Here is a 144,179-nt window from a genome sequence, read left to right on the forward strand (position 1 = left end):
ATCCTATAGCATGCAGCAGAGGCCTAACCAATGCTGCTGCACACTAGGGGCTGGTGGAAGATAGGACTGGGCTGTAAATGGAGATGATGCAGGCGTGGCAACTGAACAGGGCCACCTCTGCCTTTGCGGCCCCCCTCCTTTGAGCTTCTGGGCCATCGGCCACTGCTCCCCCTTAGGGCTGCAATCCTACATATTGTATAGGGCGGCAAGCTTTTTGTAAGGAGTCCGTGGCTCCCCTGGCTGGTTCCCCCAGCTTCCTGGGGAGCCACGGCTCACACTGTGGTAACCACTGGTATTAAGATCCTAGTAATTACATGTTGGTATGTACCAGATAACTTGACTACAGTGCTAAATAAGTTTATTTGAAGGAGGAATTAAAGATACCTTAGCTAAACTACCTTAGCTAAACTCTCAGGTTCAAGTGGGAAATAATGGATATGTCACCATTAGCTTTCATCTCGAAACTGAAAGAGCAATCAATGGGGAAGTCTTATCAGTGTTTTTGGAAATCACAATCTTCCAAACAGATATCTTTTAGAGGTTAGCAGATAGAGCAGAAACGCATCTTGTAATTGATGGAGGTTTTCCAAGTCTATTTGAGGAAATTCAGCCCAAGGGAAAGTGAGTCAGCTTGTTACAAGAGGAAGGCAAAACTGTATAAACAGTATGAAACAGCCAAAGAGAAGGGAGATCAAAATGGGCAAGTTGTTGATAACAAAATAGGCAAAGGTTAGCAGTAGAATGTTTCTAATATCAACAGGGACAACACATCAATACATGCATTCTAAAGAAATATAACAAGTCTGCTGAGCTGCGGGAGTTTGACTGAAATTTTCTTTCAAAGTATATTCTAAAGCAGGGGTACCTAAACCCTGGCCCGGGGGCCACTTGTGGCCCTCGAGGCCTCTCAATGTGGCCCTCAGGGAGCCCCAAGTCTCCAATGAGCCTCTGGCTCTCCAGAGATTTGTTGGAGCCCACACTGACCCGGCGCAACTGCTGTCAGCATGAGGGCAACTGTTTGACCTCTCGCGTGAGCTGTGGGATGAGGGCTCCCTCTACTGCTTGCTGTTTCACATCGTGATGCAGTAGCGGCAGAAAAGGAAGGGCCAGCCTTGCTTTGTGAGCTATTGCAAGACCTTCATTCATTCATATAAGTTCATCTTTAATATATTCATTTATGTAAACTTATGTAAATTTATTCAAATTTTAAATGTAAATTAATTCTTTTTTTCCCTGGCCCCCGACACAGTGTCAGAGAGATGATGTGGCCCTCCTGCCAAAAATTTGGACACTGCTGGTCTAAAGAAATGGTGGAATACTTCATATCAACCAAATAGCATTGATTTAAGCATTGATTGGAATTTGTTTACATGTAACATAAGACATTGATCTTAATCTTCATATACCTTTTACAATTCCACTCCCGTCCCTGGGGTTTTTGCCTAAGTAATTTGCTTGCCTTGGGGCGCAATCCTAACCAACTTTCCAGCACTGGCATAGCTATGCCAAATGGGGCATATGTTGCATCCTGCAGTTGGGTGGCAGTCCCAGAGGCCTCCTCAAGATAAGGGAACATTTGTTCGCTTATGTCAGAGCTATATTGTCCTTACCCTGGTGCTGGAAAGTTGGTTAGGGTTGCACCCTAAGTAAATTTGCTCTTGAAGTTTGTTCTTGTAGTTTGTTCTCAAATTTGTTCTTGGAGTTCCAAAGGAGCTATTTTAGGAAGTCTATCCAGTACTGTCTTGAAGACTGTCCCTCAGCCATAGAATGAGGAAAACAGCAAGACAACATAATGAGGGAAAAAATTTCTTTTTTGTCCCCTTGCCCTGGGGTAAGCTTCAGCAGCTGGGATGGGTCAACTCTGCACTGTTCTGTGTTGGTGGATCAGGCCTGTAAAGATGATAGGATACAGCATGTGGAAGGACCCAATACCGCCCCTTCCTGGGCTTGATCTGCCCCTCACCCCATCGCTGACCTCCCCCTGCCCTATTCCACCCCTTTCCATCCCTCCCTCTGGCCCTGCACACCTGCTCCAGCAGGTGTTGCTCCATGCGCAGGCATCAGCACAAAGGCTCTGGCCTTCCTGCCAGAGCTGCTTGAAAGGGTGCCATTGCAAAGTGCTTTATGACCTTTTTGCGACAGCTAGCCATGGCGGAGCATGTGCTCTACTGGCACAGGAGCCAGTTAGGATTGTGCCAAAAGATGACCATCCCATAAGCCCTTCCCCCTTTCTTTTTTTCCTGTTTGGAGAAAAGACCCATGGCGCAGTTTAAAATCACTGTGCTGCTTTTGCCAACAAGGATAAAGAAACAGTTCCCTACTGCCACTCAGTGAGTAAAGTGTGTGTTAGGGTGATAGAAAGCTGATCAATCTGGCCCTGACACTGAATATAGACTACTAACAGACAGAAGTATCTCCTGAAGTTTTGTGCTGGATGTGAGAGCTCTGCATGCACTCGGGCTCTGCATGCAGCCTTTCCACTTGCACACAGTTTTCACAACTCGAGATTGAGCCAGATGGCACGACTACATTTGCCACCCACGTTCTGGATTGGTGCTGTGTAGAAAGGCGAGGAAAACATGCTTTTGCTTGCTGGACAAAGCAAATGGAAACACATTCCACAGAGATGGTTTCATTCCAGTGACCTGATATGGTAAGTGACCCAGCAAGTATTTTGAGATCAGGCCACTGTTGTTCAGCTGCTTTTACACTTAAGTATCACCCCTCATTTTCCTGCAGGAAGCTTTTCTATCTCTTCTTAAATAACTTTATTGCCTTAAAACAGGGATTCTTAACCAGAGATATTCATGCCCAGGGTTGGGAACTCAAATGACTCGGACTCAAGTCACTAAAATGTGTGTTTTTGCTGACTCAGTGACTTGTGAGTCACACACATAGAAGACTTGGAAAAGCACTCAAGTCAGGGGCCCCTGACTTGGCACTCATCCCCACACATGCTGACTTGAGTCTACCTGTGTCTGGGAGTTCATGCTTACTGTTTTCGCGTTGTGAAAAACCTCATGGGGCCATCATTCAGACCAGGCAAGCAGTAGGGAGGTTCCAGCCAGGAGGCAGGGAAGAGTTAATGTTTCCTTTTGCAGCCAAGTGACGGGGGGAGGGGGCGGGGAGGTAGGAGCAGGCTCTCTGATAGGAAGGAAGGAATGGATGATCATTGGACGCAGGATGGGAGGTTTGGTATTTTCTTTGACTGAGGTACAGCAGGAGGAGGAGCTAGGGTGGTTCTTGCCTTACGATTGGCTGCAGAAGCCCAGAGAGGGGGAGGCAATTCATAGTGATCACGCTTTCCACCGCATGGCATGGTTTTGTTGTTACTTGGGTGGAGGAAGCCCCACTGAATGACCGGCCTCAGTGGGACTACTTCTGCATACAGCTGCCTAGGATTGGGTCATCCAGGTAAGCCTCGCAGCTGCTGTGCGTGATCCTTCTCCCTCTTGCCGCTTCTGTCCCTGTTTTCATGCAGTCTCTCCCATTCGTCCCACCCTGTTTACAGATGGGCAGAGACAGAAGGGGAGTATTAAAGAAGAACTCCGACACACACTTACACAGCCCAGCAGCAGCTCCACAGTATTTTTCCACAGTATGCTTTTGAAAGGGGGAGCGACTCGACTTCTTTAGAGTCATGAAGGGGCGACTCGGAGATTTGGCAAGTGCTCCTGTTCTGTTTCTTTAGTCGAGTCGAGAGTCAAGCCACCTTGGACCTTCCCATCCCTGTTCATACTCCTCTGGAGAATGGGAAACAAATGATGGGGGTATGGGACTTGGCCTCTGAACAATTAAAAAACAATGGTTGTTAGATTAGATTATTAGCTATCACCATTACCAATATGGATTGAGGCATTATGTTCCTAGCTATCCATACATACAGTAAAACCAAGCTATTGGCATCTTTTTGAAGTCATACTGGTACCTAATCCGCCTGGTAATGATGATGATTTTAGCCATCTGGCGAAGGGAGTATGGAGACATATTGGGCAATCCACTGAGGATCTGTAATTGTAAAAAATGGTTAAGAACCCCTGCTTTTTAATAGAATCTTCCTTGGATCCAAAGACCTGCTGGGTCTTATGTAAAGGGCATGCGCTAGCTCAGTGGGAGTCTTGACTCGTTCTTCAAACAGTTCCAGCTCCATGTTCTAGGGGGCCGTCAGGCAGCTTCAGTGAGCCCCGCCCCCTTCAGTGGACCCCTCAGTCCCCTACATCTCCCCACCAATGGCAGTGAGGAGTGGCAGCAATAGTTGGCTTCAAATTGGCAGTGTGGCCTTTTGGGGCACTTGGGCCCGAGCAATTGTTCAGGCATTCCAGGCCTTGATCCCAGTGTTTCCAAAGCCCAAATCCTAACCAACTTGCCTAAACTGAGACGTGCCCAGTGGGGTATTTGCTGCATCCTGCAGTTGGGTGTCAGTCACTGAGGCCTCCTCAAAGTAAGGGAATGTTTGTTCCCTTACCTCGAAGCTGCATTGCCCTTACTTTAGTGCTGGGAAGTTGGTTAGGATTACACCCTAACCTGAGTGACTAGTGTGTATAGAGCACAAATCAGAAGTTTGTTCTGTAGTTATCTGTGGGATACATTGTATTTTACCACAAAGCCATCATCCTTAATGGCCACTTATTATCAGTTCTTTATAACCTTGATGCCTTGTGGGGATTGATGCCAGTTCTGCAATTATGAATTCAAAGCTTTCTAGCATCTTATCAGAAACCTTAATTAACAATCCACACCTAACTAAATCCCTGTGCTGTGATGCAGGAGATTTTTGGCTGCTAGTAGTCTTCTCAGGGTAAGGGGACATTTGTCCTCTGGGTAAGCCCCAGCAGCTGCAACGGGTCAATTTGGACGTGCACCAGCTTGATGGCTGGTGCAAGTCCGTGTTGATCTGTACAGGTGTATCAGGCCCAGGAAGGCAACTTGGTTATGATGCACACCAGAGCTGCCAATCCCAGCTCCTGTGCCTGGCAGCACCTTGATCCAACCTCTCCCCACCCTATTAAGCCCCCACCCTCCCCTGCCCCTTCCCTGGACTTACCTGTTTCAGCAGGTATCCCGAATACAGCTGAATACAGCAGGTATTCAGCAGGCTGCTGCTGTATGTGGGAAGTATCTCTCGCTTTATGGTTTCTGCTCCCAGCCAGAGCCCATAGAATTGGGCTGTCACTTGTGTTTCCTTCGGTGGCACATAAGACTTCTGGTATATAACAACTTTAGAAAGCTTTACCGTGATTCTTTTTCTGCATACATTTTAGAACTGCCCTTGTGGCTAATTAACAGCCTTATGTTGTGTAATCGTTTGGGGAGTACCATATGCCTCGTCTAGCTCTCCTCATAGGAACAAGTGCCTACAATTCCACTTGCAGCATTGAAGTCTACAGCTCTGCCTTCGGACATTCCAAATGAGGACCGTCCCTCAGATAACCAATTAAACTGTAACTTCTTTAGTTTCAGCCTGTGGATGAGATGTTTCAGCCTTTGAACCTTTCTTATTTGTTCTGTATATGATTTTATTTTATTTTTTCTGAACTAATTTGGCTTTCCTGAAGTGGCTGATGTTCCAGCCATACAAGAAGGGTCCTCTTCATAGGACGGGGACAAAAAGCCTCTCCATTTTCAGTAATAATACTTAGCATTTGTTTAGTGCTTTTGAGTGTAGTGCTTAATGTGTATTATCTTGATGTCCTTGCAATGACCCTGTAAAGTAAGTGTTTTATATCTGTATGTTTCAGCTGGAGGGCTGAGGCTGAGAGGGAAGGGCTTGCTTAAGCCATTTAGGGCACAATCCTAACCAGGTCTACTCAGAAGTAAGTCCTATTTTGTTCAATGAGGCTTACTCTCAAGAAAGTATGGTTGGGATTGCAGTTTATTGCAGAGGCAAAATTCGAACCAGGAAAGTCCTGATTCACAGCTCAGTCTTGTGCAGTGCAATCCTATATAAGTTTACTCAGAAGTAAGTGCCACTGTGTTCATTGGGGCTTGCTCCCAGGAAAGTATGCATAGGATTACAGTGTTACCACTACACCATTCCAGTTTTTGCCACTGGCATGGTGGCAGTAAAAACTTGAGGTGGGAATTTTGGCCATCTTTAAGAGGCATGAAACTCACCATAGGGTGGACGCATTGCTCTCAGTGGGTCTCACCATTTTCCCCAGAACCCCCCTCAGAATGGTGCTAAGCATAACCCTAATATAATTTGCTACACTAATGGCATGCAGTCAGGGTAGGCAAGGGAGGCAGAGCCTCACCTTATCCAACAAGAAAAATCAAGGACCCCAACATGTTAAAAAAAATGTACCTTCTCCCTTTCCGAAGTTACTCCTCTCTGGTCATTTCAGTCCATCACACACACAGAGAGACACATATGGAGGGAATAAGAAGAACCACCTATCATCCCAGTCGCTCTGGTGGCTTGCAAGAACAAAATGGGTAGCAACACCTATGCACATAAACACTGGAGAGGAGGGGCACCAGGAAGAGCTTCTTCCATTTGCCCTGTAATAAAAAAGACAGCGCTTGTGTCATCAGTCTCTGGGGAGGCATTTGGAAGACTTGCCTCCAGGAGATTAGGCTACATTCATAGCTAGCTTCAAGGAAAAAAAACTACAGGGCAGTGGCTAACCAATCAAAAAACAGCAGGACATCTGCAACACTAAGCTCTGAGGAGGCAGCAGAAGGAGTTGCTTCTCTTCTGTTAAAAAAAAAAAATTAGGAAAAGCAGGGAGGAGCCTGTGCAATGGACCAGTTCATAATCTAAAAGCACCAGAAACAGCCATTTTCTAGTTGCTTCAAGAGCCCTGTGCTGAGCTCTCTCCAGCTCTGAGTAGGGGAAGAAGAATTTTGTTTTTAAATTTATTGGTGGGGGGGAGGGTGTGCTCCAGAGACTGAGCTTTATTTATTTATTTATTTGTGTTTCAGAAACTTAAGCTTAAGGGGGGAGAGTATGTGTTCCCTCCCTGGCCTGGAGTTTACTGCACGTCTCTATGCTGCACATCCCCAACTTGCAACCAGGCAAGCGAAAATGTCCTCACTCTGGAGTGTCTTAGGTCCACAAGGTGAGCTCTAAGCAAGGATTGGGGAAGAATGCCCAAGAGGATGGGTGAAGGATGGGGAGCAGATCTCCAACATAATCAAGAAGAGAAGAGCACAATGTAGAGGGTCAAGTAGAATTTAGAGGGAGATGAGAGAATGGGTGAGTCAAGCAACTGACTCATATTTCATATTCATATAGAAGGAGAACACAGACCACATATAAATATTCATATAGAAGGAAGGCCCCCTCTCAAAGTTATTCAGGGTTGGATTGAATAACATCCTTGAGGCGCTCTCCCAGCAGTTCCCAAACTGTGGGACCTACCAGTGGGTAGGTGGTGGTTTGCAAAACTGACAGGGCAGATTTGGCTATGTGCATCAAGGGTTAAATAAACTGCTACTTGGGGAGGAGAGCACTGCTGCCCAATTATGGTTATAGCAACACCCTAGGCACTTATAAATCAGGCAGCAGCCTCTAGGGCCCCTCAAAAGTTTGGGAACCACTGGGCTATCCTATTACACAGGCCTACAAAATTGAGGGTCAGAAAAGTTTTTCCCAAACTTTATGGTGGTTTGATATGAATTTGGGGTGCCAGTTCCAAAAATGGCATGTGTTTTGCCATATCACGTCTAGTTTTGGAGATATCATATCGCCTCTTTAGTGAATGGTTCAAGCAGCTCCCTCATGAGAAAGCCATGGTGTAGGCTTCCTCATGAGGAAGCTGCTTGAACCATTCACTAAAGAGGCTATGCCATGTCTCCAAAACTAAACGCAATAGGGCAAAATGGATGCCATTTTTGGAATCGGCACCCCAAGTATACCCAGGAATTGGTGTAATGTTTAAGGAAGCAAAATGTGTTTTGGTCTGTGTTATCAGCAGCAAGAACTGATGAGTTAACTGAAGGGAATAAGGCAGGGAAGTTGTTGTAAAAAGATATTTTGCCTGATCCATTGATTCAGCTAGGGCTAGGTAGATAGACTGCAGGCCGCCTAATGAATTCCTAAAGGTTACAGATAATTTTATCTTAAAACTGGAGATGGACCTACCCCATTTTCCTGCCTCACTGGCCTAAATGTCGCTGACAGACTGGAACAGATGGTGTCCTGCCGTGTATTTTTGTGTATTTCATCTGAGAAAAGAGTTGAGTGACCTTTTGCCGTCGCTGGTGTGGCTATAATAGATTTCTGGTGTATGGCTATGATGATTTCCTTTGGATGCTGTCCCTACGCTTTTAGGATTCAGTTGTTTTATCCAGAAAGCATCCTGTTCGGAGTCAGCCGTGTCTGCATGAGCAGCCATAGGGTCTCGTTAGACCTCTTTATTCCACAGTGTGAGAAATCTGCCTGGGTGGAAATTTCCATCAGTATGCTTCAGCAGACACCCTGACAGGTAAAAGAGGAAGGTGGGTGCATGTCAACAGTGCTACAAGTTATTAAGGCTTGCTTTGTGTACTGCAGCAAGAACTTGGAGTTATTCATTTCAGTTTGGCAACGATGGATATATATATATATATATATATATAAACAACAAAATGTAATATAGTTTTACATGTTGAGACATTTTTCCTCATTTCGCTACTGCCAGCTTTCCATTTTCCCTCAGAGACAGGCTGTGGCTCTCCATAAATCCTTTGTCAGAGGGAGCAAGCAGAGAAGCTGCCTTTCTGAGATAAGTTACAGCAACTTTTTAAACCTCCTCAACTCAAACACACGCCTGACAAAGGAAGCACGAATTCTAATTTGGCTTCACACCAGTCATATAGCCCCAGGTTAGTACCGATATATGGCTCTTTTCATCTTCAGTGGTCTTTACAAACACTGACTAATTAATCCTCCCGGCATTCAGATAGAGTTGGATGTGCAGCTTCGACCACATTTTATGAGGTTCGTGCTCCTACTGAGATCATTGAGGGAGTCGGTGGCAGAGCAGATCTCAGTGCCTCCTTATTGTTCCTTCAAGAAGATGAGAACTTCTCCTTAGATGAGATATTCCCCACTAATCTCCTCAGGGTATTTCAGACCAGATTTTTGGCGGAATGAACACACTGTGCCCGTCATTGATTTCCAGCTCCTGTTCAACCTTGCAAGCCCTCAGATTTCTTGTTCCAGACTATTCCCTATGCCTGGAATTAAAGGTCAAGCAAAATCCTGTTAAAAATCCTGTAAAAAATTGTGTAGGGAATCTCAGGAAGTACAGATTTGCTGACCTCTTTGAATAAATCAACATGGGACAGGGAGAGTTTGGGAGGTGGGGGAGGAGATAAATTCAGGTTGGCACAGAAGAAGCCAAGCTGCTTCTCAAGTTTTTAAGTGCCCTGAGTATGATGAGCTAATCCCACACAAGGGAGAGGAATCAGGTGGGGCCAGGCTCATTCATCCCTAGTTTTATTTGCCTCAGAATTTTATTGCTGAAATGTTTTTATTGCTTCCTCTCTCTTTGTTTAATTGCTTGTCAATCTATCTGGTTTTGTTTTCTGCATAGAATTTTGGATCTTATAATATAAGTTATGTTTCAATGTTTTAAACTATGAATGCCATTTTGGAGTTTCATTGAGCAGAAAGGTGGGATACAGCCATTTTAACAACCCAGTCCTATCCCTAGTCAGTCCACAGCATGCAGCACCAGCAATGGAATATGTGCTGTGTGCTGTGGTGTGGGGGAAACCATATAGCCCAGGAGAGGTAAGTGAAAATATGTTATAGTTACCTCTCTGTAGGCCACCAGGCCGTCAATAGGTCTCCTTGGATCCACACCAGCTCTTTCACTGGGGTATGTCCAAATGGGGTCAGGGAATAGGTCTGGGCCAGGAATGGGGGATAGGATCCAGCGTACAGTGGGGGGATGTATACATGATTGAGAAATATACAATTATGCATGGGATGGATAGAGGGAAGTTCCTTTCCCTCTCCCACAAACACCAGAACCAGGGGATATCCACTAAAATTGACATGTGGGACAGTTAGAATAAACAAAAGAAAATATGACTTTATCTAGTTAGTAATTAATCTGTGGAACTCCTTGCCACAGGATGCTGTGATGGCACCAAGTCTAGTTGCCTTTAAAAGGGGTTTAGACAGAATTATGGAGGAAATGTCCATCACAGGTTATAAGCTATGATGACTGTATGCAACTTCTTGGTTTTAGAGACAGCTTATTCTAAATGACAGATGCAAGGGAATGGCAACAGGCTATGGGTATCTTGTCTTAGTGCTCCCTGAGGCATCTGGTGGGGCACTGTGAGATACAAGAAGCTGGACTGGGTGGGCCTTGGCCTTATCCAGCAAGATTCTTCTTGTGATCTTATGTTCTTGTGACATATCAGGAGATATGCTGTTGTGAAAGGTCTATAGGAGTGGGTTGCAAATCTCACCAGGTAGCTGTGCCATCAGTTCTACTGCCATTCTTTGAGTGATATAGGCTATTCAGAATCTCTTTTATGTGTGTTTTATCCGTACAGTCATGTTCAACTCTTGGTGACTTTGTCTCCTTTATATAACTGCTAATTGCTTATTTTCTGTGAAGCTACAAGTTTTTACAAGTTTCAGACAGAATTTTGGTTTCTTTAATTTGCCAGCAAACTAAGACTTAGCCAATTTTCAAGGGCGTACTTCAGGGAATTGTCTATTTTCAGTGAAGCAGTATTCCACCGCACCAGATATTTTCAAGAAAGCATTCAATATTTAGAAGCTTGAGATTTCTTTTGTACAAACATGCAGCCAAGCCACAAAGTCCCTCACAAAATTACACAGCAGATCACAGCGTATTTCGAAACGGGCAATGATTGATTTTCTGTACATCTTGGTTAAATCAGGGGGATTGATTGAAATAATTTGAAAGGCATTGGAGGAAAGAAACTTGGTCTGCATTTGGCACGTGTCAGGATATCAGTAGCATGGTTCTGCTAAATATTCTCTTGTAATGTTCCCTTTGAAAATAGTACATTTTCAGTCCAGTCCTACCTAAATCCCCATGCAGTGAAGCACTGGCACTGGTGTGGCTTCTACTACATCCCATTTTTGGCTGCTAGAGGTCTCCACCCAATCTTTTAAAAATAGTATGTAATAAAATAGTACTGTTAGAGATTACAATTTCCATAAAAATAACAAGCAGATGACCATAAAATGAAACAAGAGCTAATGAAAAGAAAGCCAGCCCTCAGTCACTTCCCAGGGCTCAAATCCTTTGTGAAATTAAAACAAAAACAAAAACAGTTTCACAGCCCAATCCTATCCACACTTTCCAGGGAGTAACCCCTGCTAATTGGGTAAGAGGCACTTTTTCAAGGAGCACTTTTTGCTCCTTTTTTTTTTAGCAAGGGGAGAGTAACTGGCCCACCTCACCCCAGCACTGTCTGTTCTAGTGGCTGTCTGCTGGTATTCATTTGCATCTTTTTAGACTGTGAGCCCTTTTGGGACAGGGAGCCATTTAGTTATTGGATTTTTCTCTGTAAACCGCTTTGTGAACTTTAGTTGAAAAGCGGTATTTACGAGCCTCATGGACTCAAATGGGACTTACTTCTGAGGTGACATGCATAGGATTGGGCTGTTAATCAACTTTTAAAAGAAAGGAGTGAGGGTTCCTTGAGCAATGAATTTCATAATGGAGAAGGCCTCTGAATGTAAAGCTATTTTATTTATTCATATTTTTTTTTAAATTTTTCACATTTTTATCCTGCCCGTCTTCCAATAAGTGCAGGGTGGTATATATATTTCCTCCTCTCCTCACAACAACCCTGTGAGGGAGGTTAGGCTGAGAGATTGTGACTGGCCCAAGATCACCCAGGACAGTTCATGGCTGAGCAGCAATTTGAACCTGGAACTTCCAGGTCTAAGTTCCACACTACAAACCACTACATCAGGGGTGTCCAAACCCTGGCCCGGGGGCCACTTGCGATCCTTGGGGACTGCTAATCTAGCCCACAGGGAGCCTCCAGTCTCCAATGAGCCTCTGGCCCCCCAGAGACTTGCTGGAGCCTGCACTGGCCCAACACAACTGCTCTCAGCTTGAGGGCGACTGTTCAACCTCTTGCGTGAGCTGTGAGATGAGGGTGCCCTCCACTGCTTGCTGTTTTACATCTGTGATTCAGCAGTGGCAGTGAAGGAAAGGCTGACCTTGCTTAGTGCAAGGTCTAATATATTCATTTATGTAAATTTATTCAAATTTGAAATGTAAATTAATTCTTTTTTTCCTGGCCCCCAGCACAGTGTCAGAGAGAGATGATGTGGTCCTCCTGCGGAAATGTTTGGACACCCCTGCACTACAACATCCTGCCTCCCATTGAGCTAGCTGCTCAATGTTGGTGCCAGGTTGCTGGGAGCCTTGGGGCATAGCTCTACACTTCAAGTTTCAAGGTCATTTGGTTTAATAGCCCATAGGGCATACATCATTCTATGAGAATTTAAAAACTCATTGTAACAGAAGTTTGCCACATCTACAATACAGTTTTTACAAAGACTCTTCAAAAATAGTGTTAGCCTTGCAGCGTCAGGAAGGATTTAATACAGCCATTTTCAGCCACTGTGCCGTGGCACACTGGTGTGCTGCAAGTGGTCACAGGTGTGCCACAGGAATTTGGTGCAAGGTCATTTATTAATAGGGCCAGTAGGAGATGTGAGCCCCCACTGGCTGCATGGTGTGCCTTGTCAATTGTCAAAAACCTGGTGGTGTGCCTTGAACATTTTTGGTGCCTTGTCAGTGTGCCGTGAGATGAAAAAGGTTGAAAATCACTGGTTTAATATTTCGACAGCCATTACTTTAGAAATCTCTCTCTTACCATTTCGTGTTTTGGGCAATAAAAAAATGGTGTTTCAAGTTCTGACGAGGAGCAGTCACAATAGTGTTTGTCTGGGGGTATCTTGAGAAATCAGCCCCTCATCTGTGCTGTTGGAAGCACATTGCAATGTGTGATAATGTAGGTTCATCTCAGTTTTGGAACTGCCAGTATGCTAAAATAGAAAGGCAAATCAAACAAGGTGGATTAGCTCTGCACTGTATCCCCAATCTCCCCAGAATCTCATTATGGTGCAGTGGGCATTATCACTGCCACTGGCACTTAGGGTTCATGGCCTGGCCTAGCCTGGCAGGCTTTGTGGCGAGAACTGGCCCTTGGCCAATACCCAACCTGGTCAATCCTGCTGCTACTCTGATATCAGTGTAAAGCAGAATCTCTTCAGAGATGCATCCATCAACTGTGCAGTCTCTGTGCACAAACATCATTGGTTTGGCAACCCAGTGACATGGCATCATTCTGGGAATTGGGCTTAGGGAGAGTGAATATGAAAAGAAATTCTAACTCTTCAGTCCACTCCCAGGGTATATGAAGGCTAAGGGGAATGCATCAACCATCTGTTGAGTGCATTCCTCAACCCAATGGTTGTATAGTATACAGTATAGTCACTTTCCATTTTCAGTAAGTTTTGTAAGCTAGTTTCATGAAAAGATGCTTCACTAGTGTCTCCTGCTGGGGGGAGGGGAAAGGAGTGGCAGAAACACTGTTTCTTTAGAATTCTGACATAAAGCTTTCTATCACCTTCTTGTTCTGTCCCTTTATTTATTTGGGCATCCTGCTTCCTTGTTATTTGAGGGCACATAGGTGAACGTGGGCAAAGTCAGCACAGGGCTACAATGTACAAAGGAATGAGAATCAATCAGGTGACTACCGCAAACATCCTGGAGATTTTGCCTGGGCCCCCAGGAATTTCCCACATTACATCAGGTTGGAAAATAAACCTTCAGGTATACCCTTCAGTTGGTAACCCTAATTCAGCATTATTTTTAAAGTTTAAACCTTGTACACAATTCAAAATGGAGGCCAGTCAGGAAAGTGCATAGATTAATCCTGGGATTGAGGTGCAAACAGAGGGCTTCAGAAGTGATGAAAAGCAGGAAACAGGAAGCCCAGTGGACATATAGTTCCTGTTTCAACTGTTTTTCAAAAAATCAGAAAATCGGTCTTAGGATTGTGTAAGTTTTCCCTGCAGAAGATACTTGCCCTTCTCTCTGCCATGGAGATAAACTGTTTAGGAGAACACTGAAAATAGAACATCTTAATCAGAGATTTTCAGCCTTTTTCATTTCATGGCACACTGACAAGGCACTAAAAATGTCAAGGCACACCATCAGGTTTTTGACACTTGGCAAGGCACACCATGCTGCCAGTGGGGACTCACTTCCCCATTGGCTCTACTAATAAATAATCTTCCCCCAAATTCCTGTGGCACATCTGTGGCCCTTTCGCGGCACACCAGTGTGCCACAGCACAGTGGTTGAAAATGGCTGATCTAAATTATAGGCATATGCATCCTTCTCTCACACCTTAGTACATCCCAAATTACTCTCACCAGGGCAATGAAATGCAGCAAGTAGAGGACTGCTCTAGCCCCAAATCTGTAAGTGGTAATGGAGAGGTAAGAAGAGTAAAAAAATTGACAATGGAAGCATTTGTGGGTTTAAACACATCTATATAAATAGCACATCACTCCATTTCATTAAGGAGGTCTCAGTTTCGTGCCCCTTGCCAAACAGGGTGCAGAGTTTGGAGAAACTTGTTGGTTTGGCATACATTCCTCAACTAGGCATGTAGCCTCTCAACCCAACAGTCTCTACTGGTAATTTGAAGCATTCAAAAAACAAACTCCAAGCTGTTAGCAAAGCTACAAAGGTCTTATTCCAAAAAAGCTGTGCTCTAAACTGAGCCATATTCAAATCCTATTGCTTTCTCTTTCCTGATGAAATTATGGTGGCGTGAAAATGCTTTGCATTTAGCTGGAGTTAGCTGGATTCTGCCTAAAAAGTAATTTTCCAAATAGGGATGATAAGCAGAAACATGTAGTATTTGATAAAGTCTTTTCAAACATGAAAATGGGCAAAGATCAGTTTGGAAATGATTTGAAGTTACTCATTAATGATATATCATTTTTTCCACAGTCTTAGCAAAACAAAAGCTAGTTTGATGGAATACTGAGCATGATCACTGTGTGTTATAGAGTTAGGTTTCCTGAACACAACAGTTTCATATCGGTTAAGTCTGAAGTCTTTTATATACAGCTAATTCAAACAAGACTTGCAGAGCAGTCTAATATTGCTTGCAAACAAACCATCTGTTAGGTACAAAGTCAAAAGGAACATTCTCCTTTGTTATTTCAAATAAACTTTTGATCAGTGTGTCCTTGATGCAAAGTCCAATTTAGTGTCTAACTCCTAGCAAGCATACACTTTCCAAAACAGATTTAAGAAACACAAATATTTGGTCAGATAAACCAAGCCGAGGAAATATTTAATCTAATACTATATGGTCAGATGAATGTGCCTGCCATCAGGCACTAACATTCACCACTCAATCCTATCCTCTCCCTCCCCCTGCTGATGCAAAATGGTTTGCACCAAATCCTGCTGAAGGGGCAGTCATGGAGGTCTCCACTGGATAATCCTCCAGAGTGCAAAGGGGTCTACTTGTACCTGCACCAGCAAAATCGTGGACCTGGGCAATGGGATCAGGTCCTGGAAGAGGCTTCTGATTTGGTGACTGCCACCAAACACACTCCCTAACTGGGCTTGAACTTCTCCCATTGCTGCCTCATTGCTTCCCTGTTCTTGCACATCCCCAGCCCTGTTCTGCTGTCTCCCCTCCTCCTCATGCATCATCTCACCTCCCCCACCATTCTGCCTCGGTCAGTGGGTATGCAAGGATCCTCTGGCACACTTGGGAAGGCTCCAGACATCCTGCTGGCGTTCCAGCAATGTGCAACTCCACACACTGCTGGAATGCCTTTTACAACTGTCGTAATGCAGTTAACACTGATGGAGCATTCATTCCGCCAGAGCAAGAGCCCAATAGGATTGAACTGTCACTCCACTTGAGAATAAGGTTTCGAGCCAGCAAGACAAATCTTCCGCAAGTATAAACAGCTATCCACACATGTTGCTGATGTAGTTTCAGATACGGATCAGGATCAGTACTGTACTTAACTCCATCTGAATTGTGATGCTGATCTGAGCCCACTTGAAATGGTTCAGTGCATCTTTTGATGTGAGTGAGAGGGCACATATACATCTAGGGCTGCCAGTTGTTCCATGTGACTGTGTGTGACGTTATTGTGTGTTGTCAGCACCCACCCAGGACTACAGATGAATTGGGGACATTGTCAATGTTCTGCCCCCTTGTAAACTTTTCAGTGACTTTTTTCTCTAAGGCAGTGGTTTTCAAACGTTTTAGCACCAGGACCCACCAGAAGTGGTATCATTAACCTGGAAGTGATGTCATGGCTGCAAGTCATGGCTGCAAGTGATGTCATGGCTGCAAGCCTAACATCCATACCGGGTAAGATGGTGGAATGCGTCATCAAAGATAGGATCTCAAAACACATAGACAAACAGGCCTTGCTGAGGGAGAGTCAGCATGGCTTCTGTAAGGGAAAGTCTTGCCTCACAAACCTTTTAGAATTCTTTGAAAAGGTCAACAGGCATGTGGATGTGGGAGAACCCGTGGACATTATATATCTGGACTTTCAGAAGGCGTTTGACACGGTCCCTCACCAAAGGCTACTGGAAAAACTCCACAGTCAGGGAATTAGAGGACAGGTCCTCTCATAGATTGAGAACTGGTTGGAGGCCAGGAAGCAGAGAGTGGGTGTCAATGGGCAATTTTCACAATGGAGAGAGGTGAAAAGCGGTGTGCCCCAAGGATCTGTCCTGGGACCGGTGCTTTTCAACCTCTTCATAAATGACCTGGAGACAGGGTTGAGCAGTGAAGTGGCTAAGTTTGCAGACGACACCAAACTTTTCCGAGTGGTGAAGACCAGAAGTGATTGTGAGGAGCTCCAGAAGGATCTCTCCAGACTGGCAGAATGGGCAGCAAAATGGCAGATGCGCTTCAATGTCAGTAAGTGTAAAGTCATGCACACTGGGGCAAAAAATCAAAACTTTAGATATAGGCTGATGGGTTCTGAGCTGTCTGTGACAGATCAGGAGAGAGATCTTGGGGTGGTGGTGGACAGGTCGATGAAAGTATCGATCCAATGTGTGGCAGCAGTGAAGAAGGCCAATTCTATGCTTGGGATCATTAGGAAGGGTATTGAGAACAAAACGGCTAGTATTATAATGCCATTGTACAAATCTATGGTAAGGCCACACCTGGAGTATTGTGTCCAGTTCTGGTCGCCGCATCTCAAAAAAGACATAGTGGAAATGGAAAAGGTGCAAAAGAGAGCGACTAAGATGATTACGGGGCTGGGGCACCTTCCTTATGAGGAAAGGCTAAGGCGTTTGGGCCTCTTCAGCCTAGAAAAGAGACGCCTGAGGGGGAACATGATTGTGGCATACAAAATTATGCAGGGGATGGACAGAGTGGATAGGGAGATGCTCTTTACACTCTCACATAATACCAGAACCAGGGGACATCCACTAAAATTGAGTGTTGGGCGGGTTAGGACAGACAAAAGAAAATATTTCTTTACTCAGCATGTGGTCGGTCTGTGGAACTCCTTGCCACAGGATGTGGTGATGGCGTCTAGCCTAGATGCCTTTAAAAGGGGATTGGACAAGTTTCTGGAAGAAAAATCCATTGTGGGGTACAAGCCATGATGTGTATGCACAACCTCCTGATTTTAGAAATGGGTTATGTCAGAATGCCAGATACAAGGGAGGGCACCAGGATGAGGTCTCTTGTTATCTGGTGTGCTCCCTGGGGCATTTGGTGGGCCGCTGTGAGATACAGGAAGCTGGACTAGATGGGCCTATGGCCTGATCCAGTGGGGCTGTTCTTATGTTCTTATGTTCTTATCAAGCAGGAAAAAATTTTAACACCCCTCATATGACAAAATCCAATCCAATCAATCAAGTAAATTATAAGTTTAAAATTATATACTTTTTAAAAAACAAAAAACAAACCTTCCTAAGCAGTTCTTTTAGGAGGAACTGCTGCTAAGCAGTTCCTGATCTGTTTTTAAAAATTCCCCAAACATCCCAAAGGCTGAAATCCTATCCACACTTACACAGCAGTAAGTTCCATTGACTGTCATTGTTAAAAGCATATATACAGTAGTCTGTTAAAAGTACAGCTCTGTAACATTTCCCCAAATGCAAACACATACCATGGTAGCATCAAGTCTAATATTTTAAAATAAAATACACATTGAAATTAATAGGAAACCACCTGAAATGGGCTTGTGACCCACCTAGTGGATACTAACCCACAGTTTGAGAAACATTGTTCTAAGGGAAGTAGAGTATTTATTTAAATTGTGTAAAAGGTTGTGTGGAAGTACATCCCTCTGTGATTAAAATGGAACTTGCAACTAATAAGGATGCCTAGGAGCTACAGTTTTCCCAATATATGCTGGTAATTGATAACCTTTTCCACCTGGTAATAATCACACTTTAGAGGCATGCTCAAAACCTATCTCCATGTTCACACTGTAAACCTAGAAGGGTAAGACAATACAACCTGTCCCTTTCCTGATGTCCACATATTCAATGGAGCATTGGAAAGGGAAACCTTTCTAATGCATTCCCTCTATATCTGATCAGGCTATACCTAATAGGCTGTACAGCCCATACACACAGGTGAACCTTTTCTGCCACTTTGCATGGACATTAGGGGTGATCCTGTCAGGCCTGGTCCCCAGTTCCTCTTCCATGCATTTGGTGCAGGGGACTGTGTCCATACCCCTCTTTTGTGGGGTCTTCTCCCATTCAGAGTTAGTCCAGGGGTAGAGTTGCCACCTAATAGAAACTTTTAACAACCAAGTCCTCTCATAACATTTTGTCTGATTCACTGAGTGACATCGTTGCATGAACATCCCTCAAAATCCAAGTTCAACAACAAAGTCATAGGTAGATCTGGGTGCAAATCTCATTTCGGCTAGGTGTGGCCTTAGGTAAGCCATCTGCAGTAGTTCTTCAGCCTGTGAGTGGGTGGGTGCATATTTCAACATTTTGCCTTGTTAAAAAAATCTCCTCGCATGTTGAAACTCAGTAGATCAGAAGCCTCTCCCACCAACTTTTCAGTATTTACATTGTTCATCCACAGCATCAGCCGTGAATGAGAAGAGGGTCCATCTCATACCCTTCACTGTGTGTAGCAGATTAACTTCTTTATGCCTGATTCCTATTGGTGATGCTTCGTTAGCCTCAGTAGATTTTAACCGATTCCTTAGAACCTTCCATTCCTCTCTCTCTCTCCCCCCCCCCAAAGAGAAGCTGAAATAATTACAGGCATATAAAAGGATTGTGTGTCTGTGAACAGCCTGCTCCAGAATGTGTTAGTAAAGGGAGAAGACTAGAAGCTGTACCAGGAAGGAAGGCACTCTGTGTGTGTGTGTGTGTGCGTGTGCGTGTGTGCGCGTGAGATTAAATCTGGAGAGGCTGATCCTCTTTCATGCTGTGGATATTGTGAGCTGCAGGCACGCCTCTCCCTGCCAGCCTGCACTAGGATGATAATCAGTCACTATGAAAACTCATTAGCCTCCACAGCAATGAGTCCTCCACTGCTCAAGCTTGGTGCTGTCCTTAGTACCATGGCAATGATTTCCAACTGGATGTCCCAAACGCTCCCATCGCTGGTAGGACTGAATACCACCAGACTATCCACTACTAATACTCTAGTAAGTAACTTCAATCTCTTGAAAACCTACATTTGTTGAGGGGAGGGAGCGGGGGGGGCAGAGGGAGGATGCTCTGCTCAATAATTTTTTTGAAGAGATCACAAAGTCTTTGATTTTAAGTTTACCTCCATATAAAATCTGTTCAAGTGTGCATCCCGTAGGCTGTTAATTAATGCATGTTGCAATCTAGACCCTGCAACTGCAGAACACTTGGAAAAAATCCTTGCAGGCTGTTTGCAGGAGAAGATTGAGAAGATTTTTAAGTTGGTTTGCCGACGACTACTTGTCTTCAACACTTGTGCTGTGTGCAAGAATTTTACTGGAAGGTTTCTTGTTGCTTCTCCTGGAAGCTGCTTTCATTTATAGGATTATTATTCCAGAAAAAATCATGCTGGAGTTCTACCGAGTCAAATAGATTAGATCACTAGGGTTATTTTTTTTGGTTTTTCTCTTGTGAAGAAAAGAAATATAGATTGTAGAGAGCACAGCAGAAGAGTTTTTCCTCTTTTGTCTGTTTTCAGTGCAGTTTGTATCACAGAATTAAATGAAAAAGTAGGAATCTTACAGACTCCCCCCCCCCCCCCAATAATCCTCAACTCACAGGCAAGTTGATTAGGCAAGAATGCCAGTAGTTATTTCCAGATGACAAGCTTTAGATCTTCAGGGACTTTCCCTTATGGATTGAAACTTCCATTATGACTCTTTGCTGTTTGTATGTGGTCAGGCCAGTAAATGTTACTCAACATAATAGCAGACTGTTCCAAATGGCTCTTATCTTGTTTGGTACTCTTTGGTGTTCGCTTAATAGCTCAGCAGAGCGGATGAGTTCTGGCTCCTTTGCCATCTCATTCAATGCAAGAGAGCTAATGAAAGTTTGACGAGAAGGCACTCCACTAAACATTGGCAAGCACGCCTTCCTCCAAACCAATATGTTCATTCTGTGTTAGTGCCATCATCACTCCAGGCAGAGCAGCTTCCAGGGCTGATTTTTTTAAAAGTGAAACTTGATTCATTTACTGATCAATGTTTAATTTGCCAATAGTCTGTGGAAAAGAGAAGATAACTGCAGTCATTAGCTTTTAGTACTGATCACATGGTACTACTTGTTTACTGTTTTCAAGGATCTTCCAGTATAGCCTATTGATTCAAAGGAAGATGTCAGAGTGGGGGGGGGGAGCAATTATAGATGTTCTCAAGAAATACAACTGGATAATACCAACCATTGTATAGCTACTAAGGCTCAGGAAAGAGGTGGATTCTTTTGAACTATACAGCCGCTGCTTGACCTCATGCACTTAGAAGGATCACCTAAAGAAAACTAGCATTGCTCTTTCGACTTCAGTATGAAGTTTGATTAAGAATGTGAACCATACATTGTGTTCTCTCCCCCCCCCCCCTTTTTGCTGGCATCTCTTTTACACACATATATTTGACTGCAGTCTTTTCATAAATGCTAGAACCAACTATCTTTTGGGGTTCAGGTAAGATGCAAGGAAAGAACTGGGCAGAAGTTGAAAAATCTGCCTGATAAAAAAAAAATAGGGGATTCTTTCCTTAATTCTGAGAGAGTGAGTATGGGAAACTGGAAAGGGTGTTGGATATGGATTGGCAAGATCTGGGTTCAAATCCATTCTTGGCCACAAGACTCACTGACTGATTTTGGGCAAATCTCTCTCTCTCCTCCCCCCCCCCCCCACCATATAGTAAAAAAGTAAAAGTAAAGTAAAAGATACGTTTCAAGTAAAATAATGCTGGGTAAAAGAAGAGAATCATTTCAATAGAGTCTGGACTGAGTACCTCTATGAGATCCTTTCCTGCCCATATTGCACCATGAAAGTAGAACAGAAAACTTAATTTTGGTTTTCTGGGGAAAAAAACACATTTTTTTTAAATGTAAAAATTTGTATATCAAAACGTCACTTCTGCTGAAGTTGATGGAATTTGATGCCCTCCCAGGACACGTGACCAATGTACAACCTCCTACACAAGGCCCACTGAAGCAAATGAGGTCATTATTCTCAGTGCAATGGACTTGCACAGAAAAAAGTCCCACAGCCCAATCCTAACCAGTGTTCTAGTGTGGATGCAGCTATGCCAACAGGGTATACATACACTGTATCCTGTTGTGGGGGCAGTCAAGGAGGCCTCCTCAGGGCAAGGGGACATTTGTTTCTCTATCTCAGGACTGCATTGGCAGCTGCATCAGTGCTGAAAGTTGGTTAGGACTGGACTCCCAATGAATTAGTCAGAGATCTGTACAAGAGGAATGGCAAAAAGGCATTTTACCTGCACTCTGATGATGGCAACGACAGACCTGGCAACAGGGCCAGCCTTAGGAGCTGCAGTGCCCACTTGGAAACACTTTTGCTGGGCCTCCTCTACTAATTTAACTCTTAGCTTGAATGGAGCCAGACCAAGAAAAACAATCTGTTACTTCTGTGCAAGGACAGGACTCCTATATCTTTAGTGATTGTGTAGAACAGGAACCTGGAGGGCAACCAGAGGGAGGAGGGAGCGTCACCCCAGCCCACAGTGCTCCCTGACTCTTGCTTGTCACTGTCCCATCCACAGCAGCCCACTCCAGACCAAGACAGGGAGAGGATGGTGCTGGGAACTGCAAGGGCAGGGGGAGGAGTGAGGTGCGCATGCTTTGGCCTGCAGGACACCAATTTCAGACCAGCTGGAAGGAGCAGTTGGTGGAAGCTGCTTCCAAAGTGACCCAGTTTCAGGCCAATTGGAAGCAGCAGTGGGCAGGAGCTGCTTCCGAAGTGATTCTATTTGGGGCTAATTGGAAGCAGTGGTGGGCAAAAGGGCAGTGGGGGACCCAACTGGGCAAAATCTCCCCAATTGCCAAAAAGCCGGTCCTGCTTTGCAATAATATTTCTGTTCCTTAGTTGTCCTCTACAGCTGAAACAAAGTCCAAATATAAGTAATTTCATTTGCTCCCATTCATGTTTCTTCACCTCTCCTATTCTCCATTCCACCTACTTTTTCTTTTATTTCTTTTGCTTCTCTCTCCTTCTCTTCTGTACGTTCTCCCCCCCCAAAAAAATTTGTCTGTCAACCTACACTGAGACTAAGATAGGAACTTGTCTGTCAAGTACCAAGAGCAGTGATGGTGCAACCTCATCATTTCAGATACCACACGCCTTTCCCTCTTTCCCTTCAATTCCCTCCTCATCTTACCTTTGGTTTAACCTCTTAAATCCCATTCCCGGCTCCAACCAAGATTTGCATGCAACTATATTGCTTCCATCCATCCAACTTTCCCTCTTCTTCCTCTATTGTCCAACAGTTACTAACCCTCCTACTCTCAGTTTTAGACTGTAAGCTCCTTGGAGGAAGGAACTTCTTCTTCTTCTTCTTCTTCTTCTTCTTCTTCTTCTTCTTCTTCTTCTTCTTCTTCTTCTTCTTCTTCTTCTTCTCCTCCTCCTCCTTCTCCTCCTCCTCCTCCTCCTCCTTCTTCTTCTTCTTCTCTTCCTATCTGGTGTGCTCCTGGGGCATTTGGTGGGCTGCTGTGAGATACAGGAAGCTGGACTAGATGGGCCTATGGCCTGATCCAGTGGGGCTGTTCTTATGTTCAACACTATTTTATAACTTGGTTTCAATTTGCATTTCACCCAGTTAATGCTCAACTCTCCATTTATTTGTTACTACAGACATATTTTTCTGTTTACAGGAAGAAAATTTTTTCTCCAGCTGTCTTGATTTTCCTCCTCTCAGACCTGCCAGCAGTAAGCCTGAATTGTGGGAGTCTAACTCAGCAGCTTTTGTTAGATGTTGCTGTTTTCTAGTGCCTTTCTTGAGAGAGGTGGCAAAGTAGCTTTTCCCTGAGTTTGTGATTAAACTACAAATGGGGGGGGGGGAGAGAAAGAAGAGGCATCTTAGTGCAGTGTATAAAATGTACACTTCTTTTTATCCAGCTTTACCTGTTTGCTACTGTACCATTTCTCCTAGGATCAGAAGCCTTTCTAAAATCATAAAGATGCTGAATTTTTTTTTTTAAAGCAGAAGGCACAAAAGCAGCCTGACCTAAATATAGCCTAATATCATCAATCATTTAAGCCTCAGCAGCCAATCACAATACCCCTCCACTGTGCCTAAGGAATTTTCTTCTTTTTTAATACTAAATATGCATCAGATGAGCAGGAAAGTTATTTAAAAACATCTTCTGGTGATTACTTTAGAATAGCACAAGCACAGCATGGAAGATGTTAAGGGCTCTTCTAACTTAGCATATGCCACAAATACGCTCAAGAACTCTCAAGCTTAGTATGGGTTGTACATATTCATCTCCTCTTATTCATCTCTGTTCATCACCCAGCCTCCCCTTTTTTTCTCCTTGGCTCCTCTCCCCCCTTCATTTGTCTCCCCAACTGTTGAATTTAAATTGTAAGCTCCTTGGGACAGAGTGCTTGGAATGGCCTTATGTGAATTAAATACTAAGCATGACAGCTAGAGCAAATGCACACCTCTATTTACTTAAATTATACCCTATGCTGTGTCTGCATTCTGAGGTGGACACGTCAATTCTTTGCCACTTCCATTTTTACAATAATTCAGATCACAGTTATACCAGCTTCCAACCGAGCAGTGGTTCTCAAACTTTTAGCACCAGGACCCACTTTTTAGAATGTGAATCTGTCAGGACCACCAGAAGTGATGTCATGACTGAAGTGAAATCATCAAGCAGGGTTTTAACAATCCTAGAGCTCGATCCTGTGGTCCACGTGACCGGGCGCCCGGGTTCCGCGGCTCGGCAATCTCTGTGACCGCCGGGCTGTGGAACGGGAGATGGAGATGTGGTCGGGGGCATGGGGAGGCATTCGGGGGAGGGGAAGGCATGGCCAGGGGTGTGGGGGAGGTGTGTCGGGGGCGGGGAGTGACGGATCCATGGAGCCAAGCTCTGCAGGATCCAAGGCGCTTGGGCAGGGCTGCTTGCCCTACACGAGCACCTTCACTTTAGCGGCGACCAAACAGTTGCCGCTAAGTGAGTAGCCCCATTGCGGGGCTGCTTCCCTTACATGGGGGAAGGGGATGAATGTCCCCTTCTCCCAAGGAGCCCTCCTGCAGTAGCGCGGGAGGCGCTGGATCCGGCGGGAGCTCTCTGTGGAGCCGCCGGGTCCTGCAGCTCTGGGCAGCTCAGGATTGGGCTGCCTGGCTGCAATCCTAGTCGCACTTACCCAGGAGTAAGTCTCATTTACTATCATTGTTAAAAGCATATACATAGTAGCCTGTTCAAAGTATAGATCTGTAACATTTCCCCAAATGCAGTCATGTAGCATCAAGTCTAATAGATTAAAAATAAAATATTAAAATGAATGGGGACCCGCTTGAAATCAGTTCGCAACCCACCTAGTGGGTCTGACCCACAGTTTGAGAAACACTGCAACAGAGGAATCAAGACTTCAGTAGCTGGGCTTTCAAACCAGTGAATCTAAAGCTCAGTGAGTGCCAATAACCACATTCATTTATTTCTTGGCAATCAAATGTACATCTATTGTAACCCCATAAGAAAATCAACTTTCAATAATGGCCATTTCTTTCATCTCAGTAGAGTTCCTCATTCATTCTCATCACATTTGCTTCTTCACCCTCTGCTTTCCTGAGCACTAACAGCCACCAACCCTGCCTATCCTATGCAGTGGAGTTGCCGGCCCTATAGCAAGCTCATGATTCATATTTGAAGAGTTACATACTGCTAAGGAAGTTCAGAAATGTAAACGTAACACAGATAGGACATCAGCAGATCAGGCATGATAATGTATCACTTGATTTGCCATCAGTTAATTCCACAGCAGGTAGGATACTGATGCAGGTAGGCTGTGGTTCAATGGCAGAACAAATATTTTGCAGGTGGAATGTCCTTGATTCATGCCTAGTTTAACAACTCTCAAGAAGCATGTCAAGAAAAGGCGTTCAGCTCTGAAGATCTGCGGCTGGTCAGAGTATAGTGGGCCTGTGCTTGTAGCAGAATGTGTTGGCTGACTCCATTGTATTTAACAGCATTTCACACATTACCTGGCAGAAGACCTGGTTTGCTACCAAACGTATCCTCAGCAGGGAACTGCGGGCAATCAAGACTCTCTTATAAGTGCGCTCACATGAGACACCTTTTGAAAATGTATCTGTTACAATCACGCTTGACATTTTTGGTGTGCCCTTCAAAAAAGAATCTTCTCTCTACACCTTTGAAATATGAAGCCTGAAATGGCTCTGGGAAGCTATGAGCTGGTATAAAAGTTGGGTCTGTGATGCTGCTCATTGACACAGGAAAGTTATCACTTGAGGTTGCAGTCAGATACGCTGCTGAAACAGCTATTCAGATGTCCACAGCTGGAAACAGGGTATCATTGGAGCTTAATGGTCCAATCCTGTCCATTCCCCCCCCGCCAGTGCAGCAAAGCCAAAATGGTGATTGCTGCATCCTGTGGCAGGGGGCAGTTGTGATGGTCTTCTCTGGTAAGGCAGTGGTTCCCAAACTTTTTCACCTGGCAGCTCCCTTGACCTACTGGGCCATTAGCCGTGGTTCCCCATTAGGACTGCAATCCTATACATTGTATAGGGCGACTTATTTTTCACAGTGATTCCACGGCTCCCCTGGCTGGTTTTCGCATCTCCCCAGGGAGCCACGACTCACAGTTTGGGAACCACTGGAAGGGAACATTTGTTCCCCAGGGATAAGCCACTGTGCTGCAGAGGGTCTCTATTCAGACCTGCACTAGCTAAATAGCTAGTGCAGGTCTGCTGGGGCGTTGAAGGGTGAGCATGCAATGAGTCTACTGCTTTTACCTTCCCAGTCATCCAGTAAAACAAAAGGAGGAACCTCTGACCTCTCCTTTCCAGTACCACCAGAGCACCAAGAAAGGAGTTGTTGCTGGAGAGGGGAGGGGGGTTGCTTCTCTCTCAATGTTCTGGGTCACCATTGGGTCCAGCCCCAGGTGCTTACCCATGGGCTTCCTTGCATCTGTCACCACTGATCATGCTGGTGCCAAGAGAAGTGTAGTAAGGAGAGATAGATAATGACTGACTACTCAAGCTCTCACGAGTGGGGTTCAGGCTCCCTGATAGAAGCCACTTTGTCTGTTGCATGACTATGACTCAGCAATGATTTACCTTCATCCCAAAATCAAGTGCAGTCCTGCACAACATGGAGTCATTACATCAAACCTACTATCCATGTGGGATTAGCCACCCACTAGTGTCTTGATACGTCTCATTGTTTTGCTTCCTGGCTCTAACTGCCAGAGGAGTGGGACTGCAGGCCATTGTATAGGACTGTCAGGCTTGTTTGGTCCCCACTGAGAGTTAAGAGGGGCTAAGAAAAGACAGGAGTTAATGGCTCACATTTCACTTCTGTTTCCAGCGCTAATGACTCAGATAAACTGGACTTGTTCCTGTTTACATTGTGGCTCAATATTCCAATCCAGTTAAAATGGTTCCCTTCAGCTCTAATTATGTTTGGTTTTTCCTTCATTGTTCTGTCTCCCCTTTAAATCATATTCTCTCCATCTTAATAACAGCAAATATCAGACAGAAGATCATTCTGGGCCTGGTATAATTCCGCATTAACGCCTTTCCAGCTAGCCCTGGGGCAGGTTCCATCATCTCCATTCTGTTGGCCTCCTCAGACAAAAAAAATAAAATAAAATGGGTCATTGTTACTCCTGTTCAGAGGGGATCCAGACATCTTCCTTTGGGGCCTGCAATTGTGTTGTGGGGGGTGCAGCGTTTTCCCAGTCAGCATGTGGCATCATTTTGTTGTTGGGGACATGCAGGCAGTGCTAATGGGATGGCCATGTGCAAGATGTCTTCCACCACTTTCGCTCGAGCACTTTCCCTTTTTCTTTTAAAAACAAAAAGTGTGTTGTGGCAAATGATGTGCATTGCGTAATCTTTTAAGCCTTTGTTAAGATGAGTTATTTTTAGAAAATGCATAAAATGATGTACATGCTACAAGGGCCATCTCATCTTGAAGCTCTTAGATATCAACATGTGCTGGTGTTTATAAGCTTGGCTTAGTCTATTGTTTTAAGTTAATAGTTTGAATGATTGTTTTTACTCACACAGAGAGAGAGAGAGAGAAAGAGAATAACAGATATATTATAATTTTTTAAAAAAAAAATTGATGAAAACTACGCTGCTTACAATTTTCTCTCATGCTGCAAACAGCATAGGAAATTGCTAATCATGGCGGACGGTTTAACTTCCATACCATGTAAACAGTAAAGATTTTGTACAGGTTCCTATATTATGCTCATTTACAAACTAGGCTCCATGCACCCACACTTTGCCTTGGTCTTTCAGCTTGACATTGGGCTAGGGAGGGATGCGTCCAAGCAGAAATTCAACTGATGAAGCTTCCCCAGTAACTTGTAAGAGATATATCTGTGAATTTCAGCCTGATGCGTCTCATTAAAGCACAGTTTGATTCCTAACTTAAATCGCTTTTTACAGTGGTGTTCCCAGAGTGGGGGCACAGCACTGAGTTTTGCAGGGCGTCTCAGTGCACCGTGTAAGCTGCCCCTCCCCCCTCACCTTCAGAGCTGTTCCCAGTGGCATGAGCAACACGCAGATGCTCGCGGAATCAAATGTTGTCTCCTGCACTTTGATGTCATTGCCTGGAATGGCTCTAATAGCAAGTGGGAGGGGTCACTTACACAGCTTGTTGTGGTGCCTGCGGTACTTTGCATTTTGCTCTTCCTTCTGGCTATGCTACTGAATGGAGCAAATGTTGAAAGGGATAGGAGGAGTTCCACATTTGGGAACTACAGGCATATAGAAATAGCAAGCAAGAAAGCATGCTTGAAGAAAATATCAAGACGCCCCCATTTCTTTCCTCTCACACCTTTTCCTCTTAATCAAGTGAGATGCAGTCTCCCCTATGGAGAGCAGATATATTACACCGCTCACATTTCAGGCAGAGCTGCCCCATCAATATTCATGCTTGACAGGTTGATATAAAAGTTGCTGTTTGCAGGGCTTTATGTATGCCTTTATAATGCTATAGATGATTCATATATATGGAGTGTCAAAACCAACTGAGAGGCCCCTGGGCTTTAGAATCAGGTCGCCAATGATGTATGCCATTGCCGCACACAGCCTTGATGAGATGTTATGTTCTAGAACAGTGGTTCCTAAACTTTTCAGCACTGGGACCCATTTTTTAAAAATGGACTCACTCTATCGCAGGGCTCTCCAAACTACAATCCTCAGGCTGGATCTAGTGTTTTTAGATAGCCCTCCTCCTTGTGAGTAGCACTTCCACTGTGCTACTTCCACTTCCACTGTGGTAGTGCTACTCCTGGCATCTAATCTCAACACAGGGGCACTGTGGGCAGTCGCGTCTGCCCAGACATCCTGCTGCAAAGTCTGCTGGGGTGATGGGCAATAGATACAATTGCCTAGAGTGTCCCTGTGGTGAGATCAGGTGCCAGGAGCAGCAGCAACTTGGCAGAATCGTAAGCGCAGGCCAGGATGGGGAGGGCTTTTCAGCTGCACAGTGGTCTCCAGTTTGGAAACCACTGCTCTATCAGGACCCACCTAGGTTTACCAAACTTTAAAAACAAGGTGATCTAGAAAGAATATTTTATTTATTTATAAGTACTAATAACCAGAAAAAGACCCTCAAACATTTATCTCCCTATTTTTACACGTTCTTGCAAACTGCAGGAGCTAAGCTCTTTGCAGGGTAATCAGCAACTACAGAATCTGATTTTTGAATAGCCTCAGGGCTTAAGGTAATTAGTTATCTGATCTTTCCATCACCCTTGGTGACCCACCAAAAATCATGTCAAAACGCACCAGTTTGGGAACCCCTGTTCTAGAAGTGTCATTCATAGGGAAATCTGGGTTCAGTCCTGTCCCCCCACCCCCCGCATTTGGTCTTTGGCATACTTTAACGGAAATATTAGCACCAGAGCAAATTAAACACAGAGCAACTGATGGGGTTGTCTTTGGCAAACCCTCTTGAACCCATAGAACTGGATTTACACATACAGCAGAATGACACAGTACAATTGGGGGTGGGTGGACTGTACCATTTCAAATGTAGAGGATGCCATTTTTGAATGATCCATGGGAAACAATTTTTTGCAAGTAGATGAGTAGCACATCATTCCAAACAGCTAACTAGTCCAACAAGAGAACTGTTCCAGTCCAGATCTCTGAGTGCTGTGCTGGTTTTCTACTTTTTTCTTTTCATTTCATAGAGGAGCACTCAAAAATGCAGTCCCCCCACAGCAGTCACTAGTGGGATCATACTGTTTGTTCAGTTGTATGCCTATGCGTGTGTGTATATCCACCCAAGTTAATACATTTTGATTTGACCCAAAGTGATTTTTAAAAAATCTAGCATGCTTCTCAAATATCTTTTCGGCTCTGCCAATAACAAATCTCTTTTGTAGTGCACACTCTCTTCTTCACAAAGTCCAGCGAGGTTTGAACAGTGCTGGAGAACAAAGTCCAGCGAGGTTTGAACAGTGCTGGAGATGGGAAAATGCCTTGCAGTCCCGTTTCTTTATATTTCCATGATGATTTCTTTTTCTCCGTCATGTTCAAAGTCTTGTCTGCCTTTTTTCGGGGGGGGGGGGATGCAGATGATCCCTGTAGAAAAGCTAGGCTGCCTTGAATCCAGTAATCACAGACACACATACATCTTTCCTTTAAAGCCTCTTTTTTGTTCTTTTTAGTGGAAAGAAATCTCTACTTGGTAATACAGGTGGGGCCTCCATATAATTGTACATCCTTGGATCTGGCTCAATGTGGGTCCCACAGACCTGCATGGAGCAAGATTTGGTCACCTCCTGAGCCCTTGGGAGGCGACTGAAGTTGCACTCTGGTCTCCTCTGGAAGGCTTTCTGAAGCGTCCACCTGCTGCCACTGCGGACTTCAGAATCACCATTTTGGCCAAAAGAACACAACTTCTGGTTTCTCCAGGGAAACCGGAAGTGATATTTTTATGCCATATAAGGCAATCTGGAGCCCAGAATCTGAGGTGCAGAATCTTTTTTGGCTAAAATGGCCATTCTGAAGTCTGCAGAGGCAGCAGGTGGACACACGCTGCCTCTGAGGGCTTCAGAAAGCTCTCTGGAGGGAACCAGAGAACAGCCCTTTGGAGGGCTTAAAGGGGCCTATCACAGATTTGATTATCCGCGAATTTTGACATTTGCAGGTGGGTCTGAGAATGGATCCCCTGCGATTACCAAGGTCCCACATGTATTCAGATAACACCTTTTTTTTAAGGTTTAATAAAAATTCAGCTGAATCCCTGTGCCTGAAAAAAATGACCTGTGTGACTGAAAAGCTCACTGCTAGCCAGTGTGTGCTATTTTGTGTTGCGGCTTAGTTTACTGAGTGATGCACAGGGGGACCCCATAGCTGCAGATTCCATATCCGTGGATTCACTTATCCGTGGTTCAGGTTCACAGGACTACCCCATGCGCAACCCCTCACCCTCGCCTCTCCCAGCATGATTCTGCATCACTCTGGGACACATCTTTCATCTCCTCAGAGGAGATGAATGATGGGACCCAGCCCCAAAGCAGCATGGAATTGCACCTGGAGTGGCTACCCGGAGTGGGCACAGTGCTGCTCTGGGCCACGTATTTTGTCTTCTCCAAGGAGGCAAAAGACACAGTCAGAATCACACCCAGAGTGACTGGGAGTTGTGGCCACCCCGGCCATGATTCAGCACTGTTCTGGGCCACCCCCCTCTTCTATAGGAGGAGAGAAGGGGGTAGCCTACAGCAGCCCACCAGGAGTTGCGACACACTGCCGCTTGAGGCCGCCTCTTTCCTCTCCTCCAAGAGGAAAAGAGGGAGCAGCCTAGAGCAGCAGCACACCAAAAGTTGTGACTCCTAGCACACTGCTGCTCTAGGCCAACCCCTCCTATAGATGAGGAGTGTCCTATAGATAAAGAGAGGAGGAGGCAGTCCAGAATGGGGCTGAATCATGACCTGAGTGGCTGCAACTTGCAGCCACTCCAGGCATTATTCCATACCACCCCCTCCTTTGTCAGGAGGAGGGGAATAAACAAGCAGTGGGGAGCAAGGCTAACAGCACCATCTCCACAGGCGCCATCCCCAGGGCATTTGCCCCCCCAGGTACGCCACTCCTCCAGAGGGTCCTCTGATTCCAGCAGTAAAAAAAAAAAAAAAAAAAAAAAAGCTACTTCCGGTTTCTTCATGAAACTGGGAGATGTCCACCAGTATCCACAGTTTCAGTTAACCACGGGGGGGGGGGGGTGTTCCAAAACAGGACCCCCTGGCATGCCACTATGTGTGTATCCTTGTTTATGTTGGATGACAGTAAGTTCAGGGTTCAACTGTGCTGTTTGTTTTCTGCATCTTTTTGTGTGTGTGAGAAAGTGAGTTAAACAACTGTTAGTACAGTAGTGTGGGCTGCAGCTCACATTCTCTTGTTAAGTTCTCATGTTTTGTCAGGACTGGGAGCTGGGCAATTATTAATGAATTGGGCTGGCCCCTGCAAATAATTTTTCATGTGATAAGTGTACTGAATAGTTTGGGACCAGGACATATGAACAATCATTTTCTCCCACTTGACGGTGCCCACACAATGGAGTTACCCTGGGTTGTATCCCTCTGCCCTGTGACATGAAGAGGGCAGAGATGTGGGATAGGGTTTTCTTGGCAGTAGCTCCCAGACTGTGGAACTCTCTGCCTCTGGAATACCAGGGTAGCACCTCAATTCATGCCTTTCAAGAGCAGGCCAAAATGTTTTTGTTTAGGCTTCCTTTCTCTAAAGAATTCAGGATAAGCAGGACTCCCCCCCCTTCCCTTGTAACAACCCTGTGAGGTGATTTTGGGCAAATCCTATCCATCTTTCCAGCCCTGGTTTAGCTGTGCCAATGGGTTGCACACTGCATCCTGTGGTGGGAGGGTAGTTATGGAGGCCTTCAGAAACTAAGGGAATATTTGTTCCCTTGCCTAGGGGCTGCATTGCAGCTGCACTGGCACTGGAAAGTTGGATAGGATTGGGCCCTTAGTCTGAGAAACTGTGACTAGCCCAAGCTCACCCCCTAGGCTACAGAGATTTGAACATAGCTCTTCCTGGTAGAAGCCTAGCACTGTGACCACTACATCACACACTCTGTTTAGTTCATTTTGTTGCTGTTTAGACTTTTTTCTTTCTTGTACAGAAAACGTGGTATAAAAATATGTCTGTAAATAAATATTATTATTGGCAACCTTCAGTCTCGAAAGACTATGGTATCGCGCTCTGAAAGGTGGTTCTGGCACAGCGTCTAGTGTGGCTGAAAAGGCCAATCCGGGAGTGACAATCCCTTCCACACCGGGAGCAAGTGCAGTCTGTCCCTGGTCTGTCTCCCTGGCTATGGGCCTTCCTTCTTTGCCTCTTAGCCTCAGACTGTTGGCAAAGTGTCTCTTCAAACTGGGAAAGGCCATGCTGCACAGCCTGCCTCCAAGCGGGCCGCTCAGAGGCCAGGGTTTCCCACTTGTTGAGGTCCATCCCTAAGGCCTTCAGATCCCTCTTGCAGATGTCCTTGTATCGCAGCTGTGGTCTACCTGTAGGGCGCTTTCCTTGCACGAGTTCTCCATAGAGGAGATCCTTTGGGATCCGGCCATCATCCATTCTCACGACATGACCAAGCCAACGCAGGCGTCTCTGTTTCAGCAGTGAATACATGCTAGGGATTCCAGCACGTTCCAGGACTGTGTTGTTTGGAACTTTGTCCTGCCAGGTGATGCCGAGGATGCGTCGGAGGCAGCGCATGTGGAAAGCGCTCAGTTTCCTCTCCTGTTGTGGGCGAAGAGTCCATGACTCGCTGCAGTACAGAAGTGTACTCAGGACGCAAGCTCTGTAGACCTGGATCTTGGTATGTTCCGTCAGCTTCTTGTTGGACCAGACTCTCTTTGTGAGTCTGGAAAACGTGGTAGCTGCTTTACCGATGCGCCTGTTTAGCTCGGCATCGAGAGAATGAGTGTCGGAGATCGTTGAGCCAAGGTACACAAAGTCATGGACAACCTCCAGTTCATGCTCAGAGATTGTAATGCAGGGAGGTGAGTCCACATCCTGAACCATGACCTGTGTTTTCTTCAGGCTGATTGTCAGTCCAAAATCTTGGCAGGCCTTGCTAAAACGATCCATGAGCTGCTGGAGATCTTTGGCAGAGTGGGTAGTGACAGCTGCATCGTCGGCAAAGAGGAAGTCACGCAGACATTTCAGCTGGACTTTGGATTTTGCTCTCAGTCTGGAGAGGTTGAAGAGCTTTCCGTCTGATCTGGTCCGGAGATAGATGCCTTCTGTTGCAGTTCCAAAGGCCTGCTTCAGCAGGACAGCGAAGAAAATCCCAAACAAGGTTGGTGCAAGAACACAGCCCTGCTTCACTCCGCTTCGGATGTCAAAAGGGTCTGATGTGGAGCCATCGAAGACAACAGTGCCCTTCATGTCCTTGTGGAAGGATCTGATGATGCTGAGGAGCCTGGGTGGACATCCAATCTTGGGGAGAATCTTGAAGAGGCCGTCTCTGCTGACCAGGTCGAAAGCCTTTGTGAGATCTATGAAGGCTATAAAGAGTGGCTGTCGTTGTTCCCTGCATTTCTCCTGCAGTTGTCTAAGGGAGAATACCATATCAGTGGTGGACCTGTTGGCTCGGAATCCACACTGCGATTCTGGATAGACGCTCTCTGCAAGTACCTGGAGCCTCTTTAGTACAACTCGGGCAAACAGCTTTCCTACAACGCTAAGGAGAGAGATGCCGCGGTAGTTGTTGCAGTCACCCCTGTCACCTTTGTTCTTGTACAGCGTGATGATGTTTGCATCCCTCATGTCTTGAGGTACTCCACCTTCTCTCCAGCAGAGACAGAGGATTTCATGCAGCTCAGTGACGATGATCTCTTTGCAGCATTTTAGGACTTCAGCAGGGATGCTGTCTTTTCCAGGTGCCTTGCCAAAGGCAAGGGAGTCCAGGGCCACGTGAAGTTCTTCTAGGGTTGGTTCACTGTCAAGCTCTTCCAGCACAGGCAGGCACTCAATGTTGTTCAGTGCTTCTTCGGTGACTACATTTTCTCTGGAATATAGCTCAGAGTAGTGCTGCACCCAGCGTTCCATCTGCTGCGCCCGATCCTGGATGACCTCGCCTGTGGCAGACTTCAGAGGGGCAATTTTCTTCTGTGTTGGACCTAGGGCCTGCTTGATACCATCATACATCCCCTTGATGTTGCCCGTGTCAGCTGCTATCTGTATCTCGGAACAGAGCTGGAGCCAGTAGTCGTTAGCACATCTCCTGGCAGTCTGTTGGACTTTGCTGCGAGCAGTTCGGAGGACCTGCAGGTTGCGCTCACTGGGACAGACCTTGTATGCTGCTTGAGCTCTCCTTTTTTCCTCAATGACTGGTGTCAACTCCTCAGAGTGGGCTTCAAACCAGTCTGCCGCCTTGTTGGTCTTCTTGCCGAATATGGACAAGGCGGTGTTGTAAACGGTATTCTTGAAATGTTCCCATCTGCTGGATGCGTTTGCGTCGGCCGGGCCTGGAAGAGATTCCTCAAGCGCTTGTGCAAATTCCTCCACTTTTCTCTGATCCCGGGTCTTGCTGGTATCAATGCGAGGTCTTCCTTCCTTTTTCGTGTGATACAGTCGCTTTGTTTGCAGTTTCACTCTGCTGCACACCAGGGAGTGGTCAGTGTCGCAGGCAGCACCATGATAACTGCGTGTGATCTTGATGCTGGGAAGGCTGGAGCGTCTGGTGAGGATCAGGTCGAGCTGGTGCCAGTGCTTTGATCTTGGATGTCTCCAAGAGACTCTATGTTGGGGCTTTGTGTTGAAGAATGTGTTGCTGACACAGAGACCGTGATGACAGCAAAACTCTAGCAGGCGTTGGCCATTTTCGTTCATCCTCCCAGTGCCAAACTGACCTAAGCAAGTGGGCCATGAACTGTTATCAGCACCAACTCTAGCATTGAAATCGCCGAGGATGAACAATGGCTCTTTTACAGGGATTTTCTTGACAGTGGTGGCCAGGTCATCATAGAATTTGTCTTTGGCTTCTGCTGGAGACGACAGAGTCGGTGCATAAGCACTGATGAGAGTGATAGGTCCTGCTGATGACTGGAGCTGCAGGGACAAAATTCTTTCACTTCCCACAGTAGGTGGGATGATGGATTTCAGCAGGGTATTTCTGACCGCAAAGCCAACGCCATGTTCCCTGGTTTCGTTTGGTGGTTTTCCCTGCCAGAAAAATGAGAAATTTCTCTCCTTGACAGATCCGGAATCTGGCAGCCTAGTCTCTTGAAGGGCGACGATGTCCATCTGCAGTCTGCTCAGCTCCATGTCGATGACAGCTGTTTTGCGTGCGTCGTCTATTTCTTGCAGGTCATCAGAGAAGCCAGGTGTCATTGTCCTAACGTTCCAGGTGCCCAGCTTTAGGGCAGTAGTTTTCTGTTTTCTGTTGCATGGTGCAGAGTTGTCGATCCGCTTGTCGGTTTTCACCCTAAACCCCACGCACCCCATGAGGTTAACGGACCGTGGCGAGGCAACACCTTACTGGCTGGGGACTGCCCAGCTTAAGGCGGGCGGTAGCTGCCCAATGAGATGCAATGATCTCTCCCACCGTCGGAAGCAGCCCCTGGCGTCATGCTCTACGCCAATCGAGCAAAGACTTATAACCGGTAAACTGCTGCTTCCCGTGTTGTGCCGACGCCGTATGGCGAAGTTGGAGTGTCCTCTCCAGTGCGCGAAGCCTGGGTAAAGAAGGTATGGAGGATAGGCTGTTACCCATGCAGCAAATCCCCCCTCTCCACGTCGCTGGAATGGTCCAATGGAAAGGCAGAAGCCAATACGGTTGGTTCCAGCGGCGTCGCAGGAGTTGCCAGAACGTGACTGTGTTCAGCCATGAACTGCCTAAGGGACTCCGGCTCCTGATTTTGCCTCGAGGTTGACTCCTGAAGCCTTTTCCAGAACTGGATGTAGCCACAAGGCAGTGGAGGTTTGGGATCAGAGTTTCCTTCTCTTAGATGAGCTGCCTTCCTAGGCTGACGAGTCCCATCTACCCGGTGGCTGTTTAGTCGCCTCTTACGACAAGTACAGCCAAACTGAGGGCCTATTCTTGGCCCCCAGCCCCCAGGGGTAAATAAATAATAGTGTGCATTAACTCACACTGATGCTTCAGAGAAAGAGACCCCTATGAGATTGCAGCTGCTGTGCGGTGATCAGAAAAATCACATCTTGCATCTTGCGTAGGTTTATGTGAGCTCCTGCAAGTGTCAATTACTGGCTGAAGGCAGGCTAAGGCTTGTGTAACATGGAAGGCCTGCAGTGGCCTACACCAAATCAAGGGTTATGGTGATGGAGGTGTCCAGTTGCTGCAGCCTGGATCCAAGTTCACCAGTGTGAGGTATGGTCACATCCTATTGGGCTGAGCACTGAGCACAATTGTTAATCCATTTTTGGCTTGTAGTGGGAAGAACTGTCCTAGGTATCTGTCCACAGGAAAATATAATTGGTCTCCAGTGTTTGTGTATGGAGTTGAGTATCCAGGTGCTTGCATTGAAATTTCAATAGTAGAAACCCCAAAACAAACACCTGTTCTATTCTGCTCACCCTGACCCTGATGTAGCTCTAGTTGCATGCAGCAATGTTCTGTCTTTCCATGCACATCAGTTCAGCCAGCCAGTTCAATGGGACACAGATAAATACTGTGATAGGAATGGATATGCACATCTGCTGGCATGTTAGCAGTAAGCTTGTTTCTGCGTGCACAGGTGGTTGCATGGAGAAAATTCATTGTCTTCCAGAAAAGTTGAGGCACATTGGTTCATTCCATTTTGTATCCACACAACAACCCTGTGAGGTAGCTTAGGTTGAGAAATAGTGAACTGAAGTCTTCGTGGTGTTGAAGTCCAAAATTCTAATCACTGTACTAGTTCTCTTTCTCCTTTGAGGAAGGCGCTGAACAAAAAGAGACAAGTGGGGCCAGGCGCTAGGGAAGTTAGCAACAGACACACTTCCTCCTTGGAGAAAATGGTTTCTTGTAATAGAGTTTTTATTTTCAAAAATCTATATATGAGATATTAATTTTGAAATACTAAAAAAAAAATCATATGCTAAAACTATCTTTACTGTTTGCTTTACGTGCCTATTTATTCGTGGGTCTCCTTATTTTGCTTACAGACTCAAATCAGTCCCAAAGAAGGGTGGCAAGTCTATAGTTCGGCCCAAGACCCCGACGGGCGATGTATTTGCACTGTGGTGGCACCTGAACAAAACCTCTGCTCCAGAGATGCCAAAAGCAGACAGCTTAGACAACTGCTCGAAAAGGTGAGTGTAATCAGTGCATTCCTTCAAGTCGCCTGTTAAAGGGCTCCTGGAGTCTTAAAGCGCAATCCTAACTTGTGCTGGAGCAGGCAGGCCAGTGGGCCTGCGCTATATCCAACACAAGCTTTAGGCAGCCAGAGGCTCACCCTGAGGCAAGGGGAAACTTTTCCTCTTACTCCAGGGAAAGCCACTGCAGTCCCATTGGGGCTACTCAGATCTGCGCCATGTCAATCAGCGGCGTAAATCTGAGCAGCCTGGGACTGCTCCGGGCTACCTGGGAACGGTGCTAGGATCCGGCATAACTGCCAGGTCCTGGCTCTGCCTCCTACTTCCTGCCTGCCCCAGGAGTGCCCACTGCCCACCCACCTGCCACCCTGGAATGCCTCCCTCCCGCCTCCTCCCCGTCCTCCCCATGCCCCCTCCAGATCCCTGCACTGGCCAAGCTCGGCTGGCACAAACTTACCCTCCACGGGGCCCACGTTGGCTCAGGGAGGCCAGCACAAGGGACTTGTGCACAAGTCCCTTGTGCCGGCCTCCCTGCCCCAATGTGGGCCCCGTGGAGTGTAAGTTTGTGCCAAAGTGCCGTTGCATTGGTGCAACACTGAGCTGCATCTTTGGATTGCGTTCTTATTCATCTTCTTAATAATAATAAACAGAACTGCAATGAATTGCAATTCACCTTTTTCACCTTAGGCTAAATTCATAAGGCGGCAACACTATACATACTAACTTGGGAATCAGGCTTGTTGAATTCCATGGAACTTACTAGATGTGTACAGGATTGTGCTGTAAGTCTTTTGATTTCAAAGTCAATGAACTGAAATGAGAGGTGGCACTGATGTTCAGAACTGGGGGAATCAGGAAATAAACTCTCCCAGGTTGAAAACATTGAGCCCATTAGGACTTGAGCCCAACCCCTCTCTGAAGTTCAAGCTCAGCTCATAATGGGCTCACTCAGTACAAGCCCTGCCTGCTGCTGACAGAAAGCAAATGTCCCAATTCACCCCACTGTAGTGTCTTTTCTGGTGCCTGCTTTTTGGTGTCTCTTTTGTGCCTTTTCTTTTGCACACTGTAAGCTCTTAGGGGCAGGGTACCAACATTTATGTAAATTGCTTTGTGAAGGTTTTTGTTGAACAATGGTATATACATATGTTACTGAATAACGTATTTTAAGCACTAAAATAGCTGTGCCCCTGAAGCTGGACTAGAAGAGAAAGACTCAGTGACTGCTCAATCCTAAGCTGCAATGGCACAGTGGGACCATGTGGCCTCTGCTGTATCCAACACAGCTTTGAAGCAGGCTGGAGGTCTTCTCAGAATAAGGGGGTATTTTTCTCCCTAACCTCAGAAACTCCACTGCCTGCCCTATTGGGCTATTTGGAACTGCACCTGCTAAATAGCACACACAAGTCTCAGTGGCTCCGTGTAATGCTGACAGGCCCAGGAAGGGGATGAGGATGTGCCAGAGACCTGCTCTGCTAATCCCACCTTCCTCCTGGGCCTGACCTGCCCCCATTCCACACTCCCCCACCTCAAAATGCCCCCTCCATGCCACTGAATCACCTTCCTGCCGCCCCTCCACCACCCAGTGTGACCTTACCTGCTCTTGTCAGGTGGAAGGTTTGGATGCTGCATTGGCCGGGCAGTGCAGGCCACCCCAAAAGCGCTGCCTACAGGATGCCTTGTGGAACATTTGCAACTCCCTCCACTGGCACAGCGGGTTCTGCACTGGTGCCTGACCATGTTAGGATAATACTCTGAGAGCGCAATCCTGTCCTGGGCTGAAACAGGCAAGCCAAGAGGCTTGTGCTGTATCCAGAGCAGGATTGTGGCCAGAAGTAGCTTAGCCAGTGGTAAGGGGAAACTTTTCCTGGGTAAGGGTTGCTGGTCCCAATGGGTCTCCTCAGACTTGCGCCACCTCTTGAGGTGGCACAAGTTCGAGGAGAGCGGAGCGGCTTGAGTGCTCCGTTCTCCCAGGGAACGGGGGTTGGGATCTGGTGGTGAATGGTGAACCACCAGTACTCCACTGGTGAATGGAATAGCGAGAATTCCCTCTCCTTCTTGTCTGCTGTTCACCATTCCTACATTTTTTGAATGGAGAGCTAAGTGCAGTTATAAAAGCACTGTGAATGCACTCAGTTATTTCTCAGTATCCCTTTCAATAGCACAAATGTTAGATGTGTTTATATGTCCTTCCTTCTTATTCCAGGGTAGTCATCTCACTCCACATTATACGAATGGTTCTACTGCAGGAGGCCTGTCCATAATAACCAGAAAATATAACATGGACCAGGATTGTATATATATATATATATATATATATTTATATATTTTTGAAAAAGCAGAGCTGTGTCTCCACATGAACTCCAATTAGTGTTGCCTTCCACTTCTCAGAGATACGTTTTTGTGGGAAAAGGGCATCTGTAGGCAGGTTCAAACCAACATCTTAAAAAAATGTAATTAGGCTAATCTGTTTTGTAGACTTGTCACTTATATCGTTTTGTAGGTCATTCTGAAAACTGAAATTAGTATGTCAGATAATAAAGGATCTATAATGATGATTAGCTGTTAGTGGGTGGCTTTCTAAGTTTAGCTTTAAGCTAAACTGACTTCCAGAGAGGAGCCGTGCTAGTCTGTCACATCAGCAATGATGAGGAGTCTGGTCTAGTGGCATCTTCATGCATCTGATGAAGGGGGCTGTAGTCTGAGAAAGCTTATGCTACAATATATATGGGGCAGCCCAATCCGACCTAAATATGCCCGCAGCTGTGCCAGCACGGCCTCTGCTGCATCCTGCAGGGGAATTTAGCAGGTGGAAAGTCTCCTCGAGGTAAGGGGACATTTGCCCCCTTGTCCTGGGGAAGCCACCAGCCACCATTATGGATCAACTCAGACCTGCACCTGTAATTTTATTGGTGCAAGTCTGAGACGATCTGTGTTGGCAGTTTAGACCCTGGAGGGGGGATATGGTGCGTGCTGACGCTGTTGATTCAGCCCCCTTCCAAGCCAGATCCACCAACCTCTGTCCTCACTGCTGCCCTTCCCCACCCTGTTCCACCCCCTCCCCTCCTAGTCCATCGCTGTGCTGCTCAGCATAAACCTTACCTGCTCCGGAGGGCATGACTCTTTCTGCCAGCACATGCGGGAAGGCTGTGGCTTCCTGCCGGCTCACCAAACTGCTATGCCATTACAAAGTGCTCTGCTGGCTCTCTGGTGCAAGGGCCAGTTAGGATTGTGCCCTGAGTCTTTGAGCTGCCACAAGATACTTTGCTGATTTACTAATGATATTGTTAAATACCCACGATGAGGTTATTGCTGTAGCCAGTGGCAAACTTAGCGGTTCCCAACGTGTGTACTGTGAGATTTATTGATGGATTTCTATACTGCCATCAGGTATGCTTTACAACAGGTGAGTTGACAAGTCCCTGCCCTGAGGGACTCACAGTCTAGGAAAAGACATAAGGGATACAACAGGGAAAGGGGAGAGGAATGCTGGTAAGGCTGAATGGGAAAGAATATGTGACCAGTTCACCTGCATTTACTTAGGCTTAGTTGCAGTAGGGTTAAGTGTCTAGAGAGGCTTCAAAGAAATGATGCATTTTGAAGAGGGACTTGTAGGAACTAAGAGAAAGCAACATACTGGTGATCTTGGGGGGAGTTCCAGACATAAGGGCAACTAGGGAGATATTGATGCATTAATTAAAGTTGAGTATGTGCAAATTATTCACCCATAGAGAAGGATACCTGTTTCAGCTCTGCATGATCCATTGCTCTGATTTTGCTTGCTTTCAGCCAGCATTATCTCCACCTTGGTTGTGATTTGGGTCATCCAATCACTTCTGATGCAACTGAATGAGCCTGCCCTCAGAGGAGGCTGCCCACTGTTTCTCTGTATGAGTCATTGTTTCCTTCCAGTCAGGATGCAGGGCTGGAGCGATGATTCATGCAGTCACACAGGGGAGATGTCCCTCTGTGGGTGGGGAGTTCTTACCATTCTATAAAGTTCATCCCTTCATGAGTCAGAGCGCCTCTAATTTTAACTAAGACAAATGGATGCTTTGGCTGTCAGATGTCTGGGCAATGTTCGTTAATTCAACCCATCTATCTGTCATGATTATACCGGTTCATGATGAGCTCCTTGGTGTCCTCCTTGTTTTGCTTGCTGTCTGAGGGCCCAATCCTATCCAACTTTCCAGCTCCAGTGTACCCACAATGCAGCCCTCTGATAAGGGAACACATGTTCCCATACCTTGAGGAGGCCCCAATGACTGCCCCTCCACTGGCACAACTGCACCAGCACTGGAAAACTGGATAGGATTGGGCCCTGATATGGTAAACAACTGAACCCTGTTAATTTGCTGTGTTAAGAAGTGTTAGCCCTGCAGATATCTCTCTATAATACTCCTTTTCATGGAACAGTATTTCATTGAGTGGTGTCTAGAAGGAAACCAGGAGGTACAAATCCAGTTCAATTCAGGGGGTAGCTTGAAGGTCCAAACTAGAGTTTCATCCCAGTCTGCAGAATATCTAAAAGTTTAGTTTATCAAATCACATTCACAGTGTTCAAGAAAGACATAGCTCTGTCCATGCACAGGTTATATTTGCTGCATGTAAATTGATTTTTCAATTTTTCAGGCAGAAGTCTTACTGCACAGGCATCTCCCTCTCGCCCGCCACCCACCCACATATACCCAAACTCACCAAATTAGTAAGATATTGTCTCTCTAGTGGGGGGAAACAATACTAAATGCTACCCAAAAATGAACGTTTGTTTAGCAACTGCAGCATCAACAACTAAGATGTTTATGCTATAAAATCGTCGTCGGTTCATAGCCGCAGGTCCCATGAAAATACATTGGCACATTAAAGGCAGCTGTGTGTCTCAAAGCATTCAGCTGCAAATGTACATTTACCAACAAGGATTTGAGGGTATTTTGGAATTCCACAGATATGCTAGAAAATAACCGCTAAAGCAAAATATTCGTAGGAGACCAATCCTGTGGCCATGGTGCCAATGCTCTAACAGTACCACTAGCCTGGCTGTTGCAAAAAGTGCCGCAAAGCACTTGTGCACCACTGTGCACTTGTGCACCACTGGCACTGGGTGCAGCATCAGTCAGCACAAAGTCACAGCACCGGAAGATGACCACCAAGGGCTCCTAGTGGTAAGTACTGTCGGCAGCCCATGGCAGGGCTGTTTAGGGAAGGGGAAGGGCAGGAAGGAGGCAGAACTGGGTGGGGGGTTGGAGGAGGGGAGGAGTGGGCCCAGGAGGGGAGGCAGAGATGGTGGCAGTTTCTGCTGCCATATTCCGACCCCCCTCCCAGTCTGGGAAACCCAACATAGATCTCCTTGATTCTGTGTCCACTCAATAGCGGGCACAGATCCAAGGAGACCCATTGGGGCCTGGGTGCTGCATGGGGTAAGGGGATGTTTGTTCCCTTACTCTGAAGAGACCTGGTACTGCTTCCCTGCCCAATAGGATATAGCAGTTGCCATTTTAGAGACCTGGGCACTAGGGAAGCTTAGGACTGGGCTGCCCACCCCTAGGAGAATTCTATTAGTACTAGGGTTGCCAGCTCTCACTGATGGCTCAAACCTTTCCCCCTTCTGCACCAGCAGACAGTGGTGTAGCTAATGATTGTGTAGCCTAGTGCAAGCTCAAAGTGATGCCCCAGAAGTGATGTCACAACTGGAAGTGATGTTATACCCAGGCTTTTTAAAAAAGTGAAAATAGGGGAAAAACCTGCCCCCTCCTCCCAGAAGCTCACCACCCACTTGCTCTGCTGCTTCTCCCTAGCCAGTGGCACAGCTAAGGCATCTATCTGCTACCTGGGGGTCAAGGAAGATTTTGTAGCCCCCCCCCCACGACAAAATCAAATTTAATTAATTAAGTAAATAAATTTGCCCCTTTTTGGTTACAGACATTGTAGTGGGTTGAAGAGGGACAGTTATTCTCCCCTGCTAAATATAAGGGGAGTAGTACTTGAAAAAGTGCCTCTTTACCCAGTTAGCAGAGCATATTATGATACATGGAAATGACTCATATTAACACCTTACTGGTTCCATGATGTATCATAATAACATCTCATTGGCTGTCAGAACAATCAATCTCATAGGTCAGTTTTGAGTTACGGAAATCCATTTTTTGTTCCGTAAGGCAGTTGTGTTTTCATTTTCTGGTTAATTGGACAAAACTTTTGATAGAATACAGATATTCCAGTGCAGCATGTTTCAATGCATTCAGCATTAAATAACCTTTCCAATGATATATAACATGATGGTATTATTCGTACATACCAATTTTTTCACAATTTTGGCCACTAGTGTCAAGCTCAGCTTGTTGCCCCCGTAAAGTCTGTTGCCCAGTAAAATTGCTACCCTCTGCACCCCCTTAGCTATGCCACTGCCAGCAGACCGCATCTCTCCCGGTGCAAACTCTCACAAGCATTCTGTAAAGTATGTTGCAACAGCATGCCAATTAGCAGCACTGGTGGGAAGGCCTCCATTGTCCCATTGGCACCAGCACAGGGAGCAGTGCACACAGGACATAGTACATTCCACACTGGACAGTACAGAGGCAGGGGAAGGGCAGGGACGGAAAAAAATGGGGTGAGGGGTAGTTGTGATGGGGGGCGAGCGGAATGGGCCTGGGAGAGGGTGAGATTGCTGGCAGTGGTGCACACTGTATCCTATCCCCATTTCCAGGCCTGATCCACCAACATGGGATGGAATTGTGCCAGCTATTTAGCAGGCACAGGTCTGAGTTGCCCCACTGCAGCTCAGTTTTTTCTTGGGCAGGGGCATGAGTGTCCCCTTACCTCATAGTGAACTCCAGCATGCAAAATTCCCCTGCAGGATGCTGCACCTGCATCACTACATTGGTGTGGGGGAACCTGGATAGGATCGAACTGTCAGGCTATTCCTGGAGATTTGTTTTCCAACCTGGTGTAATGTTGGCAATTCCTGGAGGCTTTGTTTAAATGACTAGGATTGCTTTTGTTGTGGATAAAAATGGAAGTCCACAGTTAAAGGCAGCAAAAGATGTAAGGTTATAATGTCTCTTTATTATCCTGTGCACTGATAACACAAAGAGCAAGCCCAAATCCCAAAGAGGACCAGCCACTTAATTATTACAGTGACATAAACAAGTTTCCCTTTAAGCAAAGATAATAGAGTCAATCCTTGCTGCCTGCAGATTTGCTACCCACAGATTCCCTTATGTGTGGAGAGCTGGATTGCCACTTACCTTTCTCCATTCGTGGTCTGTTCTTGGCTATCCACGGTCTTCACAGCCATCCTGAAGCAATCTGCAGCATCCAAAAGCTATTTGCGGTGCCAGTTTGAAGGTCTCCGTTGCATTCAGAACATAGCAGAAACCTTCCAAATGGTGCAGAGACCTTTAAAATGGCTGGGAGAAGTTTCAGAATGCCAGCAGGTAGCTATCCACTGACATTCCGAAGCTTCCCACAGCCATGGTAAAGGTGTCTGCGCTATTTGCGCAATCCAGAATCTGCCAGCATGCCTTTCAGCAGTGTTTCTCAAACTGTGGGTCGGGACCCACTAGGTGGGTCTTGAGCCAATTTAAGGTGGGTCCCCATTCATTTCAATATTTTATTTTTAATATATTAGACTTGATGCTACCCTGGTAAATGACTGCATTTGGGGAAATATTACACATCTGTACTTTTAACAGGCTACTATGTATATGCTTTTAACACTCCTGGGTAAGTATTGGAAGGATTATAGCCTAGAAGTGTTAAAAATTTCCCTGCTTGATGATGTCACTTCTGGTCATGACATCACTTCCAGTGGGTCCTGACAGATCCTCATTCTAAAAAGTGGGTCCCAGTGCTAAAAGTGTGAGAACCACTGCCTTTCGGTATCCTGCAAAATAGGTATGCATAGGCACAGGCCTTTTGAACACTGTTCCTCAAAGTTTTACATCTTGCATTGGACCTCTGATATTGGAAGAGGCATTAGAAATAAAAGCAATCTGTCTTTCAAAATGCAAGAATGCATGAGTGGGGTGGGAGGGCAGGGAGGAAGAAAGCACTTACAGTATGTCATTTTTCAGACAGTAAGGACTATCTGTGCAGTCTCTCTCATTCCAGGTCAGTTTGTTAATGGCTAAAAGGACTGTACAATGCACACGCTTGCACTAAAATGCTCTCCAGGCTTTGTGCAATCTCACAGTACTAACACATTCCATAACCATGACTTATACATTTGTTGCTTCCTTGAGAGAAACCCTATGGAATGAAATTAAAATACCCCAAGAATAGTAAGGGCCTGAGAAATCCAGCATTTTGCTTCCAGCAGCAGCCTATTGGGTGCCTCAGGGAAGCTTCAATGCAGGAGGAGGGAGAAGATAGCCCTGCATGTTTTTGTTTCTGCAGCTTCCCAAGTAACTTGTTGTCAGTGATGCATTGCCTCTGACTAGGGAGATTTCATTTGTGGCTTGTAGCTATTGGTAGATCTATCCTTCCTGAATAGTTCAAGTGTTGGACAATCCAAACTGTGTTATAATTTTTTTTGTGTGCCTTTTCCCTCGTGCACCATTCCTGCATGCCTTGTTCAGAAGACCTGAAGTTGCAGTGGACCACCATACCCTGGGTGACCAGATACAATGGAAGACAGAGTGCCTATACCTTTAACCATTGCATAGAAGAGGTCATTTTGGCAGGTGCAAAATTTCAAACCCTTCCATGTTAAGCTGCACCTGTCAAAATCCCCTCTTCTGTTCTAATGGTTAGGGTATATGCATTGTGTCCTCTGTTGTATCTGGCCACCCTGACCATACCCACGGAGGTTTGGCACAGACATGAAAAAGAATGCATGCTCAAGTCTGCTTGTAAAATGATGTAAAATTGCAACCATTGCGTAACGTTACATGAATTGTGGAAAACTGTACGAATTGCGTAAGGTTACGTAAGTCACATAAAAGTGCTGGAAATGGTGGGCAGGAGATGCGAGTGCTTCAGAGAGATCTGATTCCAGGTCTCCTTCTGCTACTGCAGGGTATGTGGAATTTTTTTTGAAAGGAGTATGTAGATTTTTTTTCTTCTAGAGTGCATTTTGATCCGTGGTTGGTTGAAACCATGAGTACAAGTTCCCACAGATCCTGTGGGTCCACTATACTTTTTTAAAAAATTTAGGGCTGAGCTGAAACTAGCTACATATTTTTGTGATTTCTTTTTGGGGGGGAGAGGGGGAGCAGTGTCAAAAAAAAGTCTCCATTTCTCAAAGGTCTTTCTTGACAGTCCTTACGAAGACACTTAGGGCACAGTCCTAACCCACTCTCCAGCACCAAGGTAAGGGCAATGCAGCTCCAAAGTAAAGGAACAAACATTCCCTTACCTTGAGGCAGTTGCGAACCTACCATAAGGTCCGATGGGGAAAAGCCCCAGGTGTAAGGCGCTAGGGCCCCACCAAAGCCTCTCTGAAGCTCCCGACATGGGTGGAAACTTCCCAACTGCAGGATGCATCACATGCCCCAGTGGCACAGCTGTGTCCGTGCTGGAAAGTTGATTAGGATTTGGGCCTCATTTCGGCCTGGATCTCTCTTTCTCTCAGTCTCAGTTGACTTTGGTTGCTGTCAGGTATGCCAGCAGAGCTGATTGGTTACATTTTCACATTTATTCCTTGACCCCATATTGAGAAGGATCAATGGTGTGACTATTCCAGGCGAGAAAAGAAGGAGTAGCCTGGGGAAGCAGTTGGAGTGACAGCAGCAACACCAGAGGAAAAGAATAACTCTGAACAATATTCAAATATTGGATATTCCTGCAGCCAGAATTTCAGAAAAGATTTCTTTGCCACAGAAATAGAACACTGGCCTGAAAATCAATCCTGAATAATATTCTGCACAGACCGAGTAAGAACTATTTTAATTTAATCACACTGAGTACACAAGGAAAGTCCTTTTATGTTGCCATTTCCATAAATCCCAGTATTGAGACTTATTACAGATTCAGAGTAAATACAGCTCTGGCAAAACAAACAGCCCTGGTTTCGTCACACTTCGGAGGGGATTTTATTTGCTTGACTTCCACAGCTACTAAGATAATAAAAATAAATGTGGATTTGGTATTATTACGAGCACTTTCTCCCCAAGTGTTAAGAGTTGGATAAACAGCAAATATGCATTCGGATGAAATACATATTTTACAGTCTTTTGAAACTAGGAGTGGGGTGAAGAGCGATTAAACGGTCACAAATCCAAAGCCATTGTTTCTGCGCTGATGTAGGGATTTCTCCCCTCATCCCACCCCCTAGGGACAAATTGAGCTGCACACATAAGAAGTGTAACATCCAGCCTTGCTGGATCAGAAACCCTGGTCCAGGATACTGTATGTGACGGCAGCCAGCCAGATACTTCTGAATGCTCCAATGCAGGGCATGACAACAACAGCTCTTCGGGGGGGTGGGACCCCTTCTGGTCCCACCCTCCTGCAGCAGCTGGTATTTAGAGACACGCTGCCTTTAGGATGAACGTTCCAATTGGTTCTCTCACAACCCAGTCCTATCCATTAACCCCCAGTTGATGCATCAGCACCAGAATGGTGGCCACTGCATCCTAAGGTGAGGAGGAAGTACAAGAGACCTGCTCTGGAGAAAGGGGTAAATCTCCATGGTGTGTGTGGTTCTACACAGACATGTGAATGTTAAATAGTTGTTTCAAGTCTGCATGCTCCCATGCCACAGGATTGGGTCTGGAAAGGGCATTGATATTGACAACACTGCTGCTGCTAATCCAGCCCCCCTCCCAGGCCTAACATACCCATACCCTGCTCCCTTCCTGCCCCATTTTGTCCCTTCCCTGCCCCTGTTCTGTCCTCCCACCACTCCTCCTACCTCTCCTGCTGACTTATGTGCTCCAGCAAATGGCAGGAGAAGGCAAATGGCCGCCTTCCAATTCAGACGGGAAGGTACAGGCATTCCTGTCAGTTCTCCCAGCAGCATGCTGTGTAGCGTGAGATTTTGTATTTGAAGAAATATCACCGTCTTGCTCAACACCATGCTCTCCAAAAGCACTGACATTTAAATGAGCATAGTAGTGTAAGTGTAAAAAAAAAGTTCTTTTTTTTAAAAAAAAAGCAGCACTCAAATGTATCAAAAGCCAAGGCAGAAATAAAACTGTAGCTTCATATCACGTTCAGTGCCCATCATTTTGTTGCAGAATTACTGGGTTGTTCCTGTGTTTCATTGCCCCATCAGCAAAGGAGGGAGCATGGAAATTCATGCTATTATGAAGTCGTAACACTGCTAAGACTGCTTATCCTTTCCTGTACGAGCAAATGACAGACAATTCCCATTTTTAGCAGCAACTTTTGATTAGAAGCACATCTCCTTCTGCCCCATGGCATGTAAGATGTTTGATCTTCTCGTATCCTGGTGTTAAGGCCACATAATTGACAGCACTGGGGTAATGCTGATATTACACTGATGATCTTGGTGCAACGCTGACACTGGTTGATACCAAAATGTCAAATGAGTGAAATTCAAAGCGAACTTCAGGGTTCATCCCAAGAATGAAGATCTGAGAATTTTCAGTGGAAGCCAAATGAATTTCTGTAAGACAAGTACAATTTCTAGTGATTTCGGTACATCCGTAGCACATTCTTGCAAGCAGGAGGGTGGGCGCACATCAGTGCAGACCATAGGTTCCCAAGCTCAGTCCTTGGCATCTGAAGGTATAGGCTGCTCCTCCCATCCTCCCATTTCATCTGCTGCCTGTCCTTCCCCCCCCCCATTCCATTCCCTGCACTGGGATTTCCTGCTTTGGTGGCCCTCCCAGTGTCCACCAGCATGCTAATGCTTCCCTGCCAACACACTGGTTGCTAACGCTGTTCTGGCAGAATGCTTGTTCCGCCAGGGCTTTCTTTACAATTGGGTCATAAGATTTCCATTTGCATGTATTTCTGTCATCATCTTGCAGAAAAACAGAAAGACAGATTTACGCTACAGAATTAAACTAGTTTAACAGTCTTTTTTTAGCCCCAGGGAGTCCTGGGAGCTGTAGTTCTGATAAGTGGGTAGCTACATAACTCTAACGGAGCAGAATATCCAAAGCACAGCTCTCAAGATTCTTTAGTGAAAGGCATGATAATCAATCTGATATTTAAACCAGACCAGTACATTTGTACACTAAATGTACCCTTCAGGGCTTTCCATTTGGGAGCTGTTTTGGGTAAATGTCTTTCCATGTGCAAATGAAGTGGTAAAGTCAATATGGTCCTTCCCATATCTCAAGTAAACGTATGAAACACTCAACTGCAATGCCTGAGATTCAGAAGACTGCACAGAAAGTACTGTGTACATAGCCCAGGTTCCTCCCTTCTGGTTGCCACCAGCCAGCATCTCAAGCTTGGGGATTTCCAATGCAGTGTTTAGAGGGGTCAGGGCCTGATCCTATCTAACTTTCCAGCACTGATACAACTGGGCCAATGGGGCCTGCACTGCATCCTGTAGGAGGGGGAGGCAGTCATGGAAGCCTCCTCAAGGGAAACCTTGTAATTCCTTTTCATCAGGGCTGCGTTATGGCTGCATCAGTGCTGGAGTGTTGCATAGGATTGAGCCCTCAGTAAAGAAATATACAGGTCCAGCCTATTTATACACGGATTTTTTATACACGGATTTGACTCAACATGAATGGCCCCTGCAAATGAGAAGGAATGTGCTGATCCCTGGAGAAGGGGGAAAATGCATCCCTTTAAAATCAGTTTAAAAAACTGAACAGTCCTTTAACAACAGCCTCCTTAATGAGAGAGAGAGAGAGAGAGAGGACAGCTGGCTGACAATCCATCAATCCTCTCTCCAGCGGCCTCTCCCTTCCCCCTGAGCACATTTGCATTGGTGAAGGGAGGGGCTGAGTGAAGTGGTTGGAGGAGGACTGATTGATGGATTGTCTTCTTAATGACTCTTATCTTAGAGTCAAAAGGTCAGCAAGGCTGTTTTTAAATCACTGGAGCAAAGAAACTTTTTTTTTTTAAATTGATTTACTATAGTTCGCTTTTTGCCATCCATGTGAGTGCTTGGAATAGAACCCATGCAAATAATTAGTCTCAGCCTGTATTAAGGGAAATGGGTTTGCACCCAGGCACATTTTCCATGAACTTAGTGGTCATTCTGTTACAAGTTGAAAGAAAGCAAGACTCAGTATTAGGAGTGAAGGTTTACAGGCTCTTTATTCAAATTGCATGCAATTGGCCCTTGGAACTCTTGTTTCAAAGCATGGGCCCCTCCCTAATGGAAATTTAGACATTTATACAATTTTCCAGTCCTTTGTCTTCAAATCTAGACAATTCATTGGCTGAAATTTTACATCAGAGATGGGGCAAACACCTAATAGGTTACAGATAAGGTACAATAGGTGGGCAACAAGTGGGCAAAATAATTGATTGGCTATGATTTACATACAGGTGGGGTTTCACCTTAAAACCTAGAAAAGTACAAGAGTTTCTAAATTCCAGCAGGGTGCACTTACCCAGTGTTGAATCACATTCACATAAATCAACCCAATTATACAGATTGTTTTGACAAATTTTAGAATAACATCATTAAAAGGAAAGGAACTGTGTGATCTTAGCTGCATACTTTTCTTATGCGTTAATATAGACACTAGGCAGCAGCTGTGGGGCCTCTCTGCTATACCAAGGCTTTTGTCTTTTATTAAGTGTCTCTTAAGACTTTTCTAAAATGAAGCAACTTTGGTTTCTATGGCTTAATTTTATATAACTATTGTATGATTATGATGTCCCCTTATATGCAGGTTACAGGCTACCTTGTTTCACTATGTACTTCTGCTCTAAAAGTATAAAAGTGTAAAGTTACAGAGGTTTCCTAGTGGATGCATGCATAAATCAGTGAATGAGTGTCTTTGCTAAGACACGAGGCTCATCTCTCCTGGTACTTGCTATCTCAGCTATGTTCCAGAGTGTAAACATAGCCTTTGAGGCCTCAAGTCTAGCTTTAGCCGGCTTTTAATCAGACTCACAAAAGTGATTCTTTATTAAAGCCAAGCAGCCTTTACCATTGTGTGTTGCTATGCTTTATACTGGGCTATCCAGTGGCCTTTACATGTGGGTTACAGTCTGGGGTCAAAGGTTATTGTGCCTTAATTCCACCTATAATGTTGGAGCAAACATAATAATAATAATAATACAGGTATTTATATACCGCCTTTCTTGGTCTTTATTCAAGGCGGTTTACATAGGCAGGCAATTTTTTAAATCCCCATAGGGATTTTTACAATTTGAAAGAAGGTTTCTATCTTTCAAGAAACCACAACATTCAGATGTTTCTTTCTTGATCTGGTCGCACATTCTGGCCTCCATCCTCCCACGCTCAGAGCAGATGGAATAGCTCAGCTCAGCTTGTCAGCTGCTTCAAAGTCGCACGGTGCCAGTGGCCTCGAACTGGTGACCTTCGGATGTTATCTTTGTAAACCCTCTTTGCTGCTGCATGGGTTCACCCATGAGCTGCAGCCAATCCTGGCTCCTGTATCATACACATGTATAAAAGCATGTTTGTTGCATTCACATTTGACATAACAATTTGTAAGTGTACATTTAACGATATTTAAGATGTACATCAAAAACATGTAATGTGGGAAGCAGCCTTTATGGTCACTGCTGGCCTCCAGTGTAGTTTTGCACCAACTCAGCAACTGTATAATTCAGTGGTTCCCAACCAGTACCTAAAGGTAAAGGAACCCGTAAGTGGTCATGGGGCCCATTAAAGGGGGTGGCGACTCAGCAGTGATGGCACTTCTGGGTTTGTGCCACTGCCGCTATCAACTAAGTAAAAAAGGGTGTTTTGGACTTACCCGTGTTCGGCGGCATCTCCAGCTGCCACCACAGACACGTATGTCCCACCTCCCCTTTTTTGCTTAGTCAGCGGCAACTTCCGCTTAGTTCCGGGTGTGAACCTGGAAGTGCCATTGCTGCCATCCTGCCATCACTACCAAGTTGCCTTTTCACTTAAGGGGGAAAGTTGTTTCCCCATGCCCAGAGGGGGGCATCCCCCAGGTTGGGAAACACTGCTATAGTTCCCTTGACACAGCCTGCCAGCATCTAATATGTGTGTGTGAAAATATGCAGCTCTGCCTCAGAATTGGTGTTCCTCTTGAAGCATTTTGCTGACATATAATGATATGTTCTTCTAGAAGCATAGTTTGATGGAAGAAGGCACAGGTTCAAATTCTATATCGCCACAATCTCATTAATTTTAGAGAGGTTCTGCCTGTATCGCACCATCGTTGAATCCAGGCCATGATTTTGATTCTTAACGTCTCTAAGAGCTTGGTGCGTTGCCGAGATGTAAAAAATGGCTAACAATCCAGGGGCAGACACACGCCAGCATATCACTCCAAGTCTGATTTAACTGCATTACTGTATTGGAAGGAAAGCTTTCAGAATTGAGAGCGCAGTTGGTGTTCTTCTTCCACAGGTTCAGAATATGTCCCAGTCCATTGAAGTTTTAAACCTACGGACGCAGAGGGATTTCCAGTACGTTTTAAAAATGGAAACGCAAATGAAAGGGCTGAAGGCCAAGTTCCGGCAAATTGAAGATGACCGGAAGACCTTAATGACAAAGCATTTTCAAGTAGGTTTGATTCTTTTTTGTTGTTAATGATATCTTTGAATGACTGCCAGAAGAAAACCGCTTGAGCGAGACAATGCATGGCTGTCTAAGCTGTCAGCGTGAAGTGTTTGTCTGTACGCTGATTGTGAACCCTTGTTTCAACCAGGATCATCCCTCTTGCTGTGCAGTTTCATTGCGTGGGAAGTGACCATTAATTACTGTGACAATAGGAGAGAGTCATTGCCAAACAGACTCCCATTTTAGTGGTTTTCAGGCCAGAGTTCCCGCCAGGAGATTTATATGCAGCCGGGTTCTGTTGTGATAAATGAGACACCCAGGAGAATTAATAACAAAAAGAGAGAGAGAGAGAGAGATGTCCTTTTAAACTCTGATGACATTTTGTACTCTCCAAGATGGGAAAGTTTATATGGAAGAGTGGTTCATGTTGCTTTAATTAGTAGCAGTAAGATTTTTTTTTTTTAAGTTGGCACATCTAGCTTGTTTACCTATTGGTTAGGCATGAGCCAAAGGATGGAACTTGAAGAAATAGGTTTCAATAACATCTGGGGTCCTGAGCCAAGGACCTTGGCAGGTCAGCAAGCCCAGGCTCCGTCCCAGTAGCAGCAAGGGAACTTCTTCCCTCCTCTCTGCAGCATGTAGGTGCTACTTCTGTCCAAGGCTAGATGATAATGATACTGCAGCTACTAGCTCAGCAGGAGTCAGGTGACCATAAAGGGGAAGCAAAGGCCAAGCTGTCATCAGACTACCCCTTCTCTGTTTCTCTGATTCTTTGCTTAATTCAGGCACTTATTACTGGGTAACTTATTTGCTTACTAACTACTAGGCCTAGTAGTTGAGAGACCTGTCTACTAAACTCACCTGTCAGCCTTGCTTGATCTTGTTCCATTCACCAACCCCGACTGGTAACTTTAAAATATTTATTTTTCATATTTCTGGACCACCCTTCCTCTGGTGTAAATAATTCCTTCCTTCTTTTGTCTTTGCAACAACCCTGTGAGGCTGAGAGATGGTGACTGGTCCACAGTCATCCAGAAAGTTTCATGGCTGAGCAGGGATTTGAACCTGGATCTTCCAGGTCTAAATTCAACTCCTAAACCCCCACAGCATCCTGACTCTCCAGTGTCTAGCCAGTGTCTGTCTTATCTCCAGGATAAAATAGGAGAAATGCTGTCTTTGGAATTTCAGAGAAAAGTCCAGATAGTCCCCTGAGAGCAGTGGTGTGCAGATTTTGGTTCTCCCCACACAAGACAGACTTCCAGCTCTGCTATTGTTATCATCATTGATCCTAATAACAAAATTGTATTCTGCCATTCCTGCATTTTGTCTGATCACTACACTCTTCTTCAGTGGAGTGTAATGCCAGCACCTGGCAGTTCGATACAAGCTGTCAAAGGCAACAACATGTTCTAACACTCTAACCTTTTAAAGGCTTGATATTTGGATTGGTTGGACATACGGCTCTGAATTGATAGTTCGAATGGCATTTTAAAAGGACTGCAAGTCAATAATATTACTCAGTAATTTAAAAGGTCAGAATAATAGACTCTGCCAGTATCTTTCAGAACTATAACCTGCAAGGAAACAGATACTTTACTCCATTCATAAAAACAAAAGAATGGAGGAGTAGAGCATGTGCTTTACGTGCATAATTCCTAGGTTCAGTGTCCAGCATCTCCAGTTGAATGATCCTAAGTGATAGGCATGTGAAAGGTACCTTAAGACCCAATCCAAATCACTCGCTATGCAAGCGCAGCAGCTGCTGTGCCAACATAGGGTGTCGGAATTGTGTTGTAAGCATGTTTGTGGCACCCTGTGATAAGCAGCACTGGCAGGAAGGCTTGTGTCATCCCACCAGTACTGAATCCCTGAGCACTGCCCAACAGAGCAGGGTTGGGGGGAAAGATGGGATTGGGGCAGGGAGGGGGTTAATGGGTGGGGGGGCAGAGAAATGGGTCATGGAGGAGGGCGGTTGAGGCTTAGGAGGGAGATGGGATCAGCAGCACTGGTGTATGCCATATCCTATTTCCCCATCCCAGGCCTGAAAGCCTAACACAGGGCTTCTCTGACTTCCTCCATCAATTTTGCTGGTGCAGATCCAAGTAGCCCCATTTGAGCAGGCTGGGGCGCAACACGGGATCTTTTATTTCTGAAAAAAACTTTAAACACAACTTGAAGATCTCAAATGACTGTCTCCTTACTAATCTAACTGCTGGCAAATAAGGGCAGCTCCCCATTTTATGAAATACACATATTTGCTGCATTTATACCAGTGTTACAATAATACAGCAGTTCTCAAACACACTTGAGCCACAACTCACCTCGGCCTCCTGCACTGCCATTACAACCCAAAATGGGCATCCAGTCACAACTGGAAGTTACGTCCACAAAACTGGGCCAGGCATGATGCAGGAGCAACTTCCAGAGGTGGGTCACAACCCAGAAGTGCCTCCAGTTGCATCTGTCTGGCTCCAATTTGGAGCCAGAAAGAGGAAGCGGTGAACAGGTGGGCCCAACTCATGACCCTCCTAGCCTCAGGCCACAACCCACCAAGTGGGTTGCGACCCATAGTTTGAGAAATGATGCACCAATGTTTTCCACAACAATCAAGAATGAACAACATGCATGTAGGTACATTCATCTTTAAACACCCAATCAAAGTCCAAAGTGGACATGGACATGGACATGGATATTAAAGCTGTGTGTCTTTGGATCTGTTGCTCATACTATTCATTGAAAAACAAAAACAAAAAACAGCTGTGCATGTAGAAATCACTTTTGCCACATCAAGTACAGAAATGGTCTAAACTTGGTTCAGAAAATGTCATCTGACATAAAAGTCTCTAATTCTTTCATTTTGCCTGTACAAATGCCATGAAACCATTACAGAAAAGAATCCCATTGAGTCATGTAATTGTGATACTGTGCTAGGACATTAAGAACTCTGACAAAGGAAGAGGTTTTATGGCCCTATCGTAAAGATGCCTAGCACCACCAGAATAAGTGTTTTGGTGGTGCTGGGTGCTTTCTGGCTATCACAAAAGTTAGCAAACAGCCAACTTTGTGCACCAGTGGACTCTGGATGTTCTCTGGCTCCAGTCAGTACACAAAACGGGTGGGAGGGAGGGGGGAGTGGGTGAAATGTGGCAGCAATGGGGTAAGTGGATCAGGACCAATAAGGGGCAGAGAATGGTGGAGATTGGATCAGGACCATGAAGGGGATAGTTGTGGCAGCAGAAGCACATGCCAAAACCTAACCCCCCTTCCTAGTGTTGATCTACCTTCCTGGGTTCATGCAGACTTGCATGAACTGAAGCCGGTCTGAGTAGACCTGGCGGCCTGGCACAGGCTTACCCTGGGACCCTTATTCTCTTGCTCTGATGAGGCTTCCAAATGTTGAAACTCCCTCACAGGATGCAGTAGGCCCCACACTGGCACAGCTGCATCGCTGTGCGGGGATTGGGCTGTTAATGTCAGTTTGCAAAGGTTTATGTGGGTTTATAGGCCTTCAGTTCAACCCTTCCATACCACTATTATTCAAAGATTTTGAGGCATCCACAATAAATGGATTTCCTCCTGAGGCTAAAATTATATATGAGAACTGCAAAGGAAACTCTGGGAACTCTAATGCATTTATGGTAATAACATTTCCTCATGTAATTTAAAAATGCAGTTTCCAAGTACTTAAATTAGCTGTGTGTAAAATATGCATTTTGACGTTGTCTATGGATTCCCCCCTCCCAGTTAATTTTTCCCAGATGAAATTCTTTTAAAAATCATTAAGGTAAAATAGTTAATATAATTAATTTAAACATGCCTCTATTAAACCACTGTCCCCACAATTACCATTATTAGAAAATATGGCCTGGTGCTTAACAGGCCCTCAAAGGATAAACCTCTTCATTAACAATAAATCAAATTTCACCAGATCAGCTCTTTTCTCTCCACATCATGAGAACACTCTGCGGCCATCATGGGTGATGCTTCGTTATTACATGTACTTTTAACGTCAGTTGGTACAGGGTGGAGCTGTAATCTTTACTGGGTGGAGCTGCGAGAATATTGACTGGTGTGAGATTATTCCATTCTGCCACACACAGGGCCGGCCTTAGTAGCTGCGGGGCTCAAAGCAAAACATTTCTATAGGCCTCCCCCTCTCCCATGCCAGGATGTAGCAGCAGCAGTGAGACACTGGGCAGCAGTGTTACCACCAACTGCTTCTGGGGAGTGGCAATATCAAGCCAATCAGACCCAGGGGCAGGCAGGAGGAAGGGCCACCCAGCAGCAATGCTCCTCTTGCTGCACTCTCCCCGCGATGCCTTGGCATGGAATATTTCAGCTATAGAATGAAGATTCAGCTGCGGGCTGTTTCTGTCATCTTTGCCAGTAGTCCTATTCTCACCTTCCACTCATTGGTTAGTAAAAGCACAGAGAGAGAAAGGGAATATGTGAACTGCTCTCTGTGCATAGCAACTGTATGAGTGATCAGGATTCCTGACTGAATAGACAGACTCTACACAAACATGGTTATGTGTGCATACAGCTTGTTCTCATCTGCTGGTGAGTGTACAAAGCTGAAACAGGGTTAGTGAATGCATTCATGCTCCAGTTCCATGCTCCAGTTCAGTCCAGAATCATGGACGGGTGGAAGGGTAAGAGCACTGGTGGTGCTGATCACCTCTTGAAGCATGAGGAGGTGTTCTTGGTCAATCACATGATGTCTAAAAGGTGGATAGATCAGCTCTTCTGTAAGGAAAAGTTAAATAAATTAGCTTTCTAAAAAATGGAAAACACCACCAATCATGGTAAGATAATGTATGTACTATATGTTTAGATCGATGTTGAGTTCTTATGTAATCCATTTCTGAACAACCCAGCTTTAAAAATATCCATTAATTTTTCTTTCCGTTCTGGGAAAGGTTGAATTTAAAATAAAATTCAGTTTGCTTTTTTAAAAAATAAAAATTGAGTATTTTATATGTTTTATCCAAAGACTCAAGCCATTAATCGTGAGCTCCGAAACCTCTTGCGGTGCACTAATCATAGCTTTGAAACATAGATCAATACAACTTTCAGGAGTAAATTTGATAACAAGTCTAAGAGCCTCTTATTAAAAAATGCAGGGGATGTAACATTTTTACCCATCCCTAATGCATACTTGACTGCTTTTTCACAGGAATTGAAAGAAAAGATGGATGAGCTCCTGCCACTGATACCGGTTCTGGAACAGTACAAAACCGATGCCAAGGTAATCACCCAGTTCAAGGAGGAAATTAGAAATCTGTCTTCAGTCCTCACTGGGATCCAGGAGGAAATTGGTGCCTATGATTATGAGGAGCTACATCAGCGAGTGCTCACTTTGGAAACAAGGCTTCGAGACTGCATGAAAAAACTTAGTAAGTTCATAATTTCATGCCGTATTTAGTTCTTCCTACATGCATCTGATGGGGTTTCTTTCAGACAAGTCCAGATTTCCCAACTGTGGTTGACAAATTTAAAAAGCCTCAAATGCGTTACCATCCCGATGGTCCTCTTTATGTCCATGGACTGTGACCTGAAGGACTGGGCTGCGGTGTGCATGGAAGATTCAAACCCAAGTCAGATGTTATCCCAGGGGCATGATCGCCACATAAAAGGGGGGGAGCAATTTATCTGAGGCCCCCAAGGACTCCATGTTATCTCCATAATGTCATGTAGTAATAAATAATAATAATATACAGGTATTTCTATACCGCCTTTCTTGGTCTTCAGATTTCTCCTTAGACTTTATTCAAGGCGGTTTACATAGGCAGGCAATTTAAATCCCCGTAGGGATTTTTACAATTTGAAAGAAGGTTTCTATCTTTCAAGAGCTACAACAATTCAGATGTTTCCTTCTGATCTGGCCTCCATCCTCCCATGCTCAGAGCAGATGGAATAGCTCGGCTCAGCTTGTCAGCTGCTTCAAGGTTGCACGGTGCCGGTGGCCTCGAACTGGCGACCTTTGGATATTATCTTCAGGCAAAGGGAGGCTCAGCCCTCTAGACCAGACCTCCTGCCCCTTCTGTGTATTCTCTCAAATCACATTATAGTGAAACACTGTTCCACTCTCATAAATGCCTCCACATCCCAGTTAGGATCAAGCTGTGATTCTCACATACCAGTGTTAGTGGACAGATTGAGATCAGTTAGAGTTCTGTGTGATCAATCTTCCGTATATTACTTAGGCATCATGGAGCCAAGCCATTGGGGGAGTGGGGGTGGGGGGTGTTGCAGTTTATGTACCATGCACATCAATATGTGAATTTGACCTCAGAAACCAGAGCTAACTGGATAACTGGATCCGTTTTGACGTGCACGTTGGGGGAAGAATACCAGGCAAATCTCTAACAAAAACCCTTGACTTCCGACGGGCGGACTTCCCTCAAATGAGGAGGCTGGTTAGAAGGAGGTTGAAAGGGAGGGTAAAAAGAGTCCAATCTCTCCAGAGTGCATGGAGGCTGCTTAAAACAACAGTAATAGAGGCCCAGCCGAGGTGTATACCGCAAAGAAAGAAGGGTTCCACTAAATCCAGGAGGGTGCCCGCATGGCTAACCAGCCAAGTTAGAGAGGCTGTGAAGGGCAAGGAAGCTTCCTTCTGTAAATGGAAGTCTTGCCCTAATGAAGAGAATAAAAAGGAACATAAACTGTGGCAAAAGAAATGTAAGAAGGTGATACTGGAGGCCAAGCGAGACTATGAGGAACGCATGGCCAGCAACATTAAGGGGAATAATAAAAGCTTCTTCAAATATTTTAGAAGCAGGAAACCTGCCAGAGAAGCGGTTGGCCCTCTGGATGGTGAGGGAGGGAAAGGGGAGATAAAAGGAGACTTAGAGATGGCAGAGAAATTAAATGAGTTCTTTGCATCTGTCTTCACGGCAGAAGACCTCGGGCAGATACCGCTGCCCGAACGGCCCCTCCTGACCGAGGAGTTAATAATAATAATAATAATAATAATAATAATAATAATAATAATAATAATAATAATAATAATAATAAAACTTTATTTTTATCCCGCCCTTCTCCCAAAAAGGGACCCAGGGCGGCTAACAACATATAAAACAGATTAAAACATAATTTAACTCAAAAGAGTTAAGTCAGATAGAGGTTAAAAGAGAAGATGTTTCAGACCTCATTGATAAATTAAAGATCAATAAGTCACCGGGCCCTGATGGCATCCACCCAAGAGTTATTAAGGAATTGAAGAATGAAGTTGCAGACCTCTTGACTAAGGTATGCAACTTGTCCCTCAAAACGGCCATGGTGCCAGAAGATTGGAGGATAGCAAATGTCACGTCTATTTTTAAAAAGGGAAAGAGGGGGGACCCGGGAAACTATAGGCCGGTCAGCCTAACATCCATACCGGGTAAGATGGTGGAATGCCTCATCAAAGATAGGATCTCAAAACACATAGACGAACAGGCTTTGCTGAGGGAGAGTCAGCATGGCTTCTGTAAGGGTAAGTCTTGCCTCACAAACCTTATAGAATTCTTTGAAAAGGTCAACAGGCATGTGGATGCGGGAGAACCCGTGGACATTATATATCTGGACTTTCAGAAGGCATTTGACATGGTCCCTCACCAAAGACTACTGAAAAAACTCCACAGTCAGGGAATTAGAGGACAGGTCCTCTCGTGGATTGAGAACTGGTTGGAGGCCAGGAAGCAGAGAGTGGGTGTCAATGGGCAATTTTCACAATGGAGAGAGGTGAAAAGCGGTGTGCCCCAAGGATCTGTCCTGGGACCGGAGCTTTTCAACCTCTTCATAAATGACCTGGAGACAGGGTTGAGCAGTGAAGTGGCAAAGTTTGCAGACGACACCAAACTTTTCCGAGTGGTGAAGACCAGAAGTGATTGTGAGGAGCTCCAGAAGGATCTCTCCAGACTGGCAGAATGGGCAGCAAAATGGCAGATGCGCTTCAATGTCAGTAAGTATAAAGTCATGCACTTTGGGGCAAAAAATCAAAACTTTAGATATAGGTTGATGGGTTCTGAGCTGTCTGTGACAGATCAGGAGAGAGATCTTGGGGTGGTGGTGGACAGGTCGATGAAAGTGTCGACCCAATGTGCGGCGGCAGTGAAGAAGGCCAATTCTATGCTTGGGATCATTAGGAAGGGTATTGAGAACGAAACGGCTAGTATTATAATGCCGTTGTACAAATCTATGGTAAGGCCACACCTGGAGTATTTTGTCCAGTTCTGGTCGCCGCATCTCAAAAAAGACATAGTGGAAATGGAAAAGGTGCAAAAGAGAGCAACTAAGATGATTACGGGGCTGGGGCACCTTCCTTATGAGGAAAGGCTACGGCGTTTGGGCCTCTTCAGCCTAGAAAAGAGACGCCTGAGGGGGGACATGATTGAGACATACAAAATTATGCAGGGGATGGACAGAGTGGATAAGGAGATGCTCTTTACACTCTCACATAATACCAGAACCAGGGGACATCCACTAAAATTGAGTGTTGGGCGGGTTAGGACAGACAGAAAGAAAATAGTTAGACAGACAGAAAGAAAATATTTCTTTACTCAGCGTGTGGTCGCTCTGTGGAACTCCTTGCCACAGGATGTGGTGCTGGCGTCTAGCCTGGACGCCTTTAAAAGGGGATTGGACAAGTTTCTGGAGGAAAAATCCATTATGGGGTACAAGCCATGATGTGTATGCGCAACCTCCTGATTTTAGAAATGGGTTATGTCAGAATGCCAGATGCAAGGGAGGGCACCAGAATGAGGTCTCTTGTTATCTGGTGTGCTCCCTGGGGCATTTGGTGGGCCGCTGTGAGATACAGGAAGCTGGACTAGATGGGCCTATGGCCTGATCCAGTGGGGCTGTTCTTATGTTCTTATGTTAAGGATAAGAAGGGCACTATTTCAGGCTTCTGCAAACTTTACATAACAGCCTTTCAACTTAGCTCTGATTTTTCTAAAATATAGAGGGCAAATGGCTTGCTGACATGAACTGGAATTCAAGAGCCCCTTGCAAAATCTGATAAGCAATAATATAACAGATGCGCTGTAAAGTCTACATGTTGTTATATTTGGTGGGTGGGTGATCACAACTCCACCGAATAATTCCCCGCTTAACAGATGATACATAATGCTGAAGTGCTTTGCCCTTCCACCTCATGTTGTGAAAAACAACTAAGCAGCACTGCATTTAATTAAGCTCAGGATTCTTAGCAGGATGCAGTCAATCACAGAAATTAGAGGTTAAAAATGTCTGAGAAAATAGAGAGCATTTTAAAATGTTTTCATTAAACATGTCAGCTTCTGCCTTCAGTAATGGATTTTGTGACTCCACTTGTCAGGGTGTCTCAAGCTTCTCTAATGACCTAATCCTATAAGGATGTTCTTATGTTCTTATTTTCTTATGTTCAGTGTTGCATGGACACTGGCGTGATGTCCATCATATCCTAAGACCATCCAAGCTACACCACGCCAGCACAGCTCTCCCAGTAATGCTGGTTTGGCCGCCCCAATAACATGGCACAATCCTTCCCTGCAACACTGATGGCATCCATGAAAACCCTGACACAGCCCATCATCCACAGAGCAGCACCCTTACATTGGCACATAATCGGTGCAACATCCGTGCATCATCAGTGTGATGTCCAAGGAGCCATTCATTGCATCCACGCAGCCCCAATGCTGGCGGCCAGAGAAGTGCCACCAGGGTGAACAGACCAGGGGCAGGTGCAGGGCCAATGAGTACCCAACGTTGGGTGGTCTCTCCCCTGCCATCTACACACACACACACACACACACACACACACACAACATGACACTATTTATACCCTGGAGCAAACCTGAAATGAGCGGAGTCCCCAGATGTCTCTCATACTGAAATTTTAGTTCTTAATGAGACAGTATGTATTTGTTGGATTTAAGGGAGTTTTGACTATATGCAATTTTGGCTTTACACATTTGCCTCGGAATGTTACACTTGTGTAAGATGTGAGCCAACTTCATTTTACAATTTTGCGCAACCAGTCAAAAATACAACCAATTCCGATTAAGCCGTTTCTGCCCAAAGTTGCATATACACAAAAGGGATCAGATGTGCACATCTGTGGCTGGGCAAAAATGGGTTAATTACATCAGTTTCTGTTAATGTTCTGCATCACCTAGATTTTGTCTATATTTCACCATACAAAATAAAAGGGTCAGCAACGTCTTATACCTTGGAGTTCCGGGTCATTTTTAGCAAGCCCCATTTCTCAATAAAATGCTTTTTAAGCTGCCTACCTTCCCTCACCCTGACCATACCAGATAATTTTACCATAAATTTCATAACCCAAACACTACCCAATCACTTCTCCACCGAAGGAAGATTACTTCAATTCCTGTGTATGCACTGCAGGCTGTCCCCCAACTGACCATGCGTGACATTTGAACACTGTGTCACATGATCAATGTAGCCAAGCTAAAAGTGAGTGTCATTTTTAAACCTAGTAAAATAAAGAGGAAAAAGTCATGGGGGAATTAATATATCAACTAGGCCCTCTGCCGCCAGCACCAATGCAGTCCCACACACCTCCATTGGGGGCAATCAAACCCCTGCTGGGGGTAAGTAAAATTATTTTGCACTGGCCTTCTGGTAGCCTGCCCGATCTCCAATGGGTCTCCTTAGACATAAACCACCTGTTTTGGTGGCATATGTCCGAAGAGAAAAACGGAGCGAAGAAGAGATTTAAAAGTACACCGTTGCCACTGGGTCCACACCTCCCACCTCCTCTTCATCCCTCCCTGCCCAGACCTCCTACTCCCTTCCTCCCCACAGCCCACCCCCACCATTGACTTACCAGCACAGGTCTCCAGCTTGGCCCCTACTGCACAGCCAGCACCACTTGCCATTTCTGGCAGAAGCCAGTTGCCCACCGTATGGTGTTACGTATTACGATGTTGTAGGTCAAGCTGCACTGCCAGAACACTAATTCTGGCAGCACAGCCCAATCACAAAAATTGCAAGTGCATAACAATTCAATTGCACTGCCATTCAGGGGGCGAAAGAATCACAATTTCCCCCCTCATTCTGACAATGAAGCATGTTTTAAAAGATCTCAATTCATCATGAGAAAAAAAAAATATTTAGTAAATGGCAGGAAAATACAGAATTATCCCACACTTCAACCTCTCTTATCAAGCTCTACCTGCTTTAATACACTGTGGTCAGAATCTGAAAAAAAAACTTTTTTCAGCCATATAGCATATCAAAATGATGTGATATCAATATCATGCATGCCCATTTTCCTGGAGGAAGTCTTCTGAACCAGAGGTAGAAAATGATGTCTAAAGCCAGTTTTCCATTTAATAATTAATTTCCAGCATTTCCTTTTATGCTAAAAATAGCACAGAGATGATGGAGTAAAAGTACATGAAAGGAACCGTCTCAATGAAATCTCTTTTGGCTTCTTCTCTTGTCACTTCAAATACTTATTCACATGCCATCTCACCAATGGAAACAACACCAGTGCAGACAGCCCTTATGGAATAAACCCTGTGGTCGGAGGTTGGGGTTTTAGATTGACAGAAGAAGCTGCATGTATGAGGTGCATGTTCTCACGTGGCAACTGTGACCATAATAATAAAGGGCCTTGTGGTATCATCAAGACTAGAAAGCAGTCATTTAATTTCCTCTTGCAAATTCATTCTGCCGCTGTTTTCCTATCTATACTCTCGTATACATTTACCTGATAACTGAGGATTTTCCCTTCATGCTTCTGATGGATTGTATACCACAAAAGGTTCTGTTGAAATAAGCATGTTAAGTCTTTGAGGTGCTGCCACTGGCGAAACGGAGAGGGGTCAGGGGGCAAATGCCTGGGAAACCACCCAAGGGGAATGCCGCGACCCCCTCCCCCACTGCCTGGTGGGATTTTTTGTTTGTTTCGTTTCATTTTGCAGGTCTTTTGAGGGCCTTCTGAGGCCTCCAAAGGGCCTTCAGAGGCCTCCTGAAGGCGTAAAAATATCATTTCTGGTTTTTGGCAAAAATTGGAAGTGACATTTTTAGACCTTCCAGAGGCCTCAAAAGGCCTTCTTGGGGCTGCAGAGGCCATGGACACCCTCTCTGGTGCTCAGAAGGCTTCAGGATGTGCCTGGTGGGGTGGGGTGGGGTGGGGTGGCATGGGGGTGGCATTTTGTGATCCAGCAGCACAGAGGCTAGGATAGGAATTGGGTGCCAAAATACTTTCTGTTGTTTCTGCTGCTACAGACTAATACAGCTATCCCTCTGGAAGCTGCAACCATGATGGAATCACCTGGTTGGTATGGGATAGCTACCAGAGATGAAAATGTCCAATGAGGGCCAAATTAAATGAGCAGGTCGAGATCCATGATCAGACCTTTCTGATCTGTAGCCATGGATAGCACACTTTTTGATGAAGTCTTTGGTACTTCTATTCGTACATTTGCTTCCCCATGGGTCCAGTGGCAGCTTCAGGGGCTGATTGATATCTGAAAAATGACAAGAGGGAAAGATAAATCCCTTTCCTCAGTGCCGTGGTTTTAATCCAATTTGGAGGCCCTTCTCATGGCTGTTTTTAAAACATTTTTAAAGAGGTGGGAGATGTGATCACGAATCTCCATTGTCTCATTGAGTTCGGCCTTCAACATACGATTTGCATTGGAAAACACACTGCATAATGTTTATGAGTTCTTCAGAACAATGCTTCTTAGCATACTGTTAGATTGTAAGTTGATCAGGGCAGAGGCTTGCCTGTTTCATTTATGTCGACTTAATGAAGCACCAAGTGTAGCAATGCATCATAGATAATGAAAGCAGCAACAATAATATTTGGAATGAGAACAGACTACAATATTTTATTACAAAGCGTGTTGTGATAATAGTACAGACCAGGGAGACTCAAAAGTGAGGAGGCTTTTCACATAACCCTTTCAAGTAATGGCAACTGCAGATTTCAATCAGACTATGTCAGAGTTTCTCAAACTGTGGTTCGGGAACCCTTGATGGGTCATGACATGATTTCTGGTGGGTCCCACAGAGCCTCCAATGAAAACATGAGTGATGGAAAGAGCAGAAAACTAATTCTAGAAAAGAACTAGAAAACTAAAGAGCAGAAAACTAATGAAAGCAGCAGCAATAATATTTGGAATGAGAACAGACTACAATATTTTATTACAAAGCGTGTTGTGATAATAGTACAGACCAGGGAGACTCAAAAGCGAGGAGGCTTTTCACACAACCCTTTCAAGTAATGGCAACTGCAGATTTCAATCAGACTACGTCAGAGTTTCTCAAACTGTGGTTCGGGAACCTTTAATGGTCATGACATGATTTCTGGTGGGCCCCACAGAGCCTCCAATGAAAACGGATGATTAAAACGAGTGATGGAAAGAACAGAAAACTAATTGCCTCAAGCCCTGAAGCTGTTCAAAAATCTGACAGCTGCTAACTGCCCTGCAAAGAGCTATATGCTTGCAAACTGCCTGCAGTTTGCAAGCATATAGGGAGATAAATATTTGAGCATCCTTTTTCTGATGCGCTTTTTCCCAAGTCCCTCAAAGACAGGTAGTGGGGGCAGGTGAAGGCTGGGTCACATAACTAAGCCCTCAAGCCTAAAGACTATTCATTAGGACTCTGCCTCATTACAAGAAATGGATCAAGGTTTTTTAAAAAATATATAAAGTCTCATGGAGTAAAAAAATCCTTTCCACAGACTTTAAGACCACATTCAACTAGTGAGCTCTCCCTTAACATTTTGTCCTTGAATATGAAGGGCATTATCAAAGGACTGAGATAATGAAAACACTAGAAGGAAAGATGTAAAAGCTCCTCTAAAAGACAGACGGTGAAGAATAAAACACATTATTGTAGCCAAAAGTTACTAAGACCCTAAGCCTGGGAAATTTAGGTTAAAATCTGGCTTCTATAAAAGCCCACTCCATATGTATATATACCCAGATACTTTCTAATCCAAAAATCAGCTCACTGATTTTTATCATACCCCCAATTACCTAATCAACCATCTGTTCCATCTAACTGCTGTCCAGTTCCATACTTCTTAAAGGCACTTGTTGTTCCTCCCTGCTCTCCATTAAACCTTAGAATCCTGGTGTTTTTAAGAACAGGGGTCCAAGCCTGGTGCTAAAAAGTTTGGGAACCACTGATCCATGTTATCTTTTAACTTCCCTAGCTCAGGATGAGGTGGTCATGAGCATGCTGACACCATATTCCAAGGTCTATGGGCTTCTCACCTTCCCTGCATGCCCCAATGGCTACTGCATACCTCTTGTGTCTGTGCCACTTGAACACCAGCCTGAGGTGACTGGGCCCACATGTAGCCAGGGCCTTGAACTGACTCCTCCCCTTTAGCAATTCCTTTTGAGATCCTAAACCTATTATGGAAGACTCTGAGAGCCCAATCTTGGGCTCGGTGCACCAGCTCACCGCTGGCGCACACTGCCACAAATGTGTCATAAGGCACGTTTGCGGGCCCTACCGCCAGGAAAGTGCCAGTGGTAGCCCAGCACCTCCAGGAGCCTTCTTCAGCAGTGATTCTCAATGTTTGTCCCTTGCAGTACCACTTCACGTGGTCCACCAGCTGGGAATACCACCAGAAGTAACTGGTGATGTCATTGCCAGTTACATCTGGGTTGGGAGGCCAGATGTGATACAACAAATACCAATAAGAGATTCAGGGTGGAGAGGAGGGCTTTTATGAGTGCACAAAAAGCACACTTTGGAACTCTGCCTGCCAAACCAAGTCTTTCTACTGATGTTTGTTGTGTTGCGCTGCTGGGCTTGCTGCCAGGCAGCTGGTGTCCAGGGGTCCTGCACGTTCTACCAGACACCACCTTACGTACCACCGGTGTTGCCCATACCACTGGTTGAGGAAACACTGTTCTACAGGATTCTTTAGAGAGCCTCTAGGAATAATCCCAACTGACCTCTGGGGTGGGACAACAGAAGGAGGCCAGCTCAGATACTTCCTCCTGCAGCCAGGCCAGCAGCCAACAAACCTGGAAGGAAGGGTGGATTGGGAGAAATGAATGCCTTCCAGCCAACCGACCAGATCACCATCACTGTTTTCTGGCAACAGCCCAGGCAAGTCCGCATGGCAGTGACTGGTAGCAGCAATTGGGTGGGTGAATGAGTGGAGCTTCCTCCCACCTTCTTCCCAGTGTCATCTCCCTTTTCTTAGACCAGACCAGACCAGACTAGTGAGTGGGGGGGAGGTGAGAAGAAGCAAGTAAACATGCTCCAACAATGGCTCCAAACTGGCCATTGGCTGAAGGCCCAGGACACCCTGGTGCACTCTGCATAAACTGAAGAGTCAGGTCCCCATGCCAGAGGATAAATGAGGGGCATGCCAATTAGATATTGGCACATTTGGGACAACTGGGGGAGGGAAGGGAGATGGAGGCAGGGCTACATGAACAGGGGAAGTATAATATTTTTCCAGGTACTTAAACTTCATCAATGTAGTTCAAAATTAAATATAAAACCATGTTCTCCTATTGCTTCTCCTGAAAAAGCAGCACAAGTACTTAACCCTTGCAGGGGAATATATAAAGTTCCCCAGGGATATAAGCATCCTGGAAGTGAAGCCTGTTCTAGGAGCTAAGATGGTTCATCTTCATACGGGAATGAAAGACAGATGCATTCTTATCCTGCGTTGCAGGCTCTGGGCCGAACTGCTATTCCAACTGGCTCGGAAGCACAGCCCCAGCTCCCAATTAATTCCTGGTCACCTCCACCGTGGTAGAAAATGTATTTGGCAGATGGTTTCTACAGCCTACCATTCTCCCTCAAAGTATAGCTGTACATCCAGAATTATATTAATTATGTATTATAATGTATATTATATCCCTAACAGATAGAAGGAGTAGAGGCATTTGTTCAACTGACAATCCTCTGCTTTCAAAACATGGGTAAAAAATCATGTTATTAGTAATACTAAGGAGTCATTTCCAGCTAGTACTATTCAGATGAAAATCGCTGAAGATCTAATGCATTCATAGTTGCCAATCTTTGCAGTTCATTTCAGAGGTGACAGAAGGGCATAGCAGGGGATGATTCCTTTATCTCCTCTAGTACCTTCACCCCTGCCATGATGGCAATGTTCTAATGTTTTTAAACCATCCTCTTCCTGTGTTTTCCAAAGGAACAGAGGAAATTATAATTGTCTTTAGCCTTCTGTATGCTCTTAAAATGCATTGCCTCAAGAATCATATGGCCCGATCCTATGGGCTGTTTCGGATGGCACTGCCGTTCTCATTTAAAATTTGAAAGCTAACATTTGCTGGAGATTTTCCTAACCTGTGAAGGCACCAGGTCCCAGGGCACACAGCACATCTAAGACCCTGGTGGTCCAGACCACAAAACCCTTTCAAGGACTATCTGTGAGTATTTTTACAAAAGGGGATCATTTGTGATGTTTAGCAGGATCCTTGCTGTGCATCTGTCTGGATTTTAAACTATTTGGCTGAGGGCCAGGCCTAGGAACAAGGAACCCTCTTGTATAGACCCCTGAGTACAAGTAACTACATTTTACACTTAGTATTTCAAATGAGATTAGAACTTGCTTCTTCGGGCCTTGATTGTACCAATCACAAAAAGATTGATGTGTTCCCTGTCGAACTGCAAAAGAAAACTCATTGCTTCACGCATGAATTATTCACAGCTCCTAATGTTTACTATTGAAACAAATGGCATCTTTGGACTTCCTTGCTGGAACGCTGTGCTAAGGTTGGATGAAAGGAAAGGATACTCATAATGTCAGAGTTGTAGATTTACAGCATCACTGACATCAGCATTAAACTGAATTGAGGCTGCATTTGAAGACTGTGTAGATACCGCATTTACTGACAAACAGCCCAATCCTATCTAAATTCCTCACAGTGGTGCGCTGGCACAGGTATGGGCAATGCTGCATTCCATGGGGAACTTTTGACTACTAAAGGTCTCCTTGGGGTAAGGTGACATTTGTCCCCTTGCGCTGGAGGAAGCCCCAGCAGCCAAAATGGATCAGACCTCCGTCAGTAATATTGCTGGCTTTATGGCACTTTTATGACAGTGCGCACTGATGGGGCACTTACTCCACCAATGCACCAGCTCAATCGGATTGGGTCATGAATTGTTTATATCTTGAGAATGTTTTCTGCTTTTGGTTTTAGCCCTCCTGAGTGGTTTGAGTAAAGAGATTTAATATCAAAAGAAAATAGAATTAATAGTACATGAACATGTTAGATTGCTATTTGGGGGAACAATTTTCCAGGGCCATGTCCTGAATGGAGGCTAGGGCTGGCCACAACCAGGGTTGCCCTGTAAGCAGTGGTTCAACTTTGTTTCAATTCACTAATGAGTCACATTGATCAGCCTCTCCTTGAATGGAATAATAGCTAAAGAAAGCAATTGACATGAATTACTGGTTGCATATGCTCCAAGGAATTAGTCAATCATTAGGGAGAAGTTCTGTGAGAACCAGATGGGGGATTGTATTTCCTTCATTTCTTTTGTGTCCTGATCTTAGAGTTCCTGCCTGACCCATCCATCAATGCAGAACCTCACTCATTATGTTCTCAAGGTCAGTGCTTAGCAAGCCAGTTGATGGGGGGTGTTCTCAGAGTAATTTTCTCTTTCCAGAGGGGGTCTTAAGTGGCTCAAAATAGTCCATCATACTGAACACTCACACTGAGATGTACTTCAGGGCCTACCTTGTCATTCTGAGCAGTTTCCTGCATGCAAATGCAGGGGGTGCAGCTGCTGAAACTTGGACAGCTGTGAAGGCTCATTAATCAAGGGCACTTTCTTTCCTGCTTTTTCCCCTTTATATCAAGGAAGGTAGTTTGCACGAGTCAGCGCTTTTCCCCATTTACCTGTGACAACGCTTTTCTAAACCTCAGAAAGACATCTTGGGTGTTCACCTCTGGAAGATGTTCTGAGTCCTGCAGAGGCACTGCGTATCAACCTCTGCAACCTCTGCAAGCTTCAGAATGGCTATTTGGGCCAAAAAAAATGCAACTACCAGTTTCCTCAGAAAACCAGAAATTTTTAATGTCTATGGGGCATTAGGAGACCCCTGAGGGCTTCCATGGGCCTCAGAATGCCTTATAAAGCAATAAAAAATGTCACTTACAGCTTCCCAAAGAAATCAGAAGTCACTTTTTTTGGCCCAAACAACCATTCTGAAGCTTGCAGAAGCACAGCTCTAGTCAGGTTCAGAGGGGCATCAGGGATGGGAGGGGCATCCCTGATTATCTGTGGCTTTGCGTAACTGCGGGAGGGGGTGGTTCTGAAACAGGTTCTGATACCAGGGCACGCCTGTACTTTTATGTTCCATATTAGAAGTGCAAGAAGTTCAGCAAGCATTTCTTTTTTGTGGGGATGACTGTACATTGGAGTGTGGCTCTATTGCCCTATAAAATTGGCATCTAACTATACCTGTACTAAGTCGCAAGGGTAAAAAAAACAAAAACCGTTTAGCAATGTCTTAACAGGAAGGAGATAGAATTTGTGTCTACCTTTCAGGAAGATTTGAGTCAGAAACAGCCACCCTTGACCCCAAAAGAGCAAATGCGAGAAAGAACTTTCAGAAGACACTGTGCTGTCTTATGGCTACAATGACACAAAGGCAGTGGTGGGATTCAGCAGGTTCTCACCTACTCTATAGAACCCCTACCTAATCCAGCTGTTGGTTCTAAGAACCGTTTGCTGGCCAGGGAGCTTGAGATGTCAGGCTAACTCTCCTGGGGGCAGCAGCCGTGCAGGGCCAACCCGTCCCGGGGGAAAGGGGGTCGCTCCCAGCGGGTGCCGAGGCTGCTGGGGCTGAAGGGGCGAGCTGGATGCGGCCAACTGGAGTCTCCTGCGACGCGGCTGCCGCTCACCAGCCCTTGCGAGCTCGCTTTCGCAGCTCCTGTGAAAGGGCGCGAACAGCCGGCGCGCCTGCAGATGCAGCCTGCTGACGAGGGCGAGAGAAGCAGCCCAGCTGCCCGCCCCACGCCTCCCCTCCCCGGCCAAGCTGGCCGACTGGCGAGTAGACTGCTCCTGCGCCTGGAGGCTCCTTGGGCTCAGCTCTCCCGGTGGGTCGGGGGTGCAATGAAGAGGAGGGTGCCAGAGCAGCTCCTGCCCAAAGAGCCCCCGCTGCCCCCGAGGGCGAGTCCCCCCGCCACACATCCATGGACACACAATGGAACTTACCTCTGGGTAGGCACTGAGCAGAATCCTAACCAGGTCTACTCAGAAGTAACTCCTATTTTGTTCAATGGGGCTTACTCTCAGGAAAGTGTGGTTAGGATTGCAGCCACTGTCAATCAGAAGGCTGGAAGTCAATCAAAAGGAAGCATCTCATCCTCCTCACTGAGGCTGCAATCCTATCCACACTTTCCTGGGAGTAAGTCCCTTTGGCTATAATGACTTACTCCTGAGTAGACATGCATAGGATTGTGCTCAAAGGCTGCACTCCTAGCCACACTTTCCTGCGAGTAAGCCCCTTTGGCTAGAATGAGACTCTATAATGAGTAGGCATGCATAGGCTTGGGCTCTCATGCTGCAGTAAGCTCTATTGATTATAATGGGACTTACTTCTGAGTAGACAGGCATAGGGATTGTGCCCTTATTTCCCACAAGCACAGGACTGCACCATGGGGTTGGTTTTCATCCTTGGGGTTTGGGAATGCAGTTTTGTGCCTGGGATCTTTTCATTGCAATATGTGTTGTTACACAACGATTGTATAATACACTATCAGACACATAGAGGCAATGCTCCCACAGCTGAAATTCCTCAGGTTAAAAAAAGGCAGGAATGTGGCACAAAACATTACTTCATTAAGGGTACTATCCTATGCAGGTCTTCTCAGAAGTAAGTCCTATTGTGTTCAATGGGTCTTACTCCCAGGAAAGTGTGGATAGGATTGCAGCCTTTGCACAGAATCCTATGCATATCTACTCAGAAGTAAATCTCATTATAGCAATGGGGCTTATTCCCAAGAAAGTGGAAGTAGGATTGCAGCCTTAGGGCACAATCCTGTGCATGTCTACTCAGAAGTAAGTCCTATTGTGCTCACTGAGGCTTTCTTCTAGCACCTGTGCAGTCACAATGCAGCCCTGAGGTAAGGGAACAAATGTTCCCTGCCCCCCACCACAGGATGCAGTGCATGCGCTATTGGTACAGCTGCGCTGGCACTGGAAAATTGGATAGGATTGGGTCCTAAGTCCTCTTAACTGTAACTTTCCAGCACCAAGTCCTGGAGGCCTCCTTGTGACAAGGGAATGTTTGTTCCCTTACCTCGGGACTGCAATGTGGCTGCATTGGCTCTGGAAAGTTGGATAGCCCTTAGGCTGCAATCCTACTCACACCTGGGAAGCAAGCCCAATTGACTATATAATGTGATTTACGCCTGTGTAGGCTTGCATAGGATTGGGCTGCTATTCCCAGGTAAGTGTGCTGAGGATGGTACAGTTAGCATTGCTCCTTCTCTAGCAGGAAAGTTCCTTTAGGATTGCAGAGTTGGAAGTTGGAGGGGGAAGCTTTAGAGTTCATTGGAATTCTTTTTGGGGCTGGGTGGTAAAAGCAATAGAGCAGCATTTCTCAACCAGTAGTACTCATACCACCAGTGGTACTTGAGGTGGTGCCCAGTGGTACTCATGGCAGGACCCCCCCCCCCCCCAGACCTCCACTGCCTGGCAGTGAGACCAGCAATACAATGCAACAAACAGTGGTAGGAGGCTCAGTTCTGCTTTTCTTGCACTCAAAAAAGCTCTCCCATCTACCCTGGGAGCCCAGTCCTATGCATGTCTACTCAGAAGTAAGTTCCATTATAGTCAATGGGACTTACTACCAGGAAAGTGTGTACTGTACAGTATAGGAGTGCAGCCGTAATCTTTCAACTTCCTTTGCAGCAGACAACTGAAGCTGAGTTGCTCATTGCTCATTAGGACATGGAACCTGTTGTTAATTTATTTGAATCCCACCACTGCACAAAGGCATAGACTCATCTCACTTCCCCCTCCTCTTTGTGTTACAGATATGCATTCAGCCCAGTTTCTGAAATTATTCCAGGAAGCATGGACAAAACAGGGCCACAACATGGGCCAATTAGAGTTACATCTTCTCTGACGATGACAGTTTGGATTTGTGTCCATTGTGTGCCTTTGCTAGGGGGTGAAGAATCAATGAGAGATATTGCAAGGCGGTATCTCCCAGTTTTATACATACAAATAATGGCTGTTTTTCATCACCTAGGACTAGTTTTGTAGCACTAGATGTTACTGGAGAAGGGATGAAGAGGAGGAGACCAGACGTTGCTGCATTTGGCAGCAGCCAAGCATCTCCTGTAACATCTAGCTTCAACCTATGTAGTTCATGGGTTTTAGTGTCTATTTAGTTTGTATGTGTTTCCATTATATCCATTTTCTCCGGCAATGGCTCGAGTGCCTGAAGGCAGCTTATCCAAGCATTAGCCCCATTATAACTGAATGAAATGGGCTCAGATGATCTAGTGCATTCATTACCAGCAACTTAAGAGCAGATATTGAAGTAATAACTTGGCCAATGCAGTCAAATTGCACACGCTATCCTGTTTGTCTCCAATCTGACCTACATTGTTATATGCCAGATTGAACATTGTGTTGCTAAAGTGCAACTTCTGTTGCACCCCGTCCCTAGAACGCTTGCTGAAATGTGAGGTATAAAAAGAAAATATCTACAGGAAATGCTTTTAAAAATACAGAGGTTTTTGACATTTAAACATTTAAAAGATCCAGGATAGACCTTTTCTGTGAATCTTTACCATGCTACTCAGAAATCTGAAATGCCCCCACCTACTTATATCTGCAGGAAACCTTTAAACGGGAACATAGTTGTTTGCAAATAGTTGGTGGGATTGAAGTTGGGCGATTGTTCTTGCATTTAGCCTTTTCAGCCAAAGGTATCCAAATCCATCCCTGCAAAAAGACAAGGCCTTCTCCAGTGGGCTCTCCAGTGGTCAGTACTCCATCGGTGCGGTAGCTCCTCCCTCTCAGATAGGCAGGTCAGACAAAAGTCTTCCTGAGGGGAAGGACTCCCACCGCTTCCCCAGACTGACCTTGCCTTTAGGAGCCAAGTTGGGCAAAGTCATTCTGCTGGCCAGCGAGGCTGACCAGCTCTGCTTTAGATTCTGCGGGGCACACAGCCTCTTTCTCCTGACCTGTGGAGTCTCAGAGCCCCTTCTCTAGCATGGCGCTGCCTTGCAACTCTTCCTCGGCCGTCCTGCCTACCTCAGGCATGCTACCTCCAGCACTTGCAGAGATAAAAGTGGAAGACAAACTGCCTGTAGTTTACTTGAGCATTACGGGGCTAAATCTAGAATATTCTTATGGGATGGAGTACGACTACATTTGTGGATTAAACATTTCTAAAGCTCCCAGGGACGAAATAAAATGGCATCGGGCTTGCTTCCTGCTTGCAGCTTACCCGTTGATTGGGACAAAAAGCAAATGGTCAATGTCACAGTCTTGGATAGACTGGTTATTCTTTTCACACTCCATAGAACTGGACAAAGACTGCTGTCGACATATGTTACTGTTTGTTTGGGCTTTCCTCAGATTCGCTTTGTTATTCTAATTTCAGCATGTGGCAAACTGATGAAGATCACTGGCCCTATCACAGTCAAGACATCTGGAACCCGCTTTGGAGCCTGGATGACAGATCCACTAGCATCAGAGAAAAACAACAGAGTATGTGGCTTTTATTCCCCCCTTACTGGATGCTAAGCAGGGATCCTCCCAATTAGCCAATGAATAGTCTTATACAGAGTCAGGCCATAGGTCAGGGGTGGCCGAACCACAGCTTATGAGCCACATGCGGCTCTTTGAGCTATAATGTGCAGCTTGCAGAAATGCTTGGCTGGGCTTCTTTTTGCATCACAATTAATATAAGGGGTAAATAAAAAATTGTCAAGCTGTATTTATTTATTATTTACCGGGAATATACTGAAAGTTCACTGGATTAAAACATAAATTTAATGTTCCTGGTGAGTAATATTTAAGAATTTAAATTCCTCTTAAATACTCAGACTCTCAAACATCTGAAGTTTATCATATGTGGCTCTCATGTTAAGCACGTTTGGCCACCTCTACCATAGGACCACTTGGTCCATCTCACCTAGTATTGTCTGCCTTACCTGGCACTGGCTCTACAAAGCCTCAAGCTTTTTCTAACACCGGCTGCCTGAGGTAGCTTTAAGTGGAGATGTCAGAGATTGAACCTGACATCTGTTTTGCCAAATCCCAATCCACTGGGCCTTGCAAGCCAGTCCAATCAATCAGAGTTGCCAATAAGCCAAGTTCCAGTCCAAAGTCAGGTTCCAGGTAGATCAGTCCAATCAATCAGGGTATCCAAATCAAAGTCCAAAGCCAAAGTCCAGTCACAATCCGATTCCCGATTCCATAAACCCAGTCAATCAGTCAGTCTCCTCTCCTACCTCCAACCTGCACTCCTTCAAAACCCACCAACCCTTTCTGCCTCAGGTGCTCCTTATATCCCTGAGGGCCTTATTACCTTCCAGTGGCTCCAGCTGTGCAGCACACTCTGCTGGATGCCCAGGTCTTACCCTTAAAGGGGCCACTGCTGACACCACATCTACCTCCTCACCAGATCTCCCGCAATTCCAATACAACATCTCAACATGCAAAGGATGTGGTCTACTAATGAGCCATGTCCCCAGCAAAGCAGAACTTGGCACACTGTTGTACACGTGTACAACATACACATGTTATTCTCTGCATATGTTTACATGTGTTCATTTAAAAACAAAATCCAGGGACTGGACCCCTCAAATTTCAGTTGCACATACTGCTATAGTTACGCTGAATATAATGTAAAATAGTATGCACATATAGATCAACAATCTGTGTACAATATGTTGTGTCCCATGAATAGCCCTCATAAGTTTAGGAAATGGTGGGGTTGAGATGCCAAGTTAGTCCAAAGTAAATGTGCAAAGTGGACAAAGGAGAATGGAAGTTTAGGCTGAGGAAGAGAGATGAGATCAGTGCGTTCTTTAACTTGCTTGGCTGTGCTGTGTTTAAAAAACTGTAGATATTGGGAGAGAAAAGAGTCTTGTTTGTGTGTGTTCACTGAATGTGCATAGGAGCTGGTATTGCAAACTCTTATCCCTAACATATGTGCATTTGTGCCTTATCTGAGAAGACCAGTACAAGCACACCGGAACCCTGCCTGAACACAGAGAGAGAGCCCATGCTCATACAGGTGTCTCTTCAGACCACACAGCTGATATATGTTAGTCTAGGATATAATCCACTACTACAGTATTGCTCCCTCAACACACTTGTATTTGTAGATAGCATTCAAAAAGGATTATAGCGAAGACCACAGTCATATGTTCGCTGGTGTGGTTGCCAGCCCCTGCCTTTGCTTCCATGCCAATCTGGATAAGCAAAGAGACTTTGTCTAAAGTAGCTTGTCTTCCGTGTATGTTTATACAGCACACAAGTGAAGCCCAGCTCCTTTGGGAATGTGTAGCTTATTTATTGTTTAAACACAAAAACAAGAGAAACTGCAGGGGCAGATCGTGATGGAGATGGTGATGACCATGCTGAGTACATATAAAGGGAGTCCAAGGCCATAATCTCAAGCGCCACCTAAAAGTTATTCTGATTATCTATGGGATTGCAATGTCCTGTGTGTAGATGGGCAACTTCAAGCTTTTGATGTCCAGCAATCAGCAGGATGTGAAGACAAGGAGTTCCTTTGCCTTCATTCAACTTTTGCATGGTCAACAGAATAGAACCAAATTTCAGGGGGGATATATCAAATGTACTTGAAAGAACAACTTGGTTTGAAATGATACTTGTTCAACAGTTCACAGTTTCTTCTTCCTTTCGCTTTTCAGGTCTGGTACATGGACAGTTACACCAACAACAAAATTGTCCGCGAGTACAAATCCATCGCAGATTTTGTCAGTGGAGCGGAGTCAAGGACATACACTCTCCCTTTTAAGTGGGCAGGAACCAATCACGTGGTCTATAATGGGTCTCTCTACTTCAACAAATACCAGACCAACATCATCATCAAGTACACCTTTGAGAACGGAAAGGTGCTTGCTCAGCGTAGTCTGGAATATGCTGGCTTTCACAACGTGTACCCATACACCTGGGGTGGCTTCTCAGATATCGACCTGATGGCAGACGAAATTGGCCTGTGGGCCGTATACGCAACCAACCAAAATGCTGGCAACATCGTCATTAGTCAGCTAAACCAGGATACCTTAGAAGTAATGAAAAGCTGGAGCACTGGATACCCAAAGAGAAGTGCTGGAGAATCCTTTATGATATGTGGCACCCTGTACGTCACCAATTCTCACTTAACCGGAGCCAAGGTCTACTACTCGTATTCCACGAAAACCTCCACATACGAATACACAGACATACCCTTTCATAATCAGTACTTTCATATATCCATGCTTGACTACAATGCCAGAGATAGGGCTCTGTATGCCTGGAATAATGGACACCAGGTCCTGTTCAATGTCACACTTTTCCACATAATTAAGACAGAAGACGACACATAAGTTCAACGTTGAATCTGGCCACCCAAAGCAGTGTCATTTGCGCTGAACTCAAAAGCATCCTGCTGGGTTTCTCTTAAGTTCTTTTTCTGAGTAAGAATTCTTAAGTTCTTTTTCTGAGTAAGTAACAAAACAAAACAAAAAGCTTTTTCTACAGTATAATGTATTCCAAATATGGCGGAGCCTTTCTTTAAAACAACCTGGTTGGAATTACAGGTATCTTTCTTAACTCTACACAAAGGCCTGCCATGACTTTGTCATGGAAAGCACTCAAGTTGATTTCAGTGGCTAAAGACATTGTTTAAAAATAAAAAAAAAGATTAATGATCTGCCTTATATTAGAGTCAGAGACTAATGGTGGCTTAAACTGCATGAATGTCTTTTTCTACCATACATCATTTTTAGGGGGGAAAAAATCTGGCCAATTGCTCAACATGGGCATTAATTTGGACAGTGAACGGAAACAGAATGAACATCAATCTTCTTTGTTTTAAAAAAAACTCTTTCAAAGTTGAATATTTAAGAATTTGATTTCTTTAGGGGTGAAAGAAGTAAAATACCATTGGCTGTTACACAATGTCAGAAACGGTGCTGTACAGTCTGTTTTTAAACCTCTTGCAAGGAATTTCTCGATGATCTGTATTTATACCATTGTGTCCACCATTGTGCAATTGTATCTCTTCACTTCTGTGAAAGTCAACTATTTTTTATAAAATATATTGGAAGTTTAATCACGGTTCTGGTTACGGGTTCGTTTTGAAACGTGCTGATATGAAAGTGCTACAGTCACGGAGGTCTTCGTTGCCCAGGCTATCGCCTTGTGTTGACTTCAGTAATACAGATTTTTCACTCATTCTGCTCGTGCTAGGGATTATCTTTAAAAATAGATTATTAGGATGATTTGCCTGAATGTAAACAATATGTGACTGTGCAAAAACTGGGGTCTTTGTTTTCCGTGCTGCTGTCATGTTTGCACATTTCAGTGGTTGCCTTTGCACTCAATCTGTCCCTGATCTTACTGAGTTTCTTTTCCCACCATGATCTATAGTTTCTCCTATATATTCCTAGTTCAACAACAACTATTCTTGCTGTGTCATATTTGTTCATTCATTGTTACCACATGGATCCCTCAAAATGTAAAAGACAAAGAAAATAGGCTAAGATTTCTGTCTACCAGCTTAGGGCCCAATCCTGAAACTGGTGGCTCCAGCCGTGCCAAAATGGTGACCGCAGGATCCTGTGGGTGCTGCAGCTATCACCAGGGTCTCCTTGGCGGAAGGGACCATTTGATCCCTTCCTCCAGGCAGACTGCAGCTGGCAGCAATGGGTTTTCTTGGTTAGGCACTCATGTTTTAACGGGCGCAGAGTCGGGGGGGGGGTTCAGGATGTGACGGCAGATGCCGCCACCATCTCCAATCCCCTCGCAGGCCCGATCCACCCCTCCCCTTGCCCAGTTCCACCCTCTCCATGCCTTTGCTCAACTACCCCCACCCCAAAAAGCCACTTCACCATCCAGCAGTCTCACCTCCAGCAGTGGTGCGGCATCCTCTTCGTGGCGCTGGCCAAACACCAGTGCTCACTCCTTGCCGGGTGCTGCGAACATGCTTCATGCCACATTCGCAATGCCTGGAGCCAGCACTGAGGTTCAGCGCCAGCTTCAAGATTGGGCTGTGCTTACTTTAAAAAGCCTAATTGAGGTGTGAACGGGTCGGTTGATGTGCATTCCAAAAATCTGTGATACACATAATATACTGAATTCCAAATGGAAGGTGTTCAGTACAAAAGAGTATTAGACCATGTTCCCAACCCTGTGATCCTTTTTATATCTCACCGTTCTTCCAGGATGGGACTCAACATGGCATACCAAACCCAGACCTACTTAATTCCAGCAAGGTTGATGTATCTGTGTCTTCAGACCTTCAGATATGCCTTGAGCATCTCTTGGCAGTATCTAAAACTGCTTGATTTGCAGAGTGGAGAAGAGGTATGCAGCCTGAGAATGCCAGAGACAGTTAAAAACCATGCTGCATAAGCACATTTCCTGCATATCTCTCATTTGATCAGGTCTCAAAGCGGCCCATACAATGCACACTGAATATATGAGATCAGCGTTCTATTCCATATCCATCTACACTGCAAACACTCATCCCACCGCAAGAGTCCTGTTTGAGATGAGAGTGGTATTATCTATTCAATTAATTAATTAATTAATTAATTAATTAATAATTAATAATTCAATTTTTACACTGGAAATGGAGATGTAGCACTTGTGCAATTCAGCCTTGGATGATTAAATATGTAGGTGAAAGCCATCATATTAAATCCTAAGTTTTTCACCAATGGCCCAATTCTAGCCCTCTCTCCTGCCGGCATAACAAGTATTGCACTGACAGAGGCTGCTTTACAGCAGTGGCAAAGCAGCCTACCCTGGCCAGCACTGCAGGCTGGCTGGTGGGGAGACCAGAGTAGCCTCCCACCTACTGGCAGGTAACCCAACAGAGCCGGTAAGCCCGTGCAAGGAGTTGGAGGGAGGCGGGGGGGTTAAACAATGTGGGAATGGGCAGAACAGGGTGGTGATGGGGCAGGGTGTAGTGTGGATTGGACCCAGGAGTGATGGCAGCGCATGATGAATCCTAAGGAGCAAAGCAGACTTGCACCAGTAATTGAGCTGGCACAGTTCCAAGCTGACCCATCGAGGATGCTGGGGCTTACCCCAGAGCAAGGGAACAAAGGTCTCCTTACCCTGAGGAGACCGCCAGGAGCCAAAAATCCCCCACAGATTATAGGGGTAGCCCCACCAGCACCGCTGCATTGCCACACAGGGATTTAGATAGGACTGGACTGTAAACGGACTTCTTCCTACTTGTATCTTCTCTTTATCAGAAGCCTACTTCACACAAGATGATTTTCTGAAAAGGGCATAACTTCTGTGAAGGAAGCAGCATGTACCCTATGTATATACCTTGATAATGCATACATAATGGTATATGAGCATTTTATGCTGTTTATCCTACACAGTAGTGGTGTCCAAATCAAAATGTCAAGTTAAATATGGCTATCATTTTAAAAAAGTAACCCAAAGCAACATGGTTCTGTCTGTCTGTTTACACCATTTACCACAAAGAAGTCTGATTTAGTCACAGTCTTCAGCATATGCTATTTTACATATAAAAATAAGGAATTGTATATCCCCTACTTTTCATTCACACATGCCATCAAGCAAATGAAATGTAGCATATACAGGTCCAACCTATTTATACAGGGATTTTTTATACATGGATTTGACTCAACATGAATGGCCCCCTGCAAATGAGAAGGAATGTGCTGATCCCTGGAGAAGGAGAAAAATGCACCCCTTTAAAATCAGTTTAAAAAACTGAACAGTCCTTTAACAATAGCCTCATTAATGAGAGAGAAGGGGGCAGCTGGTTGACAATCCATCAATCCTCTCTCCAGCGGACCCCTTCCTTCCCCCTGAGTGAAAGAAAGGTGATCGTTTTGCATTGGTGAAGGGAGGGGCTGACTGAAGCGACTTTCTAAGCACTTGGAGAAGGACTGATTGATGGATTGTCTTCTTAATGACTCTTATCTTACATCACAAAGCTCAGCAAGGCTGTTTTTAAATCACCGCAAAGAAACTTTTTCAAATGGATTTGCTACAGTGCGTTTTTTGCCATCTACGTGAGTGCTTGGAATGGAATCCATGCGAATAATGAGGCTCAATCTGTATACCTAATTGTTTCTCAACTATCCCATACTACAGGAAACCTATGTTTGATAAAGGCCCAGCTGCTTCTATTCAGTGTTGGCAGGTTGAGGAGATACACAAAATGGCAGTGATTTGCAGGAGTCACTTCACCGAGTCTCAAGTTCCCGAGTCTCCGCCCCCTTGACTCAAGTCGCAAACGAGTCATAACAGGTGGCCATCACAACACATCCTGAGTCTTTTTTAGAGTCAGTTTGTCTCAAGTATGAAAATTTTGGAAAAGCTGTGAAAGGGGAAAGGTAAAAATGAACACAAGCAAGTAAGCACACATACAAAACAGAGTTGCAAGCACACACAAAAGTGAGCCTTGAATCAAGTCTATTCTTTTCATTTTGAGGGTACAACCCCAATTCCCAAGTCAGCTCCCAAGTTTTTGACACATGTGACTTGGGTCTGTACAACTCATGAAAAACCCTCTTTCACGACTCAAGTCCAAGTCATCCAAGATGCGGACATCCCTGAACACACACATCACCACCAGCACCTCTGTGTTTTCTGTGGAGCCATGCCTGATGCACGCCATGGCTTGCTTTTCAAGTGTCAAAAACCTGGGCACAGACTCAGAACTAGGGAGCTTTACCCTAAAGAGACTTGAATAGTCTTGAATCAAAGCTCGCCTTTGTTTGCCACTTCCATAGCTTGACTTGCTTTTTTAAAAGACTCAGACTTGAGTCAAAAATGACTCGAAAAAAGACTATGGATGAGTCACAAGGACTGCCCATCATGGGCGACTCGGGTCATGGGGGCCGAGACTCAGAACTTGACTCAAGACTCAGCATTGTGGCTCCAGCTCATCCCTGTGTGTGTGTGTCAGAGTTCTCATTTAACACTGCCCTGATGTTCCCAGCCCGTCTGCCATCAGTGAAGTGGTGAAGTCCTCCACTTCAACTTTTCAATTTATTGATAAACAAATGCTCTGCTGTTATTCAAGTGAGTGCAGATGGAACACTATAAAGCCATTTAGGGGAACATAAAACTGCTTTATAGAAGAAAACATCTACAATGTATTTCACATGGAATTTGATAACATTTGAACAAGCAACAGAGATAAGATGTGAACTCACAACTACAGCTCTGAAAGTTTAACAGCCCAGTCCTAGTGTGGGCTACTACTGGCGCAGCAACTGCTGCACCAGCGCTACGCATCGTAAATGTGCCGTAAAGCATATTTGCAATTACTTTTGGGTAAGGAGCACCAGCAAGAAGGCCTGTGCTGTCCCGCTGATTCTGGTGTCAGGCCCATGGCCGCTGGTGCAGGTAAGCTCTGTCTGGGACACTGCAGAACAGGGGAGGGCAGAACAGAAGTGGAGAGGGGGTTTGGGGTTTGGGGGAGAATGGGGAGCAACTAACTACATGGGTGAAGCCTTCACTGTTGCCTGGCAGAAAGACTAATTGATGGAAAGGGAAGTATGTGATTTATTTGTAAGTTGGGGGTGAATTTCCCTTGCAAAAACTTTCCACAATTTTTTTTCACGTTCAGGTGGAAATTGGAAAACCTCATGAAAATCCTCCCAATCGTTTTTATGTCTTTGTCCTTCTGAGGTCTTGTTTCAACCATATCATCAAAGATGTAACCAACTGTTTAAATGCATGCCATACAGTATTTTTAATCATTTGAAAAAACACCGTTTGAAAAAGACAATTCAAAAGGCAAGGTGGTGATTCCAAAAAGACCTCCACCTTATTTTCCAAATGGGTCAAAGGTGGGGATCGAGCAGGTTTTTCTTTGGAGCGACTCCCACAAAATGTGAGGCACCACCAGGACAACACGCCTTGGTTCACTTGGCCATGGAATCTATAACAACAGAGCCGCATTACTTAAGCTTCTCAGATGGGAGAAAAAATTCCCTCAAATCATGTGGGCCAAACTGGGGCCTGAAAGCAACAATCAAGCTGCTGCATTCTAGACCAACTGATGTTTCTGAACTGTCTTCAAGACCACCCCTATGTAGATTACACTACAGTAGTCAAGAATTTAGCAGGGCATGCAAAATAATAGGTATTTTTATTTTTGTGCATAAAAAGTTAATCTTTTTCTGGCACAAAAATTCTAGGATTTTTTCCCCCTTTAGTTTGCATTTTTTAAAAATGCATGTTTATACCATCCCCTTCGTTAAAAATGTAAAGTCCATTTTAAGAATGGAGGACAAGAGTCCTAGACTCATGCTTTTCGTTTCCCAAAGCACTTCCACAAGGAGGGAGTGACTGGTGCAGAACGCATTGGGTGTCACCCTCAGGAGCTTCTATTTGGCTTTCCCCAGACTGTTCCAGGCCCATCCACTTCAAGCTCCTGCTGATGAACATGTCTTTGCCACTTGCCGACTGGGCCTAGAGAAGGCCTGAATGGGTTTCCTTGCATCTGCACCAGCCATTTTGCTGGCGCAGAACTAAGGCGAGTAAGGGAGATGGCAGAGGAGAGAGAATGGGGGTAAGATCCTGGTGTGTGCTAGTGCCTCTGGGATCCACTCCCTCCCCTCCCCATTCTGCCTCCCACCCACCCTTCCCTGCCCAGACACCTCCCCCCTCCGCCCCATTGTTCCCAGTATCTGTTCCACTGCCAACTTACTGGCACTGCTGGTGAGAGGCCTCTCCGCCAGCCCATATACATGGCAACCTCTCATGCATGCTGGTGGCCTCATTGTGCATGCTGGTGGCACATCACTCTGCTAGCAGAATGTGTGTTCTGCTGGCAGGAGCCTTCAACATATAGGGGGGAAAGGTTTAGGACAGGCATAAACCCTTTGGTAACATATATATGCACCCATCCTTAGGAAGTCCACATTTTGAGGATCACTGCTTTAGAGTAGGGGTGTCCAAACTTTTTGGCAGGAGGACCACATCATCTCTCTGATGCTGTGTCAGGGTCCAGGAAAAATAAAGAATCAATTTACATTTCAAATTTGAATAAATTTACATAAATGACTATATTAGAGATGGAACTTATATGAATGAATGAAGGTCTTGCAATAGCTCAAGGCCTATAAAAGGCCTTGCACAAAGCAAGGCAGCCTTTCCTTTTCTGCTGCTGCTGCATCACAGATGTGAAACCGCAAGCAATGGAGGGAGCCCTTATCCCACAGCTCACACGAGAGATCAAACAGTTGGCTGTCATGCTGAGATCAATTGCATCAGGCCAGCACAGGCTTCAGCAAGTCTCCAGAGGGCCAGAGGCTCATTGGAGACTGGGGGGCTCCCTGAGGGCCGGATTGGCCTTGCACAATTGGGAGTCCCTGAGGGCCGCAAGTGGCCCCAGGGCCAAGGTTTGGGCACCCCTGCTTTAGAGCACCATAACAGGGTCCAAATGCAATCACAGCTGCAAATTCTGTTCATGGACTGGAAATGCTCTATCTGTATTCCTTTTGGCACGTCTTCTCTGAGAGGAGCATGACTGTCGGGCCACAGATGTTATCTATCACAGCATGGCCAAGAAACCATGGGAAGAGCTGCTATCTGAGAGTCTCCTCAGCACTCCAGTTATTCTAGGCTGAAGACAATAATCAATTCCCCAAAGAGTTGAGTGCAGCAGGATAATGGAACAATGCTTTAATCCTTGATTGCTTCTGTCTCTGAGAATATTTATTTCCTCCCAAGCAGAAGGGTGCTAAATGCCATTCAGCTCAGTAGGCCACATCCACAAGTGCACTCAAGTTCATGCCACAATCACTGTTTCAAACAGAAAACTGAATCTGCTAGATAATAAATTGTCATGGTGTCAACAAGGAAATGAGGAACAAGGAGCAGAGCAGCAGTTCAGAAGAGGTCACAAAATGTCTCACTGTCTGATAACTGTAAACACATTCATCCCAATCTAGCACCAAAGAGCTACCTGTGAATGGAAGTCAGTCTCTCCACATATGGCTAGATGCATCTTTTGAGGGTGATATGGATGAGCATTTGCCATCTGAAACCACACAACAAGAGGCATGCAACTATTTATATTATTCTAAGATTTTGACCCAGCATTTTCTATTTCAAGGAAAAGCTCAAGGCAGTGGAACTGAGCAGGATTAAAACAAAATCAAACCAACACTAACCCAGTGACTGGTATTAGAGCTGGTCCATTGCCACATTTCAAATCAGGTTTGCCTTTGGAAACTTTGGATGCCATATACAGTATCTGCTTCCACAAAGAGTACAGGCTGATTTGAATGATACTGTCTACTGGCCTGTCTGGTATGTGATTAAAAGTAATGGCACACATGTCCTGCCCCTCTCCTCCTGGTGCACTGTCCTGTTCCACTATATGTGTGTGGGAGAACATTGCTACTGGAAAAGGTGCAACAGAGAGCAACCAAAATGATTACTGGGCTGGGGCACCTTCCCTATTAGGAAAGGCTACAACGTTTGGGCCTCTTCAGTCTAGAAAAGAGGCACCTGAGGGCGGACATGATTGAGACATACAAAATCATGCACGGGTTGGACAGAGTAGATGGACAGACACTCTTTTTCCTCTCACATAACACCAGAACCAGAGGACAGCCATGAAAGTTGAGTGTCGGGAAAGTTTAGGACAGACAGAGGAAAATATTTCTTTACCCAGCGTGTAATTAGTTTTTGGAACTCTTTGCCACAGGAAGTAGTGATGGCATCTTGCCTGGATGCCTTTAAGAGGGGATTGGACAAATTTCTGGAGGAAAAGTTCATTACGGGTTGTTGCAGGTCACAAAGCAAGGATGAAACTGGACACCAGGAGGACTTCAAGGAGACAAGCTTTTATTCTTTTAGCCGGCTATGGTCACAGTGGAATTGCTTCCAAAGACTGCGACCCCAGTGCTCTGTAGCCCTGGGGTTGATATACACAATGTTCCATATTGCAAAGCATTAGTTAGACTTCTGACTGGCAAGCAGGAAACATTCAAGCCATGGATACCCTTTTGATTGGCTGGCAGCAAAATTCAAACTACAAGATACATTTCTTGATTGGCTAATATCAGGCAGGGTGAGGGGATTTCCAGAAACACACTGTTTGGGAGAACCCCTCCCTTATAAATTTCTATTTGCAGAGCTAGCTAGCGTAGGGCGTAAAGTCCCTTTTCTTCCACTAGACGACCACCTGTTCATTTGCCTTTTAGCTCGCCATTTCTGCTACTATAGATAAGGAACAAAGAAGTTTGCGGTTAAGCCAAGTCTGTTACACCCTTCCTCTCGCTTTACAGAGCACCGAGGGGCCCCCTCTGGGCACAAGCAGGTGGCTCAGACTTTTGACTTTGGTCAAGGCATACACAGGCCTACACAGGCCTTGACCTTGGTCAGGGAAGCTTTTAGCTGGGGGCTTAAGCAGGGACACACACACTTTGATTCTTGGGGGTCTCTCCCACATTGTTACAAGTCATAGTAGGTATGTGCAAGTTCTTGGTTTTAGAGGCAGGCTGCCTCTGATTGCCAGATGCAGGGGAGGGCACCAGGCCACTGGTTATGTCTGTTGTCTTGTGTGCTTCCTGGGGAATTTGGTGGGCCACTGTGAGATACGGGAAGCTGGACTAGATGGGCCTTTGGCCTGATCCAGCAGGGCTCTTCTTATGTTCTTCAACACTGCCTCTGTGCTACAACACACACACACCTCAAACCCTTGCGGTGTTCCAAATGCACTATCAAATTTGGAAGTGCAGAACTTCACGTTTATTTACAAGGGGCAGCATGAACAAAGGAGCTCCTTCATTCATACTGTCCGTGTAAAGCAGGGGTGTCCAAAGTTTTTGGCAGGAGGGCCACATCATCTCTCTGACACTGTGTCGGGGGCCGGGGGGGAAAATAATTAATTTACCTTTCAAATTTGAATAAATTTACATAAGTTTTCATAAATGAATATATTAAAGATGAACTTATATGAATGAATGAAGGTCTTGCAATAGCTCAAGGCCTATAAAAGGTCTTGCACAAAGCAAGGCTGGCCTTTCCTTTTCTGCCACTACTGCATCACAGATGTGAAACAGTAAGCAGTGGAAGGAGCCCTCATCCCACAGCTCATGCAAGAGGTCAAATAGTTGCCCTCACACTGACAGCAGTTGCGTTGGGCCAGTGTGGGTTCCAACAAATCTCCGGGGGGCCAGAGGCTCATTGGAGACTGGGGGCTCCCTGAGGGCCGCATTGAGAGGCCTCAAGAGCCGCAAGTGGCCCCAGGGCCGGGGTTTGGGCACCCCTGGTGTAAAGAAAACTGGAAGCCCCACACTGCCAGATTTGACAGCAGCCCATGAGGCACACAGTGAGGAGGGGAATTATCTGCTCCTTGCTCAAGCAAGTGGGAAGCAGGTCATTACTGCCTGCAATGGTGGTGAGTTGGAGGGAGGAGGCAGCAGCAGAATCAGGATGAAAGGCATCCCAAATCTGCCTCCCCCTCAGACCCCTTGCAATCTGCTGCTGATGTAGCTCCCATCAGCTGGCCTCATGGGTGGGCTGGCCCTACAACCATCACTTCATGGACAGCAGCCTGACAAACAATGGCTCTTGGACAAACAATGGAAAAACAATAAGAATTAGATGGGGTCAGATTTGTGCAACTCCATAGTACCTCACCAAAGGCAGCCTGAGAAATGATCCTCTAAGTGCTGGATTACATTTTTGCAGCTTGCCTGGATCTACAAATGACCAGTTTTTCCCCCCTTGCACATGGCAGTTTACGATATATGGCTGGGGGACAGTTTTTGACTTGATGACAAGTTGTGCACATCTGTACCATTTAATAGCCACTGTTAAATCGCTACCTATGTAACTGATCCACCTTATAAACTTGACTATACTGTTAAATTACAAAGAATTCCTGGCCATGAGTTGCAATAACGTCAGCCCTTACTTTCCAGTTTGTTAGAGACCGCATCGTCTTCTGCAGCTTTGACTTCCCATGATAATTATATCCTTTCCAAAATACACGGATGCAAAGACCAGTATGTGCAAAATGTTATGAACTGAAGAGAATACATTCAGATCAGCTGGGACTAGGCTCCATAACACATGAAAAATGTATGCCCACAAAATTATCTGTCAAGTGTATGTTCAAAAGGCATTTATTTTGATTCCATTTCTCATCAAAGCTGATTCAACTAACTGTTATAGACACTTGTCTAACGACATGTGTCACCTCCCAGTTTATCACCATCCAATCACGTATGGCCCCTGTCACACTACTCAAAATTGAAAGATTACATTTTGGCATGGCTACCGCTAATGATGCTTTTCTCCAGTGTTTGCTGTGCTGTTCAAAGAACTTTGGGTTGCATACAACCACAGGTTGCAATATTAAGCAGCTACCACAGCTCAGACATGATACAAATTGTCCCAGAGAACTCCTGACACTTCCTTCTGTTGAGTCAGACATTTTTCCATTGGGGTCAGCACTGTGTACACCAGGGTTGTTAAACCTGTTTCATGCAGAGGGCCAAAGTTAGCATTCATGGTGCCTGCTGTCAGCTGGAAGTGACATCATTAAGCAGGAAGTGACATCATTAAGCAGATGACGGCCAGAAACTCACATGGAAACTCATTGGCTGTAAATGACAGAAGAGAAAAAGTGCTAATCGTGTTCATATTTTCAAGATATGGGCGAGCCCAATTATCAAACTGGGAGAGCCCAATTATAATGGGGTCCAGATACATTGCTTCCGAAGGCCACATTCGGCCCATGGGCCTTATGTTTGACACCCCCTGGTCTACACAGACTGACAGTGGTTTTCTAGAGTCTCAGATGTATTTTCCTTTTACAAGGACCTTTTCCATATTTAGCTGAGGACCTTGTGCATGCTGCTGAACTCTCCCTTGAAGCTGTTCTATAAACTTTCTAGAGCTAGAAATGAAATGGTCACATTTTATTGTACACTGCGTACAATAAAATGCGTGGGGTGCGTGGGGTTTAGGGTGAAAACCGACAAGCGGATCGACAACTCTGCACCATGCAACAGAAAACAGAAAACTACTGCCCTAAAGCTGGGCACCTGGAACGTTAGGACAATGACACCTGGCTTCTCTGATGACCTGCAAGAAATAGATGACACACGCGAAACAGCTGTCATCGACATGGAACTGAGCAGACTGCAGATGGACATCGTCGCCCTTCAAGAGACTAGGCTGCCAGATTCCGGATCTGTCAAGGAGAGAAATTTCTCATTTTTCTGGCAGGGAAAACCACCAAACGAAACCAGGGAACATGGCGTTGGCTTTGCGGTCAGAAATACCCTGCTGAAATCCATCATCCCACCTACTGTGGGAAGTGAAAGAATTTTGTCCCTGCAGCTCCAGTCATCAGCAGGACCTATCACTCTCATCAGTGCTTATGCACCGACTCTGTCGTCTCCAGCAGAAGCCAAAGACAAATTCTATGATGACCTGGCCACCACTGTCAAGAAAATCCCTGTAAAAGAGCCATTGTTCATCCTCGGCGATTTCAATGCTAGAGTTGGTGCTGATAACAGTTCATGGCCCACTTGCTTAGGTCAGTTTGGCACTGGGAGGATGAACGAAAATGGCCAACGCCTGCTAGAGTTTTGCTGTCATCATGGTCTCTGTGTCAGCAACAAGTTCTTCAACACAAAGCCCCAACATAGAGTCTCTTGGAGACATCCAAGATCAAAGCACTGGCACCAGCTCGACCTGATCCTCACCAGACGCTCCAGCCTTCCCAGCATCAAGATCACACGCAGTTATCATGGTGCTGCCTGCGACACTGACCACTCCCTGGTGTGCAGCAGAGTGAAACTGCAAACAAAGCGACTGTATCACACGAAAAAGGAAGGAAGACCTCGCATTGATACCAGCAAGACCCGGGATCAGAGAAAAGTGGAGGAATTTGCACAAGCGCTTGAGGAATCTCTTCCAGGCCCGGCCGACGCAAACGCATCCAACAGATGGGAACATTTCAAGAATACCGTTTACAACACCGCCTTGTCCATATTCGGCAAGAAGACCAACAAGGCGGCAGACTGGTTTGAAGCCCACTCTGAGGAGTTGACACCAGTCATTGAGGAAAAGAGGAGAGCTCAAGCAGCATACAAGGCCTGTCCCAGTGAGCGCAACCTGCAGGTCCTCCGAACTGCTCGCAGCAAAGTCCAACAGACTGCCAGGAGATGTGCTAACGACTACTGGCTCCAGCTCTGTTCCGAGATACAGATAGCAGCTGACACGGGCAACATCAAGGGGATGTATGATGGTATCAAGCAGGCCCTAGGTCCAACACAGAAGAAAATTGCCCCTCTGAAGTCTGCCACAGGCGAGGTCATCCAGGATCGGGCGCAGCAGATGGAACGCTGGGTGCAGCACTACTCTGAGCTATATTCCAGAGAAAATGTAGTCACCGAAGAAGCACTGAACAACATTGAGTGCCTGCCTGTGCTGGAAGAGCTTGACAGTGAACCAACCCTAGAAGAACTTCACGTGGCCCTGGACTCCCTTGCCTTTGGCAAGGCACCTGGAAAAGACAGCATCCCTGCTGAAGTCCTAAAATGCTGCAAAGAGATCATCGTCACTGAGCTGCATGAAATCCTCTGTCTCTGCTGGAGAGAAGGTGGAGTACCTCAAGACATGAGGGATGCAAACATCATCACGCTGTACAAGAACAAAGGTGACAGGGGTGACTGCAACAACTACCGCGGCATCTCTCTCCTTAGCGTTGTAGGAAAGCTGTTTGCCCGAGTTGTACTAAAGAGGCTCCAGGTACTTGCAGAGAGCATCTATCCAGAATCGCAGTGTGGATTCCGAGCCAACAGGTCCACCACTGATATGGTATTCTCCCTTAGACAACTGCAGGAGAAATGCAGGGAACAACGACAGCCACTCTTTATAGCCTTCATAGATCTCACAAAGGCTTTCGACCTGGTCAGCAGAGACGGCCTCTTCAAGATTCTCCCCAAGATTGGATGTCCACCCAGGCTCCTCAGCATCATCAGATCTTTCCACAAGGACATGAAGGGCACTGTTGTCTTCGATGGCTCCACATCAGACCCTTTTGACATCCGAAGCGGAGTGAAGCAGGGCTGTGTTCTTGCACCAACCTTGTTTGGGATCTTCTTCGCTGTCCTGCTGAAGCAGGCCTTTGGAACTGCAACAGAAGGCATCTATCTCCGGACCAGATCAGACGGAAAGTTCTTCAACCTCTCCAGACTGACAGCAAAATCCAAAGTCCAGCTGAAATGTCTGCGTGACTTCCTCTTTGCCGACGATGCAGCTGTCACTACCCACTCTGCCAAAGATCTCCAGCAGCTCATGGATCGTTTTAGCAAGGCCTGCCAAGATTTTGGACTGACAATCAGCCTGAAGAAAACACAGGTCATGGTTCAGGATGTGGACTCACCTCCCTGCATTACAATCTCTGAGCATGAACTGGAGGTTGTCCATGACTTTGTGTACCTTGGCTCAACGATCTCCGACACTCATTCTCTCGATACCGAGCTAAACAAGCGCATCGGTAAAGCAGCTACCACGTTTTCCAGACTCACAAAGAGAGTCTGGTCCAACAAGAAGCTGACGGAACATACCAAGATCCAGGTCTACAGAGCTTGCGTCCTGAGTACACTTCTGTACTGCAGCGAGTCATGGACTCTTCGCTCACAACAGGAGAGGAAACTGAGCGCTTTCCACATGCGCTGCCTCCGATGCATCCTCGGCATCACCTGGCAGGACAAAGTTCCAAACAACACAGTCCTGGAACGTGCTGGAATCCCTAGCATGTATTCACTGCTGAAACAGAGACGCCTGCGTTGGCTTGGTCATGTCGTGAGAATGGATGATGGCCGGATCCCAAAGGATCTCCTCTATGGAGAACTCGTGCAAGGAAAGCGCCCTACAGGTAGACCACAGCTGCGATACAAGGACATCTGCAAGAGGGATCTGAAGGCCTTAGGGATGGACCTCAACAAGTGGGAAACCCTGGCCTCTGAGCGGCCCGCTTGGAGGCAGGCTGTGCAGCATGGCCTTTCCCAGTTTGAAGAGACACTTTGCCAACAGTCTGAGGCTAAGAGGCAAAGAGGGAAGGCCCATGGCCAGGGAGACAGACCAGGGACAGACTGCACTTGCTCCCGGTGTGGAAGGGATTGTCACTCCCGGATTGGCCTTTTCAGCCACACTAGACGCTGTGCCAGAACCACCTTTCAGAGCGCGATACCATAGTCTTTCGAGACTGAAGGTTGCCAATACAATAAAAATTGTACACTTTCTTTTGTCACCAAAGATTTCATGATCTTCAGAATAAAAGGGTCAACTTTATATTAAAATCTGGGGAGGCGTACTGTGTGTCAGACCACATGCCATTTGTGTTCTTCAAGAGCATCTATATTGTGAGTTGCTAAAAACAAACGCTTTTAAAATGCGCTGCTTTTTTTTTATATCTTTGAGCTTGAAAAATCCAGGCATTTAAACTGTACTGTGAATTTCGCTCTTCATAAACAAAAAACATCTATTTTGACCTTCTGTCCAGAAAAACAAAATTGCACCCTTAGCAGAAAGAGACTAGAAGTTAGCAAAACTTACACATTGTAATAATTATGGCATGTCTCCTTCAGACTGGTATAAATTGTAGATTTTTGGTTGGGACCATTACTTATATTTTGATCTACAATTCATTGGTATTGATTGAATTCCTACTTGAGCTAACATGAGCGAGAGCTGTGGATTCTATACAGACAGAAATATCTTGAATGAATAGTTATCATCCTCCAATGAATAGCTATAATTTGATTAAATGATTTAGTAGCATCTTGAAGTAATGAATTGAATTGCCTCCAAATGGATTAAAAAGTTCAGAACCAATGAATTGAATCACTTTATAATAAACAGTTCCAGTTCATATTTGATTAGATGTTCCTAGGCATAAATTGTGGCTTCCTTAATGAATTGATAAGATCATTTATTTATTTGACTATCACTGCGTTTTTGGGAGAGGGGTTATTTTGCACTAATCAAGTCATCAGAGATTTAGGGTTATTCTCACTATTGCTAGCCTTCCCTATTTTAGGCAGCTGTAGGGTTGTCTTGGGTGTGTTTTAGAGTACACCAGGAGCGGCCAACCTGCAGCATGCCACATGTGACTTTTTAGCAGAGAACCTTGAACCTGCCACTCCACCTAAACGCCACTTTTAGCTATTACCACAATAGCTAAATAGAGCCTCCATGTTCAAGGGCAGTATACCTCTTAGTGCCAGAAGACACAGAGTAAGAAACACAGGGGTGCTGTTACCTATTTGGGGCTTTCCAAAGACAGATTGCTGATGAGACCAGAAAGGTGACCTGCAATGGACTCGCTCTGAGATCCACATAAGATGAGTCCATTACCTTTCTGCACAGTCCAATCCAGTCCCCCTCTGCCTGCCCACCTTCTCGTCTTCAAAGATGATCTTAGCCAGGATGAAGCTGGAAGATGGTACCAGCTAAGATGGTTTCTTAGCTGAGGATGGTATCTCTGCCCGGTTGGGTCAACTGGGCTTTGCTGAATTCATAGTCCACCTCTGAACTGCCTGCTAAGTCCCCACCACCTTCTACAGCCCACCCCATACCTTTCAGCTCTCTTCCAATACTGGCCTTCTCAGGTAAGCAAGTGACCTGCCAGTTAGCGGAATGCAGCTCACTAGCATCTGCCCTATTGGATTTCTCTCCTGTCCATCATTTTTTCCCCTCCTTCAAACCAAAGCAAATCAAGAAGAGTAGGTATGGCTGTCCTGAGTGTGCCCATTGCAGCGTCAGAAACTTGGGGGCATGCTGTAAGGAGTAGCAACTTGGGGGCGTATGTAAGGAGTAGCAAAGAAATCAAGTAAACTGTAAACTGATATTATGCGCAAAGGCTGAATTAGACTCAATTCCTATAAGTAGATTGTTCAGAAAGCACAATCCCACCAGAGATCAGGGCATTCAATTAGTAATATACTCTACCACTTAGCCATATTCTATGATTCGATTTTTGTGTGTGAAAAAAAATTTTCCACCCTAGACACAAAAATCATTTTGAAGAAACTCCCGTTGATTTAAATGAAATTTGCTTCTAATACATTGAAGATTACAGCCTTAGAGAGAGTGCTAGAAATTATTCATGTTCACATAAAAGTCAAATTTGCCAGCTGTCTCTTCAGTTTACGTGACGGTCCCTTATTTCACAATAGCATCCCTTGTGTGGCTATAGGAAAGCCAAAGATTCCACTGCAGAAGAGTCCATTACATTCTATTGAACAGTAAATGTAACTCCATGGTCCAAAGTTTTGGATCTAGAAAACCCAGATGTTTTCATTGGGCAAGAGCAGCATAAACAAGTCATGATGTCAGTGAGGACTAGATATATAGGCAGAGGTGGGTTTATCCTATATCACCTATCCTATATCACCTAGCTAGTACACTTTTAATAAGTAATAATTATAATTTACAAACATGTGCCCTTGGAATAAAAACATATAACACTGCTTTCTTCACTTCTAACATTAGAAAACATCAAAATCTGTGATAAAATAAAAACCAGTTTCACCCACCTCTATAAACAGGACATCTTCATACTCCAGTGTAACTTTCACATTCAGCTGAATTCTCCAGAGGACTCAAAGTTGGTTGTGCAAAATATATATACCAGCTTCCATCATGAATGTCCAGGGCTGGCCCAAGGCCTTCCAGTCCATGAGGTGGCATTCTAAATGTGTCTCCCTTTAACCTGGTGGTGAGCCAGCCTCTACTCTCCCTACCCTCTGGACAGGAAAAGGCAGAGGGGGACAGCAGAAAAGGCCATGCGGAGGAGACTACGAGACTAACCCGCCACTGTCCTCTCCTTCTCACTGTCTTTTGGGCTTCACCCCCCTCTTCCTTTTCCAATTCAGGAAGAGGGAGAAGAAGCAACAGAGGCAGGTGGGGGCTCCCACCAACCTCCTGGCTGAGGCAACCACCACAGATGCACCAGGCCTGAGAACAGTGTACAAACAAGGGGGGGTGGCAAGTGCATGCTCATACATGGTACTTCCGTTTGGATGTATCTTCCAGACTGTCACATCAGCTGGTGGTGGGAGCAGTGGCGGACTGCCCCCCACGTGCAAATCGGCCCTCCCCACTCAACTGGAGCAAAACAGAGCCTCACGCGGCTGCAGGATGAACCAAGGAAGCCCATCTGCGGCTTCCCTGCGGTCTTAAACTGTGCTTCTGGCAAACTCAGAGAACGGTTTTCTACCACATCGGGAGCCTCAGTGACCACACAGTCCTAGAAGCACGTGAGGCTCTGCGCCCCAGGCATTTGCTCTTTCTGATAACGGCAGGTCTGCTACTGGGTGGAAGGAAGAGTGTGTGTGTGTGTCGATTTCAGTGGTTTCCAAAGGTAGAAAGCAGTGTTATGTGTTTTTATTCAAAATTTACATTATACACAAATTATAATTGCTTTAAAAGTGTACTAAGTAGGTGATACAGGTGGTATAGTGTCAGCAAATGCAGCCACAGTCATTACTCATGCGCCCCCCATTACATAATAAATAAAAACCCGCTTTATTTTTCTGCAAATTGCACGGTTTTTTGTTTTTTTTACCAAAATAAGAAGTGCAGAAAGTGGCATTATGTGTTTTCATTTTGTTATCACTGTTTCCACGCACCTCTACCCATGGCCACCCCCACAAAGCAATGGGGATTGTAGTTGGGTGATCTGCTGAGAACGCACCCCTGTCTCCCCTTCACGGAACTACACCGCCTCGGTTTCTGGATAAGGGGAATTACCGTTAAACCAATTTAAGTCTGTAGTGCGGATAGGATCTTAGCGTTTTCCTGAAGAAGTGTGTACTTAAGTGACCTGAAAGCCAAATGCATCCTGCGGTACAATCAGCACTTTTGCAACTCCTTCCAGTTCACTTAACTCTTTGAATAAATCATGACCCTCGGCGCTCCTCCCACCCCCACACAGGGCTTCCTCCACAAGGGCTCCAACCCTTGCCTTTGATTTTGCTCCTTTCTCTCTTTCTGCCACTGTTTTTGTATTAATCTTTCTGATCACTGCTTACACCTGCTCTTGCCTAGCTTATCTTGCCAAATGAATTTTAATGTGGGGCTTCTCAGGACAGAATTAGAAAGCACAACGGAGATTTATAACACAAGGGAGCTTTGCTTGGAGGAGGACTTAATTTATTTTCCCAGTTATGTAAAATTTAGCTCTGGTGTGCCTGTAAAACTGCCTGGAAGCAACAATGACTGTATTTCACCGACTAGTCTATAGGAATGATTTAAGGCAGATTTGAGAGGCCTTTTCTCCCCACTCTCTTTTCTTTAATTTTTTTTAAAGGAAATATTTTGTTCCACTGGCAGCAACAAAGTTAAATTAGATTCATCCTTTACCTTTATTAGTTGCCACTCATTTTCCTCACCTGAAATTTCACGTGTTCCCCCCCCACACACACACACACCATGTCCCTAGATGTCTACAATAGTGTTTCTCAAAGTTTGCTCTCCACCATATCACTTTGCATGGTTCACCTATTGGACGTACTACCAGAAGTAATTGGTGATGATGTCATCATCAGTTACTTCCAGCTTGGGAGGCCAGACGCAATGTGACAAACACTGGTAAGAGGCTTAGGGGGGACAGGAGGGTTTTTCTCAAGAGTAGGAAAAGCACATGCTGGAGCTCCGCCCACCAAGCTGAGCCTCCTACTTTTGCTTGTCACGTTGCACTGCTGGAAAAGGTAGCAGAGGTCCTGATTCAGCAAAGGTTAACTCAAACTGTGGCTGTAATCCCATTAGGATTAAATTTGGAAGTCTTGGGAGTTACTTCTGAGTAAACGTGCCTATGACTGAGCAGCATGGCTTCTATGCACACTTTTTTTGTGAGCAAGTCCCATTGATGCCGCTGGGCTTGTTTCCAGTTAAGCAGAGATAGGATCAAACTGCACATCCCACTGAAAGCCAATAGAACAAGTTAGTTGCAACCATTTTAAATCCTGTTGCTTTTCTTGGGCCTTCATCATGGATCATCAGAAGTACCAAAAAACAATGGTTCTTGATTTGTGCAATTGGCTCCATGGTGTGATACAACAAAATGTCATCATGCTTATGAGAATTATCTTTTGAAACTCAGTAAGTATCCAATTAAGGCAGCACTGACACTCCTTTGGTTTTTAACAGATGCATTCTGTGTTCCTGGATGGATGTTTTAAGAATACAGTATTAGCAACATTCTAAGCAGGTGAACTCAGAAGTAACGTCCTTCAGTGTTCAATGGGCTTTACTTTCTAGCATAATATAAGCGCTTAGGATTGCAGCCTGTGGTGCTGTGTCTGAGACACTGTATGTGGGGTATGGAAGCTGTAGAGCTTGTATCTTTATTATTTGCTTCAATGTTCCATCTAAACGCAAATACTTGAGCTGTCTGCTTTTCAGTACTGATCACTGAATTCTTGAATTTCTGCTAGCCAGGAGGGAACAGGAACATATCTGAAAAGGTAGCTTTATGGGCAGTGGTGTCACTGTGCGGGCCACAGCGGGTGACATGCACAGGGGGTGACACGGCTACTGGCAAACATTTTTTTAAACCTTGGAATTTTCAAATACCATAACATTATATATTTTCTGATGTGTAATTTCATTCAGAATGCAATGAAACAAGCAGCATTGAAATATCTCTATTCTATCAAAAGTTATAGCCAAAAAACCAACAGGGGTGGGGCAATGGTGCATCACCATGCCCACCGCTTGGGGCGTTGCTCGCCCCACTTCATGTCTGCCATGGGAGTGACGTGCTGGCCTCCTGCACCAGGTGATGCCAACAACCCTAGTGACACAAACGTACATGGGTTTTTGCATAGCAAAGAGCTTGTGTACGCATTTCAACTGGTGATTTGGTGGTGGTTGGCAACCTTCAGTCTCGAAAGACTATGGTATAAGCCTACAGCACCCGATATTCCCTGTTGGTCTCCCATCCAAGTACTAACCAGGCCTGACCCTGCTTAGCTTCCAAGATCAGACAAGATTGGGCATGTGCAGGGTAACAGTTGCTGTTGGTGATTTCGTAGGCTGATAACAATGATGCATTTTACAGCTTCATACATGCCATTTGTTACAAGTGCACATGGCTCTAATTTGGGCAAATAAACTGATACATTCATTCGTTACAACCAACTTTTGTTAGACTGTAGGCCTCAGGTCCTGCCAATGGTATTTCCTCATCTCCAATTGCCACTGTTCCATGTTGTGCCACACAAGCCAACCAGTTATTCAGATGCCTCTTATCCAGGCAAACTGGACCTGTTGTAAGCTTGAAGGTTAACAGTTAACAGTTATTGGTTAACAGAAGGTTATTGGTTAACAGTTGCTTGGAAGCATCACTGTCACAATCCCACTTGGGGGGGGGGGGAAGGAGAAAATAAGCTCAAATTAGAAAGGAGAAAACAAGCCTCCATTCATTTATTCATTTTTTTGTTACACAAGAAACAGGACCAACAATACACATCTTCAGGGCAAAATCTGTCATCTAAGAAGCTCAAACTGTTTTCGCAAACCCTGTTGAAATGGAGTCTTTGTGTGAGTTTATACCTTCATGGTTTGGTTTCTTAAACAAGCTTTCTATGCAAGAGGTTATAATTTCTCTCTGATCCTTCTGTCACCAATGATCTTCCATGTCTGCTATGTAACAAATAGTGGTACAATCACAGGTTTGTAAGAGCCAGTGCCTGAAATTTGTGGTTTCACCACACGGAGGTGCTTGTACTCAGTCATTAACAGTGGACAGATGACAAGGCTTTCCTTTTGTTTATAGCTGGTTTTACAAATTGCAAAACAAAATCGGTCGTAATGATTGCTAGATGTTTTCTAGCCAAGTTGTTACAAAACTCAGTAAAAAAAATTGAATACACCTTTTTTTTAAAATTTCTGCTTACCCAGATATTAATTGCCCACTTTAGACAGTAGGCAACAGGAGATGGAAAAAGCAATCGTCATTATCAGAATTAAGAATTTTAAGGAAGAAAAAAGAGAGAACTTTCAGAGAGCACATTGTTTCGAGAAGAGGAAGAATTTTTGGATTAAATCCAAAAAGAACAGAATGAAGAAAAAGAAAGAAGAAAAGAGAGGGGTTAAGAAATTTGAAAGAGTTAAGAAGAAAAAGAAGAGGGAGCAGTGGGAGGAGCAAGAAGGAAAATACGAATAAGACAGAGAATAAAGGAAGTACTAAGACAGAAAGTGGAAATGGCTGAACAACAAGTAGAATTTTTTTATCCTTATGTAGATATTAATGGACCGAATTCTTTTTAGAAATGAAGAGTATTCCATTAATTATATTAAATCAAAGTAGATGTAAATGAAAACTTGGAACACAAATATTACGAAAATTAAAGTCGTATTAAGATAACTAAAAGGGTTATTCTTTAAAAGAGAAATTATATAAAATAATTTATAATGGTATTTAATTCCAGAGAAAATAGTAAAAATGTACCCTAGGTCATCAAACAAATGTTGGATAAGTAAAGAATTGAGGGAATTTTTTATTATATGTGGTGGATATGTGAAAAAGCAAAGAAATATTGGAAAATGATATATAAACTGTTACAAGAGGTATTGAAGTGTGTATTACCATTTAAACTGGAAACATTCCTCTTAAATGCGATATCAGAAACTAAGTATCGGATAAGAAATATTTTATTTTAAATATTAGTTTAGTGGTAAGGAGAGAGTATAAGTAAAAAATTTGAAGCCTTTTTATGATTGGATAGATAATTTTAGATAAAAAATATTGATTGTTTAGTCAAATTATTAATCAGTAGATTAACAAATATGATAATTTTTGTATTGATGAATAATTTTGGTTTTAGACATTATCATTTTTTATTTTTTATTTTTTTTGTTGGACTAATGTTATAATCGATGGCCAATACCCTCATGTGTAACCTGTGTAGTCCCAGCCCTAAGTCTAACCCATTTTCCTTACCTGTATCTGTAATAAATAAATAAACTTCGTTAAAAAAAAGTAGAAAGTAGGTAACATTCGGTACAATTGATCAATGCAAAAGAAGAGACAGACTGGAGTAAAGGTGCCACCATTCATTCAGAACCAATCCTCACTTTCCTTGTTGCATTTAGAGGAAGTACAAAATAAATAGGCAACACATCCATTGTGAAGGATGCATATGTAGAATTAGATGTGCGCAGTTTTCGAAAGAAACAAAGAAGAGATGGGAATCAAACGTTCAGTCCAGTGAGCTGCCTTCAAGGCTTTCCTTAAAGGAGAAAAGGCACAAGTGCCCCCACTTCAAAGAATGTAAGCAAATGCCCTAATATTTCCATACTGAGATGCTGAAAGCTCTTACGGTAATAATTTACTCAGTAGAGTGCCCAGTTGATGTACCAATTTTTAATTGGTGCATAGAACATGAACTGTGTGGTCCAGCATCTTCTTCAACATCTTATGAGGCGCTGGGCTGCACATGAACATCTTGTTATGCGCTCTCCCCATTTCCTAGAGCAGCACAAAGTTCCAAGGGCTAAATTATCAGATTCAGGCTTCCTTTAGAGAAGAAGGAATGCCCATTGTTTTCTCCTTCAAAGGAAACCAGAATCTGGATAATTGTAATGTTTGTTTTATTTACAAATATAAAGGCTCAGCATTGGATGGAAGGGGATCACAAAGAGCGCCAATAAATTACAACAGTTTACATCACTTTCCCGGACAGGCATTCCTATACCCAAATGGTGTTTCAGCACTTAGCACAGGCTTCCATTCCATATCCTTGTATGCCTCTGTCTCAGATGTTCTTGCTTAGAAACGGACAGAAAATGCTACCTGTTTGTTTTTTTTTATTTTGTTTTTTTTTTTGTTTCTTCCTTATATGGACCACACAAGGGAGGAAGAGTCATCTCAGAGGGAGACCTGCAATTTTGGTAGCTTTCCAGTGTCCACTTTCATATGGTGTGCTTGAGTATCTTTAATTCCAGGAGGGCAGGAGGTCTGGTCTAGAGGGTAGAGCTTCCGTTAGCCTGAAGATAACAACAGAAGGTCACCAGTTCGAGGACACCGGCAGCTCCCTGAACAGCTGAGAATGGCGAGACCTTGAAGCAGCTGACAAGCCGAGCTGAGTGATTCCACCTGCTCTTGGTGTGAGCAAGAAGCGTCTTGGCTGCCCTTCATGTGAGAGATGGAGCTGCTTGTCAGCCTGTGTGGGAGAACTGGAGGCCAGAAGTGAGACCAAACCAGGAAGATCCATTCTGAAATGTTGGTTCTTGAAAGACAGAACCTCTATGATTGTAAAAATCCCCTTGAGGGATTTAGAAATGCCTGCCTATGTAAACCGCCTTGAATAAAGTCAGAGGACTAATCTGATGACCAGAAAGGCAGTATATAAATACCTAGTTGTTGTTATTATTATTATTATTATTCCTCATTCTGTCCAGCCCTGAGTTTTGTAAACAATCTGCCAACCATGTACTAGACATAAGAGTCAGCCTGACTAATGGTTCTTACCTAATCCCCTAACATTATACGAGCTGCTTTATTTCTAATGAGCCATTGTTCTATCTAACCTGGTATTGTCCACACTGACTGACCAGGAAGTTTCCAAGGTTTCAGGTGAGATCTTTTGCAGCTCTATCTAGAGATGCCAGGAATTCAATCTGGAACCTTCTGCTTGCAAAATGTGTGCTCTACCACTAAGCTGTGACCCCACGCCTTTTACTTCATGCCACAACTACCAATGCAGATGACCAGAGTTGCACATTGCAAAGGATTTTGGGATGTGCCTCTCAGATTGGAGGTTTGAGTCCTCTTGTGTGGAAAAAGTAATATCTGAAGCTAGGAAATAAGCTCTCCCCATCCTCCTATCATGTTTGTGAAAAGAGGCTAGGCCCACTGGGCAGGCAGAGCTCTACTTACAAGTATATATGATTTATGCAGGAGGTGTGACTCAGTGGTAGATCTGCCGCCTTATATGCTTGAAGATCTGGGGGCACCAGTTTGAAACAACCGGAAGTATCTAAGAACTGTCGACACAAGCTTACTCCCTTGGTGAGAAAGAGTAGTTGCTGTCAATCAAGCGTGAGAGGCAAAGCAACCAGAGGGAGGCTAGACCATGAAGGAATGAAGCTGGAATGAAGTTTTATGAATGATTAGAACAATTGTATTGTAAAAATCCCTACAGGGGCTTAGAAGAGCCTGCCGATGTTAACCTTCTTAAATTAAAGTCTGAGGAGAAATCTGACAATCAAGAAAGGTGGTATATAAATACCAGTTGTAATGATGAGGGTGATGGTGATGATGCAGACACAATACAAAAGGAAGAAAATTTCCATTTTACAACTTTTAAGCAGATAATCTTTTCAGCATTTTTTGAACACCATGACATTTCCCCCACACTTATGGACTAGCTACTGGGAACATGAAACATCTTCAAATGGGAGAGGAAAAGTGTGCTTATTCCAGCCTGCAGAGTTCCACTGTAGAATCTTCTAAAAAAAGCATTCTGCTCTTGTCTCAACCTTGATGATTGAGAATTTTCAGAAATCTGGGTGTTCCAAATGAGGGCACTCTGGGATGTGACCACAGACCATGTTTGACCAGCTGTGACCATGATCCCACCAAGTTTGTAAAAGCGATGACAGAGACTTTCAATACTTAGCATTCGACTCATCCAAAGACTATGCATGTCACCTCCCGCATTTGACAAAGAAGTTAAAAAATCTCCAGTTTCTTGTAATTAGGAAACATTTTTTACAAAACAGTCAGATGCGTTGACATCATGATGGCTGAACTAACCATGAATTGCTCAGTCCTCAGCCTTACTCATTAGCAACTTGCTTCACATTAATTGGAGCTTAAAAAAAAAAACAGGCTGATCGGGGGAATGGCACGCAGACAACTTAGACTCTGCAATCATATGTCACTAGTAGGCTTTATAAACAAGGAGCTGCGGGCTATATGATTGTCCTCGTTTCCAATTCAATTAAGAGCCACACTGTTGTTTTTTCCAGTGCTTCCCATTTTCCCTGCATTTCTCTTCTCCTTCCTTTATAGTGCAGCAGTGGTGTTGCATACTGAACCGGTGTAGGTGACTCCCAATTCATTTGTCTCATCGCAGCTCATCGTGTCTGGTACTAGGCAATTCTGTTGCACTGGCTTGAAGAGGAGCGGTACTGCAAGAGAGTTACTCAATTAAGAGCTAGCATCTGGCCCGGATAGTCTCAGATGGCCTTTGTCTGTAATGCTTTTCTTCACTACAGAATCATCAAGCCGATTCACGTTTGTTTGCCACAATTGTGTTTGCTGTGATTGCCACTCCCCCTTAACTAAATCATGCAGGAAATCCTCATGTCAGCAGCCCCAGCCCTGTGAGTGTGCTACACTCTTATGGAAACTTCCCACAGGATCCCCTAATTGCAGGTCATTCTGTTAAAGTATAGCCAGAGGGGAATGGGATCCAGACATGGGGACTTGGCAACCAAGTGGCAACCAACCCTATATCACAGGGAATGCATGAACTGGCTTATAGAAGTGTCCAGCCAAACAGCATGCCCTGCAGCACACAAGGCTACTACTACAATGGTTACTAATCTGCACATTCAGAAAAAATCAAGTGGTCCAGTGAAGGACTATACCACTTGAGAATGGAGATAGTGGAATCGCTTGCTTCAATACATTTTCTAAACTCCTGAAAATTCACATAACTTGCATGTAGAGATCTAACCTAGCAGGGAACACTTCCCTCCCTCCCCCCCAAGTTTGGCTAAATTGCCCTAAAGCCAGCCCTGACCATTCTGTTCCAGAAGAGCTGTACCAGATACTTTTTCTGAGCACGTAGATTGGTCTGCAGCTTTCGAGAGAATAAATATCAGACCTCCCTGCAGGAAAGGCCTGCTTCATCCTGCCTTACATGTTTAGAAACTTTAATCTATCTATGACAACTGATGCCCAGATCTTGTCCAGAACAGGAACCTGCCCACAGAACTTTGACAAGAGTGAACCACGCATGCTGGGGCAGGAGAAGGCCATCTGGGTAGATATCTCACAGATTTGCAGCAGATCAGTGAGAGTTTCCAACTCCCAGGTTTAGCAGCAATAAAAGGTGTCCTCTTTCTCCAAACTGAGTTGTCAGAATGAAGGAACATTACATGAAAGTCAGGAGTGGAGGTTTCCAGTCTCAGCTTTGGAACTAAAAACAAATGTTTTAATTGAGTATGTGTTGTGAGGATCCCTTTTTTAAAATTCTAAGTGCATATCCATCCTCCCGAGTTATTAGGTTGCACCTGGTTGATACTGGAATCCCAGTATAAAAGGAAGTGGATCCCACAAACCTGAAGTCTCCCCACCCAAGTGTAAACAACCACCTGCACCCACAACTATGCCATTCCAAGCTTCTTAATCTCAAGAAGTGCTCTTCAACCGCTCTGGTATACAGGGGGAAAGCTGTTCCCTAACAACAGAGTCAGCTGTAAAGAAGCAGATGACAGAGACCTCCCCATGTTCTCTGCATGAGTGATTCATTTTGCAGTAAAGAACATTGCAGCTGGATTCAGAATGAAGGGCTTAACAAAAATCAATGCAGAGCACCTGCCATTGCAGAACAGTCAGTGCAGCCCTGGGAAAATCTATACCAAGAACAGTTTGGAGGGGGAGGGAAAAACACTATAGATTCAGTAACAGGGTTGGAATTAAAGTCTCTGTAGAATCCAGAAATTATGCAACTGGTGGCAGTTGGCAGGTTGCAGTGACTGTAAAAATGGGTCATGCCAATTAGGATTGTTAACAGATCACCAACATTTTAAACAGAGGAACTTACATTCCTCTCTTTGCTGAGGTTCAACTGAATTCCAAATTAACAGAATCCAATGAAAAGTTCCGAGGCTGCACAAAATTTCTTGAAATACTCTACCTTTAATACTTGTCCCACACTGGGGAGAGGGGGGGACTTGTAAATGCCTCCCCAGGAACTTCCTACATTTAATAAATGGTTTATTGATCAGGAGGCAATTGGCAAAACTATTTTAAAGCAGAACAGGGTCAAGCTAGTCAAAAGTGCTTTAATATGTACAATGCATTTCGTCTTTAAAATCTGGTCTTATGTCAACTTGCACGGTCTATTTAAAAATAATAATAATAATAACAACAACTTTATTTATACCCCTCCCTTCTCCCCAAAGGGACCCAGGGCAGCTAGCGTGTTTTGATTAGCGTGTTTTGATTCCTAAAGATGTTCTATCTGATGGAGCACTTACCTGTTCTGCAGGCTTCCAGTACACAGCTGCATTGCCCTTTTAGGTGATGGTTGGACAAAACAGTACTGCTTATTTTAATGACTCACATGTTCTTGTTGTAGACCAGAAGTTTTCAAACTGTGGGTCACAACCCACCAGAGGATCACAATCCGATTTTTGGTGGGTTGTGAAACTGACAAGTTATGGCTGACAAGGAAAAATGTATTGAGCCCTATGGAAACTGAACCTTAGCATTTATTTATGTGCACATTTACTCACAAGTAGGCAAACATGCCTCAGTTCACTTTGAAGGGCAGTCCAAGGGAAACACAATGTCACCAGAATGGTCCCAATCTGATGAATGCATGCTCCATTAAACTCTCAAGAAGGAAGTTGTCCCCCCTCCAAGCTGTCAAGGAAAATGTATTGAGTCTTAGGGGAAGGGAAGGCAAAGGGGAATGCAAGGCCACCAGAATGGTTCCAATCTGATGAATGTGGAGCTCAACAAATGCTCGAGAAGTCCCCCACCGCAAACATATCAGAGTAAAAAGGATAGAAACAGAGGCTTAAGTGGCTGGTAAAGTGAAACTTTTTTAAAAATCTCATAAAAGTAGGTGGGTCCCAATACAGCAGTGATTTTCAACCTTTTTCGTGTCATGGCACACTGACAAAGTAGTAAAATTGTCAAGGCACACCATCAGTTTTACCATTTCAGTTTTACCATTTTACCATTGAAAAAGGCCATTTACCATTTCTTCAATGGTAAAAACGTTTTACCATTGAAAAGGCACACCATGCTGTTGTTGGGGGGCTCACATTCCCCCAATGGCCCTACTAATAAATGACCCTCCCCCAAACTCCCGTGGCACAGCTGCAGACCATTTGCAGCACACCAGTGTGCCATGGTCCAGTGGTTGAAAATGGCTACAATAAAGAGTCATTTTAAAAAGTGGTCCCAGTGCTACCACTGGCCAGAGAACCACTGGCCTAGTCATTAACTTGAACCCCTAGTCAACTTTCTCATTTTGCCTCCTGGTGAGCCTGATGCTTCTTGGCTAAGAACCTTTTAAAAAAAATTATTGGCAGCATCAGAATTTCTACAGTAGCATCAAAGTGCCCCTGCTGGTGGCATTGACACTCCTGATTAAGGGAAGGCCTGGAGACCTGCTTCCATCAGCTAAATCACTATTGACGTGCTTCAGTCCAGCAAATTTTGTGGTGATATACTTTTAAAACAATGAACCCATCACCCGCCGATACATTTACTTGAAATTTTGCTGGAAACTGAAGCATGTTATATAAGAAAATGAGAGGCATTCAATGGGAATTAATAGAACTGGCTAAAGAGAGTATGGTACCTCTCTCTCTCTCTCTCCTCTCTCTCTCTCTCTCTCTGATTTTTATGTGAGTAAATCATTACTCATTGGATCTTTCTGCATCTGACTGACCCACAACATGCAGTATCAGAAGTGGGTGCTACAAAAGATCAGAATAAAAAAGAATTTGGAGCACTTGAGAGTGCCTGGAGAACTGAGCTATTCAATGCCCCTGAATACTGGAAGAATTTTACATGCTGGCCAATGTCGCTGCAGAAGAAGAAAAAAGGATTCCAAGAAGGTAGCCATCTCCTTGAAAATGGCAGGGCAGTAGGGTCTCATAGCGCACAATACTTTCTATCTCTCAGAAACAGAAGAGCAACATTGTGATGTAGGGATGGAAAGGGTTGCGGGTTACTGTGTTTCAAAAAGAAATAAGATTTCTGAAAGTCTCATAAGAGACAAAACGGATTGGCTGACGGTAGAGGAATATATACCATACATGATTTCAAGTTGCAGTTCTTGGATTTATAGAATGCTGGCCAAAGTCTGTGATAGAGCCAAATTGTGCTTGGTATCAGAAACACTGTAGTCTGCCCAGCTCTCTCCACCTCCTCCGATGGGGACAGGACGACATCACAGACCATATGTAGAGATGGGAGAAAGCGGTTTGATTTTTTCACAAAATTTGCTGTTTTCCAAAGTTAGAAGTGCTGAAAGTGGTGTTATGTGTTTTTATTTGAAATTTACATTGTAATTATAAATTATAATCACTTTAAAACACTATTAGGCAGGTGATATAAGTGGTATAATGTTAGCAGATGCAGCCACAGTCATTATCCATGATCTCGCCCCCCTCTCACTTTAAATAATAAATACAAACCAAATAAAACAGGTGTTTTTTTGGCAGATTTCGGGGTTTTTTTGTTTTGTTTTTTTCTTTTACTAAAATGAGAAGTGCAGAAAGCGGCATTACGTGTTTTATTTTGTTATCACGGTTTTCACCCATCTCTAGCCATACGTTATTTGCCTTTATTAAGTTCAGAACAGTGAATAATGCTGCTTAATTAGGGGTTTATTGGGGAGATAACATGCAGTATTGTTTGGGGGGGGGGGTTCTTCCAGACAGAGTGTGGATGGGGGAGTGCCAAGGATGGGAAGGGGGCAGTTATCACTGTCAGCACCACCACTGATATCTTGATCTTATGATGCCCACAGTGGCAACTTCCTGCTTCAGGGAACTGACACGTGCCACATGTCAAGTTCATTTTCCATACAGTACATGTGGTAGTCAAGCTTTATCCACACCTGAGACTGCAAGGTACTAGTTCTGACTTTTAAAGCCCTTTATGGCTCAGGACTAGGCTATTTGAGAGACAACCTCCTTCCATATGATCCAACCCATCATCAACCCAGGTAATCAGAGAGGCCCCTCTTGCCACCACTGATGGAGATGAGGGGGATGGCAGCAAGGAAAAGAGCCTTCTCAGTGGTGGCACCCTGATGTAAAACTCCCTCCCCCTAAAATTAGAAATGACTCCCTCCTTGTGGTTCTTTCATTGGGGCCTTAAAACCTTTATATTTAGGATAGCATTTAAGCTGACATGATGAACTGGCATTTCTTTTTTACCAATGACAATTTTAATTGTTTTATGTGATCCTTGGCACTTGTTTTGTGTTTTATTTTTTTTAATTGATTTGATGCTTTATTGTTTTTAATGTTGTAAGCCACTTTGGTTGCTCTCACCAGGAGAAAGGCAGGATATAAATCCTCTAAATAAATCAATTGCTCTTCTCCTCCTGATGCACCAGCAGATTAGGAGAATGGGAAGTGTGGGATCAAGGCAGCAATTCTGATAAACATGCAAATATCCACATCAAGTCTAAAAAAAAAAATTTACATCCAACTATTGCACTATTTTATTCTAATTTGTATTCTTCGGAGATCCCTTCCTCATTTGCTGCTAAACTGGAATTCCTGTAGCCTGCCAAATAGCCCATTTCAATTAGCATACATTTACATGCATTGACGCATAAATGGGACTCCCTGTCCTGCTAGCATATGATCTTCTTCAACTCCAGTGGGCTGCAGGAGCAAGAATGGTTTTGCCTTTCTTGCTGGTGGCCATATCAACTTAAAGTTCAACATCCAACCATCCTTCAAGTATGACAACTATCAACAGATGATAAGGGTGTTCCACATCCACACAAGGATTTTCACTTAGCACGGGTCCGATTCTAGTGAACCAACACTGCAAAATCTTGGATTTACCATTCTAATTTTGTTCATCTTTACATTGCAATGTGACAATTATTCCCACTAAATAAAAGCAAAACATTGGCTTCCCAATGAAATCACCAGATTTACTGGTGCCCACCAGATTTATCAGATGTCCACCTGCCTATGGCACCTGGAATATGGTGTGAAATTTGACTTTACATATATTTTTAACCTTCATGGCTAGGAGAAAATGTAATCCTGAAAATGATGAGAAAGCCCAGAAATCAGAGAGAACCTTGGAACAAATTGCCACTTGTAAATTTGAATAAGAAAAAAAAAAATAAATGATTGGGGTTTGAGTGTGTGTGTGTGTGTGTGTGGATTTGTTTCTAAACAATAGACAGTAACCACTGGTAGCCAGTTTGAAATAGAGGAACCCACTGCTAGCTCTATTTTTCCAAGCACATTTAATGAGCTTTTGAGACTGTGCAATTCCTTAATCATGAAGGTTTGAAACTAAGCCCCAAATTCTAACACTTTTTAATGGCCCTGTTCTCATGCCTTTAATAACAGAAACTAAGATGCAGACGTTAAGCAGATGAAGCTTTCTTTCATGCGCACATCTATGCCATACTAGTCTCCAGATGAAACAAAAATGTTTCCTTCTCTTAGCAAGCAATCATGGCTGGAATGCAGTATTTGTCTAACACTAACATTCTGGTCCTGCCCATGCTCCTGTTCCAGATGCAGTCCATGCATGATTCCAGCAGCTGGTTTTCTACCCCTTCACAGCAGCCACATTTACAGACAAAGGGGTAGTTCATGTGATGCTCAAACTATGTGCCGCAAGAGAAGCTGTAGCACGCCTTGAGAGGCTGAGGTGTGCACCCACCACTCTATGACCTGCAGAGCAGGGAGGTCTGCAGCCAATGTATAGGCAATGACATCATCCTAAAGGAGGGAGTTATGGTGCCGCAAAACAGTGGGATAACTAAGGGGGGCAGAGGGAACATTGCCCCAGGTACCACGCCTTGATGGGGTGGCACCCTGCATCCCAATGGTGGACCTGAGCTGAAAAAGAACCTTCTAGGTCTCTGAGGCTTGGAAAGCCTGTGCTCAGCATTCTAATAGGCAAATGGCACCGGGGTGTGTGTTAAAACAGCGGGGGGATGTTAATTTTGTGCTCCCTGATGCCTTAAATATGCCACTGCCGCAGAATATCTATAGGAGTTGACAAGGAAAATGAATCCCAGTTTCAATCCAGAAGAAAACGGCATCCTAGCAGTTAGAAGTTCAGAAAAATGCTGGGACAGTTTGAAAAAACGAGCACTGCCTTATGATTCCACCCAGACATAGAGTTAGAAAGAAGAGAAGCCTCCACCATTAAACACAGTATTGGCATGACCGCTTCGCCAATTGCTGTACAACAATGGTGGCTCGTACAAGGGAACACATTTTTGTTTGCAAGACCTTTACACTGAATAGCCATCCATTGCTGAGCATTATTCAAAGGCCACATGCTCCGGATTCAAAGCAAAACACTCATTTTATGGTCTGCCTTTCTGATTATGAGGAGAAGATTTCAATTTAATCACTTGCTTGCCATTTGGCCTTTCCACACAAGTCATTAGCGATTAAGCTTTTGAAATATCTCAGTCAAATAACCTACTTGGGATAATTAAAGGCCGGCTCCCCCCCTCTCCCCGTCAGTTACTCTTATTTACAAGCTCAACATGAATCAAGATTACAAACACTTAGCGCAGCAAACAAGCTATTTGTCTTTGAAGCAGAAAGATACATTCTATTTTGGTTAGTAACCAGGCCGAGGAAAGCTGTAATGCATGCATCTTTAAATACTTGCAGTTAGTTTGGGGAGAATGTATGAGTTATGGAGCTGGATCTCGTAATTTTGCTCATAATTCTCAGGCTCATGTGACTTGGTATCGGACACCTCTGGTAGGGTTGCCAGCTGTTTTACTGGCCCCACGCCTGTGTTTTTTCAAGCACCCTGACATGTAAATGGGTAAAGCTTTTACTGGCATCAAGAGATGGTGATGCTGAAAGAGACTGTGGGCCCAATCCTGTCCAACTTTCCAGCACCAATGCAGCTACTGTGCAGCTTCGAGATAAGGGAACAAATGTTCACCTTGAGGAGGCCTCCAGAACTGCCCCCCACCACCACAGGATGCAGCACACACCTCATTGGCAGTGCAGCATCTGCGCTGAAAATTTGGATATGATTCATCCCTCTAGGAAGAGAATACTCTGCTAAGACATATATGTGACACCCATCTTCACATAATACCGTGTTTCCCCCAAAATATAACTATCATATTTTTTTTGGGCTCAAGAAGACACACTAGGTCTTATTTTCAGGGTAGATCTTATTTTTTTCAGCAGTCAGTCCCTTTATAGTTAATGGGACTTACTCCCTGGAAAGTGTGGAGAGCCTCAGAGCCTGGTAGGCAGGGTTGCCTCACTTGCTGCTTCCCATCTCAGCTCCTCCTCAGCGTCCTCTGCCCAAGGTAGCACAGCAGGCGCTTTCTAGGTGGTGTGCACGGGAGTGCAGCGTTCCTGGTCACGTTGTCCACCTGTCCCCGCCGAGGACCCCTTCCGCCACCCATCCCCCATCCCAGCCCTGATCACAACTAGGTCTTATTTTCGGGGTAGGTCTTATTTTCTGGGAAACAGGGTATATACATTACCTTGATCCAATGGATTGCAAATGTATTCTGGAGACAGACCAATTGGACAACTCTAAACGATCATTCAAAGATTCCTTCTATTCTAGTTTAGTCTGGAACAGTCATTCTTGTTCACTCATTTCCTATGGAGAATCCAAATAACATTCTTGCCAATCCACTACATTCTACTGTTTTATGCGTTGCCTCTCCCATCATTTTTTTAGAACTGATTTCACACCACCCAAAAAACAGAATTGCCATGTCAGCTTGACTTGTGCAGCCTGGCAAACTACTGTTGAGACTTTTCAGGGCTACTGTGCCTTTAATTAATGCCTTCTTCCTGGCAGCTTCTGCCTTTCTTTCTTTTTTATTTTATTTTTATTTTTATTTATTTTTTGCTTCTTGTTCAGTGCAACAGTAGCAGAATAGATTATAAATCAGTGCTGTTTCTGAGGTGTGTGAATAGGAGTGTAGTCAGGGACGGGTGGTGCAGGTGTGGTAGAACCATTGTAGTCCATGGAAAAGCAACACAGCTGCCCTGCCTGCTTACACCCATAAGATCATAAGAACAGCCCCACTGGATCAGGCCATAGGCCCATCTTGTCCAGCTTCCTGTATCTCACAGCAGCCCACCAAATGCCCCAGGGAGCACACCAGATAACAAGAGACCTCATCCTGGTGCCCTCCCTTGCATCTGGCATTCTGACATAGCCCATTTCTAAAATCAGGAGGTTGTACATGCACATCATGGCTTGTAATCCGTAATGGATTTTTCCTCCAGAAACTTGTCCAATCCCCTTTGAAAGGCATCCAGGTCAGACGCCATCACCACATCCTGTGGCAAGGAGTTCCACAGACCAACTACACGCTGAGTAAAGAAATATTTTCTTTTGTCTGTTCTAACTCTCCCAACACTCAATTTTAGTGGATGTCTCCTTACACCTGCTTTCTCAGATATAAGGAGAACCTCCTCAGGTGTAAGCAAGCAGGGCAGCTGTGGTGCTTTTCCATGGACTACAATGGGGTGGTTCTGCCTCACCTGCCATACCCACACCACATGTCCCTGAGTGGGGTGGTTAATTTTCTCTCATGCTCATTTTTATTGTTGTCCTTTCATTCTTAATAGTGAAACAATACTATTTCACTTTTGAAAAAATGAAAAGGAAAAAATGAGAGACAATCAATAGTTAATTCCCCACCCAAAAAAACAGGAACTGAATAATTAAGGTGCAATTAAGACAATATTTTTAGGTGCAATTAAAAGCCTCTTCATTAGTCAGAAATCTCTGGGGTGGAGTAGTTCAACTGCATGTCTCCCAGAAGGCTTTGCTGAAGGTGCCTAATGCCATTGGGCAATGGCATAGCTACAGGGGTGGTGCAGTAAGTACTGCAGTGAAAGAGAAGCCCTGTTGTCGCCCCCATAACGGTCAACAACTGCAGGCAGCCATTTTGGAGGAGATGCTAAAGAACAACGGCTCTCAAGCATTATATCACCACCACCCACTTTGTTGTCTGCAGTGGCCATATCATACCTGATAATGCTTTGCAGCTTCTGAGTAGCCAGCCCGCAACCCGCTAAAAATTGGGTTGTGACCCACCAAAAACTGGGTCACAACCCACACTTTTGAGAACCGTTGCTGCAGGGGGAATGAAGAATAGCAAATAAGGGCCCAATCCTATCCAGTTTTCCAGTGATGGTGCAGCAGTGCCACTGGGGAATGCACTGCTTCCTGTGGTGGGGAGGCAGTCACAGAAGCCTTCTCAAAGTAAGGGAAAGTTTGTTCCGTTATGTCGGGGCTGCATTGTGGTTGCACCGGTGCTGGAAAGTTGGATAGGATTGGGCCCTAAGTCTGTAGTCATATCTGGAGGAGGCTTTCAGTGAAATGGACGGTTAATTATTGTTACTGCTTTAGTAATTTCTTGTGAGTCATTTTAAAGGCCCATATGGGTGAAAGATGGGATATAAATACTTTAAATAGACAAACAAGCTTTGGTTTCTTCTGACTATACAAATCCAGCATTCATTTGGCTTACCTCACCACTTTGAATCATTCTCCTCTAAGAAAGCAGGCAGAATATAACCCAAAAATGCCCTTCTAAAAGGAGGCAACATACACCCAGAAGTTCAGGAGACGCAGATTGGAAAGACTTCAGTTTGACTGGTCCTTGGTGGCTTGCAAATGCCCTCCCCCATGACAGCCATTTTAACCTTCTTGACAACTGACCTAAGTAGTGGTTAATTATGCTCTGCTTTACTGGGTCTTTGAAGCATAAATTCACAGAATGTGTTTTAAAAAGTCAATAAGGAAGCAAAAGGGGGGTGGACTTCAAAAGCTCAGCACACACAATTGCACTTTCATTCCATATTCAGGACTTGTGTTTTTACCAAGGTATACATGACAATTAATTTGCAAGATACATTGTTAGGTTTTGTCTCTTCAGCCTGGAGTGAGGCCTCTCTGTTTTTGTATACCAGATATTTCAAGAGTAAATGCGAGCTGAAAATGTCTTTTGGAAAGAAATTCCCACTAGAAGCCTTGCATTAAGTTCAAGCCTTTTATTGAAAGTGTCACTAAATCCCATTAAATCCTATTTTCACTCAGTCATCAGTAGCTCTGGGTGTGTATAGATAGAAATAATGCTATAAGGGATTATGCTTTGGGAAAGAACCTTAAGCTGTCCTCCTCAGTTCATTCGTTCCCTGCAAAATAACTTGCTGATTCTTTCAAAAGTTCCACTTTAAGCTTCCCGAGTCAAGAGGATATTGACAAAGCTGCTTTTCATAAAAAGTTCGTGCTAATGCCTTACAGCAGATCTTGAGCATGCCTGCACTGTGTTTAAAAGTTTGGGCTCGGGGCAGTGGGATGAACGCCAAGCACAGGATTGGGCTCTAAGGTGGCTATGCCTTAGCCCCCAAACTAGAGCCAATTGGGTAAACTTGATGCCATTTTTAGATTCAGCACCCTGAATATACCCAAAAATAGATCTAATTTTTAAGACAGCAAAATGTGTGTAGGCCTGTGTAATCTGAAGCAGTATTAAAGCAATCTAGTAACATACTGCGTATCAGCAAAATATCATATTACAAGAGAAATTAAAGGTTCCATGCTAAAACAGCTGATTCTGAAGCTTACTAAGAATTTCAGTTAGTGTAAAGCCATCAGCTGTGATGAGTTTATATATTCTATTAGCTTTGCAAGTGATTTAGTTTTGTTTATGGTGGTTGTTTTCAAATTGCCATCCAGGAATACAGAGTACAACTTTAACAAGCGAAAAGTCATTTGTGACTGTGGCTACAGGAAACCTGTTTTGTATGCCCCTCCCCCCCCAACAAAATCACATGCATACTTAAAAGAAAAAAAGTAAATTTTCAGTCAAATTTACTGACTTTTGTTGTGTGATCTTATAAAATGTCTATGAGAAAAAATTGTGTGTAGATTTTTCCTACTATGAATTCATAACAAATAAGGCAAAGTTTAATTTATTAATGCTATATCGAAAAATACATTTTGGTTTATCTTCATTTTTTTCCCCTTCTCTAATTCCAAAAAGTGGAAAGAAAATTCCCATCACCAAAATCTGTGTGGCTTGATTTACACAACCTTATGGGAAACTATTCTGGAAAAAGGTCAGAATGTGAACTGTCATGTTCCATCAATGGGATAAAACCAAGATGGCCAACCTTTCAACTTTAGAGCTCTTGGACCTTTAACAAAGCCAATGGTTCCCAAACATTTTCAACTGGCAGCTCCATTGACCTGCTTTGTCATTGCCTGCAGCTCCCCATTAGGGCTACAATCCTATACATTATATAGGGCAGGGGCATTTTTGTGAGGATTCAGTGGCTCCCCAGGGAGCCATGGCTCACAGTTTGGGAATCACTGGTTAAAGTTGACAAGCTGCACCTGCTGAAATTTCCTCCTCTACAGCATTGTTAAAGGTCCAGGAACCCTAAAGTTGAAAGTTTGGCAACCCCTGGGATAAAAGCTGTATTTGGGCTGTGCCCATAAGAGAAAAACTACCATAAGAACATAAGAACATAAGAACAGCCCCACTGGATCAGGCCATAGGCCCATCTAGTCCAGCTTCCTGTATCTCACAGCGGCCCACCAAATGCCCCAGGGAGCACACCAGATAACAAGAGACCTCATCCTGGTGCTCTCCCCTACATCTGGCATTCTGACTTAACCCATTCCTAAAATCAGGAGGTTGCGCATACACATCATGGCTTGTACCCCATAATGGATTTTTCCTCCAGAAACTCGTCCAATCCCCTTTTAAAGGCGTCTAGGCTAGACGCCAGCACCACATCCTGTGGCAAGGAGTTCCACAGACCGACCACGCGCTGAGTAAAGAAATATTTTCTTTTGTCTGTCCTAACCCGCCCAACACTCAATTTTAGTGGATGTCCCCTGGTTCTGGTATTATGTGAGAGTGTAAAGAGCATCTCCCTATCCACTCTGTCCATCCCCTGCATAATTTTGTATGTCTCAATCATGTCCCCCCTCAAGCGTCTCTTTTCTAGGCTGAAGAGGCCCAAACGCCGTAGCCTTTCCTCATAAGGAAGGTGCCCCAGCCCCGTAATCATCTTAGTCGCTCTCTTTTGCACCTTTTCCATTTCCACTATGTCTTTTTTGAGATGCGGCGACCAGAACTGGACACAATACTCCAGGTGTGGCCTTACCATAGATTTGTACAACGGCATTATAATACTAACCGTTTTGTTCTCAATACCCTTCCTAATGATCCCAAGCATAGAATTGGCCTTCTTCACTGCTGCCGCACATTGGGTCGACACTTTCATCGACCTGTCCACCACCACCCCAAGATCTCTCTCCTGATCTGTCACAGACAGCTCAGAACCCATCAGCCTATATGTGAAGTTTTGATTTTTTGCCCCAATGTGCATGACTTTACACTTACTGACATTGAAGCGCATCTGCCATTTTGCTGCCCATTCTGCCAGTCTGGAGAGATCCTTCTGGAGCTCCTCACAATCACTTCTGGTCTTTACCACTCGGAAAAGTTTGGTGTCATCTGCAAACTTAGCCACTTCACTGCTCAACCCTGTCTCCAGGTCATTTATGAAGAGGTTGAAAAGCACCGGTCCCAGGACAGATCCTTGGGGCACACCGCTTTTCACCTCTCTCCATTGTGAAAATTGCCCATTGACACCCACTCTCTGCTTCCTGGCCTCCAACCAGTTCTCAATCCAGGAGAGGACCTGTCCTCTAATTCCCTGACTGTGGAGTTTTTTCAGTAACCTTTGGTGAGGGACCGTGTCAAACGCCTTCTGAAAGTCCAGATATATAATGTCCACGGGTTCTCCCGCATCCACATGCCTGTTGACCTTTTCAAAGAATTCTATAAGGTTTGTGAGGCAAGACTTACCCTTACAGAAGCCATGCTGACTCTCCCTCAGCAAGGCCTGTTCGTCTATGTGTTTTGAGATCCTATCTTTGATGAGGCATTCCACCATCTTACCCGGTATAGATGTTAGGCTGACCGGCCTATAGTTTCCCGGGTCCCCCCTCTTTCCCTTTTTAAAAATAGGCATGACATTTGCTATCCTCCAATCTTCTGGCACTGTGGCCGTTTTGAGGGACAAGTTGCATACCTTAGTCAAGAGATCTGCAACTTCATTCTTCAATTCCTTAATAACCCTTGGGTGTATGCCATCAGGGCCCGGTGACTTATTGATCTTTAATTTATCAATGAGGTCTGAAACATCTTCTCTTTTAACCTCTATCTGACTTAACTCCTCGGTCAGGAGGGGCCGTTCGGGCAGCGGTATCTGCCCGAGGTCTTCTGCCGTGAAGACAGATGCAAAGAACTCATTGAATTTCTCTGCCATCTCTAAGTCTCCTTTTATCTCCCCTTTCCCTCCCTCACCATCCAGAGGGCCAACCGCTTCTCTGGCGGGTTTCCTGCTTCTAACATATTTGAAGAAGCTTTTATTATTCCCCTTAATGTTGCTGGCCATGCGTTCCTCATAGTCTCGCTTGGCCTCCCCTATCACCTTCTTACATTTCTTTTGCCACAGTTTATGTTCCTTTTTATTCTCTTCATTAGGGCAAGACTTCCATTTACGGAAGGAAGCTTCCTTGCCCTTCACAGCCTCTCTAACTTGGCTGGTTAGCCATGCGGGCACTCTCCTGGATTTAGTGGAACCCTTCTTTCTTTGTGGTATACACCTCTGCTGGGCCTCTATTACTGTTGTTTTAAGCAGCCTCCATGCACTCTGGAGAGACTGGACTCTTTTTACCCTCCCTTTCAGCCTCCTTCTAACCAGCCTCCTCATTTGAGGGAAGTCCGCCCGTCGGAAGTCAAGGGTTTTTGTTAGAGATTTGCCTGGTATTCCTCCCCCAACGTGCACGTCAAAACGGATCGCAGCATGATCACGGTTCCCCAATGGCTCAGTAACGTTTACATCTCTAACCAGGTCCTGCGTACCGCACAAAATTAAATCCAGAGTCACCTGTCCTCTGGTGGGCTCCGTGACTAGCTGATCTAAGCCACAGTCATTTAGCACGTCAAGAAATCCGGTTTCCTTATCGTGACCAGAACACAAATTGACCCAGTCAATATGAGGATAATTGAAGTCCCCCATGATTACAACCCTGTCCTTCCTTGTCACTTCCCTGATCTGTTTCCTCATTTCAAGGTCCCCATCAGATTTCTGGTCTGGAGGGCGATAGCACACCCCCAGTATTACATCGCTGCTCAAGCCTGGTAATTTAACCCACAGAGATTCTACGGTGGAGTCGGACCCACCTTCAATCTCTACTTTGCTGGATTCTATCCCTTCCTTAACATAAAGGGCCACCCCACCTCCAACACGCCCCTGCCTGTCCCTCCTGTAGAGTTTATAGCCCGGGATTGCGGTATCCCACTGATTCTCCGCATTCCACCAGGTTTCCGTTATGCCCACTATGTCAATATTTTCCCTTGTCACCAGACATTCTAGTTCTCCCACCTTTGCTCGTAGACTTCGGGCATTCGCATAAAAGCAATTATACACGGAATGCCCCAGGATGGGCTGCTTATTCGCTCCTTTGTCCCCGCATCCTCTCATTGTGCCAAACTGTCTATCACATCCCATCTCCCTACCTTTCCCAATTTCTTCTCCTACCCTGCCTTTGTCTTGTTGTTCTCTAACCTCCCCATCCTCATCCCATAGGGATGAGGAGTCCCGAACCGGATGCCCCTCGGCTCCTGTCGGCCTTCCCCCAGGGATCAGTTTAAAAGCTGCTCTGCCACCTTTTTAATGTTATGTGCCAGCAGTCTGGTTCCATTCTGGTTCAAATGGAGCCCGTCCCTCTTGTACAGGCCCCGCTTGTCCCAAAACGTTCCCCAGTGCCTAACGAATCTAAACCCCTCCTCCCTACACCACCGTCTCATCCACGCATTGAGACCCCTGATCTCCGCCTGCCTAGCTGGCCCTGCGCGTGGAACAGGTAGCACTTCAGAGAACGCTACCTTTGAGGTCCTGGCTTTCAGCTTCCTGCCTAAAAGCCTAAATTTGGCCTCCAGGACCTCCCAGCTACACTTGCCCACGTCGTTGGTGCCGACATGCACCACAGCCGCTACCTCTCCCCCAGCACTGTCTACCAGCCTGTCTAGACGAGAAGTGATGTCCGCAACCTTCGCACCAGGCAGGCAAGTCACCATGCGGTACCCTTTCTTCCATTTCTAAATCATACCCTTGAACATTATATTAGAACATTAAATGCAATGTTTATGCAGTTCTTCGTAACTTTGTAAACAATCACATGAAGACCTTGAGCATGTCACTGGCAAAAAGTGTTTTGGCTCTGTGTTTTGATACTTTGAAAACTAAGCCAGACTTCTGGTGATACAAGGCCCAGGAAAATCCTACTTCAGGCACTATTTTATCTAAAATAAACCCCTTTGTAATTAACTTGATTTTTCTGCAACCTAGTCTGCCCTTGTAAATGTGTTTTCTCCAGCAGTGGAATTTCTTGTGGGTTTAGTACTGGATTGTTACATGACCATTCAGATAGATATATTTTTGATAGTGAATGAGGAGGACAAAAGTGCCTCTGTCCTCCCCTTGTTCAGCTAGATTAAAGGATATAGGGTATATATAAGGTATATTGCAATGTGGTATAATCACAGAAGAAGCTCAAAAATGTGATAGTGGAGGATTCCATTTCCTACACATCTTGGCTTACTTTATTTACTTTTTTATTTTAGAAATCCCATATTTCTATGCCTCGTGATTGTAATGATATGCTTTAAAGCAGAAGCCAATTGAATTATGCAAAATAATAAGGTAAAAGTTAAAAAAAATTACTTTGTGCAGCTTTTCTTGGCACAGAATTGGGTTTATCTAGCCTGAAATCTATTTTGTTTTGTTTTCAGTGCACAGTACATGACAGAATCCTGTACATGCTTGATAACCTCAAGCAAATTGGTATCCCTTTTTTGTATATATTAAATACATTGACCTGAGTGGGTCATGTGGGCAAAGCTTGCTGCTAAAGTGAATCCTTGATGACTCACTGATCATCAAGTGATCAGTGCTGCTTGGGGGAGGAGCTTGTCTGCTTGGGGGAGGAGCCACACTCCTCAGGTAGAGGAGTTCACTGTAGCTTACTCTGGGTCACCTCTTAGGAGTTCCATCTACTGGGCAAGCTAACAGAAAACAAGATAGTTTGGTATGAGAGTTGGGAAGGTGGGAAAAATGGAGTAGAGTATGTGAGAGTCAGCTATTTTGTTTGTAGCAGCCTTGTGGGGCTAACTGCTGCTTGTCTGTGGGAAGTTTGAATTTAAGCTCCCACCTCAAAGTACTGTAGGGACTTGCAAATGTGATCTGAGTTGTCTCTAATGCCTGAGAACTCTTGGAGAAAGGACAAGATGCCCAAGGACTGCATATAAGCAAATGTAATCCCTATCTATAAAAGTGAGAAAAAAGAAGATCTGGGAAACTACAGATCTGTCAGCCCGAGGTCAATACCTAGAAAGATCCTGGAAAAGATTATGAAGGAGAATGTCTCTGTGAACATTTTAAAAAGCATGGGGGGATTTCTAGAAGTCAGCATGGCTTTGTCAAGAACAAAATGTTCTTGACCAATCTCATCTCCTTCTTTGATAGAGTGATGGGGGAATGACACGAATATAGTGTACCTAGGTCCCAGCAATGCATTTGGCAAAATCTACTGTGATATCCTTGGGAACAAAATGGTAAAATGTAGTCTAGATGATATTAATGTTAGGAGAGTCCAAAGCTGGTCAACAAACCATTTCTCCCATGAGTGCTATTAAATGACTCCCCATCGACCTGGACAGAGATATCAAGTAGAAGGCCTGCATCATCACCGCTGATATCATCACATTGCACCACACTCAAGGAGAATGTCATCAGCTCAACAGCTGACCGCAGTTTTGGCTACAAGGGGTTCAGGCAAGTGCAGGGGGATTTAAAGCAAAGATGAGGGAGGAAAGAGTATACAGAAGGAAAAATAAGGCAGGGAGGAGGTCTGGCATTGACAATTTTCTGTCTCGAGCAGTTGTGGGCTCAATCTCATTGGAAGTTTTCCAGCAGAATCTGGATGGCTACCTGTAGGGATGCTGTAGTCACCTTCTCTAACCAGGGTGTTGACCTTTCCAACTCTGACATTCTGTGATTCTGTCCTATGATTCAAAGGCCTGTGTGCTTCCCCTATAAAAATAAACAAACACATTCATGATACGTAGAAAAGTAGTATGCAATAGAAGGAAGTTCTCCTCCTGAAGTGCTAGCTTTCCAAGCACAAGGGGATGTTGGTTCACGCATCTCAACACCAGAGAATACAACACTGCTCCTAAAATGCCAAAATAAATCCAAGATGTTTCCTGTCAAACAGATTCTTCCTCAAGGAAAGAAAAGGCAGAGGTTGTCTGCCTGGAAGTGCTTTGGATTTGCACAATAAACATTTGAGCAGCACCTTTAGATTCTTCCCCTCTTTTGCTTCAGGCCATTGACTAGTGCCCTCTGTTTGCTCTTTGAAAGGGTAGATGCACAAAGAAATGTACTCAAACGAACAACAAAGAAGCACCCATCAAGGGTAGCAGCCTTCTGGAAGAAGAAAGAGGGCAGTACCAGTTATAGTGCTTCTGTTTTTGTGCTGCCCATACATTAACTTCTTCAAAACAATATTCTAAATTCATTCTTAAGGCTATTTTATTTTATTTTTTTTTCAGCAGTGAATTCATTTATTACAGTAAGGTCAATAGTCATATGCATCCCATTTGAAAGACAGCAGGACAGCAGACAAGGAAAAAGAACGGCAAGTTCTTTTTACTTTCCATCTTTTTAGAAGGAATGAGAAAAGAATAATCGATGTGTTCAGGAGGGCACTTTTTCTACAGCCTCTCTGCAAGACCAGATTTTCCAGGAGAGCAGGAGAAAGCAGGGGGAAGGTGTTGCAGAGGAAAAAGTGGCAGATGGGGGAAGGACTGTGGACCTCCAGAAACTCACTGCCCCTCCCCTGGAAATTCTTCATCCCCTTCCTCCTTTGCCCATTGGAAACCAACATAGGATTGGGAATCTCTGTCTGCTGCCAAAATGTTTGGATCAAAGGACATCTTACAGAGGCTTCCCGTTGGTCGCCTGCAACCAACACAGGGCCAGCCTTTCATGAGACCTACTGAAGTTGTTGCCTTAGGCAGCAGGTCCATTTGGTGGAAGCACCCATCTCTGTCCACCTAATTACCTCCACTTACATTCCTTTACCCCTTCAGTTCCTTGGATTGGAAAAGGGAGGGGAAGAAATGTGGAAGGGAGGAGAGTGCTGAGTTAGAATATTGGAAAGCGGAGGAGCAAAGGCTGCCACATCATTGAGTATGTGGGGCCAGGACCAGAGCTGTGGGTCCCAACTGGAAACATTTTTTTGCAGGTTTCCAGGTTCACAACCAAGGCCTGTAGAATCTGGTAGATCTATAAATATAATATTTTCTTCTGATCTCACTTACTTTTTACTCATATTTATAGGAAGCACAAAATACACATCATCATCATCATCATCATCATCATCATCATCATCATCAACAACAACAACAACAACAACAACAACAACAACAGCAGCAGCAGCAGCAGCAGCAGCAGCAGCAGTAGTATTTATATACATGTATATTTACATACAGAGGTTCCCCCATATCCTTGGATCCTGTATCCGCAGATCTAGTTAGCCACGGATTGGGTACAGGGCCCCCCCAGCACGTGCAATCCTGCATGCATGCGCCCCCTCTGGAGGTTCCAGGAATCTGAGGGGGGGGGTTTTCCAGAACAGAACCCCTGCAGGTAAGGGTGCACGCCTGTATTTATCTCTTTTAACTTTTCAGAAAAATACATTTTGCAGTGTTCTGTAATTAACTAACATGTTATATAATTCAAGCACAGTAAAAAGAAAAAAAAAGATAGTATAAACAAACACTTCTGACTCTTTAAGAATTCAGAAGAAAAAAAACCCATTTTTGCCCAGCCCATAGATGTACACATTTGATCAACGTTGTATATGCAACGTTGGGCAAAAATGGCTTAAAATGGTTGCAGTTCTCTATAAAACCTGCAAGGTGGTTTGAAGTGTCCGTTGCAATGTGTTGTATGTATTTGACAAGACTGGAATAGATTATTCTAGAGCAGGGCTCAACTGTGTCAATTGCCTTAAAGATGGTCCTGAGTAAGGTAGTAAGTGGGAGCCAGTCCTTGGGGGGCTCCTGTACCCACACGCCGCCTCCCCATTCTGTTGCTTTGGTTTTCCAAGACTATGTCCTAGTGAGTCTATGTTTCCAAGACTATGTCCTAGTTCTCTCTGGCCGTATGATTGTTCTTACTTCAGTGAGAACTAGGCCTACGTGATCAGCTTTTCTTTTCTTTTTTAAATTTGCTACGTACAGGCATTTCTGGCAGAACAAAGAGACTTTGTTTATCATTTGACTCATAAATTCAGAGCATAAGGACAAGGAAACTGGGTAGCTTTACAGCCCGGTCCTAACTAACTTTCCAGCACCAATGCAGCTGCAATACAGCCCCAAGGTAAAGGAACAAACATTCCCTTAACTTGAAGAGGCCACCATGATTGTCAACCCCCCCCCCCCACGGCAGGATGCAGCATGTGCCTCATTGGTATGGCTGCATCGGTGCTGAAAAGTTGGTTAAGATTAGTTAGTGAGTATAACTTCAATGCTCAGTTGATCCAGGAACAGTGTTAGAAGGCTTTATCTCCAAATGTTTCTATACAACTCTCAGACACTAATACACTGCTGAGTAAACCTCACCTGAGGAATTCCACCTTAAGGCTGAATCCGTCCAATGTTAAACACTTTAACTCTTATTGATTTCAATGGCAGATTTAAGAACGTCCTTAACCGTCCTACCAAAATCAATGAGGCTTTTAAATGTCTCCTGTTGGCTGGATAGAAAAATCTATCTGGTTCTAGCAGATTCCACCTTATCACCATTTTGTGCTGCATGTTAGATCCAGGTCTTCAGAAACTATATTATAGCTTTTAAAAATCAGATGGGAATAACCGCTCTTCAGCTGGCCTGCCACAAAACCAAAACATGCCAGGGGTGCATGGGGCCAAGTGGCAATCCCCAAACACATCCTCCACCAAAGGGGAGCGGTTAACCCACAATGTTGTCCAGTTCAAAGGAAATGGGGTTGGATATTTGAAAGTAGTCAGATGACTGGTGTCATTCAACATATGCATAAGATTGCACTGTTAGGCTGTAATCCTAAACCGCACCTCCTAGTGAGTAAGCCCCATGAAATATGGCACACTGTAATCTACTGATTAAACTGATTAACAGTTGCAAACTGGTGACGAACTGTGTGGTACAGTCCCAACTGAACAAGTGTGCCATACTAGGACAATCTCTAAAAGGCAGTTTTCATCCTTCCCCATCGCAGTGAATTAAAGATTATACTAGTCCATCAGGGGGTAGGAAATGAGTTTGAAAATACATCTGGACTAGAACACTCTATTGACACTTCTCCCATTTCTTCATTTAGCAGCATCCCATTAATTCAGAAGTCCTTCAGAGCATTTAGTAAACAACAGTTCAGCAATTTGAATATGATGATTTCTTCAACACTGGGACACATTTCAACACTCCCCCCTCCCCCCCAAGTGATGGTGTAGAAATTAAAAACCTCCAAACAGTATGATCCTTTCATTAATTTAGACTTTACATATGGCTGTTTCATGGGAGGGGGGGGAGGAATCTATTTGTTGTAAGGCTGCAATTGTTTTTTAAAGCATTCATAACCACAATTTCTTAAAAAGCAAATTCTCAAGTCAGTACATTCTCATTTTGTCCAATTTGCATCTTTTTTATAAATTCACAGATGCCAACAATAATTATAGGAAAGTTTTGTGCCTTCTCCATGCCTAACATGATAATGCAAAATATCTTTTGCATTCATAGGCAATGTTTATTCATCCTTTCATAGCCTGCATCGCTGAATGAAAAGTTAGCTACTTATATAATGAGAATAGCTGCAAATTTCAGGAAATATAGCTTTCCATAAGGAAAGGGATTGTTAACAGCCTCTTACAATGATACCCCCACCCCACATCTCAGACGAACTGTGGGTACATTGCTTGCAAACCTGCTTGTAAAACCTGTTTGTATAACAGAAATGGCGTCGCACATAGCTCCATAGTCTTGAAATGTGTTAAATCCAGGCATGTATATCCAATTTGTCAGATTAGATCAGGGGTATCCAAATATTTTGGCAGGAGGGCCACATCGTCTCTCTGACACTGTGTTGGAAGCTGGGGAAAAAAGAATTAATTTACATTTCAAATTTGAATAAATTTACATAAATTAATATATTAGAGATGGAACTTATATGAATGAATGAAGATCTTGCAGTAGCTCAAGGCCTATGAAAGGCCTTGCACAAAGCCAGGGCAGCCTTTCCTTTGCTGCCGCTGCTGCATCACAGACGTGAAACAGCGAGCAGTGGAGGGAGCCCTCATCCCACAGCTCATGTGAGAGGTCAAACAGTTGTCCTCATGCTGAGAGCAGTTGTGTTGGGCCAGCGTGGGCTCCAGCAAGTCTCCCGAGGGCCAGAAGCTCATTGGAGACTGGGGGCTACCTATGGGCCAGATTGGGAGTCCCCGAAGTCCCACAAGTGGCCCCTGGGCCAGGATTTGGGCACCCCTGGATTAGATTATAGTTTTCTGATCAAGTCCTAGGGGTGTTGGTATGCACCAGCTACAGACCACAGTACTCACCATGCAGTGAGATGACAAAATGCATGCCTATCTCAAACAACATTAATTCCTCCTTCGAAGTTGTCTGAGGGTCAATTTGAGAGCCAGGATGGCCTCGTGGTTCAGGGGTTGAACTTAAGACCTGGAAGATCCAGGTTCAAATCTGCACTTACCAATGAAGTTTCCTGGGAGAAATTGGGTCAGTCACTATCTCTCACCCTCGCCTACCTCACAGGGTGGTTGTGAGGACAAAAGGAGGAAAGGAGCAATGTACAACACCCTGAGCTCCTTGGAGGAAGGGTAGTATAGAAATGGGAATAATAAATAAACTAGACATTACTTGAAGACTGTTGGAATTCCATTGGGACACTCCACTTTTTTTCTTCTACAAGAAGTTGCTGCGCGACGGGAAGGCAATTCAAACTATTGTATGATTTTATTAACAAAATTTATATAATGCTTTCTGACAAAACAGTTCACGAAGGTTGAGGCTGCAGCAAGGGCAGGCAGGTTGAACAATTTCCTCTGTGCTGTTTTTCTGCTTAAAAAAAACCACTCATAAAACTTTTATTTGCCCTGCTCGACAAACATCCTCCAGGTGAGCCGAGACCCATTCACATACACTGGGGCAGGGGTGCTCAATAGGTAGATTGCGATCTACCTGTAGATTGCGAGGCAAAATGAGTAGATCGCGGATACCTGTCTCTCCAAACTGTTAATATGTCAGTTTTGTCTAGTGACTAGAGGAAACTGACATATTTAGCTGACACTAAACTGACACTGAAACTGACACTTTAGCTGCTCTTCAGGCATGCAGCAACAAAATCAATGAAACTGACTAGACTCCAGCAGGGGCTCCATACATTAAAGGGGGTGTCTGTCAGACGCTTCCTTCCCCCCTGGTAGATCTCCGGGCCTTGCTGGGTTTCAAAGTAGCTCTCGAGCCAAAAAACCTGCACTGGGGTGTTCTAGTGGGACCGTCATGATCCACTGTGTGGTGAAAGAAACGAGCAAGGAACATTGCTGATAAACCTGACCTTCCTGCAGACACTTGGGCACCTGACGAGATGACTGTGAGAGACACAGCATCCCTGACACAGACAGTCCCACAAGGAGTATATTACTGCCCCCAGTCAGAAGAAAAACAAAAGGATGGCACCTTTCCACACTTTCCTCTGTCACGAGCTTGATTATGAAGGTTCCTGTTTGTTCTTGCTTTTAAAGTACTACATTGTGAGGGCCCAATCCTATCCAACTTTCCAGCCCTGGTGTAGCTGCGCCAATGGGGTGTACACTGCATCCTGTGGTAGGAGGGTAGTTATGGAGGCCTCCACAAAGTAAAGGGAACATTTGTTCCCTTACCTTGTGGCTGCATTGCAGCTGCACTGGCACTGGAAAGTTGGATAGGATTGGGCCCTCTGTCTGCAGAAAAAGTGTGGGATAGAAATAAATAAGGGCAGCTGGGGAGCCAACTGACCTGGCTGATCTCAGCTCCTCTGCACTAAACACACTCAACCTTTTCGTATTAGCCACATGTGAACTGTAAGAGAGCCAGAATCTCTAGTTTTCTATCCTGGTCTGAATGAAACAAATGAGTGAGTTTTCAAAAGTAGAAATAGTTAGAAATAATGTGAAAAACACGGAATCCCGAGCCCCTTCCCAGGCCTGATCCACTTGCATGGATCAACATGGTCTTGTGCCAGCGATATTGCTGGCACAGGTCCAAGTTGACCCATTGCAGCTTACCCCGGGGGAAGGGAACAAATTTTCCCTTGCCCCAAAGAAACCCCCAGCAGCCAAAACGCCTCTGTGGGATGCAACGGAAGCTGCACCAGTGCTGCTACATCACCACATGGGGATTTGGTAGGATTGGGCTGGTAGTTTCCCTGGCAGGGGCTTTAGTACTGGGGTTGATGTGCTGTGATTGGCTGCCAAATGAAGTCTGTACCCTATGCTTCATCTTAGGAAAGGGGCAGGAGGAGTGGCAGGAGATGCTATTTTCTCCTGTTTCCCCCTTTCCCATTGTTCCCTATGCTAAGGTAATCCTCTCCACACCAGCTTTGTCATTAGCATAGCCTTTTTTAGACATCAGGGGTGTGTTTATTATCTGAAGGGGGATTAGGATGTGGTGTACTTTGACTCTCCTCATTCCAATCACACCCCTCCCATATTATATGCCCTCCCCCCCCCCCCCGGTCTCCACCCCATGTTGGCTTCTCTCCTGATGGAGTTGTGCTAACATCTGAGCTATGTCAGCATGCTGTTGTTGTTTTTTCTGGAGTTGCACGGGCATCCATCACATATCTGTCAGCAGGCAGATTTTTGTGCTGGTGGGGCTGTCATTGTGCCATCATGCACAGAGATATGCTGGTGTATCTGGAGTATGGGGTCAATATCAAATATGCCACTCAAAGCAGGATTCCGATTTTGCTTGTTTCATCCCCCCCGCCCCCCAAGAAATCCTCTATAAAAATATGTCAGTTGTCCCAATGGGCTCATTTTGTGCAAAATCTCAGACTCTCGAGAGCTATTGATAAGTTGGGATGAGTAAGGTGATTGTCAGGAGTGGCAAGATGACCATTTTGAATGTATCTGTGATGAAGTGCATTTATCCATCTGCTGTGTATTTAGACTTTTCTCCTGTTCACTAGATAATGGCATGGATTTACTTTAAGCTACCCTAATAGGAGTTTAAGGCATTCTCAGTGGTGACTCAAATTGCTTCTTGGAATATAATATACCAAGTCAGGGAGGCTATATTGAACTGCATGGCATTCTTGCCCTTTTCAGACTTGCTTCGATGATTGTCATTTTGCTGGGCTGTAATATACTTAAAATGGCTGGGTCATCACACACAAAACAGCCGGCACCAACCCAAGATGGCAAATCAGCTGCATTTGTATCATATAGACTGACCCAAAGTAGCTCTTGTGGAGTTGATTAAAAAATGAGGCCATCCAAAAGCAGGAATGTCTTCTCAGGGGCATCTGTGCCTGGAAGAGAAAGGGAGATAACAGAAACAATGGCCATACTAAATTTATTTTATTTATTTGATTTATATTCCGCCTTTCTCCCCTAAGGGCAGCCAAGTCGGCTAACAAATCAAAATTAAAATAAAGTAAAATACAATAAACATTGAAAATAAAAGAACATTTAAAAACAATTAAAACATATAATACTGTCAGCAGATAAAAACACACAGTAAAAGACATAATTTAAAAAGCAGCCTTATAGCGCCTCAAAGGCTTTCCTGAATAAAAAAAGTCTTCAGGCTCCACCAGAACGTCAATAAAGAGGAAGCTGCCCTCAGTCCAAAGGGGAGGGAATTTCATAGTGCAGGTGCCACCACCGAAAAAGCCCTGTTTCTGGCTGCCATCACCTTCACCACTCTCAAAGATGGCACAACCAGCAGGGCCCCTTCTGATGACCTCAGAGAACGGACCGGACTCTATGGAAGCAGGCAGTCTCTCAAATACACTGATCCCAAGCTGTTTAGGGCTTTAAAGGTCAAAACCAGCACCTTGAATTCAGCCTGGAAATGAATGGGCAGCCAGCGCAACCACCAGAGCAGCGGCATAACAGAGTCAAACCGCCGACCTCCAGCAACTATACGAGGCACCGCATTCAGCACTAGCTGTAGCTTCCAGACCATCTTCAGGGACAGCCCCACGCAGAGCGTGTTACAATAATCTAATCTTGATGTCACTATGGCATGGACCACCGTGGCCAGATCCGCCCAAGAGAGGTACGGCCGCAGCTGGTGCACCAGCCGAAGCTGGGCAAAGGCACCTCTGGCCACAGCCGACACCTGGACATCCAAGAGGAGCTGTGAGTCCAGGAGAACCCCCAAGCTGTGAACCTGCTCTTTCAGGGGGAGTGCAACCCCATTCAGAGAAGGGCGATAGTCCAGCACCCGCTTCGTGGATTTCTGCACCAGGAGGACCTCTGCCTTGTCCAGATTTAATTTCAGCTTGTTCGCCCTCATCCAGATCCCAACTGCCTCCAGGCAACACTCCAGGTCAGAGACAGCCACTCTGGAGTCCGGTGGAAAGGAGAGATAGAGCTGAATGTCATCAGCATATTGATGGCACCCAACTCCAAATCCCCAAATGAACTCTCCCAGCAGTCCCCCAGTACCACCATCCGGGATCTGTCGGCCAAGAAGGACTGGAACCACTGCAAAACAGTGCCCCTGATCCCCACTTCAGCCAACCGTCCCAGAAGGACACCATGGTTAATGGTGTCGAAAGCTGCTGAGAGATCCAAAAGGACTAGCAAGGGTGCAGTCCCTCCATCCAGCCCTTGGTGTAGGTCATCCACCAAGGCAACCAAGGCCATCTCCGTCCCAAAGCCAGGCCTGAAGCCAGATTGAAAGGGATCCAGATAATCCGCTTCATCCAGGATCTTCTGGAGCTGAGATGCCACCACCCTCTCAATCACTTTGCCCAGATATGGGAGGTTCAAGACTGACCGGTAGTTGTCCAATATAGAGGGGTCCAGAGAGGGCTTTTCAGGAGGGGGCGAACCACTGCCTGCTAAATGTAGATATTAGAACATGACATAACAGAGCATTGTCCAGACTGGTTTTCTTCATGTTAGATTAGGACACGAATTCAAACATTTGTACATGGGATGACCTCTAACAGGATCAGACTGCCTTCACCCAAAAAGGGAGGGGCCATAGCGCAGTGCCTGGCCACCTGCTTTGCATGCAGAAGATCCCAGGTTTGATCCTTGCCATCTCTGTGTAGGGCTACAAAGGATCTCTGCCCCAAACCCTGACAAGTTAGGGTGGATCATAATGACATAGGTAGACCAGTTAGGAAGTTCCATGACACACCTCTTGGGGAACAGTGCAACAAACAGAACAAACAGCCATTTGGCTTTCTGCTGAAAGCCTCTTAAGCCCCAATATATGACCAAGGCTGATATACTGTATTCCCTTATATCGTATTGCGTGATATTTGTTTTTCATTAGTTTTGTACACACTTTCAGAGCTGCGATTGATGGGAGTTATGAATCTGACTGAACAGATTGTTAAAGAGTACCACCACGGAGAATCACAGGCACTTACAGACGTTAGCAGCAGAAGAAAGAATAACACCTGTAGTATTTGTGCTTGTGGTGCTATTCCCCTACCGCTGGCATTAATTCCAGCTAAATAACAGTGTAGTGACCCATAACAGCTGGAATTTTTGGTTTTGGTATACCACCAGTCACACGGCAATAGTCATAAAATGTCTGTGTAAAAAAGTTTTCACACTGTAGATGCTTCCTGTGGGCACCATAATAGGAAAGGTGGTGTAGTGATTAAGACAGAGCATAAGCTATGAACTAATACGGTCCAAGTCAGTTCCCATGTCAGCCATGAACCTACCGGGTAGTCCAAGGCAGGACAAAATACAATTCCAAATCCATTGTGTTCTAAATCACATACTGGCTGGGGCTTGTAAGGAAGTGAGGGCAGTGGAATTACTAGGGGGATGTGGTGGGTGTAGACTGCACCAGGCATCACCCTCGGGTGGGGGACACACATACCATACCATTCAAGCCTCCATTCAGTGATCTGCTCACCAGCAAGAGCACAAAGTGACTAGGCACAGAGCAGGCCAAAGATCATCATAACAGAGGCAGTCCTGGGGCAGACTTTTCTCATTAAAAGTAATGCGATCGTGCAGAATATCGGAGGTGATGTGAATACATCACCCCATCACCCCCAAACATTCAGAACGCCAAGCTCCTCCAGATAAGCACCACACTGGGTGGCACCCAAGCCAGGGATACCTATGAGCGAGGGGAGCAGCTAGAAGGCATAAAATCTTCACAAACACATGGGCTCAATTCTAAACTTGACCAGTGCTGGTGCTGGGTGCCATAAACATGCTATAAAGCACGTTTATGGCACCCAGTGAACAGGGAGTGCTGACACTGGGCCCATGCCAGTCAGGCACCAAGCCCAGTACTGGCAGGAAGACGACATGTTACCGCTAGGGGTAACTGCAGCCTCTGAGAGGCAGGGAAGGGTGGAACAAGGGGGGAGAGGGGTGGGGAGAGGAACCGGGATGGTAGGGGGGGGGGATTGGCGGAGCTCTGCCATAGCCTGAAGGTTCAACAAGGAGTCTCTCAAGTCTGTGCCAGCAAAATAGCCAGTGCAGACTTGAGAAGACCCATTGCAGGGGACGAAAGTCCCCTTTGCCCAAGGAAACCTCCAGCTGCTTCCCAGCACTCACCTGATACAGCGGTAGCCACTTTGGCACCACTGCTCCAGAGGGCATCAGGTAACTCAGGATTGGGCTGTCAGAACCCAATCCTATGCAGGTCTTCTCAGAAATAAATCCCACTGTAGTCAGTGGGGCTTGCTCCCAGGTAAGCGTGACTAGGATTGCAGCCTTAGGTATTGTCTGCTTCAGCCCATAGTATTTAAAGATAACAGTCGTCTACTGGACCTCTTTGAGTTGTTTATTTTTTTAACAACGAACAGATTATATTGTACCGATATCAAAACATCTGTCTAAAATATCTCTAGTACAATGCACAGCAATACTGTCAGGTACTTAAAGCATAATGAGCATCTGAAATCAATAGCATAGTTGCATAAATTGGCTAATATCTGTTCTGTTGATTGGTGGAAATTGGAAGGAAAAGACCCCAGATAATTGTGTATTATTTGGAGGACTGTGTTCTGGAAATCAAGCATGTTCCAGATGAAAAAAGAGGCATAACTCCGACACCACTGTCATCACAGTGGCGCCATGGTCATCTTGTCACCCCTGCAATGGGGACACTTTAAATGTTATTTAGATTCCAGGCACCACCGTGTTAAATATGAAATGTAAAAAATGTTGGCAATAAGGATTGACCAAGATGTTATATCTCCTGCTGGGTCTACAATGGGACATCAGAGTTTTTAATATATGATTAGCTGTAATAGCCTCATTGGAGTTCTGCAGGCGTTTCAGGAAAGTGCGGCACACTATCAGTGTGTAGTGCTGATAAAATCTTATTTGCATCTTCCCTCTTAGAAGGGAACGTTGTTTTCTTAACAGTACGATGCCAGCATGTACAATCTCCACAGTGGAAATTAATGTAAATCATAGCAGATGTAGAGTTTGTTTGTTTGTTACCCAGGGGTTTCTGTAGTGTTTAGGAACAAATGGGATTAATCTGTTCTTAATCTAAAAACCACATCTGTGTTTTGAAAAAACATAAAAAGCAATTTTCGGTGCAGCGTTAATGAGTTTAACGTTGTGAAAGTGTTTTGAAACAGCTTCTTTGGAGGTTGTCTATAAATTCTGGAAATGTAGATTTGATCAGCAATCCATTTAAACTGAGGCTTGGGCAATATATGCCCAGCAGAGTGAAGTGGGAGAATTCAAGAAACAGTGGGAGCTTCTGAAAGGGCACCATGCTGGAGAACCTCCAATGTGGATACACTTATGTTTGCTTGGTTGTGCATTAAGATCTCACAGAATCCTGGCCATGGTCTACATCCTCATATGAGCTGCAGTTGTTTAAAGTAATTCAGAAAACTTTTCAAGATTGTTCCAAGTACCCCAATGACAATGGAGACCACTTTGGAATGCTTTGTCCATAGTTGTGTGAGTTTAATGGCCAGGTCAGCTCTGGCATTTCTAGGAATTACAATAACAACTAGCACTAGTCCAATGTTTCAATTTTCTATCATTGTTATATCAGGTGTATTATGCTCAAGGTGTTGGTCCATTTGAATTTTGAAGACCCACAAGATCTTGACTTATTAATGATATGCAAAACAAATTGGTAAATGGTTCCCTGTTCCCAAAGGGCTCTCAGTCTACAGAAGAGACACCAGCAACAGCCACTGGAAAAAATGCCATGCTGGGGTGAAGAGAAACAATTGCTCTCCCCTGCTAAATATAAGAGGATACCATTTTAAAAGGTGCCTCTTTGCCCAAGGTGCCTCTTTGCCCAAGTACCATTGAAACAGGAAACATATAAGGTTGGCCTTGTTGACAGGGACCCTGCAGGGAGGGGAGTCATGTCTCTTTGTACATAGAGTGCCCAGAGAGATACTACAATTTCCAGGAGACTTCAACACACACACACACACACACACACACACACACACACACACACACCCCTAACATCAGGCAGGTCATTTCCTTGTTGTTAATATAGCCAACATCTTGAATTAAGACGAGAAGCTAAATGGCAGGTAGTATATTTGAGCAAGGATGGGATTAGTGCACCAAAGACCTGCACCACTTCTGACCCACCAAGCCTGGCAGACATGGCAAGCATTCTGCTTTATCTAAGACTGCAAAAACATGGGTGTTCTCAGGATCGACACAGGAAAGATGGAAGGCATGAACTGCTTTCTGCCTGGTGTGTCCCAGGATTCTCAGACTTGATTCAGGATGACATGCACAAGTGCGCCTTCCCAAAATGTGATCTTTGCAGTGATCTTAGACCAAAGCCAATGTTTATGATTAAATACCAATCCAGCAACATCCAAGCACTCTAGCTTAACAGGTTTGTGAAGCAGGCTTCCAAAGTATTATATTGTCAGTTTATGGGTGTTTTTCTGTGAAGCTAATAACCATTTTTATTCTCCTTTACCATTCACCTTCCAAACAACCCAATCTTATTTTGGTTTGCTTTAGTGGCTGTAAAGCAATATCCTGGTAAGAATATTGCTGGGAGCAGTAATTGAGTGAAATAGGCTATGAATCCTGTTCTGTCCCGGTCTAGCAAATACACGACATTAAAGAATAATTGTCTTCAGTTTGTGGCAACATCAACAGGAGTACTTTACTGTGAAAAGAAAAAAAAAATCAGATCAGCAAGGCCCCTATACTTTTCATCACCGCTTGGTTACTCTGATGCAGGCCTGTCTCCATCAGTCTCTGATAATGAGAGTTCCAGTTTTGTTACATGGTTACTTCTTGGCTATTTCACCTAAGCTGGAATGAGCGTTGAAACTTTTAAAAAGAGAATGCTCAAAAAAGGATGGATTTTGTGGCCAAAACAGAGTATTCTGTACTTTGTTTCTGTGAATTTAGAAACCAAAGAAAGTTATAAGGCAGCGGTTCTCAAACTGTGGGTCAGGAACCACTGATGGGTCATGACCTGATTTTTGGTGGGTCACACAGCAGCTGAGCAGAGCCTCCAATGAAAATACAGGTGATGGAAGGATCAAATAACTAATTGCCTGAAGCCTTTTCAAAAATCAGATAGCTGCTAATTGCCCTGCAAAGAGCTCCTGCAATTTGCAAGCATGTGCAAATACAGGGAGATAAATGCTGGAGCATCTTTTTCAGGTTATTAATACATGTAAATAATAAAAATAGTATTCCTTTCTCGATTTTTTAAAGTCTTGTAAACCTAAGTAGGTCCTGATAGAGTGCCATTTTAGAAAGTGGGTCCTGGGGCTAAAACATTTGAGAACCACTGCCTTACAGATTATTCTAGGGCAGTGTTTCTCTAACTGTGGGTCAGGACCCACTAGGTGGGTCACGAACCAATTTCAGGTGGGTCCCCATTCATTTCAATATTGTATTTTTAATATATTAGACTGGATGCTACCTTGGTATGTGACTGCATTTGGGGAAATGTTACAGATCTGTACCTTTAACAGGCTACTATGTATATGCTTTGAACAATGATAGTAAATGGGACACTCCTGGGAAGGACTGCAGCCTAGGATTGTTAAAAATTTTCCTGCTTAATGATTTTGCTTCTGGTCAGGACATCATTTCCAGTAGGTCCTAACAGATTCTCATTTTGAAAAGTGGGTCCTGGTGCTAAATGTGTGAGAACCACTGTTCTAGGGCACACCTTTACCATAGTTTAGTTGTTGCATAGTAGCAGGCCTGAATGAAAGTGCTCTTGAAGTTGATCTTAATAAAGAAGGAAGTTTGTTTTAAATTTAAACCTTTAGAAGCTTGGTGACTGAAAGCAAGCATTGCAGCATGAAACATGGAGGCCAAAGAATTGAAGGAGCAAACTACACAGTCTATATCTTCCCACCCACCCACCCCCTCAGTCCTTTGGCATCCCAGGCCCTGAATTGTTGTAAGACAGGATGTGGCAGGAGGGGCTTTGATGTCCAGGCCTGGTATGAATTGCAAATAAAGGAACAGCAGCACTGCATGTGATTAGTAATCAGATGCACCTGTGTTAGGTGGGAGCCATGTGACCTGGGGAGATGTGCGCAGAGTCACGTAGGCTATGGTGGAGTGGTGCAATGCACCACTGGACAGCCAATCAGAGTGGGTCACAAGACTGTCTTGTGACTATTTGGTCGCCCTACTCTGATTGGCTGGCCCCAGTATATATGGGGACAAGAGCAGACACCAAATGTGGGTTGTTGTGGTGGAGTTTCTGCATGCTGTGCTGCTGGTTTGTGTACCAATTTGGACTGCCTTCTCGTGACTGTGACCTGCTGTATCCCTGACTTCTGGACCATATGACTGACTACTCTTCTGCCTGCTCCTTTTACCAATACATGCTTCTGCAACAAACAAGCCTGTGTCTGCTCCTTTGGCTCTGTTTGGGATCGCCTGCTTCTTGTGCTGTCTCCCTACGCTCCCGTGCCATTCTGCTATTGGGAAAGCAAGGGCTATCCTCCCCTGCTGACCTGACACCCACACACATACCCACACTTGCCTTCCTTAGGCTGAAATTTGCCCTCAGGTAAAAGAAAGGAGTTGTGACCAAAATCAGGCATGCTTTTCTTACACCCTACTTAACCTTCCTTCTACTTTCATGGCACCTGCTCCCCACAGCACCCTGTAAAGTGTAAAGACTTCTATGTCTTTTTCTTTGGTCTGTGCTGAACACTCAAGACAACCTGATCTGCAGGTTTCATGGCAGCTGATTTCAGGTTGTGACTATATCTGAGCTGATCTTTATCTGCTCTCTTGAGTTAAGGGCCATGCTGTGCTGAATACGCTTCACTTTGGGGGGGGGGATTTCATCTGAAAAACACTGAGATTGTATTCACCTTAAAAAAAAAATACTGTTCAGTGCTTTTGGGAGAGGCGCAGTTCCCTGGATGCTGATGTATTTTTTCCCCTTGGATGTTCTACATTAGTCACATGGGTTTTCCAACACAGTCAGGGGTCACATGTGAATGGAATGATGTCAGGACATCATGTAACCAATCAGGGCTGGCAGTATGCTCACATCACTGAGCAATTTAAATGATGCACCAAAAATTGTTGGAAGAAAGAGATAATTTTTGGTCCTGCTAAAAATGTCCCCAGATTTAAAAATACACCAGTGAGGAGTTTCAGCTCAAACTTAGTTAAAGAATTGTTTTCATAATATTGGAAGAGGCAACAAGAACAGAAAGATCTCTCTGGTGATATCATTTCAAATGTTTCTGACCCAAAATTTTTGCCTATGAAGTTTGAGTTACAGGTGCTTTTCAGAAAGATGCAGTATATATTGCCATATTTTTTCATGTCACATTTCAGGCTAAGCAACACTGTAAAAATTTAGTTCTGTCTGCCTCCAATCACAACTTCTATTTTAAGGAGCATGTCATTACCCAACTTCTCATTTTTCATACTTCCACTGCAATATATCTGTTAAGTTTGGTACAAGGGCAGTGGTTCCCAAACTCATTAACATCGGGACCCACCTCAAAAAGAAAAGGTTTCACTTTACCACTCAAGCCTTTGTGGTTATAACGGTGATTGGGCAACAGTGTTCCCCCAAAGTAGCAGGTTGTTTAACCCACATAGCCTAATCTGCCCTGGCAATTTCGAGAACCACCAAAAATTGGGTCGTGACCCCCTGGTAGGCCACAGACCCACTGTTTGGGAACTGCTATACTAGGGTATTTGTGTCCTGGACAATTGTGTCCTGGTCATTGGCATCCCTGGACATGCTCATCTGGGTTTTTGTGTGTGTGTTTGTGAGCCTGGGTCATTTGCATTCCACTATAACTAGGCAACTATGACTGGGCAACAAACCCCATTTTATATATCTTAAGCCTCTTATCTCAGTACTTAGCCCTTTGCTCATCTGTGTTCCATGGATCTAGCATGATGGTTTGAAGGAAAAACACAAGTCTGCAGAAAGAAAGAAAGAAAGAAAGAAAGAAAGAAAGAAAGAAAGAAAGAAAGAAAGAAAGAAAGAAAGATGCTCCACCTTGGAGCATCTGTATAACCCCAAATAGGACTAAAAAAAAATTACTGTTCAGCTTAAGCAGAACCCACAGTTATTTATATGCTAAGTATATAACTTATGAAGCAGTTCGAGCCTGGGATCGGTTTTCAAATCAAAATGACGACTTGAAACACAAACCAAAATTGTTACTCTGCTGCTCACTTTCTAAATTGCTCACAGTAAACAAAACATCTGGGATGCTCCTTATATAAGAAGCACAGAACAGACACAAAAGGAGTGTATGTTAAAACAGTAAGGGAACACCTCTGCCTGATTCTCCTTTGATCGAGCTGCAAAATGCACCTAGGTGCTCTTCGCCCTGCATAGGATTGGGTTGTCCATCTATGGTATTCTGTTTACTATAAGTGCATTCCAAAGGCAGTTGGAAAGAGAGGCTGCAGAGCAAGAAAATAAATTATCATTGGCAAAGAGAAAGGGGGGTTAATAACCTTCAGATATGTGGCTTTCTAACCCTATAAACGTTAAGCCGGACTGCTTTACAATACGGAGAGTTACAGCTATGCTACAGCAAATACTTCCGACACACTCATAAACAACAGATATCTTTTTTCTTCACAACTGCTTTTGCACAAATACTATAAAGAGAGCCAATCACTATCCATTTGGGCAGAAACTGAAGACCCACAATAAAGGGCCATGATCAGAAAGCAGAAGCACTCATTTCACTTTGAGAAATGGCAGTACCAAAAACCACTTTGCCTGAGGACTGATAGGCAGGAGCCATATAAATAGTAAGGGAAAGGATTACACCTATTTGAAATGGCAACCCTGCAATTTCATAATGAATGTTTGCAGCATGACATGATGACATTGGGCCTCTTTGTAGTACTAGCAGATGAGGTCAGGGCTGGTCCAAGTCCTGCTCTAGCTCAGCATTCTCTTCCTCTCCACATTTCCTCATTGCCTCTGTTCCTCTCCTCCTTTTTCAATACAGGGAAAAGAAGAAAGAGGAGAAGCAGTGGGTGAAAGGAAGTAGACAGAGATGGGCACCCCCTTTCCAATCTGCTGCCTGAGGTGACCATTTCAGTTGGCTTCAGGGGTGGGCCATGGTGGTTTAAGGAGAATTTAGTTGTGTAAATGTAGGGGCTGACTGGAGATGAACTCCTTAGAAGGAGAAGAGGCAGTCCTGAGAAGGAAAGAAGGTGGGGATGGAAGGGGCAAAGGCAGATTAGGTGGGTGTCCCTACATGCCAGGGGGCAAGATTGTGAAGGCTACACATTTCTAGGGAAGGGGCAAAAGTGGGAGCAGGGGGGAGTGAGTGGGAGACAGGGGAAGACTCTGTGATTCAAACTCATATGGTGGGGGAAGCTTGTCTCCCCCACTAAACAAATACTCTTGAGTGAGATGTCAATAAATTGTGGTATTTTTAGTGTTATTTGGAGTGTCATTTCACCCCACCGCCCATCCACTTCAAGGTTTTGAGGGTGGTTCTTTCTCCACTCAGATTGCCATGATCTCATGTGTGGACATGTTGGTTTTCTGTTAGCCTCCATTAAGCATGACTCTGGCTGTCCCATTTTCAACGCAGATTTTACAGACCCGAAGAAGGTGCCCCATGAAATTTTTGGACAAGGGATCCCCTCCAGTGACCCTTGTTTTTTTGGAACTTATCAAGAGGCTAGAAAAGAGTCCACTGGTTTAAAGATGGGAATAAAAACATTCCAGACCTGCACCCATTATTGCAGTTTGGAAATGGAGGGAGAGCCAGAGGCATGCCGCCCTGAGTAAGGCAAAGCCATCATATATGCTGCAACACACATCTCCAATATGCAAGATAGACATGCCCTGGGTAGTCATGGGGTTTATTTTTCCTATGCAGAACAAAAATCCTGTGACATCAGTGCATGTAAAAGGTGTGGTTTTTGTGACACTTTCTTTCCTTGGGCGATATTGAGAAGCCCCCCCCCATTCTTGCTCTTGTTGCAGCAAGGATGCTGCAGTTGTAGTGTGGGGGGTGAGGCAGAGACATGCTTGACCTGCCTCCGCTGGACACAAATGAATTGGGACAGACAGACAGTCAGATACAAGAGCTTCCCTGGTTCTGAACAGGAAGGTTGCCCTAGGAAACTGTGCAATTACTCCCCTCAAAAATTAATGTTTATTGATTTTGGGGTAACCTTCCTGCTTGGAAGCAGGGAGGGGAGCCCTTTTTTTCCCGAAAGGTGTTTCTCTTTATGAGAACTTTGCTTCTTTGGTTGAAGAGCAGAAGTGCATAAAATGTGGGGGGAAAGTCCCCTATGAAAGTCAGGGCAGGGAATCTCAGTACAGAATATGCCAGAACCAGGAGGTATTCAAAAAGCCTCAGAGTGAAATTTCCACCCCTTTGGGCAGAGCGCTGCTGGGATTATTGCAGAACCAGGAATTCTACCAAGGGAAGATTGGCAGCAGGGCCTGAAGCAACTTGTACCTCAAAAGCCCTGGATTGCAATGACCATGTGGTCACAAATCCCACGTGAGGTGAAACCCATGGATATGACTCATTAAAGTTGTTGTTTTGTTTTGTTTTTACCAAGGAATAGGTGCACATTTGGTTAGCTGCTGGCATACATTTACCTTGTGTGATGTGTGAGCACTAAGCAGTCAAGCTTTAGATTTGCACGAATGGAGCAGAGGGAGATAAAAAGTTTCATTCTTTTAAGAACTTCTCTGCTGGAAGTTTAAAAAGAGGAAAAGATGGAAACAGTCCAAAGTGTTGCCATTCTGTTTTTCTCCTTCTGGGAACTCCATAACTCTTTAGAATTCAGTGCATGTTGAATTCAGAATGAATATCTTCAGGGATCCAAGTCTCTTCATAACAGAAGATGCTGGTTTTGAACAAGACAATGTCTCTCATTTGCTCAGAAGTGACCTTTCACGCCCGTCAGCACAACAGTAAGCTCTGTAAGACCTGAATGTAAATTTGGCCATCAGCACTGCTGGGCACGATCTCAGTTTTCCTAACAGCATCATTCAGCTAGGCCATGAGTAACCCCTGTAGCCATTTCAGCAATGGGGTTGTGCAGTACTAATTCAAGTGTGCATAAAGACTGGTGACATATGCACACAAGGACCAAACATCTGTGAAACAAGGGGTCAGGATTGCCTATTCAAGCTCTGTGCTTCATCAACCATTTGACCTTATCCTACTCTGTGTTGGTCAGGACTAGAATATAAATAATTATCTGATGTGCTTGAACATTTCCCCCATGTGCCTGTAACACACTGAAAGTGAACCGATAACAAAACCCAATCTCAAACCATGGGGAACTGCAGCGATTAGAGATGGACAAGCATTCCAAGACCGTTCAGATTGATTCAGGAATCACCTGTCATTGCTCCTCAAACTGTGGGTTGCAACCCACAATTGGGTCGCAATCCAATTTTTGGTGGTCACGGGCCCACTAAAGCCAGTACGCTGCAAGGTACAACCTGAAAGTTGTTTCCGGGTTGCGTGGACAGGCTCCCTGAGTCATTGGCCGCATCACATTGTGTTTCCCAAAGTGTGTGTAGCACCAGTGGGTAATGCACTTTGGGAAATGCAGCATGACTCAGCCAATGTTGTGGGAAGCACACGTATGTGACCCAAAAGACACTTCCAGGTTATCTGCCATTCTACCTTGCAGGATCCTGGCCTCAGCAGGCCCTGGATCCACCACATACAACACTGTAGGTCACCAAGGTTTTGGGGAACTCCTGATCTAACTTCTTCCAAGAAAAAAACTCAGAACAATTTCTAAGCCAACCTGAGACTCAGAAATATGAATCTCCTTGTCTCTCCCACCCCTACCTGGTACCATAGCATCCAAATTCCTTCTACCTTCACTTTTACTACCCACATGGCAGAAGTGGTGGGAGCAGCAATGGTAGCACATAATAAGAAGGGTAGTGTGTCCTTTCCCATTCTTTCTCCATCTTCCTGACATGCTGCATTGCACAGCAGTAGGGTGCAAAAGATGGGAGAGGTTGTTCTCCAGATGGCTCCAACAGCTGAAGTATATTGAACTCTACCAAACATGTTGTATTCATGAATATATTCTGAACAAAGTATCCCCAGCATCTCCTGCAAAAGACCAAAGGGAGGCAACCATTTATCAGTCACGAAGCAAGCAGAAGAACTGACCTTGGTACAGAAGAGCAGTTAGAATGTATGGCAAAAATGCACAAACATTTACCATTCACAGCTATGAGTGGTTTGCACATGTGACATCACATGCACCTCTGCCTTGAAACTGTGCAATGACAGTGAGATCGGGAAAAACCTCTGTGAGGTTGGCTCTTTTGGGAAAGAACATGTGCTCTGCCCAAGCTCCTTTGAGAAAGGGCAGGATTCAAATGTCAATTAAAATAAATATGTATGCTTGGTATATGTCAGAGGTTGCATCTTCCGTTCTTAACTCCCTCCATGGTGGAGGCATGGAAAGAATTTGCATTTTCATGAGTTCCCTGCCAGTGCCCCAGGACGTCGATAGCTGTAGTGCAGCTAACACAAGAACTGGAATTGCAAATTTCTTCCCGTGGCCTTCTTGTTGACTTTCTCCTGTTCTCAGCCATTCCAGTGCCAGCATGATCCTCTAAGCCTCACTCATAGATGTTCTCCTTGCTTGTGCTTTCCAGAACTCTACAAACCAGCAG

General features: G+C 44.7%; 1 protein-coding gene and 1 pseudogene across 3 annotated transcripts; one reads left to right on the forward strand and one right to left on the reverse strand.

The window, feature by feature from the left end:
• Window positions 1-19,416: 19,416 nt before the first annotated feature.
• On the forward strand, window positions 19,417-79,081 carry OLFM3 (olfactomedin 3). 3 transcript variants are annotated; one of them, XM_066624263.1, is made up of 8 exons: window positions 19,514-19,646; window positions 29,315-29,333; window positions 37,801-37,936; window positions 40,743-40,745; window positions 53,385-53,540; window positions 58,714-58,933; window positions 76,120-76,226; window positions 78,404-79,081. In XM_066624263.1, exons 1-8 carry the CDS (start codon window positions 19,514-19,516, stop codon window positions 79,079-79,081), a joined length of 1,452 nt encoding a protein of 483 aa, XP_066480360.1. The 3 variants fall into 3 exon arrangements, with proteins under 3 accessions (XP_066480359.1, XP_066480360.1, XP_066480361.1); XM_066624262.1 differs by lacking the exons at window positions 29,315-29,333; window positions 40,743-40,745 and having other exon boundaries at window positions 19,417-19,642; window positions 37,790-37,936; XM_066624264.1 differs by lacking the exons at window positions 19,514-19,646; window positions 29,315-29,333; window positions 40,743-40,745 and adding an exon at window positions 37,348-37,383 and having other exon boundaries at window positions 37,790-37,936.
• Window positions 79,082-99,648: 20,567 nt separating this feature from the next.
• On the reverse strand, window positions 99,649-99,768 carry LOC136649838 (5S ribosomal RNA; annotated as a pseudogene).
• Between the last annotated feature and the right edge of the window lie 44,411 nt (window positions 99,769-144,179).

This window comes from Tiliqua scincoides, chromosome 4 (genome assembly GCF_035046505.1).
Source record: "Tiliqua scincoides isolate rTilSci1 chromosome 4, rTilSci1.hap2, whole genome shotgun sequence".
Classification (NCBI taxonomy): Eukaryota; Metazoa; Chordata; class Lepidosauria; order Squamata; family Scincidae; genus Tiliqua; species Tiliqua scincoides.

Coding starts and splice junctions, on each gene's coding strand:
- OLFM3 (XM_066624262.1), top strand. CDS start 19,472: ATGATAATCAGTCACTATGAAAACTCATTAGCCTCCACAGCAATGAGT. Junction 19,643..37,789: donor TATCCACTACTAATACTCTA/GTAAGTAACTTC, acceptor TTTTGCTTACAG/ACTCAAATCAGTCCCAAAGA. Junction 58,934..76,119: donor AGACTGCATGAAAAAACTTA/GTAAGTTCATAA, acceptor TTCTAATTTCAG/CATGTGGCAAACTGATGAAG.